The 144,179-nt window shown below is 38.8% G+C and overlaps 1 long non-coding RNA gene across 1 annotated transcript; it reads left to right on the forward strand.

The window, feature by feature from the left end:
• Window positions 1-20,595: 20,595 nt before the first annotated feature.
• On the forward strand, window positions 20,596-110,131 carry LOC146315667 (uncharacterized). Its single transcript, XR_014771862.1, has 4 exons — window positions 20,596-20,722; window positions 25,848-25,923; window positions 89,762-89,912; window positions 109,389-110,131. It is a non-coding gene; the product is annotated as an uncharacterized LOC146315667 (long non-coding RNA).
• Window positions 110,132-144,179: the final 34,048 nt, after the last annotated feature.

Genomic DNA, 144,179 nt, shown 5'->3' on the forward strand with positions numbered 1-144,179 from the left:
GGCGCTAAGCACAAGCAGACTTAATCATGCACTGCCAGAATTAAAACTCATTCCTCAGAGCCAGGCTGCCGGCACGAAAATAAGAAAATCAATCGGGCGCTTGGCAGGGCTGCCCATACTCACCGACTACGGGTCTTTTCCGTTCTCATTTGTAGGGGCCTTGAAGCTGAAGGGGCCCGAGCAGGGCCAGGCTTTATGATCATTCATTATAATTTACCAATAACGCCAAGTCCCAGGATCATTACCGGCCAACCATTAATGATTAATTCCTTGATTCTCTTGAATTTCTTCCTGGATTCAGGTCCAGTGAAATATAAGGGGAGGATGTATCTGTATTATCTTTGGTTAAATGAGCTGACTTTTTATTTGAGCAGAGGATGAGAAGCATTGCTGTGTTTTTTCAGTGTGGCTACATGAAGCTAATAGCTGGTTTCTAACTGATTTTTACATATTAAAGCTACAACAAGGTATTTTTAACTGGTTATGAACCTGTCTCAATGTATTACTGATGCTCTATATGACCTACATTAGTAAATGAGGCCATTTGCAAGAAGATTGGATATTTCAGTATAGTTGTTCTTAAAGCAGGTTGGATTCTCTGTGAAATCAGATAAAACAAGCCTGTGTTTACATTTTCCCAGGCAAAGTTACCATGAGTCACATGTTAGCCAATTCAAAGGAAGAAGGAGAAGTTGTTGTTTTTTTTAGATAATTTTATTTTTGACATTACATTTTGTTGTTATTTCAGTGGAAACACTACCAGTTTTGTCCACAGGGGGCTTCAAAATCAACACAATATGAACGTTCCTTGTAGTACCTTTAAATCAAATTTATTAGGTAAGGACAAAGTTAAAGAAACTATTTTAAGCTGAGAAATAATTGAGACATATTGTACAAAAATGTATTCATTTTTCATCATGGGTTCATCAGATTTCTAGGGCCAATGCTGATACAGTTGATGTTCTTTATACAGAATACAGAATCTGTACATAAACACATTTTCTTTGCAATGATCCCTCAAAATTGGTTAGCACTTGTGACAAAGATATCAAATGGAGGCAGAATATTTCACAGTTTGACAATAAACTTTATTGTCCAAAGTCATCAGGGCACTGAAACAGTAAACTTTTAGTAGTATTTTAAATAAGGCTGGGCAGTATACCAATATTATATCAGTATGAGACTAGATTTCTTTTGAGATTTTGGATATCATAATATTGTGATATAGCATAAGTATCACCTTTTCTTGTTTTTTAGTAATGTAATGTAATTTCCTTAACTTTCCTGTTCCTGTTCTATTACCCACTTAGTCATTATATCCACGTTACTAATTGATTATTTACTAAAAGTCTCATTGTCTTAATATTTTGTGAAAGCACCAACAGTCATCTCTGCAATAAAAAATATTGTATGTGTATAATGTGTATAATATGTGTACAACAAGATATATATTATATATTGCAGAATAGCCTAAAAATATTGAGATATTATTTATAATCCATACCCCTAATTATGAATGATGTATACAGAAAATCACAAATAGAGCAATTATATTAAACCCTATTAAACCCTAATTAAGAAAAGAGGTCAAATATACTGCTTACAGCTTATCGGATAACAAATATGCAGAAACCAATATAGACCAGTATAGCTGTGATAGTCCAATATCCAGCTGGTAACAACAGTCAACCGATATATTGGTCAGGCCCTAGTGATGCGTTCGGTTTTCATTGTAAATGAACTGTCAGTGAGCAGCACAGGGAGGAGAAAAAGGTGGAGTTAACAACAAGGATGAATGTAAAGTATCTAAACATTAAAAACAGCAAGTACAGTAAGAATCCTAATGTAAAACATTATTAACACCTCAAACATATATGTGACAAATTTATGTTTTTGTAATAACCAGGGGAAAGACCAATTTCGGCTCAGTCTTGATATCAGTGTGAAGTTGTAATAATGAAGAGGCACATTTCATCGTTTCTGCTCCCAGCGATAAAACCAGGACCTCATACTGTATCTCTTCACCAGCCTCCGAATGTTCCAGTGAGCCTGCGTTGGTTTTTGCAGTCTGCTTTTATTAGCTAATGGAACTTAATATTTCATGAGCTATTAATGGAAACTCAGCTTGTAATTAGTACTGTGTCAGAGAAATACGGGCATGTATCTTCATTAGGCATCAGAGCAAGTCTTTTCATCTTCATTACAACCGCACCGCATCATTTTTCATTCTCTTATTACGCCTTTGTTTTTGTTATCCGCTTGTCGCCGCATGCTCGTTATGCAGTGGGATGGTGGTCGACGGCGACGGGGACAGGGAGGAAAACATGGCCGCCTTTTTTTTTTCTTTTTTTTTTACAGATGTTGAATAACGATCCTGGAGGGGACGCTCTCCAGATCTTCACAAGGAGTGTCGCTTTCTGTGATTAAAGAGCAGCAGATTCGTCTCTTTTTCCAAGTTAAATGTGAATAAATATTGACGTCACTGAAGCGACTCATTATTTTATTCAGAGAGGGCAGTGAATTGGTACTCAGCTCTTTTCTCTGCTTCACATGGGTTGACAGAACCTATTGTGTGTTTCTGGGCTAAAAGAAAAGGCCTGATAGAGATGAGAGAGGTATTAAGCAAATTGTGTTCAGATCATTCAGCACATAAGCTCTCCATCTCAACGACGCAGCCACATAGTTAATGACAGACAAGACCATTGACCTTTGGACACTCTACTCACTGTAATAGTATTTGAAATGTCAAGCCCCCGTGTAATAAACTATGGATATGCCTGTAGATGGTGTTTTGACAGGACAAATTACTCCAGAGAATGTGAAAGAGACATTTTCTTTGACGCTTTTTGATTATTTGACATGTAAGGGTTTAATTCTATAATACCTGTGAAGGCATTATGGCTAGTTTTAAAGGGGGCATTTCACCCCCAAATCAAATATACATATTTTTCATCTACCTGTAGTGCTATTTATCCATCTAGACTGTTTTGGTGTGAGATATCAGCCAGAGACATGCCTGCCTTCTCTCCAATATAAAAAAAGAGATACATTTGAAAAATTGATCATCTGTGTCTCTTTCCATAAATCTTGACTCAATATAATCCACAGACAGTTGTGTGAAGTTTTAATACTTTCTTACTATCAGAAAGAAAGTAGTTCTGTAGAACCTACTGCAGAAAGAAAGTAGTTCTGGAAGATTCTACTAGAAAGAAAGTAGTTTCAGTAGATTCTTCTGCAGAAAGAAAGTAGTTCTGGAAGATTCTACTAGAAAGAAAGTAGTTTCAGTAGATTCTTCTGCAGAAAGAAAGTAGTTCTGGAAGATTCTATTGTAATAAGAAAGTAGTTGTTACATGAAACTGCGCACAACAAGATCTGCGAACTATCTTGGACTATCTTTCTGGAAAGAGACGTTGCAGAGAAGGCAGACATCTCTACAGATGTGAAAACTCACAACTCACACCAAACCAAGATGGATAAATAGCACCACAGGTAAGAGGAAAAATGCATATTTTTGATTTTGGTGTGAACTGTGCCTTTAAATTAAAAACAATGAAATGCTGCCTTAAATCTATGTTCAATTAAACCAACTTCCTTATTTTCAGAATGTCTTTTTACTTTGCAGCAGTCAGGTGTGATTGCCGGTTATTGCCGCTCACTTCAGACGACAGTTTCCATCCAGAGGCCTCAAGGGCGCGCATCATTGTAAGGCAGCCATTGCTCTTTACCATGGCGATTCATGGGGCCTCTATTTCCAGTTGTATTATCTTAATTGTCTTGGCAAGTATGTTCAGTGGTTATATTATCAATTTATGGCCCCTCTTGCCACCCCATTAATCCAGCCGTTAAAACACTGTAACCAGTGGCTCAAACTCTCTGCGAGAGGAGCATAAACCTGTCCCAGGATCGCCTGTGGCTCTGGAGGCAAGATAGCGCTCTGATGGAGGAAGAAGGGGTACTATTTTTCTTAAACATTTTTCTGCAGGTATCTTGTCATTGCAGAGACATCAGTTGGACTTAAATTATTGTAAGCTGAAATAGAGGCAATATAGAAAAGGGTAATTTTCTACATTTCAAGTCTGCTATCGTCAGGGCACCGGAGAAGTTCATTTCTCATCATCATCGTTTCTCATTGCTAATCTGTGAGGATGGCAACGAGGTTATGCGAGCACATTGCATTCTCAGTGAGGGATACAGTGCAGCAGCTTGTTTTTTGTTTTTTTTTTAATCACAAAATACATCATAGCACAATAAACTGGGTCTCAACCCCAGCAATGTAAACTAATGCTGTATGGTATTTGAGTGTGAGTGGTTATTCTTGACTTTGGGAACAGGTTAACTCAAGGTATAGGGGAGGTTATTCACATCAGATGGCAGTGACCAGAGAGAGACAGACGTTACCATCTCCCTAGATGACCTGTTATTACATGACTTAAGTTAACAGCTGAGCAAACTTCACTTTACGTGTAGCTGAAAGCTTTTCGTCCTAGGACAACCTGACAGCTTTTAACAAAGCTGTTACTGTTACTCCGTGTAGAACTTAATATTATGTATAAAACCAACAAAAGTGTTTTTTAAAAAAGACTTAATACAGCTCTAAACTGTTTTTTCCCCCTTTTTACATTGCATGTGCATTTGAGATGATCATTTGCAGGGAAATAAGTAAAATTGTGTCAGAATTCTTTAAAAAAAAATCTATTTGATATAGATGCAAAAACTATAGAAAAACATTTTAGCATAGTGGCAAATAATCCAGATGTGTTAGGGAGGCTCACATCTTTCCAGCAAGCATTGGCTTTTCATCCTAGCACAACCTGGCAGCTTCCTATTAGCCACTTTATATAGTCAATATTTTGTGCCCCTGGTACACTGTCATGTGGTCCTTGTTTTTGATTTTAATATTTTTGTAAACCTGCTTTAAATCAGACATTTTGTACATCAAATTAAAGTTTAAATTCTCTTCTTTCCCACAACATGGATGATGAGTAAAGAGTATGTTGCAAACTATTTTTTAAATTAAATTTTTATTAACTTCAGATAGCTGTGAATTTGTTTGCAGTAACAGCGCTGCAATGTCTGTTCGAATTAATCAGATGGAAACTGACAACCAGAGTGACTGAAACAGTCGTCTTTTAATGAGAAAATCTTCCTTGTGTCATTTGGTATTTCTTTAAGTATATTGGCTGTAAAAGCAGGATGATTTCTGCCTGTGCTGTCCTGTATATTTTGAGACCTTGTTGTTTGAAGCTGCTTATGGTTAGGACTGTGAGAGACACACATACACAGCCTCTAGGTGATGTAATATGCCACAGGTCAAAGGTCCAGTGCCTGATCCAATTACAGGCTTGTCATATACTGCACATGATCCAGATGACTGCAAAGTCACCTGCTATTTTACAGGGAGTTGCTCTTCCTCTGAGGCTCATCCACAAATCAGTGCAAGTAACAGAAGCTATAGAAGCAAAACTAGAAACATGAAAACATAACTTTTAAAATGTAAATGAAGAGTCTTTGAGTTTTGGCTCTTGGTCAGACAAAAGAAGCAATTTGAAGACATCTCTTTAAGTTCTGGAAAGTTGTGATGAGTATCTCACAATTTTTTGGCGTTGTCTAGACTAAACTATGAATTGATTAATTGTGAAAAGATTAATAAATAAAAATAAATAATAGTTGCAGCCCTATTTTTCATCAAACACATAAAAAGTAGGACAAATGTACAAATATGTGGAAGTCTAAAAACTGCTGTTTTTTTTACATTAAATTCCCAAGTTGACATTGACGGAAATAAGTGATGATACATGAATTTCGAACCTGCAAGCAGCCTTTATGGGTGTTTGTTTGTGAGTGTGTGTTTGTGGGGCTGTGTGTACTATCTATTTCGCCTCCATCCCTCTCCAACCTCTTCGCGTCTCCAGCCTGAAAACTGCACCAGCAGTAATTGCCTGACCTTTTACGGCAGCGAGATAGTCTCATTAAGCCTGATGGATAATGATGGCGCCTCTCCATGCTACGTGAACCTCTGCGATAATGAAACAACAGAACAGCCCTGCTGCTCCAACGGGGGGTCACGGGAGAAGGCTGATAACCCAGAGAGAGCAGCTCGTTCCCGGCTAACGACAAGACCCAGAGCCCCCTGTAGTGTCACCCTTCTCCTGTACGTCCACATGGGAGACGGCGGTGTCACGGTAATGTGCTGTTCCCGTCTCCGTTTTCACATTCCTGGCTTTGATTTGAGACCTTGATATTCCTTTGGTTTGTAAATCTTCCCATTGAGGAAGATGAGTCAGTGGACAGTTAGGATAGAGGGAGTGTTAATATGCAAATTAAAGGAGAACACCAGTGTCATTTTGAGATGTAGCTCATTTATTTTTGTCTGATTCTAGATACCATTTCCTCCAGATGATATGCAATGCCTGCCATAAGAAATTAATTCATTTTTTTTTAACAATAACACGTTGGTCAAGTTTTTTTTATCATTTCAGTCCTTACAGCGTCAAATGTCGTAGCTATCTTTTTCATAAAAAGCTTGAAATTTTGGAAGATTTTTATTGGAGACCTCAGTTTGATGATACTGTTTTCTGACATTTTACAGAGCACAGTAACTTACTGATTAATCAAAAAAAAAGCAATTTATTGATAATGACAATAATCATGACTGGGGGTGCAGAGTAGGTGTTACGGGTTCCTTTTCTGTAACAGTCTGCTTTATGAGTCAGAACAGCACCAGTGATATATTGATTTGTTTGAAGCCTCTGAGAAGGGCCGTACCAGAGCGCAGAACTGAAAACAACACCAGGCTGATACAGTATAACCACACAGACCTCGACACAGATCTAACTGGTCAGTTATAACTCTGTATTCTGCTTTTTTATGAAGATGATGTCCAGTTACCACGGCTCATCTATTTACTTTCTTTCTTTTTAGCAAAAGACGCATCCCTTGTTTTACTCTTGAGACACATTGTTATTCAGTGCCATTCACTATGTGCGTACTCCACAGTTGCATGACCTACCACTGTGCACTTGGCATTTATTATTCAAATATCAACTGATAGAGCAAAATATTAAACTGGAGGGTGCAATGCTTGCTTTTGCACTCTCGTAGAACCGGGCCTGCATCCAGCCCTGCATGTCTGTTTTGACCTTAATCAAAATCAAAATGAGGCCAAAACAGAAATCAAATCAAGCACACCCTTTGTTGTGTTGAATTTGGACCAAGCTATGCTTCAGATTAGCGCAAGTTCTCCAACTTTAAGTACTTCAAAGGATCATAAAGATGTTACTTGATCTGGTCGAATATATGAACAGAAATAACACAGGCAAATGTCAATCACAGCGTCTACAATATATTCAGAGACAGTTCATCTAAGTAAAAACACCTGTGATTGTGTACAGAGTTTTTAATGATTCAACTTTACTGTAACAGCTCGCCCGCCTCTCTCTATTTAAAGTGTGTGGAAGGTATTTTTCATTCTGCACATGACTGCACTGGTCTGACTGCACAGGGCTAGTTTCACAAAGATTGACTTTGATTTCAGAATAGCCCTTAGGTGAATATCTACGTTCACTGGTTGCACACAAGTGTCTGTTCTTGACTATTTTAAGCAGGACCAGTTTTCTATTTGTATTCTGGACAATTCAAGACAAAACAGCTACAGGCTGCTGAGCTCCATTCATAGCGGCAGAAAAGCTGCAGTGCCTCGTGGAGGATTTTAACAGTTTAGCTTGATTTTTCTTTTATGAGTTAAAGCTTCACGTCACATAATTTTCCAGGTGGTTATCGCTGTCTTTAAATAACAGTGCCATCTCGTTGCTTTCTTTGCCGCATTGCTGTGGACCACAAAGTATGTTTACCTTTGTTTGTCTGACTTGAAACTGACATTTTTCTCAGAATTTTGAATTTTACTTAGAATCTGAAATTAACATTCTGAGAATATTTCTCTTTTTTCCCCTCAGAATTTTGATGTTTTTCTCAGAATTCTGATTTTAATTCTGCCAGGGCCAAAATAGGTAAAAAATAGATAAACTTTTTCACATTTACTGTCACAACTGACTCACTTTTCTTTTGTAACATTTTTTTTTTTGGATAAAACCAGCTTGAAACTAAATGGTTGGTCTGAGTCCAAAGTCATACTGTAATAATAAAAACATAATATTGCAATAATACACTTATTTATTATTCCAATTCTACCTACGACACTTCCTATGGATAATAAATGCAGAGATTATATTGTTGGTCATCACTGCAGTTATAAATTCATATCTTAATAATGAGGAACAGTAAAATGAGAGCTAGAATGAGACAATTTTTGTGGAAGAATATTGTTTTTTTATTGTCTATTATTGCTGTTTATTAATGCTTCAAGGCATCTGTGCAAATGTGACCTAAAGCTGCATTAATAAACAGCTTATCTCAGCCATGACCTTAGCCAAGACATGAACTGGTGTCCAGGTCACTTATCATATATACACTCATTGAGAAATGTAGTGTGACATATGGAAGCAAACATGTCATATTCTACTGCAGGGTCTGACATTAACACAGGAATGAACACACACATGCACATACAGATATTCAGACACTTGTAAAATAGAGAGAAGGGCACATGTACGCTCATTAATTATCCACATCAGTCAGCATCTGGTCATCAGACAGACGACACAGACAGAATGTCGACTCAGTGCACATGAGTTTTTTGTTTGATTGAAAAATTGATTGAAAAATGGTGAAAATATGTATGTTCATGTATTTATGTGTTGTTGTTTTTTTGTTCCAATCAGATTTTGAAGAAGTTCAGCTGACATTAAGCGTGGTGGAATCTTCTTGACCAGCAGTGTAATCCATCAACAGGGAAATGGTCCCAACAGGTATTTACATTAATGTTTTCTGTTTGATTTTGGAATGAATCAATTGTGAATGCAGGACTCAAAACCGACTAAATAGGTTTTATGAAATGAGAACCAAATCAGTAGTTTCTGAACTTCTACTGCAGATTATTATCAATGAACGTGTCCAGAGGAGATCTGAGCAGCGTTAGTAGTAGTATGTAGTGTCTGGCAGTAGAGTGGGCAGGAGAGAGTTGGGTGGATGGGTGGGGGGGGTTGACATGAGGGCAGATATCCCAGTCATGCAGCCAAAGCCAGCAGGGGGTGCTGACACCCTGATAACCATGTGCTAACTCCCCTCCTCCTCCTCCTCCTCCTCCTCCTCCTCCTCCTCCTCCTCCTCCTCCTCCTCTCAGAATGTGGCTTGTGGTCCACAGCAGCTTCTCTTCTGGCTCTGTGGAGATTCAGGCTCGTTGGTAGTATTGACACAGAGCATGCTGCTAAATGGTGCAAAAACCAGGAAGATGTGGGGAAAAGCAAAACAACGCTGCACTGTAGGATTTTCTTTAACTGTTTAACTTCTAATCCACATGTACGAAATTAAATTGGAATAAATTAGGAAGGTGAGGATCAGATCCTTCTATAATTCCCATTTCATTAAGTTGCTCTGTGATTTCTGTGGTATTTTCTTTTTTTAATGGCAGAAATAATGCAAGTTTATTATCCCTATAATTCATTAATTGTCCTGTATCCTCATGATAATATTTGTTATTTTTTTAATCACATTATAATGTAAAAAAAAAAAAGGTTTCTTGTACTGTATTGTACATAGTGCAAGTGGTAATAGGTTGAAATATCTTTAACTGAAACATTTCATTAATTATGCAACAATAATTATTCATGTGAAATGGCCTAATTATTAAAATAGCATTGCTGTTCCACCAATAATTCCCTAATTAATATTATAATGATTATACAGTTGAGGCTTCAGATGCTAAAACACGTCTGCAGTCTGAATTATTTTAACCAGGGAGTCTTCATGAGATTTAATAAGATATAACACAAGATTAATGATGCTGATTATTGAAACTGGTATCAGAACTACAGACACTTATGATTAATAATATTTTACATACAAATATAATTATGGACATATGATTTCTGATTTATGGTCAAAATAGGGGTTAAATTGCAGCTAAATGCAATGCTTTAAATGTCTCCTATATGTAATTCCTACAAATTATTGTATCCTAAACATTCAGTTTTTTAATCTTGTGGTGACATTAGTATGAATTGTCCTCATTTCTGCAGTGAATCAAAACTTTGAAGATTACACATTTAAATGTATAAGATACACTGTGTTTATTATTTCAATGTTGACAGGTTTTGGTAAATTGCCAGATTTTAACAACCACGCTTATATGCATGCTTCCATACGTATGCATCTCATAATATATCATTATTATAATCTTTCATCTGTGAGTTGTTTCATTATTTTTAAGTACCAAGCACCCAAATGAGTGTGAATAAAAAATGTGATAATTTTATATTTGTGAGCTCATGTAAAATTGAGCTGACTTATGAGCTAATTTGGGCTAATTTAAGGACGTAAACTCCACAGTGACTGCTGTGTGAGGTGACAGATGACCTGCAGTTATTGTGATGAGTGAAATTTCCTCAGTCACACGTTCAGCTGTATTATGGTGATAATGTAAATGTGAGCTCATCGGAGGCCTATTGAAGCACATTAGCTTCTGCAAAGAGAGCTATGGCACATATATTCAGGAAAAAAAATATAGAAGAATTAATGTTACTTTAATTATAGCAAATCAGCAGCAGGTTAAAAAAAACTGAAGAAGTTTACTCAGAATTATTGCACTTTGTTTCACTCTGTACTTTTTACCAGTCACAAAATTTTATTGAAATTGCAATATTGTTTACTGCAATTTTCAAAAAGGCACAATAAAGGGAAAAATTTGTGCCAAAACAATATTTTAAATTAATAACCTGGACTACACATCATATTCTACAGACTATGTTTGGTACAGATCACCTTTAAAAAATCACACCATAATCGGTTTAATATTTTATTCAATGAAAATCAGAATAGTGAAAAATAATTCTCTCTAATATCCCAAATCACATCACATTTTTTTTTCAAAATTGTTCAGCTCTACTTGTCAGTGTAAAAACCAAAGGAAGAATAAACTCAAATGTGTCCTATAAGATCATTTACAGCACCTACCTTTTTTATACAATTTTTTTTTGTTTTCTTGTCTGTGGCAATCAACAATAAATATAGACATTTTATGCTACACGTCTTCTGAGTGAAAACATTTTATCTAATCTTTCATAGTTTCCTTTTTTCCGGGGTTATCGTATCAAATCCTGGGAGTAAAATTTGCTCGGTGGTGTCTTAATGCTGCGTCACAGCCTGAGCTGTGCTGTGAGGCACTGGGCTGTACACTGAGTGCTGTGTGTTACGTGCCAGCTGTGGGAGTGGGTGGGCGGACGGAGCTCGAGCCAAGCCAAGCCAGGCAGGCTGGAGTGGATCAGCTCTGTGATACTGCAACCCCCGGGGCCTCACGCCCCAGGGAGGGGTCACAAGTTCAACTCCCTCGTCTGCTGGTCACAGAGGAACCCCCTCGGCCTCCCCTTTTGTGTGTGTGTGTGTGTGTGTGTTAAAGAGAGTGTGTGACTAGGTAGCAATAAAGCAAAGAATATTCTGAGATATTTAATACAAACAGCGGGCATGATTAAAGACACAAATCTTTGTACGATCTTTATTTATTTTTTATTTTATTTCACATCACTCGCCTCAAGTCTCAGAGTCAGGGTCCTGTTTGCGTTTCACATCATCTCCAATCTGTTTCAACATCACTGCGGTGTGTACATCATCGCTCTGCTGAAATAGCTGCGTTACAAATACCCCCCGGTTCCCCTCAGAGGACAGCATGTAAAACATATCAGGACCTCTGTATATGTATTCAATCTCTCCTGAGGTGAACGCAGCGCTGGAAATGCCACGAGGCAGGCCTTTCTCAAACTGTTCCTGCGGACTGCCCGATGAGCACTCACCCTTCAAGGTTGTCATCTGTCGCCGTCTCCATAACGCCGCTGTTTGACTTTCACATGGAGGTGCTAAAAGGAGATGTAGAGTGGGTAATCCCTCTCTGGAAAGCATCCATTTGGGTAATTGTGAGACTGTAACTTGAGAGAAACTCAAAGGAGGCTGCGTTACAGGAGACGTTCTGATGCTGAAACACTGAGTGAGGTTATGAGTCTCTCTCTGTTGCCTCTTGATTAACTGATAGTGATCGATTCCACCTTGCAGCCTTGTGCTATAATAGTGCCAAATGCACGACTGGACAAAGTAATTGCGACTTCTTCTCTAAACAATGAGCTACTTTTGTTTTCATCAGCGGTCTGGTCTGCTGGTTCTTCTGTTCAAGGATGAGTTTGCGGTCTCTGCCTGCTCGGTCCAGCTGCTCTGGATAAATTTTCCCTTTTTCAGCACATTTGTCTTCTTTTCATTGCTTTCAAAAACACTTTTTATTCATGAAGAAATATTTAAAATTCACTTTCCACAGTGTCACTTGACTGATCACTCACTTGAAACTGTCTGAATTACTAAACCGCAGGTTACAACAAACCGAGGTTTCCCATCAAACAGACAGTGTTTATAATATGACTTACAATTAGTGGTAATGATGATCTTTACATCACAAAAAAAATTATGATGCTGTGATATTTGTTGGGTTTGTTTTCTTACCGTTTCCCCCAGGAAGTTGCAATTTTGGGATTGCAACAACGCAACACAAATTCAACCAAAGCCATTCAGACTCTTTATTCCAACCGATGCACATACAGGGATACATTTGGGATGAAATACTGTTTTTCAGGAGCCTGTGATGCAACAGTTAGCCATAACCCGAAGGAAAATGTGCATACCATTAACGTGCATGAGCAGAAAAATGGATTATACAGTTTATAGACCGGACAATAAGACAAAGACAGTGTACATGTAAACAAGACAGTAACGCATAGACAGTTTAAAGTGCACAACTTTGCAATTGTGTACAATCACTGCAACTTTTCCACCAATTTGCCCAATCATTGTAGAATCCCCTTGGGTTCCACCAATCATAGCATTCTCCCGTGCAAACATCATACATGTGCGTCCCAATGAACTGACTCAGTGTTTTATTATTTCCTTTATTTTTCATTTTGTCACATGTATTGAAAAGAACACATCGTTTGTCATTGTTATTGATAGAGTGTCCGAAGCATAACAAAATGAAGAGAAAATAAGAAAGTACAAGCCAAGAGCAGGATCTCTTCAGATACAGACACCACCACACACTTCTACTCAGTCATAAGTAATTAGAACAGCTAAAAACAACGAAACATGCATCACAATTGTTTTAGAAAAGTTCTAAAAATCCTGGTGTGACTGTCTCACATCTGGAGAGCAAGATTTGTAGGCCAGGGCACATCTGCAGCATTACTGAACTTTATTATAATGTTGTTTTGTCACACATTTTCCTTTGTCAAAAAATTGCAGCTTCTGCTATAACTGTATTTTGGATTTTGTGCTTGACCATATTGCAGTTTTGATAATGTTCTGTTTAATTGTGCAGGCACTATTGCAGAGACCAGACAGCTCCAGCTATCCATTGCTCACAACTGTTCCTCCTCTTAAAGGAAGGAACGTGCTTAGCAGAGGCACCTCTGCAGTGATAGATATCCACAATACTTCACCGGCCAGACCTTTGCAAATAGAATACCCTGCTGTGCTAAAGAAAACAATGTGTTTCTGAGGAGCAAAATACAATCCATCACCAAGTCCTACAGGACCCAGAAATGGGAGCGAAGGAGGAAAGACAGGAGGCCGAAGAGTCGGCCGGGGGGGGGGTTACGGGGCTACCTGGTTTTCACATCAGAGAATCTTGGGGGTGGGGATGGAGGATGGGGGGGCGTCTCAAAGGCCCACAAGCCACGAGTCGGGCACTGAAACGACCGACTTAGTCATACAGCTTCTCCTGTCTGTGAAACTCTAGCCAGGTTGAGCCACCGCCACGTCAGAGCCAGCTTTAATCAATCATCGGCTGTGGCCGAGGTGAGAGGAGGCATTCTGGGAGATTAATTGTGGTCTTAAATTCAAGGCCTGATGTAAACAATGAAGGACTCTAGCTCAGTGTGATTAGTATGTGGCACAGGGGGTTGTGGGTGTTTTTGTAGTTTGAGGGTTAGAGAGCAGATAAGCTAATAGCTGGAAACTTCTAATTCAGTATACATGCACATTCAGGGACCACATCAGAGGGATTTTAATACACAGTGTGAGAAAATAATATCTAGGTGATCAGACATTATGAAACTACTACGGTTATAATTTGTTATTTATTACATGGAAATGAACAACCCAACTACAGTTGGAGATTTTGTGCATTTCCCATAACCAGTTTTTGAAAATACTTACAATCGATTAATCAGTTAATAATTAATAAGATAGAAAACACAGGTTTTTGGTCATTTTGATTTGTTCCTCTGTTTTTTGTCATTTTTTCCTTATTCTAAATTTGAGTTTTGTAAAGTTTTCTTCCCAACAAATGCCTCCACCAGACAAAAAGAAAGTCAGGCGCATTTACTACATTTTCTAGACTATTGATTAATTTTTAACATCTCTGTATCCAGCTCCAATTGAAATTGTTTTTTTTATCATGTTGAGAGGCATCACACAGATTGAGGTGTTTGTAATTAGTTAAATTAAACCCACTGCTGAGGTCGCTGGACAGTGTAAAAAATGATTTCATTAGAAAATAAAATCTATTCTGTAGGTGCTTGCTCAAAATATTTTGCAAAGTATATGACTGCATCTTCTGAAATCTACTTTGTTCCCATGGTGGCCATTTTCAAATTTAATCTCTGGTATGTTTGGGATATTTAAGATGTTGTTTCTTCAACATGAGCACATAAAGACTTACAGTTATTACAGCGATGATGAAAAAAAATTGATGCTTGAATTGTTTGAGTAAATATAAATCAAATATGTATTGTCAAGGTAACTTAGGTAAATAAAGTAATGAATACCATTTCCATTCAGTTAATGTTAATGTTAAAACTTTAAAATGTGTAGTAGTCTTTATCTGAATAAAGTAAGACTAACATAAAAGCATTGTCTTGATGCAAGTGTTACCATCTAAGTTGAATTTACTCATTTTCTTCCACTAAAGCCAATTTTATACAGTCTGGTTGTGCTTCTCAGTTCATTGGAGGAAACATTTAAGTTGTATTAACACGTTATAAACACCCATATCTGACACAGCTTAAACTATTTATTTAGTTGAATGCTGAACACTCATTACCAAATGCATTACATTCAAATGTTCAAACACTTTAATCTTCACAGGTCTGAAAAAAGTTTCCTCCACTCTACTTTTTTTTTTTAATTATAAAACAAACTGTGTTGATGTTGATTCAACAGGAAGCCAGAGTTGGCTAGGATTAGGATCTGTGGTCTCTGTCAGAAAAAAATTAAAGGGAACATTCTGTACTTTTCATGTGGATGTCTAAGTAAATCACTCCTTTAAGGTCACCGGTTTGTTAATGATGACTTAATAAATATTTGGTTTAGTTTTTTTTTAAATAATTTGTATTTACACTGAAAATGGAAGATGAACATTTTGAAGAAGTGCTCCTCCTGCACAAGTCGTCCCCGTGCCCTTAGATTAAAAAACAGCAGCAACAGAAACTTAAAACAACTGAGCTTATAACAAAATAAACAGTATTCCACATGTTTTAGGATACAATTGATTGCAAAACTAATTACAAGAATTTCCATGTAATTTGTATTCACTGACTACACATCAAAGTAATCTGCCCTGCCAGCACCAATTCTGTCAGATCAGGTGTCACATTAGATTATATACAAGGACAAAACTTTCACTCTCTGTCTGACTTTTTCTGGTCAGACCTTCTTTAGCCTGCGGTGCACAGGACTGGTCTCTCATTCATTATCTCCGTCACCTAAAGACCTGAGTATGGACGACAGTACCCGCTCTTGTCTCCTTACGCTTGCCCTGAACGACCTCCTCTCTCATTTCCTGAGGGAACCCCCCCCCAAGAGCACACCACCACCAAAAACATTATGCTGAGTTTTCTGTACACCGACCGACCTGCAGGGACAGCCAAAGACACCTCAGTCATTACCCATGATAACTAATCTATTAATGTTGAATGATGGCCTCATTAAAAGGTTCAAATATAAGTCTAAGCTTATGTGTTAATGACATGTTAATGCTTCTGTCAATTATAAGCTGGGGTAATGACACCTGCGATGAGATGATATCGCTGGTTGAAGTCAAACTTGTAATTCCATCCCCCGAGAGGTTAAGTGGTGCGTTGATCCTTGGGTGGCGAATTGAAGATGAATGTCTGAAGAGTATTACGCTCATGGAATAGTTGAAGAAAGTTAGAAGAAAATGGATGTAGAGATTCAGGTAATGGTGGAAACAGTCTTAACTCTTACGCTTCAAGTTTAGCAAAAACGCTCCTGTTCGGGTCAGCTAATAAAATAACAGCTTGGAAAATAAAAACATTTATTCATTGTGTTTTTACTGGTGATTGTAGCGTCGCATGGTTTAACATAAAATGTGAAAGGTCTGTTCTTCTCATCCTCCCAAATGTTGGCATTATTATATAGTTTATGCAGCAAGTGCTTCTGCTAGTTGACTTCCTGGGTAGATCAAGATCAAAATTGGATCTAGTCCCTTTCTATCTAAAGTGTTAACAGATTTCATGACAGATTTTATTATCAATTACTGTTTATTTAGTTATTGTCATATTTAACCAGAGAAAAACCATAATTGATGAAGATTATGAGTCAACATTGAGCGGAAAACGTTTCGACACAGGCATAGGTGTTTGCTTGAAAGGATACTCCAGCAGTTTAACACATGAAGGACAGTTGTATGATGTCTTCAGTGCCTGAAAAGCATTTGTCTCGTCTGAGGAAACCCTAGATGTCATTTTGGTTTGACAGAAACCCAGCATAACTGACTGAAGTGTTTGAACAAAACAGCTTTAAACGTATCGGCATTTGGGTCAGAGAATAGTGCTATTGAACAAACTTGCATTATTGGACATCAGAGGATATCTCGGCCTCTGCTGCTTTAATTTACTGAAAATTGTTTGGATCACCATATTTTAGAAACTTTCTGATTACTGAAATATTAAATTCTTCATTGGTTGAGGAAAAAGAACCACTGAAGCAGCTAAATGTCAGCTGACAAACAGAAATTAGACAGGCGTAACCTTTAGTGAGAGCATTGTACATGTTTGTGTGTTTGGATGAATACATATCTGTCTATATATGTATGTGTATATTCATATCTAGCGGTGACTAGAGGGATGTGCAGGTGCAAGGAGGAGGAAGAGAAGAGAGGACTAGATAACAAAGTAAATAAATAATAATGGTGTTAAGAAATAAGTTCAGAGAGTAAAAATAAATAGGCTCAAATAAATACATTAATAAATTAATTAAAGAATTACTTTAAAGCAATACATGCCTATGTGTATAATATATTAGTATTATAATGATGGCATGATGGAGTTCAGTGGAGCTCTGGAGGGAGGAGGCTGGGATGAGCTAAGTTTTTTTTTCTCCAATATTTTGTCAAATCTTAATACAAAGCATTAGAAAATTTCTGTGCGCTCAGATTTTCCTCTGTTTCCCTGGCTTTTCCCTCTGTTTTACTGCAAATCTGATCTGAGTTTAAAGCCACTGTTTTGACCCAAACAGCCGAGTCCTCTGCTGCTGACAGCCGTGACACAGCTACATCTCTGAGACAGTCTCAACCAGAGGTGAGCAAGTCAAGAAAAAGAAAAACTTTACTTTCAGGGCGATATGCAGATGTTAATGAAATGATTATTGGATTTGGATTCAGATTTATGTTAAATCCTATCTGTAAAGGTATGGCACCCTCCCGAGCCTCCCTGTTGCAGGCCTGTCTCAGTGTCATATGGCGTTCATATCATCAGCCTGTGCCAGCTGTGCGATCAGTGGGATTGATCTGTTGGCAGCAGGACCAAATTCATCAGTCCCCTCTCTCTTCCTCCTCTCCTTTTCTCTCTCCATCCTTTAAGCTGCTCTTCTCTCTGTCTCCATCCCTCCATCTTTCTCCCTCTCTCCCTCTGTCTGTCTCTCGTCGCTTTCTTTTTTTTTTCTGGCCAGGCAGACCGTCTCAATGTGAAATCATGGTTAATGCGCCATGACAATCTGACACAACGCACAGTCCAGGCCCTGCTCCATCTGGTTTCAATTTAATTTGGTCAGAGAAGTGGGGGTGGTGGTGGTGAAGGGATGGTGGTGGTGGGGGGGGGGGGGGGGGGGGGGGGGGGGGGGTGAGATGAAGGGATGGAGGACTGGGTGCTTGTTGAAGGGGTGGGGGCGGAGGGGTGGGGGGACAAGATGAAAGCTCGGCGTGTTATTCTCCGCCGAATCGTCTCACCATCCTTCATTCTTCCCAAATTGCCCTCTCCCCTCCTCACATACAGCATTAACTCCCCGAAAAAAAAGTCTAAAATGATAGCTGTTCGATCAAAGGTCTCCAAAAATATGTTAAAGATCTGTACGGGAACAGGGCACGGGTTGGCTCATTAAGACCATTAGAAAGAAGTGTGTGTGCGTGTGTGTGTGTGTGGTGGGGGTTTGGCGGTGACGGATCAGACCATGTTGAATGGACACAGGAGGGGTTTAGCCTCGGTGCAAAGAGTTAATGGGGACATCTTCTTGCAGTTTGCTCTCGTCGGGGCGAGATGGAAGAAATGAGACCATTACTAAACGGTGGACCTGTTAAGAGCAATTTTCCTAATTATGGGGATGGAGCGATGTGTCAGTTGCCACGGCAGACGTGTCAGCCCATCGGGTTGTGGAGACGGAAAGTGTTAACTCTTTAATGTGACTAACTAACAGGCTTCGCTTAGGCCGAAGCTTAATGACTTAATGGAAGTAATGATCTAAGGAAAGCCATATGTGTTAATGCTGAAGGGGCCTCGGCGGTGGCAGCAGCGCAGCAGAATACTGTATGATGAGTTCACTGTCCTCAGACAACATGGTGGCGGGTAACAATGCTGCATTTAAATATCTCACCTTTGTCTGTATTGAACAAAAACTGCACCATTGGTACTTTAAACAGCTTAAAAAGTCTGGCATGGATGACGCATGTTTGTAGGCCAACCCTGAAGTTAGCTTCACTTTGGTTGCCTCCACATACACCCAAAGGGATTTTTCCATTGAATTTTGGATCAGTGCAGATTATTACAGTATTATACTAACATGTTTTTTTCAGCAGGATAATCTTCACAAATGAACACCAATTATATGATTTTTGAAGTGTAAATGTCACCAGAAGTACAAAGCTAACATTAGGCTATAAACAAACTACACCACAGTCCCATGATGTCAGCGTTACCACCATTGAGTAACTAGTGATCAGCGTGATGATATTTAATATCCCCAACAACCTCTGTAGTCTCATTTAGCCAGTTGTTAGCAACTGCCTTTTTTGAGATACATAAAAGCTTCAAAATTCCCAAGCGGGATGATGCATTTTATGTTGTAGAACAAAATATGAATGTCGGCAATGTTCAGGCATCAAAGGACGCCTTGACTTTGAGACAAAATGCTAACTTATTTCTGGGTTTTAGACTCGCTCCTGCAGCACCCTATTGTCTAAAAACTGCAGCACTGGTATTTTAAGCAGCTTAAAGGTCTCAGTTGTATCATTCCTTCTTTGATGCTCTGTTATTCCTGTTGAAACAGGCTGTTATGGCATGATACTGAACAGTGAGGAATAAATGCTGTAGATGTAAACCAGTGCTCTGCTATTTGTGGAGAGAAAGCAGTTTGATTTGATAACATGGCCAGAAATGAGCATTGATCAACAATTTGGATGATTTCATTATTTTGAGTTATTAGCTACACCTTTGAATGTAGCATGAGGTCACTATTGAAGATGCACTGTTTTCCCAACCCCAGAAAATAACATCATTATGGGATGATTCTGCAAAACCCCAGATAATAAATTTACAGCTAAAATTAAGGTAATACAAAAATCTAAAACATGATTATGATTTGCCTTCAATTTTGCTCAGTTTTGTTGCAAAATTGCACAAAATAGAACATGTCAGCATGTATATAGTGCATATTTAGAGCTGCAACCATTAGTCAATTAATCGATTCGTTACTATTAAATTAATCACCTACTATTTTTACAACCAATTAATTGTTTTGACTCTTTATTTTTTAAAAAAGTCTGATTCTCAAATGTGAATGTTTTGCACTTTCTTTAGTCATCTATGACAGTAAACTGAATGTCTGTGGGCTGAGGACAAAGCAGGATGTATGAGGACGTCACCTTGGGTGTTGAGAAACGCTGACGAACATTTTGCATAATTTTCTGACATTTTATAGCCCAAACAACTAATTGATTAATCCAGAAGTGATCAACAGATTAATTGATAATTAAAATAATTATTAGTTGCAGCCTCAAGTTTCTCTCCATCCAAATGAACCTCAGACTAGCCTTTTTTATGACTATAATCGGGGCAAAGTTCAATTAAATTGCTTTTTTTAGGATTAAATATGACTGAAGTTACGTTTTATCAGTAAGCTAGAGTGTCTGTCTCTTTAGATGACTGTATCCAAAATGTATTCAGGGATTAATTCATCTCTGTTTCTCTCCGTTTAATAATTTGTTTTATCTTGCAGGCGCTGAAACCTTTCCTAACCTCCACCTCTTCACCTCTACACTTCACCAGATGAAGAGGCTGCTCAATGATCTGTTCCCTGAGACAGAAACTCCCCAAACCTGCTGCAGAGCCGTGTCTGCTCCCAGAGGGTGAGTTCCTGCTCAGCATGCAGCTGTAGCAACAGCGCCTTGTTTCCTTATGGAGGTCAGGAATGCAGGCATGTCTCTCCTCATCCCAGTGGATGGAGATGGAATAGGCCGCAGAGATCGGGAGTAAGAGACGGAGAAAGGGCAGGATTCCTACCTCATCCATCACTCTTCACGCAGGCTCTGCCTCCTCACCCCGGCCCAGATTTACACACCGGCTCTCCTATATGACTGTCTTTATGGACTGCTCTTCACCGTCAGGCAGCGACAGTGAAGGGATCAGAGAACGCACCGGAAGAAATTAGTTCACGTCAGCTCTCATTTATGATGCGTTTAACTAGTACGTGCTACCGAGAGGAGACGGGTCCGTGCGGCTCTATATTTCTGCCCTGCCCATTTCTCCCACTCCTAGTCAAATACGCGCGGCCATTTTCATCTGGGGTTATCGGGTCAATAAAACCTGGTGACCTCGGCCAATCATAAAACAGTCAATGCAGGAGAGCACGGATTGATTAAGTTCATAACTCGATTTGAGCTGTGTGGAACCCGGACAATAAAAATTGGAATGAGTATAAATCTAATGCGGGGACATAATCCAAAGAAAATCAAAATGTAAAGTAGATGTTTTTAATGGCATCTTTTTTCATTATGAGAATATGGCCTTTTGACTGGATGACTATTGATATCTTTGATCCACAACCTTTTTCATCAGGACGGTTGCAGTGAGGCATTGGTGCTGCAGCTTTACATCCTGTTAGTGTAGGTCATATGACCTCATCTTATCACATGCACTTGTCAGATCCTTTCAATATTCATCTACTTGGCAGAGAAATCCAGCAAAGTTATCAGCTAGGACAGGTTGTTTATGCTTTCAGGGGGGTAAAATCGACCAAATCAGCTCTATCTAAGCCATATGTTGGCAGTGCGGCCCCATTCTGAAAATTAGGCCCACCTAACCTCGCTCTCTGACTACCTTAACTTATTCAATTAAAGAGGTCAAGAGTTGATGGTGCTAATTCTGCCCAGTAATGAAGTCTTCTATGGGGATTTTAGATAAATATGCTTAACATGTCGCAAGGCCTTTGAACAGACCCGGAGTAATCAGATCAGCAGGAGGCACTTAAGAGTATTTAAAACAGAGTTCTGGTGAAGATGTTGGTTGACATCATAAGGGAATAAAGCCGAGTTTGTTCAAAGACAGGAAACCATGAGAATAATGGTAATTATTAAAGGTCCAGTGTGTAAAGATTTACAGGGATGTATTGGCAGAAGATGGCAGAGATGTTTCTATCAGGGCATAATCAACTTAAAATAAAAATTCTTATGTTTTTGTTATTTTAGCCCTGCAAAGCCTAACATATCTAACTCTTTTTTTTAAACAATTAATGTGTTTCTTTGACAAAATTAAAAAAAAATCTGTATCATTTACATACATGATATTTTGTTTGCATCATAATTGATACATCAGAGATTTATGATTTATGATTTCTTTAGCACAATAATTTTTATTTTAGAAACAAAAACAAATGTTTATTGCTTTTTGAAAATCTGTCACATTTCAATATGTTCAGTTCTTTTTTTTTTTACTTCTGGTCGGCAAAAAGAGCTTCGTCAGTATATTCTAAATTGTTCAGTAAGACATACAGATTGTGATAGCCTATCTTATATGCCAGCTTTGTCATATTTGCCACATTTTCAACATGATTTTACTACAAAATCAGGTACAAAATATCAAAGGTATAATCGGTAGGATTTGTCTGAGCTCATTACTGATTATTGAGTCTCAATCCCAGGACATCAGATACTGACAATTTGGACTGGTATAGCATCCCAAGCACGACAAAATAATGACATAATAACGAAATGCAGACAGAGAGAAGGGTGTCTACCACTACAGACTTGTTGCGTATTATGACATTTGAGGACGTCATCTTGGCCTTTGGGAAACACTGATCGGCATTTTTCATCAATTTATGATACTTAATAGACCAAACAACTAATTGATTTATCAAGACAATAATGAATAATGAAAATAACTGTTAGTTGCAGCCGGCATTTTATTACACTCACAGCAGTTATCACATGGACTAATCAGTAAGCATAATTAACCTGTATTTCAGGCAAAGGGCTAAACATCAACATGACAAATCTGTCTCTACTTTCATCTCTCTTTCTCTGTACTCTTAATTAAAACAGAAATGTGGCACTAAAATAGACATAAAAACTCTCTAAATTTTTCTTAGAGGATAACAAATGATCTCTGCAAAAAAAAAATTATAGTGCGTGGCTGTGAACAGAAAGAGTAGAAATCCAGCTGACCTTATGATAACACATTCAAGAGGGCATTTTCAGGCGTGGGTCTCAGCAGAGTGCACCGTGGTGGCCTCGTACCCATATACCCACACTGATGGTGCCCATCATCCAACCTGGCAGATGGCTGGTAGCTTGAACAGCTTTCTGGTGTTTAATTATGATCATAATCAAGGGAAATAAAGATCAATTAAAGCACAAGTGAAACTAATGAAATGAGAGCGCCATGAGCAGCCGGACAGTTGTCCAAAATGTTTCTCATAATAAATGCAAACTGAGTCCTAAGATAGCATTAGTATGAAGTGCTGGCTCGCACATAAAACACTGGTGTTGATGGCCTTTGTAAAGGAGCATTTGTTTGATGTGAAAGCCAATGTATTCCAGATTCATATTACAGTTATAATCTGCAACATTCGCACATAAATAGATGTCACATTTGCTCCCATCTAAAGCTGATATAACACAACAATAATTTCGTGAATAAAACCATGCAAAAGCAGTTTATTTTGGCAAAAAAGAAATAGAAAACTGGGTGTGTAGCATGAGCAGTAATAGCAGTGACACAGAAAAGAGTTGCTTGACCTGGAGAAATGCAAAATAAAAAGAGAATCTTGCAGATTTGGAACACAGAAATGAATATATTTAGCTGACATGAATATCCATTTGTGACACCGGGTTATATTTTGGCCTTGTTCCTTCTGTCAAACATTTTCGAGAAGTTTTAAGATTCCCAGCTGCCCCGATTTTGAAGGAAGTTAACGCATATTTTGCAATTTCTCCTCATTTACTCCTCAGAGATGGAAATAGCCAGAGCAGCATGTGGCTGCTGGCAACAGTTCAACTGCCTTTCACCAAACTGTGTGTCGTACTGCTAGACTGCACAGCCCATCTGAGCGAGATGAAGGAGGAGGAAGAGAGAGGAGTGGGGGGGGGTGAGAAGAGGTGAGCAGGATGAGACAGGCGGCAGTGGGGGGGGGAGCGGCGGAGGAGATGGGGAGAGGCCTGAGAAGACAGATGCCACCACTGTGGCCATGGCATTGTTGGATATTAATAGTCCAGAGCCACATTGTGCCAACCTTATTGGAAATGTGAGCGCTGTCATGCTGAGCCTCCATCACACGCTAGCATCAAAATGAAATGAGTAGGGGTGTGAAAAAAAAAATAGACCCGGTCAGAGGAGATTGCCACAGCCACTGAGGGGAAGTAAAATGTTGCTATACAGGTTTTACAGCGATGTAAGGTGATTTGAAGTATTTATGAATGAGTTCAGTGGGGGTGCACTGTTAGGTTGGTTGTAATGGTTTGTAGAGGTTTGAAGTGACTAAGTACACTTCATTACTGTATTTAAGTATAATGTCAGGTAATTACTTTATTTGTGTATTTTACTTCCTACGTTTGAAGACAAATATCTATACTTTCTACCCCTTACATTCTCAAAACAAGCTTGTTAGTTTAGTTTTCATACATTTGGGGGGAATTATTGATTAGTTTTTATTTTGCATCATTGTGCGCAACGTTCCTTGCAATTCCATGGTGGGTCCATCAGTGCATATCATGCACAACAGATGTAACAAGACAAAAACAAACTGAAAGACATAACAAGTCAAAAACCACAGAACAAGACAACAAAGACAGAACAAGTTGACAGTGACATAAAAGACATAACAAGACAGAGACAATAGAAAAGACAGAACAAGGTGAAACAATGTAACAAGACAAAAAAATAAGAAAAAAACATGAGAATGACATAAGAAGACTAAACAGACACAAACAACATAAAAAGACAGATGAAAACAACATAACAGATGTAGCAAGACAAAAATACATAAAAGATGTAACACGTCAAAAACACTGAAACAAGATGAAAATGGCATAAAAGACATAGCAGGACAAGACAACACAAAAATTGCATCAAAACAAAAATGATGTAACCAGAAGTGAGAAGATGAAAACTTTGTAACAAGACGCTAAACATAACAAGAACAAGACAAAAACTACATAACAAGACAAAAAATATTTAAGAAGTAACAAGGTAAAAATGATGTAAAAGACAGAGAGAGACAAAAACATTAACTATGTAAAAGGTGTAAAAAGCCGAAAATTATTTAACAAGACAACAACAATGTAACAAGATGAAAATTATGTAAACAACAACAAAACAGAAACAACGTAAAAAAGATGAAACAAGATGAAAATGACGTAGAAGGAGATTCAGTTGCACAAAAACATCTGGTAGAAAAGTCCTTCAAATGTCCTTTTTCCTTTTATCCTTTAAGTACATTTCTGAGTCTGTACTTTTTCACCTCTACTTGAGTAAAGAATGTGTACATTTTGCCACTTCTGATAGTTTGTAATAGTCATTACAAAATCCCACACACCATGTCAAACTCACATGTTATTTGGTATTGATACTGTACCAGCTGTAACAGCTGCCCATAAAATGTTACTACTATGTTGAAAGTAAATGTAGGTCAAAACACAGAATACATGAAATAATATTATATGGTGGATTAGATTTCCTGTGATTGCGTTTAGCCAGTGTAGCACGTCTCATTATACAATAAAATTCAGTTTAAGGAATTTAACAGAGGCCAACATGTCCTGGATATACTGGTGCCATTAGGGCAGGAAAAAAAAAGCCTCTCTGTAATTCCTCAGCCACAGTGGCACCCCTGCAGTGATGAATGACTTAACAATATTATCCTAAACAAAAGTGGCTAATTAGTGACATTTCCTTTAAAGTCCAATGTAGCTTTACTGTTTTCTAAGCGCACAGTGCTCCAGTTCAGAGCGGTAATGGCATAATTTATCTTTTCAGAGACGGCAGACACGCTGCAGCTGATTGAATCATGCTGGAGTGAAACCAAGTCTTCTGTGATACAAGATCAGAGGAGGTATGTATAATTGTTATAGCCATTAAGCTCTGAGGCTGTATACACTGAGCATACAAAATACACTCACATATGGCACACACTGTTGGTTTTGTTGTGCACTGAAGCCATATGCTGCCACCCCGACTCACACACCTCAAAGCACCGTGTGTCTGCAGGCTATTCATGTTCCATTACCGAGCTTGTGGGACAAGCCAAAAGCAACATTTTGACCTTTAAGCGTTTGTTTTTGCATACGAACATAACGCGTAGGTGTCAGAGCTGCCTTAAGAGCATGACCGTGGTGCATAGCAGACCTGACTATTATGTTCTGAGATATCTTCTTTTCAAAGGCGACAATCTGGCCTGAGGAGAGAACGGGAAAGCTCATGTAGTGTTTAAAATGAAGGCGGGTTGTCTTCTTGGGAGCATGAATTTACTCAGTGAATTTCACAGCAATATCTCAGTTACATTGTGATATTTTTCTTTGTGCACATGTGAGAATTCTGGTCAAATTGTGGTGGTACGTGAAAGGACTGTCACCAAAAACATTAAGGGACCAGTAAGACCAGTAAACCTGGGCAATAAAACAGCAGATATGTATCAGCAACACTTCATCAATATCAATAAGAAAATTCAGAGTTCAATGAAACGTTCTATAGTTCCACTAAAATGCATCAAATGCAAACCATCCGACCATGAGAGCACATAACAAATATTCCCTGGCTCATAAACAGCCTATCATATCCCTTGCTGATGGAACATGCTCTGAGTGGCAAACAGCCAATCATGTCACATCGACATGTTACTATGGACAGAAATATGTGTCACTAGAAACAACTGGAAAAATTGAATTTGAATCACATAAATAATATTATTCAACTTGAATAACTGCATTGAAAAAATTAATCTGAGCATAATTTGAAACTGTTTGGAACTGAATTTCAGTAAATCTGAAACTGAATGTAATATCATGAATCTGAATTATATTGCTCTGAAACTTAATTTGATCCTCACCAAAAATTCAATTCTTTACACACTTCCTCTTCCAATTCAGATTCAGTTCTTACAAGTCAATTTCAGTTCACTGAAGCACACATCTGGTCGAGGAAGAGCAGATTCATAGAACTCCTTTTTCAGCCAATCAGCACCATTTTCTTCACTCCTATTGATGGACTTGCACAGTCGATGCGTGTTGAAGAATGTGACGGATCAGGTGCAAAACTCAAAGTAATTTTTCTAAATGGCAAAACAGTTTACACAGTTTTTATGTGGAATAGAAAAACACTAGGCTTTAAAATGTTCCCACTGGTCGTTGCTGTCTTTGAGAGAAAATGGTCAATGCAATATGTAAAAAGAAGTGTGAATCTGAATTCAACTGCACTTCCTCAACAACCACGTGTGTGTCTCAGTAAACTGAAGTTTAGAGAGAACTGAATTTGAATTGTGAGAACACAATGTGGAGGCATATAAAGTTGAATTTTCGATGTATCAGAAATACAGTTTCAGAGCAAATTAATTTAATTTCAGAATATTACATCCAGTTTCAAATCTATTGGAATTCAGTTCCAAAGTAATAAATTCAATTTCAAATTGTGCTTCTCTGATTCAGTTTTTCAATGCAATTAGTTCCATTCAAGTTAAACAATACAAACTGAAATTATGTGATTCAAATTCACTCTGTAGTGACACATATTTCTGCTCATATGTTGAACAACAACAGAAACAGCATGAAGTGAGAAAATGAGTGCAGACGGTGAGAAAGTTGTTAATAAACAAGGACAAGTTGCCATATACTGGTGAGGACATACTATTCTATTAAGTCTATTACCTGTGTGCACTGATAAATAAAATAGTGAAATTCAAAGTAAGGCAGTTAAATTCACAATAAACCAGTTAAATTCAACTGTTTTTCCCATAGTCTTATTTAAAATGAGAAAAACAGTAAAAAGCACTATTATAGCTCCATTTAATTTACTTTAATCACCAATGTTTCAACAGGTTGTCTTCATCTATTTGTAATGATTTTGTAATTAAAAGTGGGTTGTTTAAAATGATCAATAACTATCGATATTGACAAAAATGAAACATTTTATTGTGATAAATTTTTCAGTTATATCACCCAGCCCGATGGAGCAGTAACTGTTGAGATATCCCGCTCTGACAGTGTTTGATGGATTGTGCAAAAGTAGCAATAATGATATTAGCCTTCAAACACTCATTGATTTCTCATATAAACCTTTAACAGTCTCAAAACTCATATAAAACTCGTATTTATGTGTCACTTACTTTCATGTGTGTTATGAAAAGCTCAATTAGACAAAATATTTCAGTCTACTGCTTTGTGAAATCAGTCACGAGGCACAGATCGGGTCTCTACCGAGAACTGGACCGAACAGATTAAGAGACCTGAGTTGCTTTCTGTAGCTTCTGTTTCACTAAATAAAGCTTTCATCCGGAGCTTTTTATTGTTTCTTTTCCATCTCACAGTGTGTTATAAAAGCCGGTTTACATTCTGACATGGCAGTCCTCTGATGTCCCTCGCAGGACCCCTTACAGCAGCGCAGTATAACATATCAGCCCTGCGCCGTTATCCCCAGCACCCCTGAATAATTCAACCATGCACCACTGCCCCTCGCACACTGTTTGGAAAATGCAGTAATGAGAAAAGCTATAAAACGCCTCAATGGTCTTAGCTGCTGAAAAAAAAAAAAAAGAAAGAAAGAAAAAACCCTGGACGCAGTCTTAAATAAGAGACACCAAAGAAGAGCTCACAGGGTGTTTTTCCCACAGATTTACTGTAAATGGGAGGGAGCGCAAAAACCACAAAGAGGGAAGAAAAAAAAACTTCAAAAGCATGACCTGCATATTTTTACCCAATTAGATATTTCTAATGTTACTTTTGAGGTGTGATGCTCAGCCGAGCGTCCTCTGGCAGAACAAAGGAAGGGAACGCGTTGGAGTCTCTTCCCTCTTGATCATGCAGCGATTTTCAAGGTGTAAACATGAAACTGCTCAGGGAGGAATTATCTAGACGGGGGAAACGTTGGCAGGAGTTCAGAGGAGGCTTTGTAAAGTAAACCAGATTTGTTCAGGGGTCTGTGATCGGTTTATTTTCCCAGTCCCCCAGTCTTTATGCAAGGCCTTCTTGTAATTGTCCTCATGTTTCAGCTAATTTCACATTTCCAGAGAGAGTAAGGGAAGGATAAAGGGAGGGAGGAGAGGAATTTGGCAGTTTGAGGGAGTAACACCCTCAGACTTTCATATTTTTGTTGATGTCATTCTGAATGGATTTGGGAGCGTTTAGGGGCGATTCCACCGCAAAACCTCTGGGGTTTCAAGCACTTTTCTAGCACTTTTTAAGAAATCTTTCGAGTATTATTGTAAGAGTTTACTGGATAACTCAACTGAACTAATCCAAACCAAAACTGCTCTCCAGTGTCATATTGATATTGTCATCATGCCTTGTTTTTTACTTCACCATATCATTTGTCAGTCTGCTCCATATTCAGACAGGATGTCTTTCCAGTTTATTTAACATGTCATTAAGAAAGATAAATTATCCCAAACTTTCATATGATTTTACAGAAATCACATAAATGTCATAAAAAACTTTCCCCAGCGTGAGAAATTTCCCAGATAATCCAGTTCCAGGACAAAAGTGACCCGGCAGCCAGAAAATCAGCACCTCCTCTCAGAAACAGGCCGGCGCTTTGAAGGCGGTCCAAGAGGAGCAGCGCACTACAATGTCGCAAAACTTTTCAAGGTCTTCCATCTAATGTTTCCTTTGATAGTCTCTGGCCGGATTAGGGTACATAATGTGAAACCCAATGAGGTGTGGTGGTTGCAGGTCCCATTCGCAGACAGGCCAACCTGAAACAGCGTCTCACTGCACAGACATGATGTAACTGCTGTTTGAGCCGAACTCTTCCAGGGCGTAAATGATGTGCAGCCTGTCATGTGTGAAGAACTTGGCTTGCAATGAAAGGGTGACTGCAATTAACAAGTTTTTGGACACCACTGCTTCAGTGATGTCATGTACAGTAACTTCATCCCCAACACATAACACAGATATTTAGTTTTACCAATCTCACCATGGGTATTGTAATTTAGTATCATTGATGTGTACTAGATAAATAAAGTTTGCTCCGTTAATGCAGCTAACAGTCAGGTACATAATTTTATATTATCTTATTTTACTTGTATAGAGTGTAGTCTTTTAGAAGCATAATAGAGGTAACAGGTATGTTTTGTGATAGAACAAAATGTGACAATCTTTTAAACGACCAGTGTGTCTAATGGTGAGCTTGCAGATTGCAAACACCTCTTCTCTCCCTCCCATTTCAAACATATAGCAAAACATGAAAGGCCATATCTAGAACGAGTCTCTGTTTTGTCTGTTCTCGGAGAAACATGGTGGTGCAACATGCCAGACTCCACTGCCTAAACAGGTTATTATACGCTAATGAAAACAGACTCATGAATATTATATTCTATTTCTGCCATGTTCTGCCAATAAATCCCCGTAAATCAGGCACACAGAACTTTTAAATGATTCTATAAAATCCCAGATTATGTCTATTGCCAAGGTTTTTCACTGTCTTGTTTTGCAATATCTGTTCCTGGTTAAGGCATGGTTAGAGCAGAGCTGTTAAATCACTTGGTTAAGGCTTGATAAAGATTGTGGTTATGGTTAAGGAAAAGACAAACATTAATTGCTGGTTGATGACAGGATGCTGACTCATTTTGGGTGTAAATTGTGAGGTGCAAATTTTGTCCAATATGGATCCAATTCCGTGGACACATGGCTGTTTCTGGATAGCTGATGCCTGGGATTTTGGACAGTATCTGACACTGCGACCCACATGTTGACAGTGGCAATGAGCAAACTTCTACAGTTTTTTTGATGCAAGTCACACAGTGCTGCTGTGGGTTGCCCCCTAAGGGACACTTAACACCTACACTCAGTTGCCAGTTTATCAAGTACACCTAACTAATTTTGTCTAATAAAAAGTCCTGCAATAGACTGCATTATACTGAGAGATGTTTCTGTTATTTATTCTAGAGTATTGATGCATGGATGGGCTCTGGGATCATCCGCATCTGAGTGCACACATAAATCATCCATCCGCCACCCAAGCAGTGTCAGCTTTCCAAGTGATTTCTTTATTGTGTGTTGTATTGATGTATCTGTGTTTTTTTTTAATGCTTTACTTTAATGATTAGAAAGGCTGCTTCAGTTTCATTTCCATTCAGAGGAAACTCAAGAGGAAACAATTAAATAATCAAAGAAGTTGCTATGCTGTGCCTTGCATGTAAATGCGCTCACAACTTCTCTCACATTCAGTTGCTCACCTGCACCTCTACCTGTCTCTGTAGGCCTTACTATCTTTTAAATAATGATGAGCAGTGCACACTTTTCAGGTGATTTCTTTATCATTTGTTGTGTTGATGTATGAGTGTTTTCTTTAACGATTGATGAGAGAGGCTGCTTTCAGGTCTGTTTCCATGCATGTAGAAATGTCACTGCAGAAAATTAAGCATTTAAGCAGCAAAACTAAAATCTGTAGTGAAAAACTCTCCACAGGAACAGAACAAAATAATCACAATGATATAGAATAAAGAAAAAAATAATTAATGAAGTTGCGCTGCTGTGCCTCTTGTGTAAATGCACACACAGTATCACTCTGCATCACTAGTACAGAGCCTTTGCTGTGGATCCTAGTAAGCTCAATTGTTGGCAAACCCATCTCTTCTATATTTGTATCATCTCTGGTATCATGATCCAAAATACTCTACAAAAATCTTGGGTCATTGATTTTTTCTTGGATTAAGAAATACAAGTATTGCAGCAATGCTTCTAAAATAGACTAAATAGCAGTGAAGTAGTTTTGAATTCTGGTTGTAAACACTTGCACTTAAGTAAGTAAATGACACAAAGGTAATACAGATGTTTTACATACACTGAGCAGATTTACCAGCATTAGAGTCACATTTGCTACCTGCAAAGCTAACTGCTACATTAACTGCTTTCTTTAACCAGGAGCATTTGTTTGGCTGTTTTTGTTGTTAGAGTACAAATCAAAACGGCTCCTGTAGGGCTTTGGATAGAAATGAATGAATGTTTTATAAATACCATCATTCTTCACAATCAGTTAAATCCTCCAGGCAAACACACTTACCCTCGGTGATCTCAACTCAAACTCCAGGGGTGGAGGGGAGGGAGGCGGCAGGGAGGGAGGGAGGATGCCTTTTGAAACTGAGAGGAGCTTCTCTGAACCATTACCCATCAGCCCCTCCACTTTCAGAGGGCTAATCCCAGGGGGAGAGTGGGCGTCCACGGAGGATACGTTGTCTCGTATGCGTTAATGGGGGATTACACATGTTAACATCTATCTCACAGTGTGCTTGGCCAAAGGGGCTCCGCTATAGGGGTTTAGCATATGAATAAGGAATAAGGGGATGATTGAATAGAGGCTATGGTGAGAGTGAGAGCTGCCACTCGAGGTGGAGCGATGGGGGTAGAGTGATTAGGACGAGACACAAAGAGTGAAATCTCTTGTCGAGATTGGAAGAGCTCGAGGAAAGATCGCTCCCAGCTGAATGAATTTCTCTGACTGGGTTCCAGGATTTCAGTTTGGAAAATGTTAAGCTTGTTCATGTGACCTTCAGGATGTTCAAATTATCACAAGGCACAAGGTAACCATGTTGCTTATAAGTTGAAGTTTTTTGATTGAGTGATAAAATGTACAATAAGAAAATAAAATATACCCAAAACTGAGGAATTCAATCAGATTATTTGATTTAGGATTCAGCAAGGGATGCTAAAGTTCCCCTTTGAAACTTAATAAAATTCATTAAGAAAGTGAACTTTTAACTGATTTTATTTATATTTTTTCTCATGAAAAAAAAATAAAGCAAACATGAAATAACTAAATATGTAAAAACATCTAATTAGTTTAAAAAGTTTTACAACATTGTGAAAAAACGCAACATTGAGGCAGTTTTCACAGAATATTGGTGGAGAGAGTGCGCTGCTACTTCATTAGTTAGTTCAAGTGACAAGAAAAACAAAAACTGAGAAAAACTACTTAGCAACTGATTTATTGGAAAAGCCAACACTTTATTTGACACAATTTGGCAGAGGGACCTCATCAGAGCTTTTTTTAAACAAGAGGTTAAAGCTACAGTTGTTAACTTCCATGAAAATAACTTTTTGTCATATGTGCTAAAACTTTATCCTGACAGTAGTTCCTTCAACAGATGATATGTGAAAAGACCTTAAGGCTCCTTGTTCCTAATGCAAAAATCCACCACCACATAATGAAAACAACCGATCAGAGCCAGCTTCCAATCCAAAACAACAGTACTTTATAGCTTGGAAATTTGTATTTTTTCCACAGTAACACAGAACAGACAAACCAAATGCTACCTCTAGATTGACCTTGCATTTTGCACGAGTCATGCAAACCATCATAGATACTCCTACATGTTAAGAAGGGGAGAGCGAGATGAGATGGACATGGCATCTGGCAAAATAATGGGACGTCACTGTCTGATTTGACAACAATCAAGGACAGCTGGCAGCTAAAATGGATGACAAAAAGGCAAAGATAGTCAGTGGAGAAAACCAATTTGTGGATCATGCAAATCGGACATTTGGGAAAAATTTTGTGGAAACAGAGACTGTCAGAATAAGGTTGCCAGTGTATCGGCTGCTTGTGAAAAGTGGCAAAGTATAAGCTTATGATAGCCAAAAGCTAGACACATTGTGACAAGTGAGTGACTTTGTACGTCTGTTTGGGTTGCTGAACTCTAGACATGGAGATAATTGCGCAACTATTTTAATAATCGAGTAAATAGTTTTAGTAATTTAGAAAACGAGAAAAAGTCAATGTTCACAGATTCCAGCTTCTTAAATAGGTATATTTTCTGGTTTCTTTGCTGTGCTGTGACATTAAACTGAATATCGTTGTATTATAGGTAAAAAAAACAAGATATTTGAGGGCATTGTCTTATGGTTTCAGAAGCACTTTTTGCTTTTTTCACAATTTTATGACATTTTATGGGCCAAAGAACTAATAAATTAATCGAAAAAATAATCGACAAATTAAACCCATGTAGGAATCTGACTGGTAATAAGGACTTTTAATTGTTTATAAAGGCACTAAGAATTTTTCTTTGACCAATAGACATGTCAGACATGCCTGGTCAGAACAGCCAAAAAGTTTTAAAAGTTTTAAAATGAGGTCACTAAGACCTTGGCATTGTTGTATTTTTGGATAAAAGAGTTTATTTTCTTCTAAACTCTGTGTGTTTTAGCTCTGTCCTGAGACCTGGTGATGGAATTGACATGCAGCACAGACACCAGCAGAGCTCTCTGGGAGAGCGAGGTGTTTATTTCCTGAAGGTCAGGCCTTTTGTGTGGAGAAACTTCTTGCCAGATGAGATAGGAGAGTAAACTGCAGATTTATCATCCCCTCCCTCCTTTTTTCCTTTTCCTCATATCCCCTTCTTCCCTCTCATTCTCTTCTTCTCTTCCTGTCTAAAGTGTTCTCTTTCTTTCATCCTCATCTCTGGCCGTCCACCGTTCACGTTCTAAACCACCTTCTCCGTACTCTTTGTGCTTGAATCCTCCCCTCTCTGTGCCTCGCACACACTGTGTCTCTCCTACAGTGTGTGAAATCAGTGGAGTAACCGTTGGCACTGTCTGTGATTTATGGCTCACTCTGAGCGGACCCTTATCAGGTGCAGGCAAGGCTCTCTGTGCTGCTGCCTGCGCCTGAATGACAATGGAGAACCAGTCGCATTATGCTCCGCAGCCTCGCCCCTTGCATTCTGGACACTGCAGATTACATCTAGCTCCTTGATTTATGGACGCCATTTTGGCTCCTGAGAGGGACATGAAGGGGAGTTTGGAGGTGAGGGGGTGGAGGCTGTGGTTTCTAAGGCCGGCGTCTGCACTCGGCCGACATAATTTTGAGGGGGAACCTGGTGGAGGTGTGTTTTATATGCATATGTGTGTGGGTGTAAAAGCCGATGCGTGTTTCTGTGTATGGTATTTATGTGTGTTTATGAATAGGTGTCATTTATCATTTTGTCAGGAGTTTTTCTGCACAGACATCGACAGTGTCTGTTGTTGGAAGCCGCATGCGGGCGTATCGACATTAAACGTTCAGGATTAGATAGAATAAAACTGAACCTTCAGCCTCCAGTGACCAGAGACAATGATGTTCAGTGAGAACAAAAATCAAATGTAAAAGGTGAAGCTTTATCTAGAACAGATTTTTTTATTCCTCATCTCTATTCTGTAATTGAATCATTGCCATGCTCATCTCTCGAGATAAGATATGTTATTTGGGAGAATTATTTAAATGTAGAAAAAAACGTGTTAGCTAATGTAATTAACAGGGAACTATCACAGCTGCAGTTCTTTGTATGAAAGAAGTAATTATGTAATCTAACACATTAAATGAGGGAAATGAGCATCTCAGACTTAAACACAGCAGGCGTTTTGCATTCATTTGGCTCAACAGTCAGTTTTTATCGCTCGCATATTGAGAAAAGGCTATGAAATGTCACTTTAGTCTTTTGAGGTTGCGACTGGATGTTTACATCTGTCACAAAGATGTCATTTAATATGAGGAGAGAAGGAGAAAAACTGACACCCATAGAAGATAACAGACAGCACAAAGTCAAACAGATCTCTCCATCTGTTCCATATATTCCCACATATACTTTCAATACTTAATAGCACTGCAGATTAACAACTGTTGTGGTCTTGAAATGGAAGGTTTGCCAGTTTAGTTTTGCAACAAGTTAGTGTGTCCAGTCAATGAAGCCCTGACTGCTCTGGAGGTTCTGCTTCTTGGTTTGACAAATATTTTCCCAAATAATTTCTGCACCCCCAGTCACCCAAAATAGTCTAGTCTACCAAGTCTCAAGTCTACCAAAATTCAGAAAATTCCTGAGCACGTTACTAATTGTGACATTCAAAAAACTTCCAAATGTCTGCACTTTGACTGATATAAAAATCTGAAATTAAAAATATAAAATATGCAAATTAATATATTTAATTTCTGTGTCACTGCTCTACTATAGTTCAAAGGAACAGTATGTAAGATTTACTGGGATTTATTGGGAGAATATAGCAGAAATGGAATATAATATCCATAAGCATGCTTTCATTAGTGTATAATCCTCCAAAAATAAGAATTGTTGTGTTTTGGTTACCTGACAATCCCTGTCTTACACACATGGAGGGAGACGGAGAAACGCGGTGTTTGCGGTGCTGATATATCGGTCAGCTGATATTATCGGCCTGGTTTGACTTTGCACAAAAAACACAAAACATAATGTAGATTGTTTTTATTTTTTATTTTTTGTTGCTGTTGATTTATAGGCAGCATTTTATGTGTATTTGATCATTTTTCTCAATTAAAGTAATTCTATTTTTTGTTGTTTTTTTTAAAACCTTATAGTTACCTATAATTATTGAAAATATTTGTGAAAGTTTACTGTTTCAGTGCCCTGATGCCATTTTGGATTTTATGTATACAAAAAAACATCAGCAGCCAATAACTCAACACCTGGAGAAAGCTCATGTTTAAAGGAGCAATGTGTCAGAATCAGAGAAACTTTTCAGCCAAAACTAGAAGCCAGAACCTCCCTGACTGTAGATGCTGCTAACACTGAAGCTAAGGTAATAAAGCCTTAATGCATGCATCAGACTGTGACCTTTCTAGTCTTCCAACTCAGTCACTCGGGGTTGCTTCCATCCGACAACAGCTGTGAATAAATGTAAATATACATGTAAATGTCATTCTCTTACAGTGAAGTTCCCTTTTCCTGTTTTCCCTGACCAGGCCTGTAAAATGGCCGCCAGTGCGGTCTCCAGTGGCAGGCAGCTCACTGATAAATGTCTCCCTGAATACATTTCTACAGCGATGAAAACCAAAGTCTTTTAGAGGAGGAGGTCTTGGAAAGGGCGCAGCTCGGCACAACCAGAAAGGGAGGAAGGTCTGGAAAGCCCTGAGTGTGTTGCCTCCTGTTCCAAAGGCAATAAGAGCTGCGGCTTTAAGTGGGTTTTTATAAAGACTGGTTGTTATGGTTCTTGCAGTTGCCAAGTGGCGAAGGGCTAAGTGGAGATAATGTGTCCTTGTAGCTCATCAGAATGTGGACAGGCAATGTGGGCGGCATGCTTTATAGTGGACAGATGGCCAAAAATCACATGTAACACAGTACAGACCCACCCTCCCCGTGTTTACATGCAGGAGCATTCCAAACAGTAGCACAAATTATTTGTAAGGTCATATTCTGGTGACAACCTTTAGTCTGTCTGCCACAGCTTCAGAAAGAAAATGAAACTGAACTTAAAGGGGCAGCTTAGCCCAAAATCAAAAATATATATTTGTTTTCTTACCTATAGTGCTATACGGTCATCTAGACAGTTTTGGTGTGAGCTGCAGAGTTCTGGAGATGTCGGCCGTACAGATGTCTGCCCTTACTCAAAAATAATAGGATTAAACAGGACTCAGATTGTGGTTCTCAAAAGTGCCAAAAATACATTTGAAAACCTCAATACCAGTGTCTCTGTCCAAAAGTCATGACCCGGTTACACAAGATAATCCACAACAAGGTAGAATCATTAGAATTACTTTCTGTCTAAAAGAAAGAAAGAAAATAGTTCCAGCCAGGTCAATGGGTGACACACAAATAATAAATTTAGCTTTTTAAAATAATCAGTTGTGTTAATCTAACTTGTTAACTTGATTTGAAAAGAGAGCACTATTTGTGTGTAACTGCTTGAAGTCATTTTTAAAGTTGTTTCAGTGTTGTTGTAAACTGCAAAAAAGAAAACCTCACAAATTATTTTAGTATCAACAAGTTCACTTGGTATGACTGCTCTGCAATTAATTTGAAAAAATAAAACTAGTTTATTTGTCTGTCACCAGTTATATTGATTTCTTTAAGCTGCAGAGAAACTTTCATATTTTGTTGAGTTATATGATAGAAATTCAAATATACATTTAGAGAGACCCCTGTGGACAAAAACAGCACTGTTTCTGCCGCCATAACCACAAAAAATTACATGAAATATAAAATGGTCTAAATAAAAATCCTATCGTGCTTCTTTTAACTGGATAACACACTACTTAATGTTAGTCTGCCTGGAAAAATGTGAACACGGGCTCACATCTGATTTCACTGAGAATCCGACCCAGTGGCAGACATTAAGAATAATCACAGTAATAGACAATTTTCTTCGCTGATGTCTTGTTTGCTTAAATAGGTCATATAGAGGCATTGGTTATAAATTAAGATGGTTTCATTATATATAAATTTATATTTAATACTTTATATTGTTTTTTATTCTATGTGACTGTAATTTTGTAAGTCTTATTTTTTGCTTCTAAGCCAAAAAAGAAAACTGTTTGCAAATGAGTGAAGTTCTTTCAGTTTACAAGTTAAATTAAGAAAGTTGGTCTAAAATGTATTTGAAAATGCATTTATGAAAAATATCAGTGTAACTGCAAAACATTGATACCTATTATACCTAATATACATATATTGAACAAAAATGGGAAAGCACAGCAATCAAATGAAAATATTACTTTTTATATAATGTACTCTGTGTGTGTGAGTGTGTGTATTTTTGTGTGTGTGCATGAGAGAAAGAGGGAGGGAGGCAATGTGGGTGGCTTCCCATCCAAACTGGGCTGTGTGAAAACTTTTTGTAAGAGTTGATTTTCTCACATAGACACACAGCTGTGAGAATTATTGCATTCTCCAACCAGCCTAACCCTAAACCCAATTTAACCCTAAAGTCTTAACCCTCAACCGGCCCTTTGAAGAGGTGAGGACCGAAATATGTTCGCTTTCCACAAATGTCCTCACTCTGAAGGTCTTAAGACAGGGTCCTCAGAAAGATAGTTCAAAAAGACACACACAAAAATTAATGTTTTTTGATGTTTTACATCTATACAAACACACACATTCAGACACTTATGCACAGACCCTAAAAGATACACAAATATAAGCATGCATAGATACCAAATCATATAACTGTACAGGCTGGCTCATACACACACACACACACACACACACACACACACACACACACAAACACAAACACACACACACACACAAATATATGCTCACACATACTCAGACACACACACTCACACACACAAAGGGGCACCAGGCAGGACTTGGAAGGGGTCCTGGACACTGTCATGGGTCCACACGTCAAATGAGCCGGGGAGCCAAACAACAACAATAACAACAGGAGTTGGAGCATATGGGGCTCTGTACCAGCTGAGAAGGGCCACCAAGGTCCCCAGTGTGTGTGTATGTGTGTGTGTGAGGGGGATAATAACTGAAGACTGCTGCCTGGAGAGATGAGAGAGAGGAAAAAGTGTGGTCTGGAGAAAAAGAGGAGAATAAAAGTCGACCGTGCAGGCTGTTGGTTTCGAAGGTGCTCTCCACATCTGATAGTTTTGGATCACTGTTTAAATGTGTTTTAGCGTGGAAGCCACATCCAATAGTAATATAAACCGACACTAATGTTGAAAAGACGTGTGCGCGCAGATTAACTAAAGACATCACATCTGTTTTTGTTCCGAGAGCTCTTTGCTTATTTTGAGCACACTTCAGTAAAGGTTTGTTCCTTCCAATTTTTGACGAATTCAGCCGTCACACTGGCTATTTGTCTTTATTTTCATTCTCGTGACTCGCTGTTATACGTGCCAATGCTGAAATGATTTATCAACTAACTGATTAGTGGATCAAGAGAAGATTATTTGACAAAGATTTTGAGATTTTAGATTTGCTCCAGTTTCTGAAGTTTAAGGATTTGCCACAGTTTCCTGGTTTATCAAATGCAAATTTAGAGCTTAAAAAGAAACTATTCATCCCAAAATCAAAAATACAGATGTTTCCTCTGACCTGTAGTGATATTTAGCCAACTATATTGTTTTGCTGTGAGTTGCTGAGTTTTGGAGATATCCGCCGTATAGAGTTGTGTGCCTTCTCTCGATTAGAATGGAAGTAAATGGAACTTGTGGTGCTCAAAATGCCATAAAATACATTTGATAAGCTCAAAAGCTAATTACATAATACACACACCTTGCTGTGAGCATTTTGTAGGAACTACTTTCTTTATACCACATATACATACATTCACAGCAGTATTTTTCTGTAGGATAATACAGTTCATAATAATAATGATCAGTGATCCAATTCAAATTAAAGATTTCTACCCTGAACCATTACAAAAAAATCATAGCCTATGGGAAAAGGCTCGAAACAAGTACAAAAATTAAACCAAAAACAGTTTGAAACATTGTTATCTGTAATAAGTAAGGGTGCTTTGTTTCAAAATTTGAGAGCTTAACACAAAATTTAAATGAGTTATAGCTGCTGGGACAGAAAGTGTTACAACTGTCCCTGGTCTCCCCCACTTTTTAATTGAGTCTAATTGATGAATTATTTGTATTTTAATGTCTGTAAATAGCAAATCGAGATGACTTGTGAAGTTTTATTGACAGAGACAGTGATAGCTGCTAAGCAACCGAGATGCATCTCCAACTGTGCAAAAAGTAACAACATCACAGTGACAGTTTCTGTGTGGTCAGTGTGACTGCTTAAGTCTGATAAAGGTAAAAGTGATCACATTTTCTTTGCCTTTTTTGTAATTTATATCAAAAATCATTTTAAATGAAACAACATTTTTTAATTCAACAGTAACAGTAATAACTGTCTAGGCTGTTCTAGTGTTAAATGATGACCAAGGGACAGCAAAGAAAATATTCTGATTTGTGTTAAAACCTTTTACAAACTGAGAATATGAAGTTATATTTATTTGAAAGCATCGGATGTGTGGGAACACGGGAGCGATGTGGGAGAAATCAGAATTGGACTGCAGCCTGAGAACTGAAAGTCAGAGGAACTGAGAGGAGGTGGAGTGGGGCTGAACTCTGGGCAAACACTCCATGGCAGCAGATTAAGGAGGTGCAGAGCAGGGATTACCCACCATGAATAAAATAGTACCCGCTGGGCTGGTGTTTGTCTGCCTGCCTGCTCTGTACACACACTCCACAGCAGAGCACTCTCAGTAAAACACACACACAAACACACGCAAACAGGGTTCAGACACACTTAGGCTACACACATCTAAGAGAAGAGAAGGAATGTATTTATACCACTGGCACTAAGACTCTTCTATTCTGATTGGCTGGCATGTGTGTATATTGTTTTGTAATGGAAAGTATAACTGAATATCTACAATGAGGTGTCACTCTAAAGTAATTAGTTAATTAATGAATAATTAATAAGTGAAAACGATGTGTGTTGGTGTCTCTGATGGAAAGATAATCAATAACAATTAGTAATATTTTGTATTAGAGTGCAGTGCTACAAGTGTTTTTCCAGCATTCTGTTGGTGATATTGGGAATGTCTGATTGATATGATATCTCTAAATAAAGTCCAACAGTAATACAATCAGTGTAGCTAATTACAGAGGAGCTGCAGTCTTGGTTGTTATGTGATTTTACTCGTTATTTTTAGTATTAGCTACATACATTTGTGAGTACAAGGCTAACAGTGGAAGTGACTGTGTGTGAATGATCTCAACTGGAAAACAGTTCCTTGGTCTTCCCACTCTTTCAACATGCAGCATTATGACAACAAAAAGAATTGTGAAATAATTAAATCAACACATAAAATCATGACAGTTTGTTGACAGGTGGTTTAAGTGTGATAATACTTTCATAGTTGTGTGTACCGGAGGCAAAGAAGGGTTAGCAGGTATTTTAGCCATTTAAAAAACTACACCCTAAAACATCAGTTTAGGTCTACACAAAATTCTGAATATTTTCACAGATTTAGTTACCATCTGACAGCCTTTTATGATGGGAAACTGCTATTAATATAACCCTAGTAACGCTCTCTCCAAACTAACCAAACTCCATAGGCAAAATGAGTAATTTTACCTTGCAGAACACAGGAGTTGCTGGCTCGCTGCTGCCTCAGTTTGTTAGTTTTTCTGTATTATCGAATGAATTCTGTGAATCCGAACTATCCTCTTAAAACACAGAAGTCACACACAGCAGATTGAAACAGCGGTAGACTGGCAATTCCTGTGTTCTGCAAGGTTAAATAACTGATTTCGCCTATGGAGTTTGGTTGGTTTAGAGACAGTGACATTGGCAGGCTGTCTGGCGGCATAGTGAAGAGGTGAAAATGTTCCGAATATGGTGTACACTTAAATTGACATTGTTTTTCTTTTTTTTCTTTAAAGGGAGCCATATGATAGAAATCCAAATATACACTACACATATTTTGTATACAGTGTTAGCAGACACAACATCCAGAGGGCCTGTATATGCTCGCACAAAGCAAAAACATACAGACATAAATTCATATATTTTCAGACACATACACATTAATACATGTATATACAAAGACATGGTGCCCCAAGTGTACATATATGCTCACAGAGCTGCACAGTGTTAACCAAACATGCCCCAAAACACTGGCATACAGTACACACACACACTCTTATTTCATCTGAAAGGCCCACTTGTAATGCTATCACTCTCAAAGTCAATTTTTGCACTTTTGCTCCTATAATCCCAATTACAGAGCTCATTCAAAATGATGGATAATGCCTCTCGTAGTGCCTAGCGAAAACAATTTGGCCGCTGTACTTGGGGAAACCTAAGAGGAGAGCAGCGCCACACACATCATTTTTCAGCTCACATTTACAGGGCTCATAAGAGCACGGGTTGTAAAGTGACTTCTGGGTGAGTTGATTTTGGCCAAAATGGGCTCTCGTTTTCCTCGAGAATATGGTCTCACACACACACATGCGCACACGCTCGCAGAGAGGGAGGAGAGAAAAGAAAGATGGAGCGGAGAGAGCAGCGGAGGAGGGATATAAAATGATAAGACGCGAAGAGAAGAGAGAGCTAGGGAGAATAAGGTCGGGATCAGGAGCAAACCTTGAGAAAACACAGCAAAAGAACGAAAAGAAAGCAAACCAGTGAGAGAAAGTAAGGATGCTGAACCACAATTGCAGACTCCAAGCGTCATAACTTACATCGAAGCTTTCAGCACGAGGCCGGTGTGGTGTGGGCTACAAACAGGGCCGGTTACACCAGGTTCCTGATGACATGACTACTGGGAGTGTGTGGAGTAATTCCTGCAGCCACGGTTAGCTACCAGGGCTTTGGGGTTTGGCTCATGTGGATGTTTCCACAGCACAAGGATGTTTTCATGTGATACTTACGTTCACTCTGTGGGGTTTTATACATGCATTTTGTCTAACGGCTGTAATTTTCCATCTGATTGTCAAGTGAATTTTAGCATTTGAGTTTTAAATGTTGCAATTCATACAATTTTCCCGGCTGGGATGGAACAAATAAATGTGTTAATGAATGGAATATTTAGCTACATGAGTTAAAAAAAATGCACCCAGTGGTAACAAATAGTTTAAGTAGCAAATAAATTCAAGAAAGAAACAGAAAAAAAACCCTCAAACTGTTAGTTAGCACCAGGAAAGTGCAGTGTGTTTTTTAGATAGTGTTCGACAAATGTAAAATGCACTATATGATTATACTGTATATAGGCTGCTATATGATTCTATATGATAAGACCAACCCAGTAGAAATTAAATCTGAATTAAACAAATTTGTACCTCCATTTCCAACATTCAGTGCTAACACTGGTAGTAGTGTGCATTTTTCAATCTTCATTCCAAAAAAAAGTTAGGACAGTGTGTTAAAATGTTGCTAAGCTATGCATTGCTAAGAGACAAACAGATGAGTATACATATTATAACGTGAAAGGTTTATTGATGTAACAGGATGTTTATCATGTTTTAACAGCATATGTTCATGTTATTACAACATACATACTTATCACTTTATAACAGGAAACCTTTCTTGTTATAACAATATACAGTTTATCTTCTTATAATGTGAAAAGTTTCATCTTATACGTGATAACTTCAATTGTTTTAACATCACATTATATCATGAAATGTTTATTTTATAACAATAAGTTATTATTTTAGTTTTCACATTATATCTTTATCGCAACAAAAGTTTCTTGTCATAACATGATTAGTTCGTATGTCATGATAACATGAAAATATTGTGTTGTATGACGTGAAAAGCACCTTGTTATAACAATACACTTTTCACATTGTAATGTGATACTGACCTGTTTTCTCTTCTTTGCCATGTCAGTGATGAGTTTCGTTAAAAGTAAATTAAAAACAGAATGCAATTGTTCAATGAACTGTGTTTTCAAACAACAGTTTCCTGAGCCAATTTAGTTATATACGTATATATATACACGTATGATCACGTGGTTCAGAGTGGTGAACCTCATCCTTGCTGGTGAACGGAGATTTCCCAGCAAGCTTTCAGCTTTCCCTTCTTTTTTTTCCACAACTTTCCCAGTCCTTTGTTGTTGCTGTCCAAACTTGTATTTTAAACTTCAGAATATGCATGTATTAAAAAAAAACAAAAAAACATTGCAGTTGATGAGACAAAACATTAAACAGCCTCTATTGTGCAACACTGAAAAGGAAGCACATCTCCTTCACTTGAACAATTGAGATGTGCTCCCTTTTCAGTTTTTTTGGATCACGCTCACTGGAACTTGATTCTACTCCACTGAGAATCCCATTGTTGAACCTCCTTTTCCAAATACATCAAATATATTGTCTTTGCACCGTTTCCAATAGACATTTTTCACAGCAGCCATGAAGTAGTCGTTTAAACACAGGTGTTACCAATGATACTAATTAAGGTTCAGTTACATTCAGGTCAAACAGAGTCGGGCTGCTGCTATTGTGCATGTTGGCTCACTGGAAAGACTCTGCTACACTAAACTGAACAGGACTTTAATTACTATCATTGGTAACACCTGTGTTTACCCTGCTAAGTCATATCAATATGGCTGCCGTGAAAAAAAAAAAAAGGTCCGTCTTAAAAAGGTTTGGCAAACGATCACACTCTGTTTTATTTATGTTTTCCAGCTTGTTTGGGATCGGGGTTGTATGAAGCGAGGCAGAAAGTAGGGGTGTGAAAGCTGGGGTGTTGAATGGTTGTGTGGCACATATGACTTTCACGCTGTCTCAAACCTCAACAAACTGTCTTAGCTACCTAACCCTAACCATATGATAATGCGCCATGATTTGCCACAACCGAGATCTTTATTTAACCTCAATTTTGCATTTGCCACATGCAAGTATGGTAGAAACCAGTCATTTTAAAAACATTGTTTTTGGACATGAAAAATATTGTGATGGAACGTATTCCCAGGTTTTGCAGATTTGTCCAAATTTGACATTCATGCCTGGTGATGGAATTAGAAAGATATAGTATAAACCCACTGAGGTGATCTATTATTATTGACACTGCACTGAGGGAATAATGTGGTTATCATGAGAAGGTGCACAGTAGCAGTTGAAGCTCTACACCTCGCCTGGCACTGTGGGACTATGAAGCATCTGGACATCTAATCTAATACGTCACATTGCGTGTAACACATTTAGATGGAAACACGGCAAACATCTTTCTCTTTCTCTCCTCGCCACCTTTGTTACCAAAGCTTTCTCTCTGCTTTCTGGGTTTATACTTTTTAAATGTCTCCTGCTGTCTCAAACTCAAGATGTTTTGCTTCGTCACTCTCATCACCTTGAATCTTCTGTTTTTCTGTTTTTCTCTTCTGTTTTTCTCTTCCGTCCTGTTTCCTGACCTCTCCTTCTCTCTCTCTCTCTGTGTCCCCTGGCCCATAGCCACCACTGAGGACACTGAGGTCACGTCCTCAGTGTTTGGTATTTTTATATTTTTCTCATTAGGCCTATATTGTTTTAAAAAACAATAAATTAAAGTGATGAATTGCTAAATCAACATTATTGTATCATGATGTGTTGTGAACAAAGGTTGGCATCATCTAAGAGCGAAACACAAATAGATAATTGTGTGTAATTGTGTGATAATTGTCTATAATTCACTGATTATTTTTGAGAAATACCTCCTCTTTTAATTCTATTGTGGGTATAAATTACATTTACAGTGTGTTATTTCTTATTTTAAAGGACATTAATGTTGGCATCTCCCAAACCCCGTGGTGGAGTAAGGACTTATGACCTCAGTATTTCTAAAACCCTGCCTACGGCCCTGTGCGTCCATCCCTCTGTTCTTCTGATATTTGCCTTTCTACAGACCCCTGACCACTACTTTCTGTACTTTTCTTTCTCTCCTTTCTCCTCCACCTTTCCCTGTTATCATCCGTTGATATCGGATGCTTCTGACGCTCCCCTTTCCTATCCCAATTTCATTCTCCAAATTCCCCCCTTGCTCGTCATTTCTGTTCCGTTCTGTCTGCTCTCGCTCTTCTTTAACCTCTTCCTTCTTCTCTGCACGTCATCCTCCATCATCTGCTCCCTTTGTCTCCCCCCTTTGCCTCCCTTTTCTTCAACTGCCCTCTTTAGCCTGTCATTGCCCCATCTATCTTCCCCCTTCTGCCCCAGCTCCTTATCTCTCTCTGTTCTCCCTCATATCTGCTTGGTTCCTCACCTTCCTTTTCTCCCCATGTCCCTACTTCTCCTCTCCTTCTTTTCCTCCCTGTACCCCTCAGATTTTACCCGGGCTGTTTCTCCTCTCTCTCTCCCCCATTATTACCCCCCCACACACACACCTTCTCCCCTCCCCTGTACGTCCCTGTGGCCGTTCCCCAGGCGGTTGGGTGCGGAGGGCGCTGGCTGGCGGGGTGATGGATGACCATTAAGGCAGCTTATTGGAAACAGTCTGATTTATGGGCAAGCGCTGCCTCGGCCTAATGGCTTCATTTCTTTCTGCCGCCACATGATGTCACAGCCAAGGTCACCGCGGCAACGGCCCCCCTTTGTTGTGGTTTCGCTCGCTGATGACCTGAGAGGGATGGAGGGATGGCGGGAGAGAGATGAAGGAGGGGACAGAAAGGGGGTTTGTTTGTGAAAGCGTAGAGGTGATGTATGAGGGTGTGTAGGTGAAACGGGGTGCGTTTGCAGAAATGCTTTAGTACAAATTTTGTTAGCTATGGAAAATGTGTTTTTACTGCTTATCCTTCACCTCCTCTCCTAAAGTCTCCCTTTTTCCACATTTCCTCTCCTCTTTCCCCTCACTCTCCTCTGTTCAGTAAATTAAAAACTCCATCTCTTCCCCTCTCCTCCTTCCTCTCCTTCATCCCTTCCCTTCCTTCCATACCCCCAATGACAGACTACGATAAAAAAAAAAAACACACACACACACACACAGCTTTACAGCCTTTCCTCAGACAGCTATTACTCACTTCTACTTTAAATGAGTGCCGTCAAATATATGGGGCCCGCCATTAAGAAGCCGATCAATAAAAATGCCATTAGGGGTGGAGTAAAAAATGCTGATATTAGTGAAGCTCAAAACAAAATATTTGATTTTCCCTCTGATAGTTAGCGAGACGACGCTCTTGGATGAGGCTTCGAGCGGAGATTGAGTCCGGGGGATCCGGGGTTGGGCGGTTTGGAGGCGTGTTGAGCGTGTTGCAGTCAGTTATTTACTCAGGGATATTTATTCGAAGTTCTGTGCGATATTCCCGTCTGACAGTCGGCGCGTTTTTCATCAAATTCTGTCTCGGGAGGTGGCAGGCCGGTTGGAAGTTCTGGAGACTTTTAACAGCACTTCTTCGATATAAACGATGTTTAGTTCTTGAGCAATATGTTTGATTAACCCAGAAAAACTCTTGGATAAAACTTGCTGCAGTGTTTTGATATTTTCCTCTTTACTAATGATGTGTAGAAGTTCTCTGCAACTAATAATCTCAAGTGTCATTGGATCATAGATTTCTTTCTTCTGAAAACTTCCAAAGATCTTAATGAGTCAGGCTTGGCATAGTGCAAACTGAGATGTACTCCCACACACAAGTGCTGGAATTCAGCATAAATCAGACCTAAAGAGAAAAGTACAAACTGCCTCCTCAACAGCAGTGAGACAGCTGGCCTCCACTAACCCACTCAGATCTCCTCCCTCTCTGGTATCCTGTCATGTTACATGATTTCTGGGTTTTGTAGTTTTAAGGCTGCCACTGCTGCAGCTATGTAAGATGTGGCTTTGTTCAGATAAATCAGGGAAACAGCTACACGTTGCTAATTATAGTAATAATATGTTTTTTGGCTGCTATGACTACTTCAGAACATATCATCGGTCTTGTTCAGAAAAACATTCCTAAGTCTGAATCTGTGTTTAAGCTGATAAGGCCAGAAAGTGTCAGACTCTGTGGTTGATATTGGGAACATCAGGGGAACAAACATCCTGTACTCAGGCAGAAACTGCAAAAAATATACACTGTAAAAAATTATACAGGAATTTAGGAATCTTTTCTCTTTAGTGTAAACTGAATGTACAAGTATTAGTTCTACAAAATGTCTAGTATTTATTTTCAGAACACTTCAGAGCATATAAACATTAAGTTCTTTTAACTTGAAAATGGTGAGTTGGAGAGAAAGTACTGCACAGAGTTTAGTCAACTCAGACTTCCCAGCATGCATTGTGTGAGAGAAACTTTTTTATGGTTTGGAGGAAGCGTGTAAGAAAACTTGAAAACTTTAAGACTGCTTGTTGTCACAGTAATGAAAACATTGTGAACCATGATGAAGGTAATGAATTCAATCCAACCTCCTTACACACTGTAAATGCAAACAATTAAATACTGCCCTTAAGTTAATTTATACTAATCTTTCAATGTTACTTGCTTATACTGAGTTTTCAGTATTTAATCCCCTCATACTTGTTGCATTTTATAGTAGTTACTTGGTTTTTCTGAGTAAAATGGTAGCAGCACTGCACAACTTGACACAGTTAAGTTCTTTTACTTACTTTTCCCAAGTTAAATGGTTAGATGGTTAAACTTAAAATTTTAAAGCATAATTTTTTTTTTAACAATAAGTGTCATAAAAGTCATCATTCTTGTTCACAAGTTCATTATTGCTTCTGCAAAATGTTAGATAAAAACAATGTGTGAAAAATGAAAGTTTTGATTTGTTACACTGTTAATCTAGAGTGTGTGGTTTTAGAACATTGGTTCCTAACCTGGGGTCCGGGCCCCCGTTTAGGTGGTGCCAGAAATCTTTTCTGAGCTTGTCAACATTAGATTGACACATGTTGACTAAAATCACAAATATTCAAGAGTCTGTGTAAAAAAAATACTCAAAAAGAAACATTTCTCTGTCCTCGATGTGAAATAGTAGGTTACTTTGTAGGCTACTTAGTTTGCCACACCTCTGTGATCCCTCACAAGATGAGTCTGTACAAGCTGCTCTGTTGGGTTGTTAAAAGGAAAACATGTTAAGTTTATACTAAAAATGAGACATTTACCACAGGTAAAGTTTCTACAAATGGAAACAATTTAATTGAGTTTTTTTGGACAGTAAAGGAAACTTTACTTTGCTACAAGTAGGGGGGACTCAGAGGAAAAAAGGTTAAGAACCACTGTTTCAAAATATTTGAACATATACACTAGCCTATTTTGTTGAATCCCTTTTGTGATTTGAGCCCCAATGTTGTTTTTTTGTAGTAATTTTCTACAGTGTGGTCCAGTGTCCATAGTGACAAGAAAAGAAAGAAAAGTTGAGATTTTAGGGAACAAAGTATCTGACTTTTCTATGTTTGAGCTCCTCAGCTCTCTGTAAGTGCCTCTGCATGTGTGTTTTCTAAGATTAGCTCAGCGTTTGTCCACGTCCACGTGTGTACTTCCAAGGTACACACGTGTGTGGGAAACCTTTGCTCTCATTTGTTTTGCTTAGGTTCGTTTAAGCGCCTCGGCTCGTGAGTTTTAATCACTGTGTAAATACGGGGGTCTGACTTCATCTGTGATTTATTTATTGACAACAGACGTTCAGTGTGGACCGCTGCATGGGAGCTGGGAACCAGAGATCCACGGCCTCCGCAACACTCAAACTCCGGAGCGTGTGTCATCATGGATGCCTTGTTTTTCACTGACCTTGGATGTGGCAGGGGCCGTAAACCTACCTCAGCTTTGTTTATGTACCTTTTTATCTGCAGAATAGAGTTGAGGGAGTTGTGGAGGTAAAATACAGTATGGAAATCTTGTGAAATCCAATTGATCAGGAGCTTAGAATGTCACTCAGTTGTTTGTGTTTTTTTGTTGTGTGCACTCTTGCCTTTTGGATTGGTGGCAGATTTCTGTAATACAAAGATAAAAAGATTTATTTATCATTATACAACAAGGTTATATTGTGAGATTCTGATGTAGTTCACTCTTTGATTGATTGATTTAATTGATCAATTGAATTGACTGACTAATGTTAAAGAGGAAAACTTTGGGTGACAATTAAAACTTCTTGCTTTGTCAGAAGCTTGTTGCCATAAATTGGGGACTAACTTCACAGTCTGCTGTTCTATTTCAGTGTCAAACAGTTGCCTGTTCTTGGTCACGTTGCCTCTGCTCTTTCATATCACATCTTTGTCTCAGTTTCCACACATGGAGTATGTTATTTGCATTTTCTGACAGTGAGTTTATTTCACACCGTTTTGTGAAACCTGATTGAGTAACACATGTAGTCATACTTACCTTTAAACTTTTTACCTTTAAACCATTTAACACCACGAGTCAGGCACAGAACAGCATGTTCTACACCTCACACAATCATTTCAAACCCACAGAAGAGCACTGGGGCCACATGTGAACATTATTTGATGTCAGAATTCTGAGAATAAAGTCAGAATTCTGACTTAAAACACAGAACTTCTGACTTTTTTCTTCAAAATGATCACCTTTTCTCTCAGACGTCTGGCATTTTCCTCAGAATTCAGGCCTTAAACTCAGAATTATGACTTTAAACTCAGAAATATGACTTTGGTCTCAGAACTCGAATGAACTTTTCACATGTGGCCTTAATCCTCTGCTGCCAAATCATCCGATTACATTGCCACCATGCCTACACCCTTACATTATCACTGACATTCACAGCAGATGCGAGGACCACACACAAACACATAAGCATTGAAACATACATTATGACTCGGTGGTCATCCTACCATAGTATTCACATTCCCAGCAGATGTGTGCGTCAGACATACACACCATACAACACAGTGGACATCTCTGCTCCGTGTGCCCTGCCCTGTTCCTTCGCCTTGCTCTTGTTTGTTTGGCCGCCATGATGGATGGAGTTTGTCTTCCTCTGCTTATGTTTTTGGCCACCTCTTTGTGAGTTTTACCCGCTTTTTGTGTAAAGGTGTGCCTTGCCCATAGAACATGCTCCAGACATGATACACTGGCCAGAGTCTCTCCAGCGTTCCCAAAACACGAGCGGTGGGAATACTGCTGGGAAAAGGACACCATTGTATATAAGCCTAAACAGCTGCTGTGGTGTGTGTGATTTCTAGGATTTGTGGCTGATGTTATTTTGTCCCGTGGGCAAAAATACAAAATCATCCTGTTATCATTTTTTAAAGACTTTTATCTTAAAATGCAACCATGTGTATGAAATGCATCTTTGTTACACCATTGTTCACAGATGACATTTTATTAGGCTACTATATCATGATTATTTAAAAAAAGATCAACCGGAATTTGTTGACCACACAAGCACAAAACCACACAGAAACAGGCTCAGAAACTGAGATGCTTCAAAGGCTTTTCCAAACCATCTTTGGTGCCTTTTTGATGATAATAAAGAAACAAATTCTCAGTTTCATGATCTCCTCCTCTGAAAAAAAAAAACTTTTGCACCAGTGCACTAAAAGGCATAAATTTGAGTTTTCTGGAAAAGGTGGCATTAGACCACAACTAATTTACTTCAGTTTACAGCTGGCTGTAAATAAATAGCACTAATTGTGATGACAGCTGTAATCCTAAATAGAGCAACAACATGACACAGTAATTAAAATGTGCTTTTTGGAGAGTAACACAAAAATAACTTTCTCAAAATACAGCAGCAACAGCAGTCTGTCGGAAAAACAAAAAATGTTCCCACACTTTTCAGAGATAGGTCTATACATTCTCGTCACAAGAGTTGCAAATGTTTTAAGTGAATACGGGAAACCGTGCATGTTTCTGATGAAAAAGGAAAATCTGCACGTGGTGAAAAAAAGGGTGCGACAGGAAAAAATAAGCAAGCAAAAAGACTTTTCTCTCTGTCAGCTGATATGTGTTCAAAATAACATATAGCTCATAGGAGAGTAGCTGGTCGAGGTGTGGCTGCAGGCTGGGGCTCCACACTCGCCAGCAACACACTCCTAAATCTCAGGCTGCTGCCCACCAAGCAATTCTCTTGGTAGGCAGCGCAGCATGCTTATGATTTATGACAAATCCCTCTCTCAATTTGTCACTGATGGCAGGAATGTATAATTCAAAACATTTTCTATTTTGCTGTGTGTTGCTTCCCTCCCTCCCCTGACACACACCAACACCACACACACACACACACCAACACCAACATCTCTCTTGCTTTATTAATTTGCTACATGTGCACAAAAGTGTCTTAAGGCAAATGTAGGAAATGACTCATGTATGTTCTTGTGCTGTGCTGGAAAATGACACTGATGCTGTGTGTGATAGAGTGTTCTCAAAACATGATAACGTTTCCCCTCCTGTATGTTGCGAAGTTCATCTGTCTATTCCTGAAATGTTTCCTCTGTGTGTGAATGAGCTGCAGGCTTGTACACATCTGTCTTCTTCTTGTTTTGCATGTCCATTTATAGGGACACGTCTGTTCACAGTTAGATTGTTTTTACACCAAAATTAGCACGTAACATGCAGGTTTTTGTCAACACAACGAAACCCACTAAAAATAGGCGAGTGACGCTTTTCCCGTTGCCAGTAGATGAGTTTGCCTTTCTTTTTTTTCTGATGTGTGCTGGAAAACCAAGCCTTAACTCATGTCTTTGCAGGAGAGCAGAGATAAAGAGTTTTTTAAAAGCATCTGTGTGTTCAGCGTTCAGGAATTTTGTTGCTTCTCTCTGAATCTCTGTTGTTTGAAGTCTATAGTTTCTCTCCTGCATTGCAGTTTTCACTTTCAGGTATCTGCTTTGCGGTTAAATTGCAAAAGGCACAGCTGCGTCGTGTTCCAGCAGTTCCACAGCAGCTGGAGGTGATCATGGCCGTTCTACGCAATATTTAAGATTCCAACAACAGCGCCTCAGAGCGTCCCAGAAACGGCTGGTAGAAGCACAAAGAGCAAGGAAAGAGGACCAAATCAGCAAAATCTGAGCAAACAAACATAATAGGCGGGTAATACGCTCTGCTGCTGAAACGCTTCTGAAATGTTTCTGATGGGGGCTGCAGACGTGTGGAAGACAGATCAAAACTGTGGCGCACATGTGGTATCTAGTGGAATCAACCAGTTATTTTACTGTTTCAAGTTGACTTTCAACTGAATAGGAATAATGTTAAGTTACTGCTGATGGAAACCCAGCCTTTCCTGATTTTGCTGCTTCATAATAAAAGCATCTGGAAAACTAAATAAAGAGGGACTTGTAGGAAATAAAATGTTTATCCAACATTTTAGAAGCTCAATTCTGCTCTGCTGGGTTGACTAAACTGAATCAAACCCAATAGCACATGCATATGAAAAAGATGCAAAAGAGTTGCAGAAGTTACCGACAGAAGCCTTCATTGCCTCCACCAGAAAGGGGTGACAATTGGTGCCTCGACATGGGTGTCAGGGTGAAAATTTTATCTGCAAAATGCTCAGTCAATGACATATTTTGTTCATTTTACCTCATGTAGTATCTCCTCCTGTAATACAATATCCACAACTCAAGCATGGTTAACATTTGTCACGGTTGTATTTAGGTACTCCCAGTGCTTGGTTAAGGTTTACAAATGACTGTTTATTTTATTAACATTCAACCAAAACCACAATCTTTTCTTAACCTTAACCAGAGCGCTTTTACTGCCTAAACCAAACCACACATAGGACGCATGATGGAAACAAAGAACAAGATCGGGGAAAAAAATGTAACGGAAAAATATTAACACTGAATGCCACCCTGGCAGGAATCATGTTTCCCTAAAACATATTTTCAAAAAACAAAATAGTGGTACCTGTGTGTGTCAGAGAGAGAAACTCTGGACTGTGAGCTTGTGTGTGCATGATACTTGTGTGTTTTCCTGTCTGTCTGTAGGCATACATGTACAGAATGTGTGTGTGTGTGTGTGTGTCAGTGTATGTTTTATATCCACTCCCCCCAGCCTGCTGATAGCAGCAGCCAGGCCTTATCCCAGTGGCGAGGTAAAGATTGATGCTGCTCATCTGCTGGAATGGGGCTATAAAAGACCACGCTGGACTGTACACTCGCCCTCCACCTCTTCTCCTTCTTCTTCCTCACTGCTCCTGCCTTCTCCCACCATGATGTACACATCTAATGTACACAGTCTCATAAGTATCTATCTATCTATCTATCTATCTATCTATCTATCTATCTATCTATCTATCTATCCATCCATCCATCCATCCATCCATCCATCCATCCATCCATCCATCCTCCCACCACCTCAGAGGCACTAAGAGCTGCAGTAAAACCAGACCCCGTCATGTTCCAAGGTGAGGGCTGATCTCATACTGACTTGCCCCCTTCGTTAACACCACACACCCCCACAACCTGGAACATTCTCCTGCAGTGTTAAGTGCTCCTCCGACCTCAGCCTGCAATACCCCCCACCCCAATCACCAACACCTCCACCCTCTCCCTCCTCCCCACGCTTCTAGTACTTGGGTTGATACCACCGAAGTCTAGTCTTGTCTAGCACTTTGTTTTATTTGTTGTAATATTTGATTGATTCGGGAGAAATAAGTCAAGTCTTCATTTTCCTTTGAGTCGTTGACAGAACTGGGACTTGACTGAAGTTGATTGAAGTCACAAAAAGGAGGATTTGCTGTTTATTTATTTATATATTTATTTGACAGAGATGATACATGTAGGCAGTGTTACATTTGAATTAAAACGCAAAGCAGAAGCTAATTTGTAGTTCCTGTACTGGATCTAACTTGATTGTTGGAACAATATAACCTTGCAAAGCAACACACCTCGTATATTTACATAATTATATGTCCTATGCACTGAAAAAACATCAACTAAAAACACTCTATTGCATGTCTGTAAAAGGTAGGAACTCATTCAAAACATTTAATTTGAGTTATTGTGTCAGTAAATTGATTAAGGTCACCAAAATGAAAAGTTGTTTTGTCATCATGTGAGCTACACTGGTCCAGTGTTTTTCACAGTCAAGCCTGGAAATATTTTTTATGCTGATCTCTTTTTTGTTCTAGTTTTTTCTTGACACTGACTGACTAATGATAGATCAAGCTTCTCCTTCATTTTCTTGGTTACCAGGGTGACGAGTGCCCATCTGATCTATGATTAGATGCCTATTGGTGATGACACCAGTGCCTTTCTGAAAAGTTTTCAACTAGATCTTCAACTATGTAACTAGTAGTAATTAAATGACAAGATAAATATAATTGTAATTGATTACAGTCATTGGGAAAAAAGGGGGAAAAAGAGTCCCATGGTTGCCATTTTGAATGTGCATCACATTTGGGATTGGAAACAATCATGGAAGAGCAAATGCTGAATCAAGATGCTTTGAGATATCCATCCTGTTTTGCTGATGTCCTGCTTCAGAATTATGTCGTACTTTGCTCATCAGTGTTTATTGAATCACTAATTAGTGTCCTAAATCCAAATCCCTGTGTAGACCATTGGCTCACTACACTTAAGCAGTGACCGTCTTCTGTAAAACACACCCAGAGTTTGATGAGGTTGCCATGGTAATGTGGTCAATATGTCCACCGTCCCCTCTGGTTGTAGGTATCCCCAGCGGGTGGCTCATGGTCTGGAGGAGAATTAACATGTTGTGGGGTAAGTGATGGATAGGTTAGGTAAGGGAAACAATATCCACTCCATGCCCAGTCCACTTATTTCCCATGGTGCCCTTGGTAGGTCAGTCACCAACGGCGCTCCACGCACGGCCTTGCTCGCAGACTAATTTTGCATCCTTTAATATTGCATGGAGCTCATTTAGAGGATGTGGGGTTGGGGTTCACAGTACACACACACACACATGGACACATACAAGCATTCAAACACACTTTCTGTGTTGTAATTTTCCCTCTCACCGGCTCTCAAGGGTGTATTTTAGGACGGTGCAGAGGGTTTTGGATTGATGTGGTTACACATGGCAAATGGTGTCTGAACTTGTGTGTGCGTGTGTGTGTGTGTGTGTGTGTGTGTGTGTGTGTACATGAATGTTTTTGTATCATCTGTGTGTGTATACATGTGCATGGGAATATATATGTGTGCGTTTGTGTGCTTGCATATTTCCCAGCTCTACAAAACAGCGATGCAAACACCCTTTCTGCTGTTCTCTGAGCCATCAATCACACTGCCGCTTTAATTTATGTGCCACTTCTGGTCGCACTGTCGTTTATTTTGGGGGGAAGAATATCACCATTGCACGGCTCTGCAGAGACATGGCTTCTGTTTGTAGCATACATATTGCTTTTTAACCCTTTATGGGCTAAGAGAGGTTCACCACTGGCTGTAAAGTAAAATGATATATTCTTTAGATTATTCTAATGCACATGCTCATAAATGTCCAGCCCATCCTCACCAGAAAAACATGCATGTTGGTCAAAAGTGCAAGCAGCTTGGCCTGATTGATATGTCCGTTTAGGAGATTTGAGCCCTGCATGAAACTCAAAGTAAATATCTTTATTTAAACTTTTGAGTACCTTAAAATTTCGTTATGGACGTGACATTCATCGTGTCACTTCCATGGCACAACAGATGTCACTTCCATCTCATGACATACCACATGTAGTCATTTAATCCAAACTATGATCTCTTCCTCAACCTAACCAAGTAGTTTTTCTCACCTAACCAAACTGTGACTGCTTTACAATTAAAACGACGTGAGTTTTGCTGCTGCGCAAGTGACGTCCCTTATGTCATGTGACGTAAGGAGCACAATCTTTTCTAAACCTAACCAAATAGTGTTTTTGCCTAAAGCTGGCCAAACTGTGACAACGTAAACGTGTATAATGCCATGTGAGTTATGTTGTCACATGGGTGACAACACTTCCATCCCATGATGCACGTAACATGGTTATTTTCACCCAGTACACTGTATTTTCTGACCCCTAACCAAACAGCTTAATTGCCTAACTCAACCAAATAGTTTTTGTGCCTAAACCTAATCAAACTGCGACCATTTTACATATGTAATGTCACATGATCTTTATTTTAGATCATACAATACATACAATCATACAAGAGTTGCAAACATGATTCCTAGTTACTTCAAATGTTGTTTTAGTTCTATTTCCAAAGACAGAATTATCTAGGACATAAGAGCTAAAAATCTCCACTTTATAGATTATCAGCTCTGATACTGCAGATACTGTAAATGTAGCTTGCTTATTATAGAAATAAACACCTAAAATGAGATGTTTCCAAAGAATTTTGACCCTCTTCTGTTCTTGTGCTGCAGAGTCAGGCATCAGAGGTCAAGGGTTATAAGTTGAGGGGTCATGTGAGTCATGACTGGATGAGGTCAATGTGAGGTTACTTCCGTTTGGGGATTCCAGACTATTCCTGTCCATCACATAAGGCAACCTAAAAGACCTCTTCCACCCGGAGCCTCTGCCTGGGTCCCTGCTGTCAGAGTGATGTACAGCAGAAGGCAATAGATGCTGAGACTGCAAGAGATTGAAGGGAGTCTGTTGGGGGAAAATATGTGCGCACACACACACACACACACACACACACACACACACACACACACACACACACACACACACACACACACACACACAGACACACTCGCTCCCCTTTAAAGATCTTACACATTCCATGCAAGCTAGGTTTGCAAGGTTATTTCCAAAATGTATCTCATTGGCTGCTTAAAACATACTATTTATGCACTCAGGTTTAGCACTGAACTTGATTTTAATTACTTTTTCATCACTTGTAAAATCGAAGAAACAGGATTTCATGATGCCAAAATAAGACAGCAGTTCAGCAGAGAAGTCATGATGTCTTTTGCAACTTGTTTACCAAGACTGTTACCAAGATTGAACACTGAAGCTGCGCTAGCTTTTGTATAACATCCAATCATATGTAGGAGTACAGATCAGCCATTATAGCACATCTCATTCCAGTGCCGTTTACTGCCACAGCTCACACCACCAACCCAACAACGTCCCTATGTTCTAAACCTTTGTTTAGGCAGGAATCTTGCGCCATTATTCCTCCTCTCTGTAAAAGCGAAAAGTTACAGAGGTAGAATGGTGGCCAAGCTGAATTGAAGTTTTTAAATTACGTACCTATTTCACATATTTGTCAGCTTTGTAAAAAACAAAGGAGGTGTAGAGGCGAGCCTTCGTTGGTACAATATGGCACACTCTTAGTATGTAGCAAATGCTTTGAGCTGAGAATGTCAGATCAAAGGGTACCCATTATTGATCATCACATCAGACCATACTTCCATCAAGGTGTAACAGGCAGGCAGAAACCATATTGTGTCTTTCTGTTAATAACATCTGGATCAGTCCTCGTCATTTAAGGAGAAGATTATCCCACTGTTCAGGAGTGAATCCTTCTCAAGTGTCGTGAAAATGATCTTGAAGGTTTAAATCAGGTGGGTACAAATGAACCATTTTCAAGTTCTACATAATTACAACGTGATCTTGAAAAAACACAATCAGTTTTCTCGTGATAAATTATCCCAAGATAATAACATTAATAAAATAATCGCAATCGCTGCAGTGGATGTGTCAGACTTTATCACACAGCCAGCCAGCCCAGCCTGGAAGGCACTCTTTATGAAGGCACTTGTGTTATGTTGTGACAGTTTAACCTATGTGAACAGTGTGATGCAATAAGCCAACCTGCTTTATTGACTATGTGAATCACAGTCAGCCTTGATTCAGTGTAGCTACGAGCTAAACGCTACATGCTACGCGCTAATCTCCGGAGTGTAACTTGATACAAGCGGAGCAGATCTCTCCGCCCTGCTCCAGGGATCTTTATCTTTGCAGCGCGATTGAATTATTTCTTCTTGCTCAGCTGGAAGAATTGAGTTACAGTGGCAATAATGCACAACAACAGACTGTTTGTGACATAGACTTGTGTCAAGAAAATAAGAGCAGAACACATAGCTTGATGCTAATTTAGCAAGTGAAGTCCCCCTTCTGACTAGGAAATCAGAGTGACACAAAAAAACAAGCAAAGAGGGAGTAAAATATTCCCCATATTCTTTCAACAAAGACATTTTCACAATGGCTTCCAAAGTTAAGAGGATTGTGTGCAGCCTTATTGATTTTTTTGTAGCAGTGTCCGGGAGATGGCGCCGAGAAAATGAGGTCTGGCTCGAAGGTTTATGTCCTGCCACAGTTAGGAGGAAACGTGAGCCGAGGATTCAGCTGGCCTTTTATTGTAAATGTGCTCCCTCTAGATGGACTTAAAGTGTCTGTTTTCCTGGCTATAGGAGGGGAATTAAATATGAAGGGTATCAGTAAATGGGCAGGAAGACTCCAAACGAGTGCTTAGGGACAGTTTCCCATTATTGTCATCTATTATCTTGGACAGATAGTGATGTCGGCCACTGAGTCGTCGATTGCAATCCACTGCACGTTGGTGGCAGGGAGACAGGTTATGGGTTATGTGAAAACAAAGTAGCACAGTTAACTGTGAAAGGGATAATTTGAGCGTACTTTGCGCCGCAATCAAATACAAAACATTCATAATTAATGCGAGACAATACAGCAGAACAGCACAACAGAGCTTTCAGTTCATGATTAAATAACCAGCTGATGTTAACCTGCTGTAAGCATGCTGTTATACAGTACATTAAACCATATTCTTGCTTATGGAAAACATGCACATCACTGTAGTGGGGATAATTTCAAGGGAGTAGAAAACAGAATAGTGTGAAATCTAACATATAAACCTCTGTCTAAACCGAAAAAAAAAAATTGTTTGGACTAATTAAAAAAATGCATCAATTGGTAACACACAAATGAATTATTTTTGTTTAAATGAAGTTAACAAGTTGGATTAACTCAATTACTTTAAGTAAGTTGTACTTAATAAGGTTTTTACCAGGGTGGTTTCTAAAGGGGGGTGATTGGCCCCCCTGAAATCTTATTGGCTACCCTTAAGTGCCACCCATTATCCTCGAGTATGACTGGTTACCTGTGCACCAAGAGGCGGGACCTTAGTTTGAACCAGCTGTTTGGTGCATATTTTTACTGGGTATTGTCACTGTGTTGTGGTGGGATTATTTATCTTTTAAATAGGAATTTTAAATACAGGGATGCTAAAAACTGTGAGATACTGTAATGTTAGTAATTAAAGTAGATAATTAATATGCATAAATCAGTGCCCTAATAGGGTCACCCAGTCATAAAAGTTTAGAAACACCCCTGTATATAACATAATACATTATTTGATCACAAAATATAATATTCGTTTTTTTCATTTTATTTTTTGTCTTCATTTTTATTCTGTCTTCTGAGCCACCAAGTGAAAATGGCAGCTAAAATGCGGGAGGGAAAAATGTGTAAAAGACATGGATGTCATAATACTAAAAGAAACCTTTCTGATGCACTTTTATTGAAATAAGAATTGCAGGGTAATGGAACGGAGAGTAATTTCAAATTGTTGTAATCCACAAAAGTAGCTGAATGACACTCATTTAAAACATTAAATTACTATAGCTACTACTGAAATCCATTTTTTTTACAGTGTAATGGTATGAGATTAGGTCGATGAAAGATTCATTGAAACTATGACCACATATTCTTGTCAGACATCCACCACTTTAGCCCCACGTGATATGTTACTCTAGTGTTCTTACTGGATGTTCAGTCTGTGTCAGATACTAGCTTAGTTTTGGGCTCACCTCTGCGTAGCCGCTGTAAAACGCCGGTCTGTACACAGACAGTCACTCTGAATAATAGGCCTGCAAGCCATAAATGTCAGCCCTTTAAATCACACACAGGCCAGCGCTGTGTCCCAGAGAGAGAATGCTTCATCACCGCTTAAACTACAGCCGCCCATTTATTATGTGTATGTTTATAAATCACTAAGGAGACCTCACATTCCTGTAGCCAGTAAAAAAGAGAAAACAGAAAGAGAGGAGAGGAGAGGAAGCTTGGAAAGAGAGGAAGATCAGGAAAAGGGGGGACTGAAGTGAAGATGTGTGAAGAGTGAAGAGTGGTCAGAATGAGGAGCTGCAGTCAACGTCATGTCTTATTCTCAACTATGATGAATATGATGATGAATGTTTATGGAAAGTTCAAGAACTTGTTCATTGTTGGTTGCAGAGCCAGAGGATCATTTAGTTTTGCTGCCAGTGTGTTAGAGCCAGATGGATCTATCGGTCAGCCAATATTATCTGCCAGATATTGGCCAAGCACAGCTATATCGGTTTGTGTTGGCACATACATTGTCTGATATTTTTTCACAGAACATAATGCAAATTTTTCTGTTTTTTTATTTTCATAGGGAGCATTTTAAGTATATTTTATCCTTTTTCTAAGTTGTTCTATTTGTATTTTTTATAGTTGCTATTATTTAAAAAATAGCAGTAAATGATTACTGTTTCAGTGCCCTGATGTGATTTTGGATTATATAAAGAATATTCAAGACCATCTGACATCACCATGGCCGTGAACAGTATAACGCAACACCACATGATACACCCTGCCCTGGCATGACACTACAAGATCAAAACAAGATGAATACAGGGCAACTTAACACTATCATAGAGCAACCTTACACTGTTACAGAGCAACTCTACCCTGTCAGAGAGCAACAGAGACCTAACACAGGTATCAGCACTGTAACTGCATGCAAACACTACAGGCAACTTTAATTAGTTAAAAGACAGGTTTACACTGCTGTAGAGAAACTTAACGTTGTCATTAAGCAACTTTACACCTTCAGAGGGCAACTTTTTTTTATTGTCAAAGAGCAACTTTACACCTATATAGCAATTTTACACTGTTATAAAGCAACTTAACACTGTCACAGTGAAACTTTACATTGTCTTAGACTTTTTATTGTTACAAAACAACCTTTACACTCCCAGGGAGCAACTTTTACACTACCAGATGGCAACTTAAAACAGTTATGAAGCAACTGTACACTGTCATAGTGCAACTGCACGTTGTGACAAAGAAACTTAACACTGGCATAGAGCAACTTTACAGTGTCAGAGAGCAGCAAAGTCCTGATACAAGCATCAACACTGTAAGGCTGGAAATATACCCCTACGCATCATGATGCCTCATGGCTGCCTCGCGTATCCTGCGTCTATTTGGAGCGATGTTTGTGCGCGTCCTCAGAAATTAACGCTATGCATACGTGAACGCAAACGCATGGTTAAACAGCAGGTATATCTCCGGCCTAACTGTTTAAGTTTACTGTTTCACTGAACTGATTTCATTTTGGACTTTAAATAAATAAAGAATAACGGCCTGTCAGAACTGGATTTTTTGTTCCCTAATATCTGTATCAGCATTCGCCACAAGAATCCAGTATTGCCTGGGCTCTACTGTATACTCTCAGTTCTTATGTTACTTTCATAAACACCTGACTAAATGAGAAATTAAAGGCTTCAGACATTAAACAAAACATATGCTGACTTAGTTTCACCACAGTAATACTTTACAGAAATATTAAGGTGCACAGGGGTATAAAGATGATTTTGTACAACCACGTTTGAGCCAAAACGCCAGTCAGACCATATATGAGTGTAAATGAAGTAAAAAGTCCTGCACAGGGTCTATATAGTCTAAGTGAAAGACATAACACATGTTTTACTGGGTGACCTATAACCGTAGACATACACAATGTGCACTCCCTCAGCCATGATATCATACAGGTGTCTGCGCAGTGTCAAGCTACACCACCTTTCTCCTCAGACTAACACTCTTTTGTTATGGACAGTTAATATTAACACTCGGCTGACAGTGAATTCCCCGGCGTCTGCCAGAAACGTCTGTCCACAGGCAAAAATAACTCCTCTACCGAAGATCAGTCAAAATAAGCCAATCAGGTCTTTCATCCTCGTCCTTTTTACAGTCCCAGCATGGAGATTTACGAGTTACAGTGAGATGTATAGTTATCCAGTATATGTATATACAGGCTTTTTATGAAGCAGAGTGCCTTTACTCTCTCCATTCTCCCTCATAAAAGATGGCACATACCTAGACTTTACTCAACCAGCAATCCCTTTATGTTTGGCTCGAGGCTTTGGAGGAAAACTTCTTTTCTTTGTTCCTCTCCAACCTGCTCTGACTTCTTTGTCCAAGTTAGAAACATAAAAACTGATACTACCAGGTACATGCACAAAAGACTTAAAGGTGAAAGGGGTGTAAGATGTAGGGGGATTTATTGGCAGAATATGGGAGGAATGGAACAAAGTATTCATAAGTATGTTTTCATTAGTGTATAATCACCTGAAAATAAGAAATAATGTGATTTTGTTAACTTAGAAAAAGCCCTTTACATCTATATAGGCTGTGGGTTCTCTTCCATGGAGGCCACCATGTTGACTACCAAACACTGGGTCTTTCGTGTTTTTCTTTGCAAATTCGCTGTCACCACAGGTTCTCCTACATTCTTGGGGTGAAGCGAGCAATATTCAGCTGGTTACAATCTACAACTTCATCGCTAGATTCCACTAAATCCTACACACTAGTGATTCTGAACTTTGGGGTCGGGACCCCAAGGTGGTCAAGAGATAATGTCCAGGGGTCAGCAGCGAGCTTCAGAAATATCACCCTGACTTCATGCAATATGGATTTCTTGTGGGGGTCGTAAACACCAACCTGATTATTCAGAGGGATCGCAGCTTGAAAGGATTGAGAATCACCGTTTTAATTCATATGACGCATTGTTATTTGTTCTGTTTTGTTTGTGTTACTCTTTAATTCAACTCAGAATACTCACGACATTCTTGTAAATATTCTTTTTTTTGAGTTTGCTCAGCCTTTTATGATATTTTATTTTGATTTACATTTTCATGACTTTTCATGACACATAATACTAATTTGACTGTAATTTTTCTCATTTAATTAAGTTGTTGACATTTGTAGATTATAGTGAATAAATAAAGTTAGTTGATTAAAAATATAAAAAATAAGGTGATAAAGCTGTTTTGGAATGGCAAGACATTTGGTTTAAAATTGTGGTTTACGTTAATCAAGTCATCATTATGTCTTTCTGAGTTGATTTCAATTATTTTTTTTAAACCCACGAAAACAACAAAGATAGGAGGGTTTGACTACAGCAAATACTTCAGTTTGTTTTGAATGTTCATATTCATTGAATAGAAATATGAGTAATAAAACTATACTGGTGTAATCCTACTGAGACACAGTAAAAAAAAAAACTAGCATTGCATTTTAAGACAGTGATTGTGAAATAATATTGTAAAAAAAAAAAACTTGTACACCCACACTAAACAATATTCCATTCACACTCGCTGTACAGTGTACCCCTCCTTCAAACACACGATCCCTGGCCCACTTTCTCTTTTCCCAGGCTGCTCTGTTTTCCCTCAGGTGCTGTGGGGAGTTTGACAGCAGAGACTGAGGAAACCACATCTCATCAGCTGCTTGGATCCAGTGGGCTGCACTGGGACACACTTCTAACTGTGCCCCCTTCAGATTCAGCTTTAGCAACTCTATTTTTGTCTGGAAGTTGTGGCTTTGACCCTTGAACTCCTCACCACTGGTTGCTTGTGGGGTTGCCAATCTGGGACGTTTCCCTGAAGAGTCTCTAAAGGAGCCTCAGGAGAAATGGCATTAAATTATAATGTTTGAATACAACCGCAAATCCCCAAGTCCAATTTGATACAGACCCATGTTGAGTTTTGTCAGGATGGTGTGTGACCGTTCCCCCATATATGCTGATGTTGATAAAGGAAATGCATTCTATTACTGCACTTGGAGGGTGAGAAAGGGCATTAAACAGTCACTAGACTAAAAGCACCACTACATTTCACATGAACATGCAATTAGAAAGTAAGTAAAGATTTTAAAAAATATATACAAATTTAACCAGGAGATATTGCATTCTATAAAAAGGATTGTCTATAGAGATACATCTTTAAAAGCTGCTAAAAAACATTGAAAGATTCTGCAAATCTGATTGAATTGGGGATGGATGAAAGAAAAGCAGAAAGAAAGGCTAATGGGTGAAATATGTAGCAAGAAGATCAGGTCATGCAGTGCCTTCTTGTATACGTAATCAACAGGATCATTAGTTTATTCTCTATTTCATGGAAAGCCAGTATCGGAATGCAAGAACAGGGGTAATGTGAGAACAACGGCTCATTCTGGCTGCATTTTGAATCATCTCTGATTATTAAACCAATAATTAGAGATCTGTGGAGGACAGGATACACATAATTTTTGTGTTATTTTTAAATTGTAGAAAAAAGACTGAGCACCCAGTGTTTGGTGGCAACTAGGCAACCATGGAGTGAAGACGGATGATTCAAGTAATTGGGTTTGGCAGAGAAATAGATCTGAGTGTCATCGACGAAACAGTGATAAGATATATCACAAGAGCAGGTGTACAAATGACCAAGAGGAAGCATGTACAGTGAGAACAGGCGTGGTCCCACGACCGAACCCTGTGGGACTTAACACAGCAGCGTATGACTGTATGTTCACATTACTGGTGACACAGCTATGAAACGACCAAATGCAGCAGGCTACATTGCCGCCTAAGTGCTGAGAAAAGTTGAGGCCAGCTCTGCTGATTTGTGGCGCGTCATTCCTGACACAGTGACGGACGTAGGTTCTAACTTCAGGTCTTCAATTGCTTCAATTGAAAATGACTTGTAGCCTGAAGGACAAAAGAAGAAATGGGATGCCACACAAATTCACTTTTTAAGAGTTATCCAGTGTTAGCAACATACCATTTTAAAGTCTTCTAAAGTCTTTGAGGTGTTAAATAATACATTGCATGCCGTGTTTGATCTAGAAACAGAAAATTAACTGATATTTTAAATATCTACTATTTTTAATCATCACACACATTTCTTCTGAATGTCAGATTGTACTTTTTGACCGTTTCCTTCAGTGCTGCTCAGCTACTCGGCCAGTCCATGTACATATCAATACAGACCCTTGCCTGCGCTTAATTGAGACGTATCTGTATCGAGCAGCCAAATCTACAAGTCACTCATTGAATATGAAAAATGGAGTATGGGAGGGAGAGGGGAGGGTGGGGGAGAGATCAATGATATGGATCTGCATGTGCAGACTGAGCCTCCATCCTGTGTGTGTGTGTGTGTGTTTGCATGTGTGTGTTGGGGGGTGCTGCAGCGTTATTGGACATCTGAATGAGTAATGATGTCGTCCCAGACTGGGCAATTACCACCAGCGCTCGTTTATTAAAGAGGGGATGGAGAGATGGAGGATGGTGGCTCTGGTGGTGCCGAGGAAATGACAGAAGGAACAAATGCAGGAAATTCTACATTTATTCCACATCATTTATTGAATATTATATCCACACCCAAATTTATGTGTAAGCTCTTTCAAGACAGAGACACAGGGCCTTATTCAAGGCGACAGTGTTTGTGTTTTTCTAAAAGAACTCAGAAGATTTGGTTGATTTATGCTGTTGTTGTTGCCAGTAGCAAATATTCCCTCTGATATATCAGATTGGTTCTAAATTTAGATTATTTTAGCTAACAGCTATCAGTCAATGTCTAAACATATCCGATTAGCACAGAAGCGACAGATCAAGTCGAACCATTAATTAGGGTTTGAAGTTGAAAGTGGTCCCATGTTACAGTAACATCTACAATGGAGGCTTTGTTAAATTAGCCTGTTGGCTATTTAGACAGACAGACAGATCGGAGGTTTACTGAGATAAATTTAGGGAACGAAAAGGACCAGAGGACACGAGGCAGGACATGGTAGCTGCTAGGCAAGCTTACTTCTTCTTTACTTACGTATTGACCGACAAACATTCGTTCTCCACTAAAGTTTGTAATGAGACAGTCCTCACCAGAAATACTTCACAGCACTGGTCACTCATTCAGACACACCCTATAGTGACAAGCAGCCTCTTGCTCTCATGAGGTGTTTTCTCTGTGCAAATGTAGAAGTAATGTGATGGATCATCGGTTTTACAAGTCAGTTAACTTCAATGCCAGAGACTCAACTTTGCTTCTCCTACCAACAGAAAACTTTTAACCATGAAAGTGATCATTTCCTAACTTTAAAGGACCTATAGGTGAGGATTTTAGTTTAAAACACTCAAAAATTAACTGGAATTATCCACAGAATGTGAGAAATTTTAATATTATGTCAAAGATGTCTGTGTATTGTGCCGTGGAGTTATCTATTTAAAGAACCAGTATATAGGATTTAGTGACATCTAGTGGTCAGCTTACAGATTGCAAACACTTCGCCTCAGTCCTGCTGTTTCTTACGATGGGGTGGGCACACCCATACTTTCTGGTGATATGCTGTCCCCAATTTGTTTGGAATATGAATTCAACAAGTAATTTTATTTGCCAAAACCTAACCAGACCTTTACCATACATGTAGAATATCAGGAAACAGAATTAAGTTTTTTTATGTTTTTTTTTTTTTTTTATTTGTGTTTTTTCCTTTGAAGACTATTTTCCATAACGGTTCAGTGATTCCTGATCTTTACATCACACATCTACCCCCCAAAATCAAATTCCAGCTTCCCTCCCATGTTTCTGGATAGTGAACTACAGAGAGAAATCTCCTGCTCCCACACACTCTTCCCCCTATGCCCTTTCCTTTCCATTTTGCCTTTTCTTTCCCACTTCTCACCTCCTCTCTTTTCTCACCCCGTCTGTCTGCATGTCTGAAATGCTAAGAAAACATTGTGGCTATGTTGGCTATGTTGAGAATCAGTCAGCAGCTGCTTGGTGATCAATGGGAAAGAAAACAAATCGCGGCCAAAGGAATTTGGGTTTTGAACTTTCCCCACTCTGTTCATAAGTCAGAAACGGTGCCAGAGAGGGAAACCAGCATTTGACAAATGATAGCTGATATAGATGGTTGTATATATGAGTGTGTGTGTGTGTGTGTGTGTGTGTGTGTCTGAGAGCATGCAATATATTTGTGCTCATCTGCATTTTCAGCATCAATTTATCTGCTTGCAGTTATTCTTTTGCAGCTCTACCAGATACAGAAATTTGTGTCTACATTTCTAGTTTTTTATGCACATTTTTTGTCTCACAGAGAGAGAAAGAAATTGTTAGAAAGGCCTCATTTGCCCTTGTGCATTTGAACCACATCCTGCCAAAATTACCCCCTGTGAGCACATCCTCACATGAGTAATTGTACAGTAGCACACCGCCCTCTGTTATGTATACACACATTCATAGATTGGCAAGAGATGCTTGACTCATGACTCAACCCCAGACACTCGCCAGTGCCACTGTGTAGGTCTAGTGGTGCCACAGCACTTGGAGCGTCCTCGCTCTGTCCCTGCCGTGTCACGAACCCACACAGAGGGTATATTGTTCATCAGGCTTGGGAAAGACCAGAGTTCAAGGACATTAATAGCTACAATGTGTAATTTCCCTCCTCCTCCCTCCTGCTCCACATCCTACCCATTCGGCTTTTAGGAAATTTGGGTTTTGGAAATGGGGATATTTCGTCTGGGAAAGTACCATTGACAAAACTTGACTGTCCTGCAGAAAAGCAACTCTTAACAACTACATTTTTAAAATGTCAAGATTTATGTTTATGCAATAAATAACTTTAATAAGAAAACTCTCTATGATGTGTATAAGGCGGCTGCCTTAAAAACTGCTGTTTTGTGTAGTATGTTGAAATAATTTATATGTACGCAGTTTAGAATGTAATAGCCAGACTGACACAAAGTTGATGGAGAAATCTTTAACATATTTACTGTAATGAATCATGAAATGACAAATCGCTTCAACCATAGATTGTATATTAAATAGAATTTCAACCTATTTTACATACTGTCTATGGATTCAACTTACTATTTGGACTGCAGTACTCATTTTTGGGCATGCAGTTGTTACATTTTACTCCTTTAAGGTCATTTTAAATTCTACATTTTCCTTAATTTGAAATGTTCCTCAGCTGAATTTGCTGTATATTTTTGCCACTTTAACAAACCTCTAACCTCCACATTTTAAGTTAAATGGAGATATTTCAGGCAAATGGCACATCTGTCTTTTTCTGATCTGTGTGCTTATGTGACAGTGTGTGTGTGTTTCATGTGAGATAAAGTAAGAAAGAAAGAAAAACTACAGTACAGAGGAGCAAGACCTACACTAACACACAATCCCTTCTAAATATACACCCGCCACCCCCACTATTATCGCCACCGAGGAGATGATTAGCCTGAGCGTGGCTCCTGTGTGCTAATTGCCAAACCCAGCATCACCTTAGCCATTGCTTAATTAGCCTTAATAAGATAACCAAAGACCAATTAAGGTCACAGAATAAAGGATTTATTATATAAAAAGATTGTTCTTTGCCATGTCGTTGGTTTAGTGTTGTCAGCGGTACACAGACCTGTTTTTTTTTTTTTTGCTCTGTAACAAAGTGGCCTAGAGTCAGAAGAAAATCATTTATTGCTTTGTTGTGAAAATATGTTTATTTGAATTTGGTGGATAAAAGTATGAAGGAAAAGAAATGACAAGATCATTCAATCAATCAGTAAAACTCTTTATTTATATAATACTCCTCATAGTGTCATTCAAATGTGAAAGACAATCTAATAATAAGACTGTAGCAATATAGACAGTGAAACAGTCCAGTGCACACAAGATAAGTCATGTGGAAATATGAATAGAATGTGACTAAAAAAAAAAAATACAACAGATGACTACAATGAAATATATTTCAGGGTAAAACAGTGAAAGAAGAAAATTCATTGATAGCAATGGAAGACTCTTTAAAGGACAGTTCAGACTGTTTAAAATGAGGTACTTAGTTCTTTCACGCTACACACATTTATAACATATATACAAATAATGAAAATGACAATAGAATAGGATAAAATATAACAAATTAAAATAGAAACCATATATAGTTATTTTAATACCTATATACACAGAAACTCAGGAAATACTTCTGTGTAGTGCATTTTTGAATTTGTGTCAGGGTGAATGTAAAAAGCAACAAGATGGTGATGATAATCTGGTCGACATCATATCACTGTTTTCCTTTGGAAAAAACAGTAATTTTACCTTGCAGGACTAATGTTTTAAAACTGCACAATAACAGAAACAAAATATTCTAAATATGGCATACATTAAAACTGATTTTTTTTTTCTAGGTGGGCCAAAATATGTTTTGCTGCTGACCCTGTCAACAGCAGTACAATACAATACAGCTTCTTACACCAGTACTCCTGCTGTTTCTCTAAACTGGGGGTGTACTGAAGGTAATACATTGAATATGGATAAGAACCACATACCACCCCAAAAAATCTGAACTGAAGATATCAAAATTTTCAAAATTTTCAACTCTTCTCATATCCCTTGCCAAAAAAGAGAGTAAAAAAGATAAACATGTATGGTGCATTGTCTTCATTGTGTTTTGCATTTAAATAGTTTTCATTTTAACATTACAGGCCACTATTGTGAAACATAACAGCATTAATATCATTCATAAGAAACATAATGGCATCAGAAGACACATGCAGATAACCTCTGTTTCACAGACTGATATATGCACAGATACCAGCAAACATGTGCGCTAATACATGTACGTACATGCCTATAAGCCCCAAACTCCCACATATGAAGACATAGACCAGAGGCCACTCTTTCATTAGAGGTGTCACAAACATGAATTATAAATCAGAATCCTCCTTCACCTCAGTCTTCAGGCTTTTACTACCCCCTTCTTCTTTTATTTTTATGTAAAACACATTGTGAAAGGTCAGTGGAGAGAGGCAGCAGAGAAAAAGCGAGAGCATGAGAGAGTCTGGTGTGTGTTTCCGTGTGTGTGTGTGTGTGCATGCATGTATGTATATATATATGCATGCATGTGTGCTTATGATTATGAGTGTCATTCCTTGGTGTGTGAGCGTGCGTGTGTTGTCAGTGGGGGTGAAGCTGTGTCTCCTATGCACGCTGTGCTCATTGAGAAGTGGTGTCTTGTGCCTTGGAGGGGTGTGGGGGGTGCCGGCGAGAGGGCAGGCGGGCGGCCAGGCGCCAAAGAAAGAGGTCACATCCATATTCATCGCATTGGACATGCACATGTAAACCACTTTTAATATGCCGTGACAGGGGAAAGTTTTGTTGAGGCGGAAGGAGATAGAGAGAGGGGCTGAGGGAAAGGCGGAGACGGTGACAAATATGGAAGGAATAGTTGTGAGAAATGTCCACATGTGCATCTTCACTGGGTACCTGAGTGACTTTGTGGTGAACCTGCAAAGTGCCATGATCAGATATAAGCAGTCATAAATTCTTATTGTCAAATCACTGACAGCTGTAGGCACAAAAGTATTATTTCAGTTACATAAAAGGCAGTGAACATGCTGAGTATCTGAGCAAGCTTAAATCATCACAAATCTCAGTAAGAGTTTGATTAGATACAATATGATTGATTGCAATACTGATGAAGAAGAAACCAGAAAACTTATAAAGGAAGAAAGATAGTTGTAAAAGGTGGCGAGTATCAGAGAAGAGCTGTCCTTATCTAGACAGTTTGGATTGGTGGTTTCTGCTCAACACTGCAGCCCCCCAGGCCTGTGTGCTTAGCCCCCTCTTGTCCACGCTGTACACCCATTACCGTAACCTCCAACATAGAGAGAACTCTGTTGTGAAGTCCGCAGATGACACCATTATCATCGGCAGGATTTCAAACAACAATGAGACTTCAGGAAATCAACAGTCTTGCAGAATGATGCAGAGGGTACAACTTACTGCTCATCTGAGGTGAAGCAGGTGAACATGTTTATGTTCCTGGGAATCAACATCACAGAGAACCTGCCATGAACATCACATATATCCAACCTCATACAGATAGCCAGAAACACCTATATTTCTTAAGGAAACTAAAGAAGTTTTCCCCTGCCACGTTCCTCTCTGCAGAAATGGAAAGCACCCTGACTGGAAACATCACAAACTGGCATGGGCCATGGCAGGAAGACTCTATAGACCAGGATAGAGACGTGATTTAAACTTCCCAGAACATCACTGATACCCATCCACACCTACATCTTCTGTGAATATGAGTGATATTGGGGAGATGAGAGTGCTGTGCAGAATCCAGAGGAGATTTAAAAAACAATTCCAATCCCAGCCACAGCCTCTTCACCTTGCCGCCATCTGGCAGGAGATACAGAAGTATCCGCTGCCGTACCACCAGACTACTGTGGATTGTCTGCACTGTGGACTACCAGTCAATTGTCATTTTTCTTTATTTCTGTGAAACCTTTAAGCAAGTCACATGTTTGCATATAACCATGAGACATATCATTGCTGTCCAATTAAAAACACTTATCTCCAAAGTGTTAACTTTTCAGGGGTGAAGAAAAACAGCCATGTTTACAGCTTGGTACTATCATTAGTCATTAAATTGAAGTCTTATTCAAAGCAATCATTGCAGTGATGGAAGCTGACAAAAAACATAATACAAACCCACTGTTTGTGCTGACTTTCTGAATGTATGGTTCAAAAACTCAAAATAAGTTTTCCTTTTTGTGAAGTCAAACCACTGGTAAAGTTAAAGAATGTAAAATATGAATGCAAATCCTTTATTATCATTAAAGAAAAGATCCTGTATGTGATCAAGCAAGCATTCAATCTGCATGGAAAGACTGGAAAACAAAAAAGAACGCTTGTTATAATAGGGCACTTTGAGGTTAGTGAGGGCATATCGTCTTCACATCATAACGGGGGGCCCAGGTAGCTAGTTATGACAATGTGGCATTATATGGCAGCGTTTGAAGTCGACCAGTGACAGCCTCTCACTGTAACCGCCTGTCACAAGCCCCTGCTTTGAAGTCAGCAGTGATGAAAAAGAAAAAAAAGGAAGAAAAAACGTAAGGGGTCATGTCAACGCAGCGTCTGACGGACTTTGAGAGGGTTTCTGCACGTGTGGTGTATCTGTAAAGAGAAGAAGTCTGAAGGAGGGCTGGTGGGACAACAGTTCAGATAGAATTGAAAGAATAGGATCTTTTTGCAGGACACTTAACCTCCTGATACCCTGCTGGATGGCCCTTTTGACAATGGCTCCACTTACCGTCTCGCTGTCATGAAGCGCTGCGTTCATTCCTTACCTGTACGGGCCTATATCGGACCATCCCTGGGGGTGGGAAGGGGTCACGGTGGGGGTCGGACTCAAGGGATGGGATTTTCTAGTAACTCTACTCCAGACTTTTCAGACAACACCGGGGTCCCCTGGGCATCTCCACCCCTCTATGGGCTTTAATTCCGACAAAGGTTTAGTGGCGACAGGAGCTTCCCTAAGCGGACAAATTATGCTATCGGTTTCCGTGCTCTTCTTGGGGAATGGGAACGTCTGGCTTTCCTTAAACTGGAGGAGAACTTCTCCATCTGGAAATGTGTTTGGAGTCAGTCAAATCAAAGTTGACCTGAATTCGCGAGCACATTTGTCCTCTCATGAGTATTTAAATGAACCTCCATCCGTTTTGTTTAATGGAACATAGTCGGTTTTAATCTGAGTGGATAATACTGTACCACTGGCATTGTTTTGGGGGGGGGTCTGGAAGACAGGTTTATCCTGTCCAGCAGAGCGGTGTGCAGTGAATCTTTCTGGGCTCTAACCTCCAACTTGCCTCAAACAGTAGGGAATCCTCCTCAATCACTATAAGGAGGTCCTCACAGCCCCACTCATATTTTAACCACCAGCCCCACGCCATGGGGCGCTGTGTAACGGCCCGTCAGTGGCTGTAACCTAAGCGCCAAAATTGCTTTTTGACGATGTACCTAGTGTTGTTTTAAGAGCCCCCGTCTGTCCTGCCCAGCCCCCGCCCACACAAAATATGATTTAATCATTTTTCTCACTTACTCTTCTCAGCATGGGAGCAAAAGGAAAGAAGGAGAGGGGAAAGTGAGAGGGGCTGTGGGGGGGGGGGCAGAGAAAAGCATTCCAAAGTGGTGAAGAAGGGGAGACATTACGGCACTTATTTCCGCACCAAAGACGAGAAAACCTCTTCGCAGGTCTTAATAGGATCTGGTCTGCGAAGCTGAAGTCAGGCTACTCCTCTTGAGAAGTCCTCTGGGTGAAAATCTGAGCAGGCTTTTAATCAAGAGGCAGCGGACATTATACAAACAAGAGCCTGTGCTGATGTCATCATGAAAAATCTGTCCCTTTAAAACTCAGACCTCTACTCCATTATTTACATTAAGCTGGATTTTTTTTCTTCAGTGTAAATTTCAGATCATAGCTCACAAAAAATAGCTCATTCCTCCTAACCCTAACCCTGTTCCCAGGCTGGACATGAAAAATAATAACTTTCACTGTACTGTATTATAAGAGGGCATATCTTGTTGAGGCTTTACAATTGCATCACAAATCTAACCATTTCTAACAGGCCGTTCTCACTAGAAAATAACCACATAGGCTGTAAGTGTCAGCCTATTGTGACCTGTACATTCATTGTCATAATGACAGTGGTGATATTCGGTCATGTGGTTTACCTATGTCCTTATTTAAACCCAAACCATGATCTTTTCCTTAACCTAACCAAGTCATTTTGCTGTCTAAACCTAACCAAGCTGTGGCAGTTTCATAACCTTTCCACTGTTTTCATCATCAACTTGTCAAATACATTGAAGGCTTTCAAGTAACATTAACGTAAATCCACCAGCAGCTGTGGCTTTTGATATGGTATAAAGAGGGAGAGGTCAGCACATGGAGGAAATGAAGTGGATGGATGGTTCAAACAAACACAGGACTTTCACAGAGAAGACCAGAAGATGTGAAAACCAAAATGTTCTTAAAAGTTGTAAGGTGCCTAACATTATGTGTCACGTGATTTGCTTCATGTGACTTTCATTTTGTGAATCGCTTCAGTGACGTCACAGGAGGTACTAATTTAACCCCAAAACATGGTCTTATCGTAAACCTACCCAAGTACTTTTTGTGCCTAAACTAACCCAAACTGTTCACAACATTAACTACATGAACGTATTAAAAAGGCTCTCTGGCAGTGTCTCATACAGCCATGAAAGGGTACCTTGTGCATCAGTATGAGACACTGAGGAGGAGGGGCGTGACAAAGCAGTATTGGTAGTTGACAGGGTGGATGCTCACAGCATCCTATAGGGCCACAAATGGGTTAATATATGAGCAAATGGACGGCCATGTGCGGTACATTTGTCGCTGGTACTTTCCACAGGTTATATGTAATTTTGGGAGTTATTTTTTGTTTAGTCATCACTGTGGCCCAGCAATCACGTATATGTACTACATTATCAGTTGGATTATGTTAACTGTCAATGTTTCTTTTCCAGTGTGGGAAGTGAAGTGAGACAAGGATTTGCATCCTGAGTCATGTGCGGTTAGGTTTAGGAAACAAAAGCAAGCTGGTTAAGGTTGGGGAAAGATTGTGGTTTCAAGTAACTGTTAATGAAGTAAACATGTCCTGTCTCATGCTTCAAGTCCTTTTAACTTTTTCAGTATGTAACCAACACCACAATCTTTCCCTAACCTTAACCAAATACCTTAATAGTAAGGTTTAATCATGTTACAAGCCGATCTTGTAGTGAAAAGAAATGAATCACGTTGTCAGTGAATGTTCTGCAGAATCAATGTTTTGTGGCTTGGCAGACACAGTCACTAACATTTTCTACATAGTTTCTTTATATAAATGCATATGCATATAAATCTTGGAGACAATGTTACATTTGGTCTCTCCTCTCCTGGGAAAAATCTCTGGCTTTTTATTGGTTTGCCTGATGCTGGTTTTCTTCAGTTCTTTGCTAGACTGATCCACTATAACCATGATCGCATTCCTGTAGTTCTGCTCATGATGGGAAGATGTTTTGTTTATAACGTTTGGATTTTAAAACATAATGCTTACTTAAGAAAACTTATGGAGACGGAGTTTCAAGAGTTTCTCCAGAGACGACAAGACGTGAGTGAGAATAGAGTAGATCACAGTCTATTAAAATGTAAGCCAGAGTCCTACGTCAGACCTGCTGTGGACAACCAAACACTCAAAAATCTCAAGTAACCTCAATCCGTTTAAAGATTGGAGGAGCTCCCAGCCTTGCCAACACCAGTGTCTCATCTCTCTGCTCATCTCATCCCATTCCACTCTCCTCCTCAGGAACATATTGTTCCCACACCCTGCCGGCGTCAGTGGTTGACACCCACTTTAGACCACTGAAGCACTGTGTACATATGACTACAAGTGGTGTTACTGTTACCAGGGATCACCTTACCCACTGCCATCAGTTATATGTCTGACAGAGACCCAGTGTGGGTTAATGGGGGGGATGCTGTGGGATATACATCACCTTCACAATTGTCTCTTCCATCTTGATATATGATTTCTGTTGCACTGGTGAAACTGACTGATGAGTTTCCTGAAAAGCAAACATGCTTACATTTTTGTAGGCTAAAATCTTACTTTACTCTCAGAGCTTTGTTTAAACATATTCATTTTTGGCTGTTATAAGAAAAAAAACAAAAAAAACACAGCAGCAGATACACCACTGTATCAGCAGCTTAAAACGTTGTTTGACATTTTCGCTCAATTATGGGGTCTACTTCTCTGAGGTGATTCATGTTTTCCTCCAGTTTTTCCTTTGTTTTGCCTCCAGCTAACACCATGACATAATCATGACACCAGCATTAAAAGGGTCTATAGGAAGCAAAATAATTCCAGCAAAATAATTCTGATATGTTGGGTGCCAGAACTGAAATAGTAATGGCTCAAAATTTAAGTTTGATCATGTACCAGCTACTGCTGTTAGTCAAAAAAAAAAAAAAACAAGCTGTGGGGTGGACAGCTGTGGTTAAATGTGATAAGATGAAATCTGGGAAATGCCAGGACACAGTAAACAAAATGAACTCACAAAATGTCAGGAAAGGAAATATTCTCGCACCTAATCCAGAACAGTACATCCAATCAAGTTTCTACCTTTTACTGAACTAAGACATGCTTTAATTGCCTTGTTTGCCTTGTTTCCACTGTTATAACAATCAGCAACTATGTAAGTCCTTACTTCACCGTGTTGGATGTGAAAACAGTGTGGTGCTACACGCTGATTTTTTTCTTTTTCTTTCTTTTTCATCCAATTGCCCAACCCAGTGGCAATTGCAGAAAGCTTGTCTATATTTTGAGTAATCGTGTATGGGTCGGCTAGTCTGTTCCCATTGGTTAATGTGAATTTTGACCACTTGCGGTCCTGGGAAGTGAATGGCTGAGCTCATACTTTCTTCAGCCATTGTCAAGAAGCAAGCCAACAAAACTTGCCAGGTAGTGTTAGCTAACACGTTCAGGGAATTGTTTTGACACCACCTAAGCTCCGCCCATCATAAGGTTTATCAACAGAAAAGGGGTCTGTATTGATGAGACTCAATACTAATACTAAAACAGTGAATCTGCAGACTGTACAACTCAAACAATTAGGTCAAAGAGGCTAAAAGCCTGCACTGCTGCAGACTTGGGTGTTAAGTGTCATAATGTGGCACTTTAAGCAAGCCTGCATCAAAAATATAGATTAATGCAGGGGTTAGTCTTGCAACTTTGTGCCTTACCCTTGAAGTAATAATGTGTAGCATCCTTTAGCTCTCTCGCCTGTAATGATGATAAATGAACAACAGGTAAAGGTCAACACATAATAAACTGTACTGTCTATACATTAGGTTTGCCTGACATTATCAAGATGAGACAAATTTATATTTCATTGATCTCAGACAATAGGTCACAGACTGATTGTTTGCCTCAACAGACTCTCTTCTGTCTGAGGTGAACTGTTGCCGTTTAGTCATTCACGTCAGCACTTGTTCTGGGACTGAGACTTGATATTGCCAAAACCTCATTTGGATGGAAACCTACCACTCTCACTCTCTCCACGCTGGAGACACACCTTTGTGGGTCATCACGAGAGAAAAAAAAAGAAACATCGTTGATGCCAGAGAGTGTCCTTTCAGCACGCCCTTGCCCCTTCACACTGCACAGCTCCTTATTTCACCCCTCTAGTGCCTACCCAACCCGCGATAATAATGACGAACATCATTTATGCAAATGTAATTAGGCCGAGAAACATGATAGTGGAGCGCAGGGCGCCAATGGAAATTTATCACTGAACACTCAGGCTCTAAACATTCAATTAAAATATTGAATTTCACCGGATTTAATCTAAACGTAATAAATTACGCAGTGGAAGAAGGGTTTGCAGTAGAGCAGGCTGACATTTGGCTGTGGGTATCACACTTGGAGATGGTCATTGATTCCACTACCAGCCTCAAAGATGTTAGACCGTGTACTGATGGAGTTCGAGGACAGAAGGTGATGTCTGGTCCTTATATCTGGATCTGGGTCGATGTTTCTTCTGCAGTATGCATGGAGAGGAGAGGTTGGGCTATCCTGACAAGAAAAACTACTGCACCACTAAACAAAAGTGCATAAGTGTCATATAGTATTTCTAAGTCACCAGGCTTAACTTGTAAACACAACATGAGGTGGGTAAAAAACTGAGGAGGACACGTGAACTAGGAATTGTGGAGTTCTATCATGAGAGATGAGTGTCAGGGATGTTAAAAACAAGTCACAAATGGTGCTTTTGTCTATACAAACATTTTTCCAGAGTTGGAAAAAAAATTCAACATAAACAAAGTGTTAAAAAAATACAGTTTTGTCTGCATGACAAAGAAAAAAAAAAGCAATTTCAACATGCTTCGCATAGAAAGCCGTCCATTTCTAATCAGGTAAACTCACCTAATAGTGTTTCCGTGGTGTGATAAATTGTTTGTTTACAAAACTTTTATTTGATCCATCATTGATGTAAAAATGATCATTGCAGCTTTAAGTTTTATATTCAGCTGTATAAAATGTTATGCATACTGTGGCTTAAGTGTCTTTGCACTGCACTGATCTTCTCATGAAATACATCGTACCATGGTAACAGATGTTTGATAAATTGCATTAAATCCACACTAAAAGGTGACACTTAGTTAGATTTGTAGGCTGTATTTGTATTCATCTAACCGTCTTATTTTAGTTGGGTTAGGAGATAGTAAGAGTATGAGACACGTGGCTTGTGGGTGTGTTTCTAAGGTGACGAGAAGTTGGGAAATTGTGAAAAATAGAAACACTTCGCCACAGTTGAAGAGTTTCATACCTGCATAAAAACAAAAATATGTTGTGTATAATTTACATTTATAGGCATACAGTGTCAGGTGAGGTGAGCTGTGTAACCAGCTGGATGCCCTCACCTCTCTGTTTCTGCTTAATGTAGCGTGAGTGCTTCTTGAGAGCTGATCCTCACTCAAGACTTAAGCTGCAATTTCAGCCTGCGCACGTACAAATAGACGTACAAGCTGTGCGAACGCAGATCCAAAGAACTGCTGCACTCTTGAGAGCTGTACTCTCAGCGCTCGCTGCGAGACAGTGTCAGAGTTTGCATCTTGTAATGTGTTCTGCTCTGCTCGTGTTTACATGAGGAGGACATGGCCGCCTGCCTGCCTTGGCTTCTGTCGTAATAAGCTGCCATTGTCCCAGTTCTCTTAATATCACATTAGAATTTCATCACAAGGGGGGGATTCACTGCGAGTGTGGGAACTTTATATGTTTAATGAATAAGACTGGGGAAAGAGTCTCTTAATAGTTGCATTAATGCTCTTTTTTGTCCCCCGTCTCTCTGTACATATTGTGCATAATATCAAACATGACCTGATTCTTCCTCCATTTCCATAACACCCCTGTGGATCTTGGCGGTATTTTGTCTCATTTTGTACTGCAATTGAAAGTAGAGGGCATTATTAAATAAGGCCTGTCAGTGCTACAGAAAACTTGGGATACAATGCAGAGATGTCCTTCAAAGATGCTTTTAATGGACTTCATTACTTCATAGCACGCCACTTTAAAATGCATAAATAATGTAAATGCATTTCAGATCTTGTCTTAAAACGTGTTGATTTCCATCCAAAAAACATTTTTTGTACTTGACAAACCCAGTCTAAATATTTTTTTCTTGTCTACTATAATGTTTAAAATTATGACAATAACAATGTTATTCATACAAGCTTTTATACTGTGTGTCTGAATCATAGACAGTAGAAGAAGAAGTGGACTGAACTCTCGGTTCTGAAAAGTTAAGCCAACACAAAGTCCATCCAGTGCTACATTGCCTATTTCTGGTTTAAAATGTTTTTCGAAACATCATTTTCTGAGTGTTTATCTGTAATACAAGAAAGCTTGCAACCAGGTGGTCTGGGTCATGTCTGGAATAGAACCCAAGATCTGCAAAACTCTTGTGAGATTTGTATGCGTTGTTTCTTCATCCACATTGTCCACATTAATCGTTCTATATAATGTGGCAATGCTGTGGTTAAGATATGGGTAGGTTTTGGGGAGAGTTAATGATTTGGGTTAAAATGATCACTCTTGTGAGATCTTTCGTGATCTGGATTTTCCTTCCATCGTGTTTCATGTTTCCAGTGGAGCTTCCTGAAACTAAGATCAGACTGAAAAACTAGGAAGTGCTGATCAGATACTGATAAAGATCACAGTACGTTACCTCTCAGCTCTCGTCTGTACTGCACATGCTCTGGTTGCAACCTCCATAATCCCCAAGTCAAGGCTTCAGAACTGTTGTCAGTAAACCGACGGCTGACATCACAATGGCTCTCACCACTAATTTATTGCCCGTGCCCTGAATAAACCACATGGTCAAATGTATATGGATACACGATTCTGGAACCTGGCTGCAAGGATTTGCTCCCATTTAGCCACAAGAGCTTTAGTGAGGTCAGCCACTGATGTTGGGTGATAGGGCCTGGCTCAAGGTTGGCGTTCCGGTTCATCCCAAAGGTGTCGTATGGCGTTGAGGTCAGGACTCTGCAGGGCAGTCAACACCAAAATTAGAAATCTTTTTCTTTATGGGCTAGGCTTTGTGTACAGCGGCAGAAACATGAAACCAGTAAGGGCTTTCCCCAAACTCTAAGGGACACAGTGTTGTCTAAAATACTGTTGCATGTGGTGACATTAAGATTTCCCTTAGCTGGAACTAAGGGGCCTAGCCATCGTCAAAAAAATGTATGAACAGGGTGTCCACAAATAGTGTGAATGGATTCATGTAGCATTGTCATGGTAGCAAACATTAACAAAGACTAGACATGCTGTTAGTAATGTAGCTGGCTGTGTGTACTACTTGAACCAGCACTTTTCCATTATTAACTTTAATCTGGACCTCGCTGTGTCTCAGATCTACCATCCGACACCAAACACCAGCCCTTAAGCCACCGATAGCCCGGCATGATTTATTTATCTCTAATTAGCTGCTTTTCATTCAAAATCATGAAACTATAGACTGGAATAGACATAACTCATCCCTGCATCTAGGCCAATGTTTAGTCTGGGATCCCGAGGCTGATCCACCTCTCTGTATTCGATAGTGCCACAATCCATTATTCACTAAAGATCAAGTTTTAAAGCAGGGCTGTTGTGCAGTTTTAGTGAGCCAGGGAAGAGAAAGATTTACTGATAAGAGATGTTTTTTTTTGTTCTCTTTTCAGCCAGTCTGACAAATGGTTTAAAGGAGTTTGACCGCTACATTTCAGAGTCAACTTTTTTTTTCTTTAATTCATCCAATTAGGTGGACGCCTCAACAAAGAATTATTTGGTGTTTCCACCAAAAAGCCAGTAATGCCAGGTCAAATGCTTCCTGGGATGTATGGCACGCTTTCCACTGCACTTCTTTCCAGCCCGGGATTAGTTATTATAATATAATATTTCAGTTGTGTCCATTTATCTGTACAGGGATTTAAATGTTAGGTGATAAAGGAGTTATATTCTCTTCCAGGTTCTGCATTAGTTCCAACCTTCCAATTGATTATATCTGACAAACCCTCCTCATGCGGAATCAAACTACTCCAAGAAATAAAAAATGACTTTCAGTGTTATTACATTCACTGGAACTGGGCCACAATATGAAATAACATTTTTCTCCCTCTTATTAAGGCCCACTAACATATTTATTTCCAGTATGGGCTGCTCTCTTTCTAATTTCTGGCTCAAATGTCTACTTGTACACTCACATTTTTCATCACATATTATAAAATAATTGTTCATCATATTTTTTGTTCTTTTTTGATGTTTATATTTGCCTTCGACTTTGTTCACATGTGACACTGAATACTTCTCTATCCTTCACTTTTTTTCTCTTCTTGTTTGGAATCTTTGATAAATAATTCATCCCCAAAAAACACAAGTAAAACAAGTTGTGGGCAATTGTTGAGTACACACACATACAAAAAAATATCAAATTCAAGCATAATATGACCAAAAATTGGACACTATGAAAATCAGATGGAGAGATGATAGATTAGATGTTGCATGAAGCTGTTTTTTTTCATACTGTATACCTAAATAGTAAAGCATGTGTAATAGCATATCCTGCTAGAGAAATGAAGGCTTTTAATTGCCAAAATCTTGCAGTGTCTAATACCCCTGCAGCTGTTTTCCAGGACCAGACTTTATGACTCACTATATAAATATTTTATCTGCACCATAAATATAACTCCAGTCTATGATGTTAGCTTTGGTCAAGTGCTTATTTTGGATCATCACGAGAGCTACGGAGCCTGAATTGGTTTTGGCTCATCTATCTTTTTCACTTTTCACCTCTCAGTCTCTGTTACTTTTCCTCAGCTGTATGAGGCTGATGATACCACCAATTTTTATTGGCAACATAGAGAGGAAACACTAATAGCAACGAGCAACAATGTGAAACAGATTATTTTAAAATATGTATTAAGACGTATCGTCAGTACAAAACGTTGCTATGTCATTAAAGATGTCATTCTGGGCAACTTCTCACTGTCTATCCTCTATGGTCATTTTTTGCCATTAAAGTCACATTTTATCGTGCAAACCTGAGATTCATACTTCATACTACATCTTTTGTCTTGATGAATGATCTGTAAAATTCCATATTTTCCAAAGTATGTACTTTTAATGAATGTGGTTAAATAGATCAGTCTTAACCCTCTGTGGAACAGTTTTGCCTCTAGGTAACCCATTTTTGGCCTTTTACACTCACACAATCCATACTCAATTATGGTGCAGTACTTTAAAAAAGCCCATAAACTAATAACATAAATGTTATTCCAAACTTTAACCAATAACAGTTTTCATTGCTTACTATTATGAGGGGTGATTTGGCACGGTCACAACACTTTTTGCATTTTTCTCAAATACTCAAGAGACAATTTGGAATAGACCAACCAAATCTTCATATATTAAACTTTCATCTGTCTGCTAATTACTCATGCCATTTAAAGATGATTCATGTGACATATCATTTGCAATATTTATTTAAAAGGAAGAAGTCAGTTGTTGAAACTGCCCCCAACCCTGGAGACAGCTCCGTGTTCAGGGGACTGTAACAACATATAAAAAAATGCATAAATTTCACTAATTTACTTTTTTGTCTGAATATACAGTATGTACCTTTTTTTTTTCCAAAATATAACAGCATATTTTCTATTTATTTTGGTGTATTTATCAGGCAACTGTTATTGTTTCTTTGTGCATAAAACATAGGCCAAGCTTTTTTAGTCAACCTGTACATTTGTATTTGGGTGAATGATCCTTTTATGTAGCCTACAATGACTAGTTTATGTACAAAAATACAGTTGTGTGGTCTGTTGTGACCATCAACAATGTTTAAAACTAAGTAAGATCTGATTGATTCATACAAAGCTCATGAACAGACTTTCATACTTTTAAAACTATTGTTTTTTCAATAAATGCAGCAGGAGATGTGGAATGCATCCTCTGTCTCTCAGATTGAGTATCACCACTCTAGCAAGTTTCTGAGAAATAAGACTTGTTGCAACCGCCCCTTGCTGCAACTTTCCCCAGTCTACCCTACTGTGTTGCTTTAAAGTAATGCAAGTCTACCCTATGTATTATGTTTATGACCATAAAAAATACATTTTCTTTTACTGACAGTAAATGTGTCATGTAGCAATTTTGCATGTCTTTCCATTACTTACACTTTTCTCCAGTGTGTGTTAAGACTTTAAAGGTTTCCTTTGCAGCTCCTGTTACTGTACATTCCTCTACTTAAACCTAAGACACACACTAATTACCTGGGTCTCTCATAATGCATGTCCTGATGTTTTATTTACTTGACGAGACTTTAATCAGCTCCCTGATTTCCTCTGCTGTTACACACCTTACCTTGAAACATGGCCTGTGTATACCCTCTTATCTGACACTGCCCACTGTGCTCGCCAGCCGGCTGCCGACAGGAGAGCTGGAGGTGGCAGACGGCGTTAGGAAGGATGTGGTTGTGTGTATTTGTGCGAGTGTGTAGATGAAAGCGTTCTGGATGGTGCCTTTGTACAATGCTCATTTAGACAAGCATGTCTTTGTGTGTTTGCATGTGCGAGTGTTAATGTGTGTGACAGGTGCCGACTCCTGTGTCAGGGGTGAGGTCACACCCTCCCTCCTCAGCGTAGGTGTCTGCAGAGGTTCGCATCAACTCAGCAAGTGATAGGGTGAACACCTTTTACCCCTCCACAGACACCACACACACACCCGTACCAACAGCCGTACACACACCCAGCCCCCTGAAGATCATTAGCCTTTACGCTAACAGCAGGCCCCAAGACAACTTGGGAAAATGGGGAGGTCATGAGCAATTCTTGAGTGCGTGTTTTTAGCAATGCATACAAATGCAAGCGTTGTGCATTTGCTGCCGGGATATCAGTAATGTCAAATGTCAACAGACATGACTCCTATTGCCAAAGATGTTCACAGAGTGAAACATTTAGGTGAAGTGTATCAGCTGCTTGGAACTGAACGTGTCGCCACTTTAATTAATCAGCATCCATGAGATCTAATGGTGCAATCACACCTTGGGATCTGAGCTACTGTGTAGTAGAAAAGTTTTATTTTGTTTCACTCTGTGTACTTCTAGGAGAACACATCAAATAACAGTGATATAAACTCAGAAGAAGTACACTTTTGTACAAAGTTTTTTTTTTCTCTGAGTTTAGAAATTCAAAAAAACTCAAAAAGAGAAAATTGGAGTGCAGGCTCAATTTTACAAGGATGCAAAAGAAGGCACTGCCCCCTCAATTTAATATTTTACACCCTCAGTTTCATTTAAATAATAAATATCAAGCTCAAGGTGGTAGGTAATGGCCCACGGCTGTCTGTGTAAGCTACCTAGGGAGTTTATTCAAGACGCATAGACTGTGTATGTCCATGCACATCTCCCATTTTGGTTCATACATGTGCAACAGGATAATGTGCAAAAAGTGCTGGGTCAAGATGACTATAATTAAGTGGGTGTGATTATTATTCAGTACCTTTCTCAGCCAGTCACATCACAACATGAACACACATCACTACAAATCTGCACCCAAACACAGACGGCCTGATTTTCTGTCATATTGAAAAAATAAAGACATTGTTCTGATAGTTACATCAGACCAACACTATTTTAGCAATAATTCTACCAGGTGGTCACATAGTAATTAATGTCACACAATGGTGTTTTCACTGCAGTGTGTTTCAAGGATAGAAGGAAAGTTGGAAAAGAGTGTGTGTAGGGGTCAGTATGGTTATAATGTAGCAGCCTGGTGTTGTGTTCCAGTGGTTCAGTGAAGGTCAACACTGTGTGTAGCAGCATTACACTCTGGCACAGCACTTCTCAGAGATTTATCAACATATCTTTGGTGCTATTCTGACTCAAAACAAAAACTGTTGCTGTAAAGGAACATTTTTACTGACAAATCTTCACAACCAGTTGTCTTCTTGCAATTTGCTTGTCAGGGACACACACGGACCCATAACACCTACACCATTTGCCATTGCTGTCGTCTGCCTGCACTGTAGCTCCTCACGCACATCCACCTCCTTCAGATGCACCTCAACTCATTTTGTTCTGGACCTGGGTCTGCTGGAGTCTTTTCTTTATAGACAGCAAATTAAAAAAGTAATTTAAAAATCCACACTCACTGAGCAAAGTTCTCAAAGGTGCAGTAAGTGATTCATAGTTGATTGTTCAGTCTCATTCCCCGGTTGGCGAAATTATCAATACAGCCATCTTACACAATTGTGATTGGCCAAAGTCACTGACTATGTTTTGAAGTTTTTGATTTACATTATGCTTAAATCTTATTATGGAACTTTTGTCCAGTGACGCCAAAAATGAACTGCCTACTCCAGCTTTAAGAAGGGCTAAGACAAATGCAAACAAGAAAGATAAATCCGAGATGCTCTCATTCAGTGGACTTAATCTGTCAGGGCTTTACATCAGCTAAGAAAACATGAGGAAATGTGAGCATGAGTTCAGACTGTAGCTTGCCTTTACAAGCATGAGGAGCCGATGGCTGTCAGATGGTCATCACGTATCTCTGTGAGTTCATGCTCATAGCCAACGTCTCAGTGTCTGGTTCTCTCATATCTGACCCTGTTTCGTTTCCATTGTCCTAAAAAGTTGCTATAATAACACCTGGGTATTTTTTTTTACTCATCTGTTGTGATCCACTTTTATCACATCCCAGTTGTAACACCTTCTCCCTTTTCTTAATATAAACTCAGCAGCAGCTCCACTGAGCAGGTGATACGTGTAAAACCCAAACAAAACAGCCGATTCAGCACACTCCAGGCAGAGTGTGACATAAGATTTACACTAAAACTTGTCATTCACATTATAAACAGTCAGAATGAGAGGGGTCCTCTTAGAATGAGCTCCCATCAAACTCCACGCACATGGCCGCTGCATCATTCATGACCTAATATGGGCATAAGGGGCTGCCATTCAAACTGTCATGTCCAGTTCAAATCCTTATGCAGGTCTCATTTTAGCTTTTATACACACATCAGTGATACCCTGTGAATGAGGAGCCCTGCTGACTTGAATACGTATGAATAAGTGTGCTATAAAGTGTGCAGGAGTTGATCACCAGCGCAGAGATATTTCACTGTCACTGTAACCTGTTCAGAATGGGAGCGAGCACGTTTTTTATATAAGCAGAATGCGCAGATGCTCTAAGTAAGATATGAGTGTCCTAGATCATAAAATGCTACTGTATGATTTGTCCAGCTTATGCTCCAATGCATCCTATTTTCAAGTGGTTTTTATCCATGTGAAGATGCATTCTATATATTCTTTTCTCATTTCATCTTATTTTTTCCTGGTGCGTATGATTTTTAATCTTATTGAATGTGAATTATGGCATTGTTTTCCTGTTTTTATGAACATGATGCCTTTTTTATCTGAAGCACTTGGTGCATGTAATTTCTTTTTTGTAAAGCGCTGCAGTTCTTGAATAAAAGGGTGCTATGCAAGTTTAATCTATATAATGTCGAGGAATTGAAAAGAAGAGCAGGAAACCCCCACATTTAAGAAGCTGACACCAGCAATTGTTATATATGGTTAATCATTTATCAAAATAGTTGGTAACTCATTTTCTTTCAACTGATTAATCGACTAAAAGTTGCAGCTCTGAAACAGTCCCTGTCCTTTTTGGTTGTGCCCAAAGACAGCAGAGAATGGAAAGTTAAGAAAAGGAAACTTAAGACAGTCCTAACATGTTTTATTCACAAGTTAGAACTTCTAAAAATATCACTTGCACACTATAAGTTGTTGACATTAAGACTTCGCAGGCTGTGCCGAAACGCAAACCAGAAATCTTCTCAAAAGTTTCAAAGGAAGAACAAAGAGCAGAGCAGTAAAACTAATGTTTTTCTGTTACGACCTCTTAATCTACATTTTGATGGATTTCATCAGGTCTATTTGCTCCAAATGCTTTGTGGAAAAGCTTGAAGTTTTGCTACAATTTCCCCATAAATGAGCACTTTAAATAGATTACTCTGTTTCTCTTATGATGTTTACTTGTGTCAGACTCAAACTGGGTAACTAAGTGTGGTGGTGATTACACTGGACACCTTTTTGGCAGTGAGAGTTTGCTTCCTTTTATTGTTTTTAGTGGATTTGAACCATTTTGCAAACAGTTTATGTTTCCTCTGTGCCTCACTTTTGCGTGCAGCACTAAATGTCACTAAGTGGTCAAACAAAAGACAGCCAGACTGCAGGAAGGCACAAGTTGTGGTCAATTATTGATATTAAGTCTAAAGTTGAGAATTTCATGTATTGATGTTATGTCTACAATGATGTAGTAAATGTTCTAATGACGTAAAATAACTGAGATAAAGACAGTCAAGTAAAGTTGAGTCATATTTTATTAATATAGCCCAATATCACAAATCACAATTTGCCTCAGGGGGCTTTATAATCTGCACACTATATGACACCGTCTGACCTTCAGACCTTTGATCGGGTAAGAACTTTCTCAACTTTCCAACATTCAAACATCACATTCACAGAACAGCTTGTTGTCTTACTGCATGCGGAAATTATGTTTCAAATGAAGCCATCTGTTTGTAACCTGTTATTGGTCTAATTTGTCTAAACTTTACAGTTCAGAGGGGCATTGAAAAGAAAACAAACGTGCAAAGAACTTCCTTAGTTCTTAGCTCAAAATGTCAGAAAAGGCTCCTACAGTAACTGTCCATCTACATTTACAAAAGAGGATTGTTGGACCAACTTAAATGGTGGGTAAAACACAAATTCATAACATTTTCTTTTCCAAAATCAGTTTAACAAGTTATATCAATGCAATTAAATCAGATGTTCTTAAAAGGTCAACTTCCAATTTTCCAACTCAGTTATTTGCTTTACCCAAACATAAAATACTGCTTATTAACAACCTAATAATGTGGTTTCAGGAAAAGTAGATTTTATAGTAACTTAAGTGTGTTATTTCACTTTGTTAAATATAATTAATATAAATGTGAGTGTTAGAATGACTTAACATTAGCCTGACCTAACAATAGATGTTCACACTGTAAATTATTTCAAGCATGTTCAACTTAAAAATACAGGTTCCCCTGCTGCCATGAAAATATGAGTTGATTGAACTTTGTTTAAATGATTAAGTGTAAAGTTGTCTAATATATCTTTAAATAAAATTGAATGAGTTGAGTTGATCCACAGCAGTGCATTCCTTTCTATTCAAAAGACTTCAAGTCAGAACAACTCATGTTTATCTTCTGAAGCCGTCTGACAGTATAAATTTGAAATTTTAAGGTTGAATTAACCTGAGATTAATAAAATCTATATACTAGAAAGATAAGTCGATTCACTAAATTCCTGCATGATGTTTCACTGTGTGTAAGAGGGAAAGTTTTCTCATCAGAAAACTGAGTACTCTGTTTGACAGAAGTCTCTGATCAGCAGCATGTGTTTGATATTATTTTCTGTAAATGTCATACACAGATGTGCAGGTGTATATTTAACATTTTCAAATTGATCTGTTATGACCAGACAGTGTGTATTCATGTGTGTGACGGAAAGAAATGTACTTCAAATATGTATATTAGGTAGAAATGATGCGTAATAATTGTTTAACAAAAAAATCAGGTGGCTGAAATGGTTTTCAGACTGCTTTACAGCTGCCAAGATAATTTCTTCAAATTCCCTTTTCTAACACTGGGGTCTCCTCTGGCAGTGGTGTCACTGTTCGACCCTACAGTATTTATTTACACTGTCTTTCTCTCACACATTCCTTCCCAGTGAGCCAGGCCTTGGGCTGCCAGCGGAGGACGTGAAGTCAAGCCAGGGAGCCAAGGCCACTGTCAGCTCTCAGTGGTTAGAATAACCCAGTAAAACCTCCTGGGAACCGGGCTGGGAGCGGACCAACGCTGGCAGGGAGAGCAAGGGAGAGGTAAGACGCTAGATGGAGCAGATTTGTTTTTTTTTTTTCTTTTCAAAGAAGAAGTTGAAGGAGAAGCTGAACCAAAAAGGAACCGTGATGATCAGAGATCTGTAGGGTTTGATATCGACTCAAGCTTGGGTATTACACACTCTTTGTGACTGTCAGTGTGTGAAACTGTACAGAACAGAATTTATCCTTTTACTTTGGAAATTCAATCTAAGCCACAGTAGATCACAATTTAAGACTCAAAGCCCACTCGCTCTGTCAGCCATTTTAATCTCTCTTTTATTCTCTGCAGTTTCATTTTCTTGGTTTCAGCGCTGAGCAGAATTGTTTTACTGTTTTTGGTAACTTCTAATTCATTTCTCCATCACTGCAAACCTTATTCGTATATTTTACTTCCAAAAATTTGATAATATGAAGTAAAATTTTGCAGGTTTGTCATTTGTGAATGTAAATCAAGTAAGAACCCTGTCGCATTTCACATTGTGTTGCATTCATCCAGGATTCGTTGGGCTGTGATTGTTGGTGAGGAAGTTGGGTCAAATTCAGTGGTTGAATTTGCATGACTTCATTTGCAAGTCCTTGTGTGTGCACACAAACGCACACACACTATGGCCCCATTTTTTGGGCTTAACAGATTCCTTTACAGCTTTCGCTCTTTGAAAATAAAACAAAAAGCAAAACATAAAAGGAATTTCAGTATCTCCAAAAACATAATTAAATATTGAGATGTTTTGTTGTGCAGCTGCATGATGGTATATTAATCCTACATATGGCTATTTACAACCCTCTGGAAAACAATATTAGTTTCCTACGAAAAGCCTGTCTGGACTTTTCTCTCCATTTATAAGACTGGATGAGAGGATAGAATTTTATCCCACTTCACCCAAATGTTTTACTCATGGCTCACCGAAGAGAGCATTTCTTCAGCTAATATTCTTTATCAGTTTCTGCTCAGAATTTGCAAAATTTGACACTATTCCACATACGTTCACTGTAAAATTATTTATTCAGGTTAAATCATCTTACATTGTGTTTACTTTCAGAACCCATAAACATGAATTCTTCTAACCTGAAGTCTGTTTACCTGAATTGATGAGTTGAATGAATGAACTGTACAGAGTTCAATCAATTCTTACAAAGACACATGATCAACATACTTCAGACTGCAAACATTTAGTGGAATCAGCTATTATTTTCTCATTAACGTAACATAAATGTACAAGTTTTATCTGTTCAAGTTATAAAACTTAAAAATTCTAATTTATTTTCAGAACACGTCAACACTTATAAACATGAGTTCTTTTAACCTGAAGTCTTTAACTTGAAATGATGAGATGAATGGAAGCACTCTACAGAGTTCAAGCAACTCATTAAATTAAGTTAAGGTCTGCTGAAAACAAACATTGATGAACACCCATTTTATTTATAGTTTGAACAAAACATATATGATGAAAACATGCAGTGCAGACATGTTTCCTCACATACAGCTGCATTAATATCAAGGTTAACTTTTTTAAGTTAACATTAATAATTTTTTTTGCAGTGTTGCATGCTGCTCATACTATCTTATTTTTAGATAATCTTTTCCAAATTAAGGCCTTTCAAATATGTAAAAAATCACATTACTCAAACCGAAATTGAGCAAATTAGCCAACACAGTCTTATCTGCTGCCTGTATAGCTGCACTGTAACGCTGCTCCTCCACTGACGTGACTCTCACAATAAAATGTCACACGTTATCTCAAATCTCTCTCTTCTCAGTCATTACTCTCAGGCTCGCTGGCCCCTCCTCGGTGGCCCCTGTGACGGTGTGTGCCTTTGACACGTGCGGAGGAAGGACACACTATCAGTTTTTCTAATTACTTATTGGTCATGATCAATTAGCAACATTTTAAGGCACTATGGTAACCTTGTATAAATACACTGGAGTTCAACAGTCATCATGGTTGACAATTAAATTGGTCTGTCACTGCTGGGCCCTTCATTAATCTCAACTTGTCATTCTTGTTTATGCTGGTTATAATGGCTGTGTGGGTGTGTGAGAGGAGTCGGCCGAGCGTGTGTGTGAGGTCAGATCGGATCTGTGAGGCGAGAGAAGTTAGAAGTGTTTATATGTGTCATGTGCACATGTGCGCATATGTCACATTTATAAACTCATATATTTATTTGCATGAATCTATGTGCAGGAAGTGTATATTTTCCATGTGTGTGCGTGAACGGTATGTGGAAATCTTTTTAATCGCAACTGTCATGTTGAAGCCAGTTGGCACCCTGAAGCCATTACCTCATGTGTCCTTGAGTATTTTCTAAATTGCTCAGAAATGTTTAGAGCCTCTCCTAATGACTTTCATAATCGTGCGGTAACGTGGCCATTTACACCGTGTGAGAAAATTCCCACTCACTTAAACCCGACTTTACATCGATTGAATCGGACAGAAAAGCTATTGTATGTTGCGTTGAGTTTCAGATCTGTAATCCTCTCGCCGTTTCCCTTCAGACTTTTCCTGAGTGCATAATTCCCCTAGTATACACATTTAAGAGTTAAGTTGGGGCATAACTATTTAATTTAGTTTTCATTGTTGGTAATTTTATTGGCATTTTGGTTAATGGAGCACTAATGGGATCTCTTACTGAGTGATGTAAGCACTGGGAAATAAGATGCACACACACACTGGTGGGAAACAATAGTTAGAGCCACATACACACAAACACACTCTGACCTTTCACCCTCTTCACCGTCTTCTGACCCTCCTGGTGTGACCCCCCCCCCACAGTTGGCATTGGTCACATTGCCCTGACCCCCTCCCATCCTCTCCCCCCTGTCTCCCCCTCATTGTTTCTGGGTGAGTGTATCTGACTGGAGAGGAACAAAGGAGCGTGTTGGCGCCTGCGGACGCAGGCTCGCCGTGCTGTGTATTTACATATGAATGTCAACACCTATTTTGTAACTTGTCTCCTATATACAGCTTTCAGCAGTGATATGATGAGTGTGGAGATGTATGAATGTGTGTGTGAGGCGGGTGATGAAAGTTGATGAGTGAACTTTTTAGCTTTATTAAATCACAAGGAAGTGGTTCTATTGTATTTTTTGACCCAATACTTCCTCTGATGTCAAATATGTTTTTTGTAAAAATTGCAATCAGTAAATATAGATTATAAAATAGATTATTGATGATTAAAAGACCTATTTTTCCTCACTAAACGTATTTTTCTTTCTTGTGAACTTGCTGATGTTTAATTATGCTGATGATTACAGTAATCAGTGCTATTTACTCACAAATTAAGCACTGCTTTAATTTTGAGTCCAGAAGAAAAGCTTAGATCCAAGAAATGAACTGATATTTCCCACATGTTTTTAATTTCTCATTAAAATATTGTAATATAAAATAATTGAATTAAAAATGTAAAGTGATATTAAGATTAATAATCTATATTTTACTTGATTTAAATAAAATTATTGAAAATGTCCCAGCAAGTAACTTTGTATCAGGGTCCTGCATCAGTCTGCCAGGGTTTATTTTGCAATGACCTTGTATATTATCCCACTTATTTCATGGTACTTACCAAAAAAAACCAAAAACCTTGACACAAAATATAAATTTTGAATTTATGTTATGTATTTCAAAAATAATTGTGTTGCTCCTCCAGAGTCTAGGATCCAAACTGCATTTATAGCAATAATATTTTCATGAATCTCTCCTTTCTTCCATTAATTTGAAGATGCAGAAATTGCAAAAATATTGTTAATGACATTTTAACAAAGTTAATAGCCTACCTGGTAACACTGCAGCAACGTCATCATATTAAGTACAGGACACGTCATGCAGAGGACATTAAACAGACATTGTAAAATGCCAAAAAATACCCGGTGAGTTGTAACGTTTCAGTGATTTGGCAGCAATGCAACTTATGGTAACGCTGGAACTACAATGTTGCAGTAACATCATTACAGCATCACAAATAAAATGTCACAATCACAATGCTGGATGGACATAATATGTTTGTAGGAAAACAGGGTAGTTAGTTTATTTAGTTAAATATTACAACACAAACATATAATTTAACATGAAATAACTTAACATGATCAAATAAAAGCATTAGCTCCAAACAATCCATGTACAATACAATTCAGCCAACACATAATAAATAAGTTGTCAATATCATAGTCAGAGATGTCAAAATGATTTTTAAAATGAATTGTTTAACTTACAAATTCCTACATTTTCATTTCAACTATTTATAAATAAAGATAAATCAATACAGAATTAAATAAACAGCGCAGTCATTTCTTGATAATAATCCTTTGTCCTTAATTGCTGCCAAGGACTGACAAATGGTAATGAATTGAGAACATTTGCACATGTCAGGTTTTTTTTTCTCTTTTCTTAGCACACTGTTAGTGTCAACCATCAAGTCTTGTACCTTTGATTGGTGTGCACACATGCACACATGCACACACACACACACACATTAAGTCATAATTAGCAGGGTGTCCATGCTTGAGTGGTTGTGTGCTGAGCAGTGGAGTGGACAGTGAGGAGGAGGGAGGAGGGTCATGCTAATGTGGACAGACTCGTCACAACCGGGGATGACTGGCATGAGGACCCAGAGGATGGAGACACTTCTTGCTAATTAAGAATCCCTAATATTAAGTGCTGTGTGTGTGTGTGTGTGTGTGTGTGTGTGTGTGTGTGTGTGTGTGTGTGTGTGTGTTTGCATTAATGTGCAGTTGCAGAGGGGTAAGCAGTGAGATGACTTATTCTGTGAAATATTTTGTCTGTCTGTGATGTCCTCTTAAGGAGTGATGTGTTTTTCCCAGATCTTAACTTCTTTGTAGCCTATAACTTTAAACTGTGCTGTGCCTCTAGGGGGCGGGCCTTCTCTTACGGTATCAATCCCACTTCCTTTTGGCATTTTGACATATCAAATTACCCAGTCATTTTTTTTCTGCTCTAAAAACTGTTTGCAGAAATATCAAGCATGTCTGACAACAAACAGGACATCAAAGTTGAGATTGTGCCCTGATGTATGGACTGCTCCTGGTCTAACTCTTACTCGTCATCTAAGATCACAGGAAGTAACTGTGTGAAGAGGAGCACCTGGGATCATTGTTTTATTTAAGAGATGTTAGCCCACCCTTAGGCTTTCTGGGTGGGGGAGCATATTTTTAATACCTTGTTTAACAATTTTTATAACTATATTTTATATTTGGGGGAGTTCTATATTATTATTTTACTGGTGCACCACAAGCTACACCCTCTTGATGTCTGTCTTTCTTTTAACCTAACCTTAACCATCTATAAACCAAAGCATCTCACTGAGAAAAAACTTGCTGAGAACTGTGAGGAAAACCTACCTTGGAGGCCAAATTCAGGGCAAAAAAGTTCCTTCATAGTTTAACAACTTCCAGAGAGCAGACATGAACTTGTTTCATTCAGATTTTATTTCAGTTGAAAGAACAATAAACGGGAATTCTTTCAGTCAATAAAAAATGAGGCACCAACACTAAAAGCCAGACTTGTGTTGAGGCTGCAATGTGTTTTGGCATAACTTTGAAGCTGTAAGTAGAGAACACTTCTCTCATCCTTTGTAAATGAAATTTGATGTGAAATGATGAATCCTTTTTCAGTCTAAGAGACTGACAGCATAGGCCAGTGCTTACTGTTGATGTTTTACATCACCGAAATTAAAGTCTGTGTAAAGGAAATTCAGAGAGTTTCTTCTAAACACATTTTACATGGTAGAAAGTGTTTACTGAAAACGTGACAAGACTGAGTACTTTAGTACTAACTTGTGAAATTAGACTGTTGAACAGTTTTTCACCATTTCTGTATTCAGGATTTCCTGGCCGGACCTGAAGCGTGGCTCGATGATGCGCTGAAGCAGTGTGCTAGAGCTAGAGTGCACTAGCATTCAGCATTAGCCGTGAAAGTTATGAGAAGACAGGTTCTTTTAAGTAATCTGGTTCGTTTCGTTCACCCGCCACAAGCCAACAGACTCACTAGCGACCCAGCCTCCCTCACAAGGAGTTACTGCTCAACAACCTGACAAAGAGGGAAAAAACATGCCATCCTGCTGCAGACTGAGAAGAACAATCAAGTTGATCAGTCACCGTCCTCTGGCTCTGGTGGCTCAAACATATCTGGACGTGTCCAAAAAAGCTGCTAGTTGGAGCCTCCATGTTTCTGGTCGTTTTCAGGCCATAGTGGTGTTCGACAGTGAGACAGGCACCCAGTATTTCAGAGCAGAGAATACTTCTTATTTTTCATAATTTTGAGACCTAATTCTATATACTCAGCGATTTTTTTTATTATTCAAATTTGGCTGGGTGATAAATAACATGTTTTTGTGGTGTGATAAACTCAGAACACACATTTATTATTGTTTTGCACAAACTTTAAATTCAATTGTACTTTAGCTGCTGGAAATATTTCAAGTTCTCCACAGGAAAATGGAAACCCCTCCTCCATCAAGCATTAAAATGTGGACCACTACTTTGCCATTAACTTAATTGTGACAGGCTTAAAATTTCTAAGACTGTACTCATTACGCTAAAATATTTAAATCATATCTACACAAAAACACCCACCAAGCCTAAATAAATTTTGGTATTCTTTTACATTCTGTGCATTTATGCCATCCATAAAAGAGAGCCGACATGCTTTTTGTATGTGTGTGTTGTCATTCTCACATCCCGATTGCAGACAGATCCTCGTCAGGGTCACTGGCTGGTAATTGGAGGGAGGTGGCTGTGATTAAAATTCATATTTTACACCCTCCATCACATTTGCATAGCCACAGGACAGGCCCGCAGCTCTGTGTGTCTGGGACAAAGCTGGTTGTGTGTGTGTTTTATGAAGGGTGCGTGAACACCACTCACACACCAGCGCATGTATGAACACACGTAAACACATATGCATATTTCACACACGCAGTCACCCTTTGCCTCCCTCCTCTCCCTGGTTCCAGCTGAGTAAAACCAGGCCTGCGTCGTTTCACCTCAGGGTGCCCGCCGGAGTCAGAGGTCATGTGTAATGGCCCAGTGCATCTCCCAGCACAGTAAGCCTACTCCAGGAGCTGACACACTCCGCTACTCCCTTCCCCACCTCCCAAACCTTTTATCAAAGCCAATACAAAGACAAGGAGCGTGTGTGTGTGTGTGTGTGTGTGTGTGTGTGTGTGTGTGTGTGTGTGAGCCCATCAAAGATCACATTCAGAGTTTCAAGTTGCTGGACCATGAGGTGAGAAAGAGCCCAGTGCCCATTCCTGAATCTTCACTGTGAACAGAGATCAGAGTCTGATTAGCTTGTTTAAAGTTACTCTCAACTCAACTTAACACTTAATTAAACTGTCTGTCACTCTAAAATAGTACCTTACTAAGTATTTATTTTCAAATGAAAATCTTCACTATAATAAGTCAGGTCTTCACGAAGTGTCCCTCTCTCCTTACATTCAATGGGTCTCTCAGCTGCTGTATCTTAAAATAAAGTTTGCTTCCATGTAAAAAGAAACAAAAAAACAAGAGCAATGCTGTTACACATGCAGGGGAAAAACAATAGTTCAAACCTTTTTCCTTTGAAAAAGTGATGTGATAATGTGTTTAAAAAGCCATGACTGGACTACAAAACTTTTAAGCAGGGCATTCACTGTACAGTTTGAGCCTGTTTCTCATCTGATTTTTTGAGCAGCACAGTCTCGCTCTTAATATAAGAGTTGGACTGAGTTTCAACTTCGTCGGGTGTCATTTGTCGGGATCAGTGCCTTTTTGCTCACTGCAAATTGCCATGGCAACACGACACATCTTTTGGACAGAAAATGTAGGCAAAAAAGACATAGGCAGCTCTCTCTGGAAAATGGACAAGGCATACTGTCCACGTTCTGCAAGTCCACATGTGCACATTTTTTTTTATCATGAGTTCATCATGATCAAAGCACCGCATTTTCACCTTGCAAACAAACATCTACCTGTCTCTGAGCTTTCAAACTAATCCTTACTGATGATAGCTGTTTATACATGTACAGTGTGAGCACATAAATCGTAAGATTTGGTTGTACATCGTAGATAGTTTACTCATGCAGTAAAAGTTGGATTTAAACAGGAACTTTTCAAAAATCATACAGCGTTTATCCACCTTTAAAAAACTGTCAAACAAGAACAATTGAAAATGACTGATTGGTTTCATGCCACATACAATTATGTGCACGCACATAATTTAACTAAATTATTTTCACAGCTGGATTACTTGTCAATCTTTATGTGAAACTGTATCATAAAACAACTAATAAATAGTTGCTATATCTCTACACAATAGAAGTTGTGTTTGTAAAAAGCAAACTTTTCCAGTTTCGTCTCGAAGCAAACATCTAGATCAGTCTCGTTGACTCTTCTTCTCAGGCTGATCATAAAATCAGACATGTGAAGGTCTTATCAAGCAGGACACACATGATGGTTGAAGTTGACCAGGCTCTACATCAGGGTTGAGTCCCATCATCGTCATATTTGCATATTAAGTCATTTAGGCATTTCATATTGATGTAACTTTCCATGAGACTGACGATTCCCTGCAGTATCTGTTTCTACAGCAGTGACAAGACACATTTCCAGTGATAGTGGTTAAGTTCATGCCATATAGTTTGATGTTATATTTGCATTTGCTTGATAATTTATTACTGTGTGTGTGTGTGTGTGCTCTTTTTATGGAAGTGTGTGTTATTACACTGCGGTTGATGGTGGCAGTTAAAGAGTAGGGAAACTGTCAGTGTTAAGATGGAGAGGGAATGAATAATGACCTCTGTAAGATTATGAATTATGGTTTGATACAACATTGGTTTAGCTTCCTCTTTAGTTTTACACAAGGTCATGTCAGTATCATTTTAAATATATGACACTCACAGAAATGGACCACTGCAGCTGAGATGTGGGAAAAATTAGAACCTAAATTTATTGGGATCATCTTGTGTGCAAGATCCATATTTTTTCCCTATAAAACAAAGACGCAGTAGATTCACTGATGTCACTGTATTTGCTGTTGAGTCTCAAACATTGTTGATACATCAGAATGTAGTAAACATCCATCAAGATAGTATTATTATTTCACTTTATTTAAGTCATATCATAATGTAGCAAAAACAACCATGTCCACTAGCATCTCTTTTACACTCAGTCAGGTTTCTTCCTGATGCGATGCCTTTGTTTACCTCTCTTTCTACCTCTCTGTCTGTCTCATTCTCACCTCCGCTAACTCTTTCCTGTTTCACCCTGTTTTCATAGGTGGCAACCTTGCTAATTGCATCAGTAGTATGGAAACTCATGAATGTAGCTGACACTTGTAACAGTAGACAGATAGGTGAGACCTACACTGAAACAGGAGAGCTGTTCTGTGATAAAAAAAACAAAAAAAAAACATCCCAATTATATTTTAGTGGCTAATGAGTTTGTTTTTTTTCATTCAAGATGCCATAAAAGTTGAATTATTTCTTTATTTCCTTTGTCTACTAGGCTGATATGATAAGATATTGGGTAATTATTGAATGAAAATTCAAATCTTTCATTTGAAGGAGTGTATAAAATACTAATAATGTGTCCACAGTTTTATTGAAATATTGCAGAAACAAAATAATCATTTTTTTTTAAAAATGATAAATATAATACAAAAATCCAGGTGATCCTCAGATTTTAAGACAATGATATAATTTAAATTAGTTGATTAACATGTCGATTTATTCACCATAAAATCAGCAGCTTCTTGCTATTTTCTCCATGTTTTTTGTGTATTTTTTCATATTCTACACATTTACTGTAAACTGGTTTTAACAGCCAGACTCCAGCTACCAAAATCCCTACAAAGGGTAAGCAGGTGTAACACATAATAGATGGACAAATGGATGGTTATAACACTGTCATCAAGAAATGCAGCAACTTGGGTGTTTGAGGACATAAAATTCCAGTGAAAATCAGTTCAAACTGTTCTTTCACATCACAGCTTGATTGAAAACAAATAGCTGTACTCGCCATGGAGATTTTTATAGCAGTATAATTGGTGGTTATGGTTTCAATTTGTATGATTTTTTTAGGATTCTACAGGGACTTTCTGTCACAATCTAGTCCACAGTTATTTGCACCCTGAAAGGATTCAATTCACAGAGAAGATGTAATATTCCAGCCCATTCTTCAGTCTGTGTTCAAATAACAGAAACTTCAGACTCGGAAATTGTGCGCAGTGCAGAAAGTCCATGCAGGTGATACGCCAAACCTTCCCTTTTAAAAAATGTCAGGTGACAAAGTTTTCACGTGACTTACCTCACCTATGTCATGTGACTTACACAACGTAAGATGCCTACTTAAACACAAACCGTGACTTTTTCCTCTCTGCTTTCATACAAACTTGTTACATACTGAAGTTTTGTCAGCATCCCTTGGTGTCTCTACTGATCTGGATGTACAGAGTACCCTTTAGTGGCTGTATGAGATGCTGCCAGAAAGCCTTTTTAACATGTGATCAATTGTTGTGAAACGATCATAGTCTGGGTTGGTTTAGGCAACAAAATTTTTGTGTAGGTTAAGGGTAAGACCATGTTTGGCATTACTAGAAGTATGTTACGCTCAGTGTCTCACGTGACATCACGTGTCACCTGTAACATGTACTGTAAATCTTTTAATAACTTTTTTTCTATTTCTTGGGGACAGGAGCCCTTTTCTCCTGGATAAAAGTCCTGTTTGTTTGAGCCATCCATCCAGCCCACCTCATCCAGATGTGGACTTTTCTGTCTGTATTCTGAAAGCCTGGTGGTCTCATACAGCCATGGACGGGTTTACATTGAAGTCACATGAAAGTCTGATGAAGCCGCTAATGGGTTCAATGCATGTCTGTATGAGTCACCGAGGGGCAGTGACAAACTGTTGGTATTTGACAAATTGGGAATGTGAATGGATTAGTCTTAAACAAGAAGGGTTTTTTTTTTTTTGACTAAATCTAACCAACCAGCAACTGTTTTGCAATATTAGCCATGAGTTTATTTTTGTTAGCATGATGACAAAGGTCATCTCACTATGGATGATATGAAGGTCACCTGACTCTGGATCACAGAAGTTAATGGCTATAAAGGATTGGTGCATCATCTGCAGACAAAATTGAACTTTGCTGCCCGCACCATATGCAGTTTCAAAAGTGTAAGTTCCTGTTAATTGTACTCAGATTGAAAACCAGCTTCAGTGTTCTGGGCTTGAAAATAATCAAAATTAAAGTAAAATTGACACGAAACTCAAAATCTATCTCTCATGAAAAACTCACGTATTTTCCCATGATACATTTTGATTGTTCTGGTGCCATTATGGTGACACATTTCAAGGGTACTGCATTTCCCAAACAATAATGGAAGTCAGCAGAGAGACAGAGAGACAAATGGTCTGCGTAGGCCTCACTGCTTAAGACCAAGGATTAGTGTGTGTGTGTGTGTGTGAGTGTGTGAGTGTGTGTTTGTGTGTGTGAGGTAGCTAGCTAGCTAAGTGACGCAGTGATGTCATGGTCCTTGTGTTTTCACATGGGAACCCGATAGCTCTGAACAATCCAAGGCGAGCAATTTTTGGCTCAAGCGCACTTGACATAACAGAGAGATAATTGCAGACTGTGTGTCCACGGACCCTCCAGAGATCCGGAGGATCAAACCCTCTAGGATTTCGGACACTTTGATGACGCGTTAATGCCTGCAAAAACATTTACCGCCTCAGAGATCACAGATGGAATGATGTAAATGTAACGCAGTTCAAGTTAACTGCCCCCTGTTATCAGGAGATGATGTAAAGTTTAGATCGAGATATTTTGTCTAACTGTTGCCAGAGTGTTGAATATGAAATACATTCATATTGTATTCCACTTTCACACCTTTGATCCAGAGAGTCGCCATTATAAATGACATAATGAACGATTATTTTGTGTAATTTCGTAATGGGAACTCCAGCGTGGAGTGACTATTTCTGGTGAGGTCAAGTAGAACTCAGTCATTATCATTAAAAGCCGGATGATTGCAGTCTTTGGCTGATTTTCTGGACAGGAGTTGACATTAATGTAAGAGGAATAATAGATTATATTGGCCATGCTTTAGTCATGGAGATTTATTTGACTTTTATTTATTGGAGAAATATTTTGGAGCACACATGCTATTTTTCAGCAGTTGCACATGTTCACACCAGGCAGCTGGCAGTACAGTGGTGCCTCAGTTCTGCACTCTTTAAACAAGCCAAAAGTACATATGAGACTGTATAGATTCCAAGACACTAAACTGTCTTGTTTACTTTCTGTAAAACAAAAAAATCCTCAAAAGTTAGGAAATATGAATGATTTTATAAGGCTCATAATAATTTTGGACCACTACATTCCTAATGCACGAGACGATCTTTACAATTATTCACCCTGCTGCATGTATGATGTACAATAGGTATCTCAAAGGAATAAGATGAAATTAATCAGAAGAAAAGCACTCGTAGAAATTAGGGCTCCAAAAGGGTCCCTCCTTCCTTGCACCAGGGGCAAAGGGGTATTCTGCCCTGTCCCTCACCTTGCGCCAGCAGTGCACAGCGGGATACACCTATCAGCTGTGCACAAGTGCCTTGATTGATTCATGGGTGAATTTTAGGCCAATCATTGCAATAAAACAACCAGAAAGTCAGCTCTCACCACCTTTAAGAAGCAGGTGTGGCCGGAGCACAAGCAATGGCAGCATGATGGCGGATTTACCAGGAAGAAACAAAGAGAAAAGATTTTTTCCGCCTGTTCCCCATCTCCTTTTTCTCTTCATCTCCTCCTCCCATCATAGCTCCTCCATCCCACTAACAATACTGTGGGTGGAGAACAAAGAATCAGAAAAGTTTCTGAAGTTTGACAACCCACAAAATTACCAATGCACAGAAGTCGTCACAGCATAACATACATACACACATACGCCTAAAACTATCCTAAGTTCTGTTTTATGTAAATATCTCCAAATAATGAGACTTGTGTCCAGATTGGAATTCAAACATTCTGATTTTTACATGGGATGATTAAAATTCTGATACTGTTTCTTTCCTTTTCTTTAGATGAACAAAAAGCATATTTTCCCCATTTTGCTTTCTTGTCTGAGCAGATATTAACAAAGAACTTTAAGAACAATGGCTTTGCATAATATATGTGACTTGCCCTTGATGCATCTGAAAACATATTTTCTAACTCTATTCAATAAACTGCCTCTGCTGATGATTATGACAAAGCATTTTTCACCTCCTTGTGTTTCTACATGTTCTCTTGAGAGTCAAGCAGAAAAAAGTGACGACTCTGACTTTTCAAAGAAGGATAAAACAGTATTTTTAAAGAGACAGGCTGCCTTGAAGCGAAGCAGGAATACCTTCTGGATCGTAAAAACATCTTTGAAAAGTGTAAGAATGAGATGTGTCATTTTAAAGCTGTGTTTAAAACAGTTTTCTTGACACCTGGCCTTAATGACAAGCTTTGGCAGGTAACTTTTACTTCAGGACTTTCCAACAACATGATCATCAATATTCAGCCACGGGGTGTACTTGTTATCTTTTGTGGAAATGTCTTGTCAATTTTTGTGATCTATGTTTTTAATTACACTCTCTCTGAACAAATATAACGACTAACATTAACATAATGAAGATACATTCACAAATGCCACAGAAAGTTGATATATCGGAACTTTTCTTAGTGGAAGTAAAGGTGACTTGACTTCGCATCATTGACAGCACAAAGTCAACAAGACTTTACACATATTTCCATGGTATAGATCTACTACTCTGTATGATATATCAATTTACTCATTTTTTTTTGAAGAACACCTTGAGGGACTTGACAAAAATGTTTGCTCGGACTCAAAGTCAGATTTTATTTCTTTACTGCTGTGTTTTATATGACCACTGACAGTTGATTTCTCACTCTTCTTAACCAGCGGTAGGGGCTACAAGTGAACAACAACAACTGCTTCAGTTTGAAATCCTGTTTCAGCTTGTGACAGCTTCTGTGGGGATCATGTTAGGGGGCATGTTGGTAGAACTTTGCAAGTCTCAGCTGGCTACTGAGTGACCTGAGTGATTTATTCCTCACGTGTTTCTTAGTAACTATCACATTTTTGTGTATTGTATTTTAAAGTGTTAACTTCTGTTTCATTAAAAGTCCCACTGGTAATGCTATAGTAAGATGTCTTATGTAGCTTCAGTAATATTCATGTCCATTGTAGTCTATTCTTGAGCTTTCAGCTGCATTTTACAGTTTTAACCATTCAGTTGTTAATGTAGTTGCAGCTGACAGTTCTGAGAAAGCAAGTAAATACAATTTGATTTGTCACACATTTGGCCTATATTCTTAAGCTTTCATTTGAATGCTTTAAATGCATACCACAACAACATGTGTCATCTGGTCTGAACATGACTGCAGCTTTAACAAGATCATACAGTGACTTGGAAACATTTGTGCACATCTTCTTTCGTCTTTGAGAAGGAAAGGCAGAAGGGAAAAGTCAAATTATTTAGAAATCCAAAAGAAGATTGATGCAAATTGGCAGAAGATACATGAAAAAAAGTAGAAAAACACATGCGGTTGCATGTTTTTAAGCTCATGACGATTTCTTCTTCGTGTCAGCGTCTGTGTTGTCAGAGTAGATGTGTATTCCCTCGTGACCATATCAGACAAAACATTTAATGCGTGTTTGTATATGTGTGTGTTTGCTACAGCCCGTAACCCTCCCTACCCCTCGCTCCCCTGCTTGTTCAGCCCAGTGAGTGTCATTCTCAGGTCATGAGACTGTAAATATACACAGTTCGACCCCAGAGCCATAAATCAGAGTGAACAGCCTGAACTCCTACATGTACAGATAACATGAGACAGACATGATACGCCTGCTGGAATAACTAATAACAGCACAAATTCACAGATTACAGTCAGATAGTAGTAAAGATCATATTAGTACAGCTAACATTACCACCACTGTTACACATTGTAGGTGTAGAACTGTAAGAGATGGTGTTACAACCTCTTTTAATAGCCACTTTTCCAAGAATTGGACTGGTAAAAGTGGCAAACTCTGTAACTACAATTGTTATTGCTATTACAATTGATAGTTGCTATTATTTATTTAATCTCACGTAAATTAGATCTTCTTTTTGTGATTTGACAAAAGGTACTCTGGGAAATGTGGGCCATTGCTAACTGTAGTAGAATTAGCTAAAGTAATCCTGGGAAAAGTGTCTACTAAAAATGCAAATTACCACACTTCAACACATCAACATAATGACTCTTGGAATTCAGTGAACATCACAGATTGAGTGAAGTGGTGGGTAAGAAAATGGCTGAGCGTTAAACAAGGTGACAGCTGCTTGTTTACAGATCCCAGCACCCCGGGGTGATGGCAGCGTGGATTGACACTCCAGCTTCAGATTGTCACAGGACCGCTTCCAGAGAGGCAAATGGTGCTTGGCAAAACACGTACAGTTCACATGGGTTTGATTAAACCGCTGGTGATAGTTTGTACCTTTGCAGTGTTGTGCTAAAAAGGTTAAGGGCCAGCGTGTGTGTGTGATGTGGACATCTGTGTGAAACTGTGAAACTCTACCAGGATAAATAGCAAGGCCTCATCTGTGGGCTCTGCTTTACTGTCCTTTTCCAAGCTGCTTTCCCTTTTCTGTCCATTTTTCTATCTCCACTGCCACAGCTAAAACTCTCCTCTTTTATCAGCAGCTTCTGTCCCATTTTCTGTTCTCGTCTTTAAGTTAGTTTTGCTTACTTTTGTCTACCTTTTACAAAAAATACTCAATCAAAGTTTTTGGAAATAAGCTTATTAATATTTTTTTCAGTGAGTGACATCTACAAATTGTTGTCAGTACGGTACGTTTACCCTGTTGGTGCTGGTCATTTGGGTTGGTGTGAGCACCAGACTTGAACTCTGGTGCAGACCAAACAATCCCCTACTTTTTTAACCACAGCACAAACAAATTCAAATGATGTAGTCTATAATTTAAGTGTTAAAAAAATATTGGCAGAGTCCTGAAGTCTTGTCTTTGCAGGTTGCTGCCATTAAACCTCTACAAACACCTAAATCAAAAGTTGCGAGGATTTTTGACAACCGATGCTGAACCCAGAGATGCTGCACAGAATTACAAATCTCAAATTGTGGTTTTTAATTTACGTATAAGCTAAACAAAGAAATTACATGTGGTAATTAGCCCTGACTCCAGTAGCCGAAAAACAGACAAACCAAACTAGCTCTAGATATAGCCTTTTGTGTGAGTTTTGTGGCCACCATAGTTTCTCCTGCATGCTTGGGAGAAATTGAGGTGAGGTGTTTGCAATCTGCCAGCTCACTGTTGCCACGAAAACCTACACACTGGTCCTTTAACGCACATGACAAGACTGTTATTAATCTCCTGATCTCACTCTTAGAAACAAAGCAAATAAGCTATTTTTTCCAAAATGTTGAACTATTCCTTTAACTCTCCTCTGTTTCTCCTCTCTCTCTCTTTCTGTCTACCTCTCTGTATTTGGAGATTGAAGCATTCTGATTGGCTGGCTCAGCAGGAATAAACGCTGTGAAGCTGGGCTCGGAGAAGGGGTCGCTGTGTTTTATGAGCCATTAAAGTTTTATTCATCCCTGCACCGAGGCAGCCTTCGGCCACGGGGTCACCATGCTTTAAATAAACTCTCATCATTCCTCTACCCCCTCCTCCCCAATATCTGCCTTCCCACCCCCCCACACACCCCCCAAAACCCCTCCACCCACAGACTTAATGGACTGTTTATTGTTTGATGTTCAAGTCCGACTTCATCATTTTTTCCCTCTCTCGCTCTCTCTCTGTTTTTCGCCCTCCACTTGTGTTCAGTGGTGTGGAGGTTTGACTGATGTGGTTTGTCTGCATGTTTGTACTATGTGTTGATTCATTTTGTGCATGAGTGTGTGTGTGTGTGTGTGTGTGTGTGTGTGTGTGTGTGTGTGTGTGTGTGTGTGTGTCCATGCCTGTACTAGCAGTACATACATGTAGTATGTCTATAAATTCCTTTAGTGTGTTATGGTTTTGACTTCATTAGCTCTTCCCTCTGCTCTTCTGTTTCATGGCTGCATACCAAACTTTTAAAGGATAAGACTGATGATATTCTGTCTGTTCTTTATTTTTTCCCATGAAAAGACCAAAACCAACAATGAGCTGATCTACTAAACTACTAAATATTTCTCTTTGTATCCGAAGCACGATGTATCTTATTCCTCTCTGCCATAAAGCTCCATTATTGTCCAAAAACTAATAAAAACACATAAGGGAGCCAGACTGTTGCACAGGCTAGAATATTCCTTCATTATCATGAACATGTTGCACTGTGTGGTTTATTTCAGTTCCATGAACGCTGTCCTACTGCCATGAATACATGCCAAATGTGTATTAATGTGTATGAAAATAGTCCTCAATAAATGTATTACTTAGTACTGTTTGAGTAATGTTTGCTAAAAACTACAGTGCCTGGATGTTTTAAAGGGACAGTTCTCCCAAACATCAAAAACAGATATTTTCCTCTGTCTTTTCTTGAATATAATGAAACTAGAAAACATTGAAAGAGCAAAAAAAAAGAAAGAAGAAAAAAGAAAAAAATCAGAAAAAGTCAACAGCAATCATGATCTGGTTACTCAAGACAATCCACAGACCTCGGTGTCACCTGTTTCATGCAGGAACTATTTTCTTTCCAAACTACAATGTATGACTGTGCAAAGGAAAGAGTGCATCTACTCATGGATGAGAGGCAAACAGTAAACAGTAATGGCGCCCACCTCGGCTGAGCTTTAGCCTCTCATTCATGAGTAGATGCATACCTGCTTCTGCACGGTTGGTGGGTGTAGTTTTGTAGGAAGAAAATAGTTCCTACATGAAGCATGTATCACCTTTAACAGAAGTACACCCGTAACCATGAGAAAAGGAGGTGTGGAATTTGGATTCAAGAGCAAGGGCAGATCTTTCAACCACCCAGATAGATTGGCCAGATGCACTGCTGCTGACCACCTCAGGAGGAGAGGAGGAGAGTGGGGATAAGAACTCAGGGCTGTTCCTGGTTAATGTCCAGTCAGGAAAATGAAATGGACAAAATGGGACCTGGGCTGACCATGCAACGGGAAATCAGGGACTGCTCCTGTTCCTGGGTCCCCATTCTGTTCCCTGGATGTGGGACAGGACGCAACACACAAGACTCAGGGGGAGGACTCTGTGTTTACATCAATGATACTCAAACACAGTCAAAGTTTCCCAGATGCCAAACTTTTCATGTGAAGGTGTTGACCATATTGTTGTCATCACCATCTTGTTACTGCGGTTTACATTAAACCTAAAAACCTGAATTATTTCCTGAGTGTACATGTTTATCGGTAAATAACTGTTTATGTGAATTTCTTTTCTTTTACTTTCATTTTTATTCTATTCCACTCTGAATTTAATTCATTATCTATGTATATGTTGTATTTGAGTCTTGCATGAAGGGATTATAACTCTCATTTTGTTGTACAACTCTGTGTTGTATAGTCATTATAAATGACCTAGTTCCTTGATACCTTTAATATATTCAGAAACGCACTACCTACAAGGACCTACATCAGCATTATCTCTCATTTCAGAGAGGTCAGTGTGTTGATGCAGTGAGGGTGATCTGACAAAAGCATGCAGTGTCGTCAGGCAAAAATAATGGCTGCAACATCATACAGACTGCTGCATTGGCCAATCAAATACATGCAAGCACACACTGGATTCCTTTTGCAACGCACGTGTTTCCCTTGGGATCATTTGAAAGGTTGTCACTGTGAAAACTTTCCACACTTGAGTCTGATAAGCCCTCTAACTTGCGGATCTATTAGTCAAAGTGCTGGATCGTATGTGACGCCCAACCGTTTTTCCATTTCGCAGCCTTAATGTCCAGTAATGCATCGTCAGTTCTGCTCTGTTCATGGGCTTTGTTGACAAAAAGCTTATCTTTATGCTTTAAAGATGCAACAGTTCATCAGCCTGAAGCTTGTGAAGCACTTTTTGGCGGCCAGCAACAGACTGATAGAGGAGAAACTTGTGAGGGGAAGAGCTGGAGTTTGCAGAGCTCCCTTGCATGTTGTGTTACAGCTGACCCTATCCTCAACTTTGACCCGTGACCCCAGCAGAGATCTGTCATGAGAGGGAGCTGCTTAACACAAAATGGAGCCTGGTTCAGGAGTCAGAAAGAGAGTGAGAGAGCTGTACACAGAGTGAGGCAGAGAGAGAGGGAGAGAGAGCTCCACCGCACACAGAGGACTCATTTATCCTCTCGCAGTTTTTTTTTCCTTCTTCTCCTTTGCTTTCTCTTTTGTTTTCACTGCACAGAAACTGTTGCCCTTTCTTCCTTTACATCTCCTCTCTTTTCTCTCTGTCCTTCCTCACCCCCACCACCCACCCACCCCCCATCTTCTCACCCTCGCCTGGTTGCTTTTGGACCGCAGCGTGCCATCATCAGCGGCCACCACCACCGCCACAGGTACGGATTCATGGCGGAGGGGACCAGCAGGATTCTGGGAGGGAATTTGTGAGACGAGGCTTTAATGAGAGCGAGGCCTCGTCAGCCGGCGACAAATGTATGCAAATGATATGCACACACCAAAAGGACCCTGGGTAGGCGAGGCGAGCGCCGGCCGAGCTCCCGCTGAGCTCTGAGGAAGATGAGCGGCTCAGGTCAGAAGAATGACAACAAAACACCTCCTCCTCCTTTTCTTCTTCTCTTTCTTTTCCTTTAGCCTATAGGAGAGCAGAGAGAGATGAAAACTGGTGAACACAGATGAGTTTGTAGTGTTGCTACATAATTTTGTTGATGTGTTTTAGTTTCTGGACTGCTGTTGCTAGGTAGATTTTTTTTTTCCTGTTATTCATCTTTGTAAGCACGCTAGCATTTGTAGAGTAAATTATATGGAGATCAGACACATCTGTGTTTCACATCCAGACTTTCCAGACATTTAATTGTCATAAATTATTACTGTAAAAGAAATAAAAATAAAAATTGAGCTCAGCAGAGAACTCTAGTTGTGCTTATGGAAGTCATTTTTGTTAATTGAGTAAATGAACATTAACTTCTTCTGACACATTTGGAAATTTATATTCACAACATGGCTCTTTAATAATCAGGCCAAGATGTTTGTGAAATAACCTGTTTTAATTCTGCAATAAAATGCATTTGTCAACAGTTATAAAAGACACTTGTGATTGGAAGTTATTTATAGATTTGATACTAAATGCAGCCTTTTTTCTATTTGAGTATTTTCAAGTGTGCTTGTAATACTGCCTTGTACATACTTATTTTTTAAGTATATGAAATGCTTCTTATTTTATGTACCATATGCAATTTGTTAATTCATAAATGACATACAAATACAAAAACTATTTAGCTTCTTTTTAATAACCTGTTTTAAAATGATTCTAAATGAACATGAAAGATTTTAGCATAAGTTAGTCTTTAAAAAACATAGATTTTTTTATTTACTCAGCCTATTTAATTTGAATTTACTTCAAAATTATTTGCTTTTATTTGTTTACTTAATTTAAAGGTACAATCAATAAGATTTATCCGAGCTGTTCCTAAACGCACCAGAAAGACAGTTGATTGTTGAGTCTCTTTCCCAGGACGTCAGATACAGACGTTTTGGGTTGGAACACAGCAAAATAAAGAGAAAATAAGGAAATACAGGCAGAGGGCAGGGTGTCTGCAGCTATAACCACCACACACACTTCTACTGGGTCATAATTGATGACTGAAATGGATTATGTTTATATGAGTCAATACATTGTTTTTTAGGAAAATGTTGCTGATTAATAACGATTTTTTATTGCTAAATAGTTGAATTATTCCTTCAAAATATATTTGTATTTCCTTTATACTAAATTTCTTTTATTTGTTTTATCTTATATAACACGATCACTTTTTGTTTTGTGCTCTTAAACATAATTTAAAAAATATTACTCTGTTGCGCACATTATAGAGTAAATATTTTTATCTTAATTTGTAGCCTATGAAATTATTAAGTTTATTTGTTGCTAGTCTGAAATAATAATTTAGTTAGTTGGGATTTTATTCTTATAACAACAACCATGTATGATCCACATCAGCATCACGGTTGTCGCGGCGGATCCTGCTCTCCTCTCCCCTCCTCGGCTGTCTCTCCGCTCCGAGCATCGCTCCTGCAGGAATTATGCACCGTTAACTGGCCTGTCTGATCTGACTGCCGCCGCAAAAGAAAAAAAAAACAGAGAGAGAGAGAAAGAAAGAAAACGAATAAAGGATGAGGCGAGACGTCGGCGTGACAATTTCGACGGCGTTAACTAGTGATCGTTAAACGCGCCGCGGTCCAGCCGCATCAAAGATGGAAACCTCTTTTTTTTTTCCACCGTCGCCTTCGGGTGGAGATAAACAAGAGGAAACGGGAGGAGAAGGAGAAAGAAAAAAAACACACATCCATTGAGTCTTGGGAAGAAAATGAGAGTGGCACCTGATGATGTCGACTTTGACACGTGTTAATTGCTGCTCAGCTCTCCTCATTAGGGAGTCTCAAATTATTTTAGCGCTCCAGGCCACAATGCCTTGTTTGCTTTGCTGAGGAGAGGAAGCAATCTGGCCCAAACTTCAACTGGTAAGACACAGCGCGTTTGAGCAGAATTATTTTCTGGTGTAAATTATCCTGATAAAGAATTGCGTAAAATTATTATTAAATCCAGCAGAATTTCAAATATATTGGAATTAATTAAAACAAATAAAAAAAAATGCTGGAAATAAGAAAACGTGTTTATTTTACAGGTCTGTGATTAAATGATTAAATTGAATAGTTAAAGCTACTACAAGAAGTTGTTTTTAACGGTTCATGAACCCGTCTGAAGTTACGACTGATGTTTCTATCTGACCTACATAAGAAAAGCAGACCATCAGTGACATGACTGGGTAATTCACTATAATTATTCTTAATGACTGCCACCGGGTCTGATTCTCCATGAAATCACATGAAATGAGCCTGTTTCAGTTACAGTGAGTGATGCACTAAGAAGTAAGAGGAGATTTTTATTTAAATAATTCTATTTTTGACATTATATTTTTGTGGAATTGTCTACAAAGTACACAGTTCCTTGAAGTATCTTTAAATATTGAAACTCATAAAGTTTTAATTTAATTTCACATCAATCCTCTCTTAAATCAAATTTGTTTTATTAATAATAAATTATAATGCTTCTGTTTCATTTCCAATTCCTCTGTCAATACTCAAGACAGGATGATATTTATTTGACACATTTGAGTGTCATCTCTTTTTCTCGCTGATAATCAAAGATTTACAGTGAAGTATTGCCTCCATTGCTAAATCGATAACCTGCTCTAAATCAATAACCTTCTCAGACAAAATGGTCTCATCAATAGCCTGACAAAACTGCTTCACTGCACGTGTCCGCGTTTAAACATCAAGCAGAGGTGACTTGCGCCCAATCAAATCAAATCTTTTTTTTCCTTACGTGATTATATTTAAATGTGTGTCTGCAGCCTGAACTTCAATCTGCTCCTGAATCCTCCATCCTCAGCCTTTACCCACAAGTCCTTGCAGCAAACACACATACACACACACACACACACTGATTCAGTCCAGTGACTGGGAGCACAGGCCCTCATCCTCTCTGCTAGATTACTTGTTACCTGTTGGCATGTATTTATATGGCCTTGCATGGTGAATTATAAAGCCTTTGTTATTGCCCTGGCTTGGGGTCGGCCACTTGTTTATGACACCAGTAATGGTGGTAATTGTTACTGTTGAGATTACCTGTCAAGAAGACCCGTGTGGCGAGCTTGGAGAAGGCGTCCCTCTCTTGACAAGGGGTGACAGGGGTATGGTGGAAGAGGACAGAGGGGGTAGAGAGATTGGGGATTGGAGGGTTGGGGGAGGGGGGCGGCTGGGACGCCCTGATGACTTCTCCGCTGATAATCAGCCGTCGTGGCCTGTGGGATAATTCAGCTGTCAATGCCACCTAGCAGGGCCCAGCATCAGCCGGGCGACCCCAGCTGGCGTCATTCATTTGGACCCAAGATGGGGACGGAGGCGAGAGGAGGGATGGAAGTGATGCAGAAGCAGGAGGAGAAAGAGGAGGAGAGATGGTGTCTCCATCTCATGTCTGAGTTGGCCTTCGAACGCAGTAGATTAAAGCCATCATGAAACATTTTGCAGTTTAGGAGAAAAATATCTCAGCTTTTGAAATGTCTCTTCAGACCCAGTTTCTCTATAAGCTATTGCTACACAAGGATGTCATCAGGATTTTACCCTTTAAGGTCTTCCTTTCGAAACCCAAAACACACTGCTTTTCTGCTGTAATTTAACATTCAGAGGTTCTCAATGTTTTTTGCAGCCAAAGACCCCTTATATTATAGAAAATATACCAGGGACCCGTCATGCATGTCCATTTTAGTCTCCTGTCCATTTCAATGAAGCCATATTGGAGATATGCCTCATTATATTTCATTACTTTCATTACTAATACTTTTGTTCTTAATCAGCTTTTTAAGTTGATGTGTAAAAAATTCTGTCCACCTTATGGATCTCTAACTGACCACCTTGACAGAGCCATGTACAGAGAGCCGGGTTCTACCATTCCACTGACAGGAGGAAGATTTATATATATTTAAATATGTGTGTATATATATACATATATATATACACACATATGTGTGTGTGTATATATATATATATATATATATATATATATATATATATATATATATGTATGTATAGAGAGAGAGAGAGAGAGAGAGAGAGAGAGAGAGATTTTAAGAATTATTGATCACTAGAATAGAACATGATCTATTAAGCTATTTTAAATTGTAAAATTACATTATCTATTGAAGAAAAGATATTTTTTTAAATATTCAAATAATCTCCCTGTGGTTTGAAGATGTTCATATCAAACAATCGAAGTATTTCAGAGCAGTAGAAGTTATCTGTGTCCTCTATGTAAGATTTTAAAAGTCCCATTATTCAATTATGTTCAGAGATTGATAGTTATGGCTTTAATTATGTTTTACAAATAAATTCAATATCAATAAAAAAGGACTTTATTTGATGAAAATGTGCAGAGTATTCTCAATACTGGGCCCTGATTGGTAAACAATATGTAGACACTTCTTTATATGAAACATCCAAACGTTAAGTAAACACGACAAAGTAGAAGACTTGCAGTAAGTCTTAATATATTTACTTGCATCTAAAATTGACATGGCATTGTATAAAAAAAAAGGGGGCGGGAGATTTTTCCACTGAAATACACTCACAAATTCACAGTTGATTGATATGAGGATTAATTACATTTAATATTTCATGTATATAAACTGAGGAAATTTGAACACCTATTTGTGGCCATTTAAGGTGTCAGCTAATTCCTCCTGTATAAGCAGTCTCGTTGTCTTCCCGGACACGTGTGCATCATAAAGAGGGCAGCAGCAGCTAAAATGGCAGGCAAATCACTTTTCGAATGGTTTTGGAGCAGCTATCAGTGTCATCCCTGAATGGCTGTCTTTATCAATGATTCTGCCTGATATGGATGGGTGGGGGGAGGAGGGTGGTGTGTGTGTGTGTGTGTGTGTGTGTGTGTGTGTTGGGGGGCGGGGGGTGTCCCTATCTGTTGCTGGAATCTTTCACAGTTTAAGGGCCAGGAGCTGCTAAGAAACTGTCAAAGATTTGGACAGCTTAAAGTCCCCGGGTGGCGCACGGCGAAGCTGCACTCTATCTGTATTCCACTATGGCAACACGCAGGGTTGTAACATCGCGCCACTGCTATTCCAGTGGGATAATGTCGCTGAGGAAATAGTGCCAGGAAATTGTCTGCACTCGATTTTTTTTTTTCCTTCATGATATTTGATCTGTTGTGCAGGGTTTTACCATGCAAATAACTGTGGAAATGCAACAGTTTTTTGTCATTTTTTAAAATCTAATGAAATAACTGAATGTTTGTGGGTTCTGTACAGTGCTGCAGCATGAAAAGCATATGTTTCTCTTGCCCACATTGTTCTATATAACTAAATGTGAAAGTAAAATTGAATTAAATTAGATTCAATTTTATTTTTACAGTGCCAATCAGGGCAAAGTTATCTCAGGCCACTTTTCAAATAGAGCAGGTCCAGACTGAACTCTTAATCAACAATTTTTCCCACCAAGAGCAAGCACTGAGGCAACTGTGATGAGGAAAAACTTCCTATTGACAGACAAAAACCTCAAGCAGATTCAGGCTCTTTATTGAGGCCAGGGGCAGGAAAATAAATTATACATTATAATATGCACCTCAAATAGTGTGAATACTAACGCATTGTGGGTGTTTTCTGTGCCATTTTGTTAAGAAGTATAGAAATAATATTTAAAGTTATTATTTAGTCAGGTGGGTAATTCTAAGGAAGAAACTGTCAAAGATTTGAACAGCTTAAAGTCCCCTGGTGTGTCCCTCTCTATCTGTGTTCCTCTGTGGCAACACGCAGGGTTGTAACATCGTGCCACTGCTGTTCCAGTGGGATACTGTCACTGAGGAAACAGTGTCAGGAAATTGTCTACACTGGATTTATTTTCTTCTTTTTTTCTCCATGTTGTGCAGGGTTAGGGGGTGTTTTTGGGTCCTATTTTTGAATTTACTGTGAAAAAAGTTGTGGAAATGCAATAGGTGTTACCTTTAAAAATGTGGAAAGAAAACAGAGTTGGTCATACTCTTTATAATCCCATTTTTCCCACTGAGAGCAAGCACCAAAGCAACTGTGGTAAGGAAAGCTTCCATTTAACAGACAGAAACCTCAATCCAGGCTCTTTATTAAGGGAAGGGGCAATATATAAATTAAACATTCTAATATACACCTCATATAGTGTGAATATTAACACATTTTGCCATTTTATCAGGAATTATAGAAATAATATTTCAAGTTAGTCAGGTCAGTGATTCTTGTGGAGGTTACTGCAAAAAAAAACAGATTTGTGGTCATTTAAACGAGTTCAAAGTGAGTGATGCTGAACTTTTGAAGTCCATTTAGCAATCAGCACATACAATATTTCATCTAACCCCAACGTGATATTATTTTCATAACACCTCCTGCGTAACTTTGATTATGTTTGAGCCAGACTTGCTTTCTCTCCACCACTTTAAAGCGCACAGAGGAGCCTGTGTTACATGGCCAGGCAGTTTTACTAAATGTGTCAGAATGGGAAAATAAACACGACAAGAGCTTTTGCATATACATCAGCGCTCATGTGATAGAGGAATTCTCTTCAGAGAAACCTGCTTCACAGTTTGAGTAATGCTCGCCAAGCATTTTGTTTGTTTTTTTGCGAATTTGTGACTCAATAAATCTACTTTCCACTCGAATGCAATTCCCTTTGCTTTTCAACCGCTGCTGTTTATATCTTTTTGTCACAGGCCGTGAATCAAACACAATTGCTTCATAACTTCATTTTGGATCTTCACAGTTTTATTGTCGTGGCTTTAATCCTTTGGCTGGCTGACAAAATGGAACATCATCATCATCATCACCACCATCATCATCACCATCACAACTTTACCAAGACATTTATATTAAGACAATCTCTCCTCGATATTAAAATAAAGCACAATCTCATTTCTTATTCAAATGATAGCATTAGGCGCGTATGCATTTATCACCCCATGCAGGAGTGAGGTTATAAACAATGCCATTCATTATCTGGCCCAGATGCAGCGATTGTTGATTAAAGGGCTTTGAATGTAACAGCCACACACACTTGCACACTCACACACACACTCACACTCACACACACAGATGGGTGGACATTAGGAAAAGAGAGAGGCCATCTGAATAGGCTGGAGGGACATTAACGGCAACAATGATTGATATTTGCCGCACAGGCTTTTTAATGGTATTGTTATTCCTCAGAGTTATACCCCGTCCTCCCTACGTCTCGTCTCGCAGATAAATGGAGGTGTAATAATGAATAGAAATTATCCTGATTATTTTGGTGGAGGTGGTGGGAGAGCATGTGAGGAGGGGGGTGATTCATAATCTAACATGAAGCTTAAAGCTTAGTCAACAGTGTCTTGCAGATTTCTTTTAATGTTTTCTTTGTAGGGGGAAAATTTGTAGGGTATAGAGTTGTTTTTTTTAATCAACATTTATATTGATTGCTTAGTATTAAAAAGCAAAATGCACAATGTGCATTCTTATGTTTTCTAAGTGAAGGTGCGTGAAGGCAGATTCTAACCTCAGTATTGAGATTTACCACCTTTCTGGCTTAAAGACTGTTTGTGTGACTTTAAAAAGGTTTAATCAGCCAATCAGAGATCCTCGCCAACATATAATGAAGAATCTGGATTTACTGTATATTCCTTCCAGGAAGTTGCAATCGCAACAGTTAACGTAAATTCAACCAATTCCTGTGAATTCTGCATAAACTGTACATGCATGTCTCAGTGAACCAACTCAATCATTTGTTATTTTTTAAAACTTTTTACTTTGTCACGGGTACTGAAAATAATGCAGGGTTTGTCAGTGTCAGTGTTATACAGATTTATCAATGCTGTGTGCACTTTTATATTTAAATTTTGTGCTTGCTGCTGAGGTTAGGTGTCAAGATACCATAAATATGTTTTATTTAAAAATAAAAGTATATTTTGTGAGATTTTTTGTAATCCTGAGCCTTTTTGGTGAGGTTACTTAAGAACAGAGAGCAGTTTTATTCTCCCTGGAACAATTTGCCTTTGATTTTTAATCAATTGTACAAAAAAAACCTTTTTTCTTATTTTAATTTGCTCCCACATTTTTCATTGGAAAAAATGCTTAAAAACATTGCAACATGTGTCAGTTTTTTGTTTTTTTTTTGTTTTTTCAGAAAAGCTGTTGTGAAAGCATTTTGAGCCACAACAATCCCAAAAATCAGTAATCCCAAAATCCTGCAAAATCCTGGTGGGACTGTTTTCACCGAAGTAAAGGTATAAGTTCATAATTTAATTAATCTCACAAGATACTAGTGGCTTTATACTCAATAAACTTTGTTAACTTCAAAGTGTTAGAATATATGTATGGAAATATTATGTAATCATGAAAGATTATCAGAAGTTGGAAACCTTTTATTTTGAAATAAAAGTCAGAGTGTATACTCTTGTTTTCAGGCACTATACAGAAGTAAAAGAACCATAACTAAACCAAAATCAAATCTAGACATTTATTTTCTCATGCATGCGGTCCAGCCTCACTGTGAAAAAATGTAATATTAATTAGGTGTGTTTTCTTGAGTGCGTTCACTTGCCGCTGACTGTTGATCATGTGAACAGCTGAGGTGGACATCGCCCAAAACACATCATTTGATGTGAGAGGCCAGCTTGTCCAAAGCAGTTGTGTTTATTACACACTCCTCTGGCACCTGCTGCAGTGAGTCAGCCTGCCAGGACACACACACACACACACACACACACACACACACACACACACACACACACACACACACACACACAAAGTCTTCCAAAATCTCTTCTTCGTTTAGCCACTTTCCACTCAAATGATGGCCATTATCACTTTTCAATTACATTTGCAGGACTCAGCTGCTGTTTCAGCGCTGCGCTGTAAAAACTTGAAAATATGCAACCAGGCACTACAACCTGACAACATTTAATTAATCAAAATGCGTTTTTATATAACAATAACATTAATGCCCATTTTCCATGAGTTGAAGTAAAAAATCTTTATCTATGCACACAAAAGGTTTATTTCTCTAAAATGTTGTGTTAGTGAGCATTTCGTCTTTGCTAAGTTAATCCATCTACCTGACAGGTGTAGAGATGCTGATTAAAAAGTATGATTATTGCACAGGTGTGTCTTCAACTGGTCACAATAAAAGGTCACTCTAAAATGTGCAGTTTGATCAAGAAAAAAATACATTTTTTAGCCACTGAACAATGACTATTTCACACAGGGCTACAGATACCAGGGCAAAGTCATGATCAACTCTACTCTGCCTCTGATTTGTTGCCTTTGTTGGTTGGGTTGGTTATGTTTAGGCATGAGGAGTGATTGGTTAGGGTAAGGGCAAGAATATCAGGGTAAGCCCAGGGTAAACCTACAGAGTAGGTAGGGTCATGACTTTGTCCTCCTGCAAAAAACAAAATTGTATTAAACTGTACATTTTAGAGCAGCCCTTTATTGTGACCAGTCCAAGGTACACTTTAATTCTCTTATGCTCACTGACATGGATTTTAACAAATTTGTGAGCAGAATTAGAGAGAAATAAACTTTTTGTTTGCACAAAAAGATTTTGGTTCTTTTACTTAAGCTAATGAGCAAAAGTAAGTGATGCATTTATATCTTTGTTGCGTATATTTATGTTCTAACAAACCAGTTTGCCAATCTTTAATGTGATGTTTTACAGTTGTGAAAACACAATCCATGCGAGAAAAACACCACAAAGTCACATCCAAACTTGCTTCTCTTATGAACTATATGTAGAACACTGGAGATTATACATTTTTTCTTTGCTGTCAATATTTTTTACCCTATTGATATTTTTATTCGGAGACCTGTGATAAAAAAGAATCTTGTTAAGGTGTTTTAACTGGTTGCTGCCAAATATTTTCCACTAAATATCTAGTCGTTTGAGCTGATAGCTCAGCTCATCAATTAGTTGCCAACTAAATTAATCGCCAACTTTTCTGATGATTGATTAATCGGTTTAAGAAAGTCAGAATTCTCTGTTTCCAGCTTCTGAAATGTGAGTATTTTCTTATTCCTTTCTTTGGCGTAACATCTTTGAGTTGTGGGCAAAACATTTGAGGATCTTGGGCTTTGGGAAACACTGATTGACATTTTTCACCATTTTCTGATAATTTATAGACAAAACAACAAGTTGATTAATCGACAAATTGACAGATTAATCAACAATGAAAATAATTGTTAGTTGCAGCCATAAGCTCTACTGTATGTCTAAAAAACAAAGTATTTTTTTATTCCCCGGCTGCTCTTTTTTCTGCTGTTCTTCTTCTTCATCCAGACCAACAAGACCTCACATTTCTTCCTCTCTCTTTTTTCCCCTGTGGTGTTCTTCCTCACTTTCCTCCTCCTCATCATCTTCCTTCTCCTCCAAACCAACATGTTGTGCATCAACCATCCCCACCATCCCTCCTTCCTTTCTCCCTTTTCCTCTCTGAGGGTGTAATGGTGTGATGCCTCCCTCCATCGTCCTCCCCTCCATCCCGCCGCCGCCACCACCCCTCCACTCTCTCAGTAATCAGGGCCAGATGGAGGCAGAGATGGAGTGATGGAGGGAGGGAGGATTGGGTTTGGTCCTAGCAGTGTCTTAGAACGTGGGGAGCTGTCAGCCCTGCAGGGAGAGAGGAATTCTCCAGCAATAAAATAGGGATTTATCACCACTCTACCACAGAGAGGAGAGAGATGGAGGGAGAGGGTGTGAGGCAGAGAAAAGGACGAAGAGATCAAGAAAGTCAGATAGAGAGGGGTGACGTGGGAGAGGAGAGAATAGAGAGGGGCAGAAAGAGAAACCCGCAGAGGGATAAAGAGAGGAGGGGAGAAAAAAACTGATAGAAGACTTTTCATCATCGTAAAGCTTCAGACAGATGAGGCTGAAGGAAGGAACATGCAGGATGATGGACGGAGTTTGCTGCTGAAAAAGGCCTGGAAGGAGGACAAAAGCCCGAAGACAAGAGGAGAACAGAAATTGAGGGAGACAGTTGTGCGATGACACCCGCGGCTCATCTGCTCGCCTGACAATTGCTCTCCTGCCATCTGTAGCATGCAGGAAGGCGAGCGTCTGTCCTGAAAGTAATGCCCAGTTGCGTTCAGGGGATGGGGTGTTAAGCAAAAAGACTCGACCTCCCCTACTGGGCCAAATGAACCTGCTAAAATAACCGCTCTCCACAATCGGCTGTGTAATTGAAACCAGAATGTGCAGGATTTGATAAATTGCTTGACCCTGCAGGAATGTTAAGGTCGTAAATTTTTAGTGCATTTTGGCCGTGCTGAGGTGTGCAGAGGTGTATGTTAAGAGCATGTCTACAGGCCTGTGTGTGTGAGTGTGAGTGTGTGTGTCTGAGATTCACAGAGAAAGACCTGTGTGTGTGTATTAATTATTTTAAAGCATATAGTTGTGTTGAAGTGGCAGGACACAAACGCTTGTGTATGGTAGGGATGCACCCGAATCTGAATACATTGTCTGGGGAAGCACAAATAATGGGATAATGGAGTTGCTTATTTTTAATAAGAAAAAAAGTCTTCTCAACACTGTTAAAAAAGGTCTCATCTACATGCCGAGAATATTCTCCTCAACTGAAAGATATTTCTCCAGAATATATACTGTATATCTTTCCTGCAGAGTTTCTATTTCCAGTGCAAAAAAGAATCTTTCTGCTGATAAAATATTTTTCAGTTTCTGATTTTTCACTACCCCACACTTGCACTTACATTCCCATCAATGACCAGATAGACTATAAATTGTACTTTTGCTTCACACCCTCAGTGATTTGGAACAAAGGAGTAAATTTGGAAAAAAGCAGAGATGCGTAGTGAAAGGGAGTGGACGCATACCTGACATTGCTAAAATATTACAAAAAGATATATTCTGCTTAAAATTTACTATCACCTTGAAATGTGAATTCACAAGAGATGTTTTCATCTCTCAGACGACAGGAGAACCGATAAACTTAATGTCCTATATTGTATGCACCCAAATATGAATATATTAATCAGGAAAGCACAAATAATGCAGAAAACAGATATTTCTTCAATCTGAAGTTCCTCATTATTATAGACCTGAAAGATTATTAATTGTGTTTCTGCTCCTCAGCTCCAGTGGTTTACAACAACGGAGTAAGTTTGAAGATTCTTTCAGGAAAAAGCCAAGATGCCTATTGAAGTTCTGAAAAAGGAGTATGAACATGTCTGACGTTACTGTTTAAAATTTACTTTCAAATGTGAAGCCACAACATGTACTTTAGACACTTAATGTCTAAAATTGTACACACTCAGGATGCACCCAAATTCCAATATCTTATCTGGAAAAGCACAAATAATGCAATGGAAACAAATATTTTTTTAATTCAAATATTTCTCATTATTATTTGGAGAAAAGTCGATGATTACCTCGGCATAGTTTAAAAAGGCTGCATCTGCCTTAATCAATGGATCAAAATATATACATTTTTCAGTATCCCTCAGTTAAAGGTGGAGGTGGCCTTCAGACAGTTCATAAAAAAAAGTTTAGTTAGAAATAAAAAACAGGGAAAGAAATAGATGGAAAGTATAGTATGAGGATGTGGAAATATAATTCATTATTTTATGCCAATATTTAATCTATTTGATGCTTTGAAGGCACAAAATATTAGCTTAGAAAATACAACATTTGTCTGATTTAACAGGATCTGTAAAAACCAAAACTATTTCCAGCCTTTCATCTGAATACAGATACAGATACGGAGACAGATACAAGTACTTACTTCGCTGTGCATCTCTAGGACATGTACAGCGTTTCCGACCATAGACACGCACATGTAGCCGCGTGTACATGCAAGTCAACATTTTCACACTCCAATCAACGAACAGACAGACCATAAACTGTGCTTCTTCTCCACATCATCAGTAGTCTACAACAAACGAGAAGATCTTCTTCAGATTGTTAAAACATTCCAATTAAGGTAAAAGATGTATTCTGCTTAAAATTTCAAAGTGAAAAGAGATTCCTTCATCTCTCAGAGGACAGGAGAACAAATGCACTCTGTGTCCAATATTGTACAGACATATAGGGATGAAATGTTTCGCAATAAACCGTGCTGACAATTCTTCCTGACAATCAGTATTACTGTTTCAAATTTTAATTATCATTAAAGTTGTGTATGGTTGTTGCGCTTTGAAAAATTCATGGTAAATACTGTCCTGCATTAACCAGAGAAAACAAGTCCCCATCAATGTGGTTTTATTTTGTGTCAAGGAAACACTGGCGTGGCAAATGACACATGTAAAATTGTCAGGAGGTTTTCAATATAATACTTGGTAAAAAAAAAAAAAATAGTGTGTGTATCAGTACTTTTTACACTGTGATAATTTTAGTCACTATAATCATATCATGATATAATTTTTTCAAACTGTTTCATTTCTAATATGTATATCACTCCACACATGGAGAGTTTATTTCCATAAACTATACTTTGTTAACTATAATTTGTTGATTCAATGTAGTATAGTATAGTATAGTATAGTATAGTACAATATAGTATAGTATAGTATAGTATAGTATCCGATGCACTGTATTCAAGAATGGACCATAATATGTTAGAAATATTGCGTTCTTGTATAACAAAACTATGAGCTCCCATCTGTTCTGATGATACATTTAAAATGTTTATATCCCTCTCCAGGAGCACATAGTAAAATACTGCTGTTACTGCCACAATCCTCCACATGGATATTAATCTGGACATTTTCTTTAAAGAGATGCTTTGTTTTTACGCTTCAAAATGTCTTCCTTTTTGTGTCTGGAGCAAATGTTGGTGACGAGTGTCTTTCACGTTCATCTGTCTTTATGACTTCTGCTCACATGAGGCTCCAACTCCTTCAAACGTTCTGTGGCTGGCAAAAGTTTTTATACACTCAATAATCTTGTGTTCATGAAGCTGTTTGAAGTGATTTCTCCAAATGTGTTTCAGGCTGTATCTAAATACAACTAACCACAAAACAATGAAAATGATGAGCTTGCAGATCAGTTCTTGAACCTGACTGAGGTTAGTTCAAAGTGTGAATGTGAGGTAAAGTTTTGATAAACTCAGCTAGATTTAAAGCAAACCAGAGTTCTGTTTAATTGGACTGATTTTTCTCTGATTACAACCATGCTCATCTTATGGTTCAATTGTTCAGCTGCCCTCGTGATCCAAGAGTTTCGTATTTGGCAAGTTTTGGCCCAGATGCAGGTTATGAAATGTTAAAAAAAAAGAAAAACTACAGACTTTTCTTACCTTTCTAGACTTGTTTTTCTTTGAATATGTTTGAAAGTATCCCCCCTTCCAGTACAGAAATAGCTTGTTAAGTAAGTTGCTCACACCAGACAAGTTTGCGCTTGTTTCCATAAATACACTGTCTTGCATTGAGACAAGAAAGCAGGTTTGTCCTGTAAGTCTTAGCCTTGAACTTGACCCCTTTTCTTCATGTGCTGCACTGAAGACTTCATTGTGGGGGCCAGGAGATGCTTGACACTAACTAGGTCTTACAAAGTAAGGCAAAACTGTTTTTACCTCTTGCGAATGGCCACACTCAAAAGGGAAAACAAAAAGTCTGCTGTCATAGGGACGAAAAGTGGTAATCGTTCAAGTTGGAAAAAGGGTCCACTCTTTTGGACAGTCTCTCTTCAAGGGCCTTCATGATGTTGTACTCATTTGGCAAGGAAAATGACATAAGATTGCTGGAAAACTGACCCAAAACCACTCAGTTTGAATCATACCAATGCTGTAAGTGTTCTGTCTCAGCTTGCTTGCAGGTGCCAGGTGGTGAATACCAAAAACAATGCAATGTGGATCCTTGTTGATCACACACCAAAGTCTGCACCTACAGCGTTTTTTTTGTTTGTTTTTTTTTTGCTTCCTCAGATCTGCTCAGCAACCTGGTTCAACCAAGACCAAAACAAGACCATGCAGGTGAATGAGGCAATCACAAACCCATCCTTATCCCTGTCATAGTCATCAGTTATGTTATCATCACTGAAAACTTGCAGATGAGGTGTATGAAAAACCAGCCTGTTCTCATTCCCAAATTGTCAGATATTGACATGTGGTTACAACCCCTTGGTGACTCACACAGACTTGCACAGCACCCAACTGTAGAGATACACCAGACTTTTGATGCAGTATAAAGAGGGAGAAGTCTGCTTAAGGAGGACGTGGGGTGGATAAATGCTCAAACAAACAGAACTTTCACCCAACTGACCAAGGTTTATGTGAAACCAAAACATTATTACAGATTTTACAGCACATAATGTTGAGCGTCAACTGACTAACTTGATGTGACTTTCATCTTGTGAGTTGCTTCAGGGACATTACATGAAATATGATTTACTTATTGGAACCTGAAACATGGTCTTATCCTAAACCTGCCCAAGGAGTTTTTGTACCTAAAAACTGTGACCAATTCGCAAGGTTAAGCATGGCTTAAAAAGGCTTTCTGGCAGAAAGATGTCATGGATTCTTGGTGCATCAGTATGCAGTGCCAAGGGGTATGACAAAGCAGTGTTGGTGGTTGACGAACTGGGGAGAAAAGTGTCTTATAGCACTGGGAGTGGGTTAATATTAGAGTGAATGGACAGCCTGGTGTGCCTCTAAGAAGGCTTTCACACTGTTGCACAATATCAGCACATTCCAAAGTGGGATAACCCTAACGTTAGCACAGGGCATGCTGGCCCTGCTCCAGAGCAGAGTTAGCCCCGAGTTTGCAGGGTTATCCCCTGAAAATAGACTAAACACAGGACTGAAAGGTTCCTGTGTGCAACGGGGCTAAAAGATCAAAAGAGTAGTCCTGGAACATTCTACTAATCCAGAGCTGATAGAAGTGCAATGTGAATTGTATAGCCCTGAGCTTAGGTTGGGCTAACAATGTGTGTGTGAATGGAGGCCACATAACCCTAGGGTTACCTTTTAGCCCTGTGCTTAGCCCTGGGCTAAGTATATCCAGTGTAAAAAGCCTACCACATGCTAAAGAGTAGATTGTGTGGTTGTCTGAGACATCCGAGGGTTGTGACAGAACATTAATCAATCAACAGATCAATCAAGTTACTCAAGAAGACAATCATGGGCTAACTCTGATTAGTTCTCTAACTCTGACTAGTTAGCCCAATGGCAACAAAACCTGAGTGGTATAAAAGCCCTGGAAGTAAAAAAAAAAAAAAAGAGTATACAGTTCATGTATATATGAACTAGCCTCCATGTGTATGTATGTCAGCAGTGCTGAGGGCATGGAGAGCCCAGCCAGGACCAGAGGGCATCGAGAGGTCAACACAATGTAAACAGAAACTGCCACACGATTTACGATGTTTCCTGGCTGCTAAGACGAGGGGTCTGCACATTCTCACAATCATAATTGCTTTTTGCAGCTTTTCAATCAACCTGACTCAGAGGACATTGTTTTTGTATTTTTTCACCTCTCATTTTTCCCCCTTGTCATCAGGGAGGCTGCTCTATGTGTCGGTAGCTACCCCTGCGTAGCTGTGATTCGGCTCTAAACGTAAGCAAAAGTCTAAAACCCCAGGATTCTTTCCCTTTTTTCCTCTTTTCGTAATTAAGAGCAGACGTGTCTTTCTCTCCCTCTATTTCCCTCGCTCTTTCGAAACTCCGACATTGGCCACTTTGGCCGACTGAGGAGGGGAAACCCAGTCACACATGTGGACATCTGGTTGGACATGGAGAGCATGCAGACCCACAGCATTTCAACCCCCCCACCCTACCCCCTCCTGTTGACAGTCGTTACCTGTGCCCCGGCAGGCCCTCGCTGCCCCAAGATAAAACGACCTCTATCCAGAGCCAGACGCATAAATATTTCTCTTTCTATTTTCCAAAATAGCTTTTAATTTTACAAGTTTTATGGCCCTAATATTAAGTGCATATGTTTTACAAGACACCGTGTCCTCTGCCTCACCCCTCGGGTTCACTATGGGAGTTTTTTTTTTCTTTCGTCTTCTGAGAGAAGAAGGGAAGAAAAGTAAAAAGCATAAATGGTGGGGAAAGGTAAGCCAGAAAAGGATTTTTCTGTACATCTTTCCACATGTTCCACCTGAATCCTTGTGGGATGTAGATAATTCCTAGCAAAGTTTCTTTTCTCACCTGTTAGCACTACAAACGTAGTAGGACTGATGATTTTACACCATTCAAATGGCAGAGAAACAGGCAAATAAATAAGAAGGGGTGACAAGTGGATGAAAAAATAAAAAAAGGATGTTTACATTTATTTTACTGTGTAAAACTTGCAATCAGCATGCATTTCTAAACAAGTATGTGTTATGTTGGTTGCTGCTTTACCTCAACTAAGGCATTTTCTCTATAACTATTTTGCTTTTCCATGTGTATCTGTGTTTTTGGCCTCTCCATGACCTCTTCCTCTCCCTCCATCTCTTCAACATCATGCACATGTGTTTCAATGACCATTTACAGCATAAAACCCTGATTCATCTTTCCTGCAACAGATTTTTAAATTTCATCAGCATATGTGCATGAGCTCAAGCTCTATTAACTTGAAAAGAGCGGCATCTGAGACAATAATAGGATCAAAATACACTTGGTATTTATTGAAAAGTTTATTTATTGATCTTATATAATATAATTCAAACCTCTAAGTACAAAGATCATAAAGGAAAAAGTTTCCTCCTTCCAATAATGCTTTACAGATTTGTCACTCTAAACACAGAGATAACATCTCATGACATGAATAATGGATAACATCCCAAAGATAACTGTCTTTCAAGTGAAATATATAAAAAATGTAAATCATAAACAAAGGAAAATGCCACAACTGCAACTCCTGAGATTAAAGGCGTTTCCAATGCAGTAACTTTTCCTTTGGAGGAACCCAGTTTGCTTCCACTGCAGGAAACAGGTTCTAAATTAAGCTTAGCGAAAATTATTTTACCCTCAAAAAAGTCCCTGCTCTGCTCCCTGCTGAAATCTGCAACAAACCAATTTGTTTTTTGTTCATTGTGCTTTTACACGTGAACGTGGAGTAACAGAGGAACGCATTCAACAGTTGAACTGACGACAAAGTCCAGGCCTTGTTGAGAACTTATGTTGAAGAAGAAATCCAGTGAGAATAGGAGAGATCGACCAATAATGGTAAGCTGTAAGTGAAAATCTCTTGCAAGTTATGTGGGCTGAACATTGTTTATAGTGGAGAAGAAGTTTGAAAAATGTAAACAAAATTATAGATTGCACTACAGAGTTATATAGCATCACTGTCGTTGTAATTATGTGTAATTTGTCTAATCTTCGCAAGTCTTTAGACCACAGTGGATACACAGACAACAACTGCCTGAGTGAACAACACATAATCACTCTCACTCAGTGGCCCTACACTTCAAACTATGATATGGAAGGTACCCCTCTAGTGTTAGTGTTGTACTCAAATTAGCGGTAATATACAGTATCTGCAATGCCTGGATAGACTTTGAAAAATGGAGGCACAAAAACTTGGTTTAGGCAACAAAATTACTTGTTTAGGTTCAGGAAAAGATCACACATTCTGTAACTTAAGGTTCAACGTAAAGCAATAATAAATGTGTATTCTGAGTTTGTCACACCACAGAATGAATGATAAAAAATTCACTAAGAATATAAAATTAGGTCTCAAAATCCATTGTCTCAGTGTCAAACACCATTACAACCTGAAAACAACCTGAAATAAGGACGCTTGAGCATCATTGTTGGACATGTACAGACATTTTTGAGCCTCGAGAGCCAGAGGATGGTGACAGGATGGTATATCTTTTTTCTTTTCTTTCTCTGTGTCGGGTCGTTGGAACTGAAGTCAGATGAAGTGAACTGCTGGGCTGATTTGGACTGAGGGAGTCACTGAGGGTTCGTTTGTAACTGACCGTTAGGGAGGAAGAGGTGAGGGGGAGCGGTGTGGTTCGTGTGTCGGTTCATAAGGTATACATAGTGTTGGGGGACTGCTCTGGCACAAGTCAGATACCAGGTCCGCTGAGAAAAACTACACAGAACTACACAGTTCTCAGTCTTTTCACATGTTGATTGCAACTATTTTCTTTATCCTGCCAGTCGGGGATTTCTAACATGCATAATGTGTTTAGAAGAAAACAGCATTGACTTCTGGTTTCACACAACACAAAACGCCAGTCTCCTGGTGATAGTCCTACATTTGTCTATCCCATTCATCCACCACACTGCCTCCATATGTGGAATTTCTCACTCTTTATATTATGTCACCTGACTCTGACAGCACATCAGTACATAATGCTAAAGGGGTACCACACATGAAGCATAATGACACTGACCAAGCTGCCACATTTAATGCTTTGAGGATGAAAATAGGCTGGAACAAAATGTTAAGTTCCTCCAAAATTAGTTCCTGGGACTAAACATTCCGGGTACTCTGGGTGGAAACGCAGTTTTAGTTGAACAGTCAAGCCAATGCGACAATGAGTTTAAAGAATTCTCAAAGTTTCACTTAGGATGTGTTTTAAGTTTGCAACGGCGGAACAAAACATCACAGGTTTCACTTAGTGCTGAAGTAATATTAATGTGAAATAGGATATAAAGACAATATTGCGGCAAATGAAATAAGAGAAAGCTAAAAACTTAGGGGATTTTCTGACCCTACGTCTTGTTAGAACTGTTTATCATTGCACTGACAGTAAACAGCATTGTCCATGTGCCTCTCTGCAAGACATCCCAGTTCACAAGTGCAAAACAGACATCAGAACAGGCCCAGCATTGCCTCAGATGAAATACACCACAATAAATCCCCCAGCGTATATCTCCAGCATGCTTGCATCACGCTGTCCGGTGTGCTCAGATTTAGCTCCAGTGGTGACATGAGTTACAGCCCCATGTCTGAAACCACCTTGTGAGGATTTATCGCTGTGGCATACAACTCTGAATGAAGGAATATTTGGATGGGGGGAAGACAATTGAGGAGAAAGGGGAAAAAATAGGAAAATTGATCCATTTGCTTTGGGTTGAGACAGAAGCATTTGGATGAAGGACAGCGGCGGGATTGTGGTGAAGAACAAAATGGAAGAGATATGGTCTTGTTCCAAAAGGATAATAAATAACTGGATGTCTGTAATTGACAGAATAATAAAATTTTAATGGCATCAATCTTCTATCTTAAAGATATAATCACGAAGAAACTTTTTTTTAATGAAACAGATGTTTTCAAATGTTTTTGATAAATGAGAAATGTTTGGGAGGGAGCAATGGAAAAGCCATCAGTTTTGTTTTATCGCTTTCACTTAACAGATGTTGGAGACAGAGAATGATGAGAGAATCCGGCAGAAAAAGTCCCCTCATCCTTTGTCCCTTTCGCTACTTTCCACGACCAGCTGATGCAAAACAACGGAGATTCAGCCAAATGATTAATGTGAGTTTCTGCATCTGCTGTTCCAACCACCAGATGCTTGGTAGTTCTTTTCTCAGAAAAAATCTCTGGCAAACAGGAAGTGAGGCATTTTAAATTTCTGCAATAACAAATTATTTGGGATAAACAATGAAAAGCACTGTGTATTTAATTTGAGTCATAATTTAAAGATAGAAAACAAAGAACAACAACAGAAACTTCTTCAACACCTAAAGATCCTCCAAAAAGACCTTTGGTGTTGCACAAAGTTTCCAGGGATCCTGGAACCTTTTTAGGTACTGAGGGATGATCTTCATTTTGACAAGAGTGACCATCGTCTAAATTTAGGTTCACGAGCTGTTGGTCGTGGGCTGAAAAGTCCCTGCTTGAGGCCTAATGCATTCTAATTTCTGAGGAACCACTGGGTTTGAGTACAGAGTGCTGAAAGTCCCAAATACAGGCCCCCAGGCTTCAGACAGAAAGCAAGAAGTGGTTGACAGCAGTATAAATAGAGCTCGGGAGTGGAATTCATTGTAATATTTATTGAAGTTTAAATATAGTTATATTGTTGATTTCCCAGTGACTGTAAAACCATTTGAGATAAAGAGAGCAACAGAGTGTATGTTTATTTGCTTTTTTTTCTTCCAAAGTGGCCACATACAAAGAATTATAGTAATATAATTTGTGAGTTTAGTTGCTGAAGCTTCTTAAGTCTTGAGACGAGAACCAGTACAGTAAAATGATTTTCAAAGAATTGTATTGTTTTAAGCAACTTGCCAATTTACAGGAGGATAAAATCCACTGCATTTAAACTGGAAGTGTCTTCGATCTACTCATTCTTCTATGTAATAACATCAAGCCACTGTCATCCAGTTTTTCATTTTCTCTCATTTCTCTACAGACTTTAGCTGTGGCAAAAAAAATACATATGACTTTAGCTTCCAGATGTTTTCCAAAACTTGTCGGTAAGTGGTCTCTCATTATCTCAAGTGGTGTGAATCTAACAAAACAGCTGGAGGAAACAACGAGAGCTGATCTGGAACAAAACAAAGTTTGAGGGCAAAACCCCTTTTGTGCTGAACGTAAGCACAGGCGCTCCCATCTTGACACGCAGATTACTCACAGCTTGAATTTGTTTTATTCTTGCTCAAATGTTTTGTCATTAATGAACTTCCATATATCTGGGAGGAGTGCAAAAACTAGCCGTGACCCCTTATCACCATGGATCTTGCCAAAATAAAAAGACAACAATCTCTCAGATTATCACAAGGCGAATCACAAGCCAATTAACGGGGGAGCACAGTCTCATTTACATCAACAGTGTGACAGAGATGTTTTCTGAGTAGGTGGAAGCTGATTCATAGACAACTCCAGTCTTGTTCTTACAACTCAGCTGCAGTTTTGGGTGTTTTTCGTAAAGGTAATTCTCAAGGAAAAGGAGAGACTGTCATGTCATGTCTTCTATCCATATTGGGTGAAAAAGACAGAGGAAGATGGACATTTTGCTCAGGAAACAGAGAAAGGAGTGAGCTTTTAGGGGACTTGCCCTAGGGCCCCTCCCCTACAGGGACAAATTGGTGTCAAGTCTCTGTATCCAGGAGGATTAAGTGTGTGTTTGCTTTGCGTTCAAAAGTGGTGCTGAGGACAAAACAGCTTGAGTCCCCACACATCCACACAACCCACAAAGACACTAATGTTTAAGCCCAGACAGGGAGGAGATGGCTAATCTTTTCACCTAATCTGTGCACACACACAAATGCACACAGTCTTCTTGGACATTTAAATGATGCTAGAGCTGCTGTCCTCAGACTGCAATTACATGCAATTAAATTTTTCGATACTTATAACAGGAAAAATGAAGCATATAGTTCAACCTGTTTTCTGTACTTAGATATGCTATGGGCTAGCCTCATCTATGCTGAAAGGAAAACTATATTTTGAACATGGTTAAAAGATGTTGCTGAGGGACCTGTAGTCTCTTCTCAAGTAGATTAGCTAGCTAGTTACCTAGCATTTTGCCACTGAGCAAACCACTTGTTAACCAGCTAGCTGACGACTGAAAGGAGAAAGTTGACCGAGGTTCTAAAAAGGGTGGCAGTTAGGAAGGGTCAATTATGCTGTTGTGACAACATAACTCTTACCGCACTGGATTCACAAGGAGTTGAATGGGTTGGATGGCAGCCATGCAAAGTACAGGACTTGAACTCCACAGTCCCAGATTTGTTTCAGAACTCCTCCAACAAAAGCGCATTGGTTAAGGTAAGGAAACATTGTAATTTGGGCTAGATTTGGGCGACAAAAGCGCTTTGTTTAGGGTTAAGAGAGATTGTCATTTAAGTTAAATATTAATTTAAAAAATCTCATGTCCCCAGTCACTGCAGACTTTTGAATAATGTCACTTCAACATGAATGTCTTTTGCAAGATTGTCTATTTTGATGGAGAAGAAGTAACATATCCTGTCAATTAACATGTTACAGTTTAAAAAAAAATAAATAATGGAAAATACATTTTACTGATATGTTCAGCATCAACATTTCTGCAACTTGGCGGGTACATAAATTAACGACATTCCTCATTATTTTATTAGAAAACATTACTGGGTTGGCATTACGTTTCCCTCAAAATGTATTTGCTGTTGCAAATTAGTTGTATATGAGCATAATTCCTAAGAGACAAGGAAAAATATTGAATTTGTCAAATGTCAGTACATTAACTACAACAGCAGTATAAGTCAACATAACAACATCGCTACAAATTATGCAAAGAATGTGACTTCTGCTCCTCTCTTCTGTCACCCTTTAACAACAATATAGTTTCATATTCTGTAAGACAGACCGTGTCTCCACCCATCCACAACCAAACTCACGTCCATGTATGAATTTTCTCTTTAAATATTGGACACTAATCATATGAAATGATGAGTCTGAGGTACTGCCCCAGCAGTAAAAGTACAAACTAATTAGAGGAGTACACTCGGGAATCCCAAAACGGTATTTTAAAGTGTACACTTGAGGGACCCTCCCTCATCTCTTCCTTATGACAGCTCATTTATAAGGTAGGCTTTTTGGAAACTCCAGCTCTGAGTTTGCATGATGACATCATAAAGTACCTGTGCTTCACAGGACAAACATTTGCAGGACTGATTTGGAAATATTTCACAAACTCCCTCAAATCTCCTTTATTCTCTCTCTTCACTTCTTATTTCCAGCTTTAAGTCGTGTCCAGTTTGTCAAACCCAAACACAAAATCAAACCAGCTTTTCTGTTCAACCTCTCCTCTCCAACTGACGCTTCATTTTTCTCTGATGCTCAACGGACCATAAACCCCTCGTCTTGGACCGCACTCCTCGAGCTTGTGTGTTTTAGAGAGCCTCCTTGTCCATAATGCCATATAACATAAACACATTGCGTTTGATTGGTAGACATAAACATTGACTGTGGCTGGAGCACAGTTTAACGCCAGGCCACAACTCACGGCCGCTGTTAACGGGCTCGCTGCCATAACAGAGGAAAGCCAAGGCCAGCCGCTGCCCTGTGCACTCAGGGGTCACAGAGGAGGACAAGACAGGGTAAGAATGCACAGATAGATAGATAGATAGATAGACAGACAGACAGACAGACAGACAGACAGACAGACAGATAGATAGATAGATAGATAGATAGATAGATAGATAGATAGATCAGCAGATAGAAGTGCAACTTTTGACCATTTTTAATCTGCTGAGGTAATCATGGAACTGACTTTTTCCAAATATTGATGAGCAACTTTGGATAGAAGAAATATCTGTTTTTCTGTGCTTTCCCAAATAATGTATTCAGATTTGGGTGTATCATTGCCTTAAGTCATTGTGGAAAGTCACAGTCATTGCGAAGCATTGCATCATTTATTTGGGCACATTATTCCTGGTAAAATTGAGGCTTTTCTGACAAGTCAACATGCATCACAATCAATTTACCCATGCATAGAAAACAATGAATGCTGGTGTTTTGACATGTGTCATAAGCTGCACATTGGCCTCAGCTTTACACATATTGGCGGTCCTCAGTTAATGAGCAATTGCACCTGTTAATAATTAACTGATGTGTTTTTGAGCATAGAAATATTAAGCATTCATTTTGTCACTGGTACATCGGATCGATTTTTATTGGATCTTCGAAATACAAGATGACTGTTGCCAAATAATAGTATTTGGTGAAGTATTCATGTCCTGTAAATACAAACTAAGAAACACAAGATAATATGAGGCTCGAGTAAGTTTTGGCATGATAATACTAACGCTTAATTTCTTTGCTAAACGCTGGCTGAGGGGTCTTTGGAAGATTCCTGTGGTCATTTAGAGCAATCCTTCTCAGAGACACAAGTGGCTCACAGGAGATTTCACTTGGGTCACCAAATAAATAAAAGATTATCATCTTTTATTTATTTGATGAGGTAAGCTAAAATGTCCTACACTCTTAAAAGTAAGGGTTCCAAGGGTTCTTCCTGAAGGGCTGGGGCTCTACCAGAAGCATTTGCTTCTGAGGAACCTTTTTTTGAAGAAAAGGTCCATCAAGAGTTCTTAGTAAGATTAAGCATTGCATTAAGAACCCTTTTTTTCCATGAAAGAGTTCTTTGAGGACTGTTGATTCTACTTTCGTAGGGTGTTCTGTTTGGAACTTTTCACAGATGATTTAGGTAGAACCCTTTATGTTGGGTTCTAGGTAGAAATCTCTGAAAGGCTTCTAAGTGGAACCTTTATAAAAGGCTATGCCTGGAATCAAAAAGGGTTCTCCTATGAGGACAAGCCAAAGAACTCTTTATGGTTCTAGTTGGCACCTTTATTTCTAGTTATTTCTAACTCAGCATGCATGCATTAATTTCAAGATTATTTAACATGTATGTTTTCAATAACACATCGAGCTAATCTAAGGCGATGTGGGAATGGCAGTAAAAATGGTCAGGAATGTTCATTTATGCTCAAATTAACTATTCCCAAGATTTCTACTGATAAATTGTATCGTGAACTGGGTCATGATGGATTGTGATTTAAAAAAAAAAAAAAAAAAAAAAGTTTGGAAAACACTGAATTAGGCGATACCTAAAGCAGATACTGTACATAATACAATACCAGTCTCCATACATACTGTTGAAAGAATCCAACGCTCTATCCTGGTGGTTGTAGACTATATTTAGCCACCTGCACCTCCACAATGGATTGCTAATTGATCTGCGACACACCCACAAGGTAATTAGTGAATCATGATAGCATGTAGCCTTTTGTAATTGAACTCCTCACTTGCACATGATTAACCGCACTGTGGTGTTAAGTACATAACCAGATGTGATGATCTGTCAGGATATGTTTAGAATATACAATCTAGGTCTTGTTTGCAGAGTCTTGTGTGTTTCTTCAGCTTGATAAAAGTGATTACACTGGCACTGCTACCATCAGTCCAAGTGATGATGCTGATAGATGTCATTATTAGCAACTACATGAACAAACTGTCACCTTTTCCTAACATGATGATCTGTTTTGCGTTTGTCTTGTTGCAAACATTAGATGTCATATTCTAATGACAGCACTGCAACATGACTTCTGTTTGTCTTGTTTTATATTGGTTGGTTTGATTATATGGAAATATGTTTCAGAGAAGTTGCATTTTATCACAAAAACAGGGAGAAATGTATGCCTACTTTATTTGTAATATAAATTAGTTTGTCTTATGCATAATCACATCACAGTGCATGTATTTAGTAAAGGAAACTGCAACTTCATATTTTTTACTCAATATATGTGTTATATTTAACAATTATCACATCATTGCTCTACATCATTGTTCTTTGACTTCTGTGACCCTCCAGTTCTTCTATTACCATAAACCAGCTTTTCTAAAACTTAAGGTCATGACCTAAAATGGGCAAAAGTCCTGTTTTTATTGATTCACCAATTGCAGAGCAAAATGCATAATAATGCTATGATATGATAATTCATTTTCCTAATTAAATAGAAGACGAGAGGGCTGTGCACATAGTCATAGAACAAGAGTTACATCCAGTAACTGCTATTTCTTTTTTCTTCATGTTGGTCGGTTTAGCTAAATAAACATGATGCAATTCATTTTGTATTTTTGTAAGTTTAGGTCAGACACCAGACAAAAAAATCTCTTCTAGGCCCCTTGGTGAAGAAGTTTGGGAACCCTGGACTACAGCCATGCACCGGCTAGGAACCTGCAGGTACTCTGTACAGGTAAAAATATATATTTCTATAAATTCAGGGGTACAGGCACAGGTGAAAATGAATTAATTGTGGGTAAATAGCAGGTAATAACAATACTATAACACATACAATACAATAATATGATTTTATGCCCTGAGGAAATCACAAATGAAAATGATTGCACAGTATTTTTGACATTTAAATCCGCAAAACTTAATCAGCATTCATTGTGGAATTCTAAAACACGACCTTTGACCCCACACTGACCAACTAACATGATACCACTGTCTGATCTGAGGCTGGTTAGAATGGAAAACATAAAGGCAAACATGGCCAGTGCTCAGTACCAAATTACGGACAATACATTGGCCATGGTCAGGCCGAAAGTTTGGGAGGTATTTGGTGACATCAGAGACTGAGATAATAATGTTGTCAGCGGCTTTGCTGCTTGTAAAAAGTGCCAAAAATGTCTTAGCGTTTGATAGCTACAAGCTATCATCATGCAACATCATGGCTGAGTTAACACATTGACAGCTGTGGAGAATAAGAGCTGCAGCAATTGATAGATACTTTTCCAAGAACACAAGTGACTGATAAGTGATAAGTGAGTGAGTGTGGGTGTATAATTAATCACAGGTACAGTTCATTAGACTTGTATAAACAGCTCCGGACAGGCCTGAATTTGGGATAATTGTGTATAAACAGTCAGTTGTAGTGCTCAGCTTAGCGGGTGTGGGTCTGCAAAACTGGACAGGACTCTATGACTCTGGTCATAGACAGATTCTTCACAAAGCAATAACAGTGACACGCTATCTACTATGTGACCGATATCTATATTGCTATAAACAGGACATGTGTTTTCCACTGGTTTTTATAAAAATCCTAATATAAGTCTTAAATTGTTCTGTCCTCAAAGAATGTATTATTATACAGGCTTAAAAGATGACCCCTCACTTCCAGGTAATGCTAAACCATAATGTGCTTCATCTTCATGCCAGCAATCAATACATGAGAGTGGGTACTGTGTTTTTTTTTAAATAGCACATACCATATTTGGACACTTTAAGACTTCAGCTTCACTTGCATGCTCATACATGTAAATACACACGCTCAGGTTACATTCTCACACAAGAGCTTCTTATTTACCTAGAAATTGTGTTTGGTTCATTGGCGTTCCATTTGGAGGTGATGACCCTGCTTATCTGGAGTCTAATAAATTCAGCTGTGTTTTAGTCTGCTAACACTAACATACCTCGACGTCATCCATCACGGGGCTTAACAATAGCCATGTCTTCAGCTGTTTCTGCGCTGCTAAAAGCTTTTCATGCGAAACCTGCAGAGCCGCTGATGTGTGCGTTCATGTACATGTGTGTTGAGGCTTCAGAGTGTTTGTGCATGCATGAGTGTGTGTGTCCAGGGGCCTGCAGCTTTCTCTCTCAAGCCTCTTATCAGATGGATGTGTTTGATATCTCCACTGCGAAGGATTTCCCATATATACATAAACAACCCCTGAACCACAGGCAGGTTGCACTGACGGAGGTGCGTCGTCGAGACTCTTACATGTTTAGGAGTTCTGTTTCAGTGCTCTTATGTCGGCCACTTTCCAGTTCAATCTTTCCCCTAAACTACATTAAACAACATAAACCCAGCTGATGAAAAATGGCCTCATATTCGATTTTTCTCCCTCGCTGACACCAGTGCCGGTTTATTTAAAATGCCGTGTGACGGTTAAACGAAGGAGCATGTGACTAAGAGGAGTGACGTCTTCATTGGTGTCAAGCTAGCTAGCACTTTGGCCCGTCAGCGTCTCATGGGGCTGCATCATCCATTTGCATAACAAGCCGCCCTCGTGACACCGCCGCCTCGACAGATGTCAGCCTCGTGAGGGAGGCTGGTCATGTCCTTTCATCATTTCTCAGCTTCGTTCACTTTTTTTTTTTTTTTTTTTGTTCTGGCTCTTTCTCTGCTTCTGCAGTACACATTTTTATTTTGAGGTGAGTCACGTCTCATCATCAAGGCCTTGCCGGAGTCGTCACAGTGTTTGAGGAGTCGCTTGACAGTCATAAACATCATGTGAGGACATAATAAAAGTGGATCATTTTTCAGGGGGAACATATAAAGTTTCACACCAGATTTTATTGGAATGAAAGAACTCTTTTATTTTGGTTTTAGCTAACAAGTCATTGGGGGTATTATAAATTATATATGACGTATTATGAACTGTAATAACTGTTTTCCTTTTAGCATCTGTAAAGCTCACTGAAACTTGCTCTTAGCACAGTGCTGGCAATTTAGTCATTACTGGCAAAAATCTGCTTCTTCAGAACAAGTTTCTAACATGTTCTAACATGTTTCTAGTACAAGTCAACTTGCCCCAAGAATTTTAGAAATATTAGTGTCTTTAAGCACAAATTGCACTGGACCAGTAGTAGAATTAAGTTTAATTTTAGAAAATATAAGTTGATTTGCATTGGGAGAAAGTTGGAAAAAAGTCAGAAATTTGTTACGTGTTTTATGGAATTGCAGACAAAAGGGACTCATGTAGAGGTATATTGTAGTAAATGAAACTATTGTTACAATACAAGTAAAAATTCTTTTCTTTTTTTATGATTTCAAATTCAATTTTTTTGAATGCCTAATCGATTTCTTGATTGCTGGATTGATTTTTTTTAAATTCCCAAAACAATACTAAATCAGTCAAGTGATTTTTTTAAATTCATTTTTTGAATGCTGTTTTTGGATTGCTGAACTGATTTTTTTTTATTGCCCAAAATTACTTTTATAAATATAGAAATAATTAGTGCTTAGTCCATTAGCTCGATGCTGACACATCTCCGGTGTCGATGCTGACACAATTACCCTTAACACGTTCAGGGAAATTAGCATTGTGATTGCTGTAATATTATCTTAACAAACAGATCCATTTTGCTTAAACCAGCATGTGTGCTCAGACTTTCAGCCATGTATTTCTGGCTCTGTGGAAACAAACTAACAGTTGTGGACTTTATTAAGGACATTGCAACATCTAACATTTTATTTCAAAAAGTATTGCATTTACTAATTTCATATGCAGTTTAGTCAATGACGCTGCTTAAATAAAACTCCAACAGACATGCAGTGTGTATTGTGTTTGGAAATATCAGTCATATACAGTTTCTAGAAGTGCAGAAGTTCACTTTTTACCATGGTCTACTGTTAAAAAGGCAAACAAAAAATTGCAATAAATCATAATATCAAATCACAGTACTTGTAAAATCGTAATACATATCGAATTGGCACCAAAATATTGTGATAGTATCAAATCTGGAGACTTGTATCACCTCAGCCATGTATGTAATAGTGGCAGGCAGCAGTGCTAGTGGTTTTTGTTTTCCTTGTGTGGCTAAACTGGCATTAGACATGCATCCACACACAGCACATGATAACTATCCTGTCTACACCATGCTCTTTTCAATAATTATCCTTTATATCATACTCAAAAGCAACCAAAAATTGCTATTGGAAACTGAACTGAGGGATATAGCAGCCACAACATTTCATAGAGGGCTCAGAAGTGAAAAAAAAAAAAACATATGTCAGCTCAAAGACTCTCCTTCATATTTGGTTGGAGTAGTAAGTGGCCGTTGGTGCTCCCTGCTGTTTTACGTCACAGGGGAAACATCTTTATCATGGCGTATATTATTCCAAAACACAGCTTCCTGCGTGGAAACGATCCCCCCCTGTCTTCGGTCTGCCTGCCTCTCTGATAGACTACATTGCTTCTTATAAACTGTCCATGGTCCATAAATTGTGCAGCGCCGAGCATAACACTGCACAGTGTCGGCCTGCAGGGACACGCACGTTCAGAGCCCCCGCCTCTTCACTCTCTCTGCCCTGGCTGAGATTTGCTTAGTAAATTGTGCGATGAGATCCCGGGGTTTAGGGAAAAGACAGAGAAAAATTGGTTCGGCGAAAAGTTTGAAACATGCCGTTTCCCTGTGAATGAGCGTGCTCATCATACAACCCTGCAGGTTTGACATTTATTCACTTTCTATATGAAAAACATAGATGGTATGAAGGTAAGACAGTCCAGACCCTGCGAACAGTCCATAAGTCTGGGCTTTATATTATTATTATAGTATTTTATTTCAAGGCATAATATGCAACAGTTTCCTAAAAAAAACAATCTAAAGACCACATAAACATTATCGCATTCAATCGTCACTTATGACCCACTAGAAGTGTGTGGTGGTGTCTGTATTTTCAAGCCCTCTTCTTGTGTTTCCTTATTTTCTCATTATTTTGCTGTGCTCATGACATTTTACCAAGCCAAAATGTCGGTATTTGACAGGCTGGGAATGAGACACAGTAATAAACTATCTTTCTGTTGTGTTTATTAACAACTAGGACAAATCCTACTGATTCTACCTTTAACCTTAAGCCTGCTGACTGGGGTTCCTGCAGAACCCAGAGGTATACTTGCTGTCATATCTCACAGGTGCTTTATTCTATCATTACAATTTTTCATGACCCTGTCAGTTAATTTGTTCCTAATGACTTCATTTCATTGTTTTTTGTAGCTGTTTTAATTGCTGCTTTTAAAAAACACCAGTGGAACTATTTATTAATTGAGTTTGTGTTTGCCATGGGTCCTTAAAGTATCACACACTCTCAGGGGGGAGGGGGACACTGACAGTCACAGATGCAGCAAACACAAATGCCCTCATGCTATCTGTCTATTTACATTTTACACAATGTGTAAATTAACTTTCCTAAAATAATAATAATCTTTTTTTTCTTCAGACAGCATGAATTACGTATCTAATAACATTATAAGAAACAAATAAGTTAACATTTTGCTATGATAGTTGTTTTTTCAGTACTTTATTCTTCAGAAGTCATTGTTTAATATGTAGGATGAAGGTTAAAATACATAACTTTTAAGCTTTAAATCCTTATTTTTACTTCTAGATGTTTTGAATAAACAACACACATAATTATACTGGGGTTGCATGCCCTCTGCTTACTCTGTCTGTTATGTAAATGTTATATTATATATATGTGCCATTGCATTAATGTGACAAGTGGCTTGTGACTTAAGTTGAAATGCAACACAGCCATCGTCTCGCCAGTCTGGGATTGCACTCTGTCATACTATGGAATAAAATACATGAAATTAAAGCCCCTACATGTCGGATTTAAATATTTTATCTTTGGCGGCCAGCATAAAAAGACGCTTCCTCAGACACTGAGACTGACATGTTAAAAACAACACACTGCCTGCACCAATTGCCACCAGGATTGTTGCATTTTTCCACATAACAATTTTAAGGATGCATAAACGTTCTGCACAGGGGCTTTAAGAAACATGGATGCTGAAATGTGTGTGTAATGAAAATCTGTCAGAACTGGCTGTAAAAACTTTATGTTTTGAAAGCAAGACTTTGGGTACAATTAGCAACAAATAAAATTAATTTAGAAGAGGAGTTATTATAGTACTTTAATATTGTAGTGGACCACCTGGAAGTTTTATGACCAAATGTCCCTTTAAAAGGGAAAAACAGAATGCACACACAGCAATAAACAACGAATGTGATACCAGAAATAACATCTGTGTTATGCTGAACAGTTTAAATGGCAGAGCTTCAGCAAAGAGGCAAATTCCTGAAATCCACAAAGATCAACAAGCAAACAGAAGTGGCTAAACCTCTTTTCTAACACACATTTAGTGTGGTAGAAAAACAGCTGAGTGGACGGTCCTTAATCACAACCAAATCAAAAGCATAAAAATATAAACAGAAGAACAGAGGAAGTTGTTTGAGAGACATTAACTGAATAAAAAAAAGGAAGAGGAAGAAAAACTCTACTGAGAGTGCAACTAATATGTAAACTGGAGCACAAGAGTCTAAAGTAGCTGAGACTCTTACAGTAATCAAAGTTTTACTTAATTAGAGAAAAGTAAAGAAAGTTGAATCACAAGGGATGGACAGAAAATAGCCTGCTGGAGAATACTGCATGTGTTTTTACTGAAGACACTCTCCTGTTGCTCTGTCCATCTCCTCAAATTAAATACTAAGGTTACATTTAAGTGACTGTGCAGTAGGTCAAAGCTGCTCTCACTGTTACAGTCGCCCTCACTCACACACACTTGAGGCTGCATCTCTAGCAGGCGTGGAGAAACAGAGACAAAACAACAGCAGAGATGAAGACGCACATTGTCACCGTTGGAGGGTGGAAACCGGCTGACAGGGTGAGAGCGCGTGGAGGAGCTGACATTTTTCTTTCCCCATCACTGATGTGAGGCTGATGAATATGCGAGAGGGCTGCAGCACATTCACAGCCTTGCTTCCATCAATTACTACAGTGAGAATGTGGAAGACAAACTCTTTCTATTTCCAGCTTTGTTTAGACTAAATCCCACATGCAAGTGAAGCTCTGTTTACAAAAATAACTCCAGTATAAAGATTATTTCTTAATGAAAAGCACCTCTTGTACCTCTTCTGGAATTGTGACAAATATGCATGTTACTGAGAGTTCTCTGCCAGCTCTGACTGAGCTAAAAACATTTCAAAAATGTCAAATATTCCTGAACTCTTACTGAACCATTTAACTTGTTATTTGATTATATTATTGTAAGCAATCTTAGGCTATATTTTCACTGGGTCACAGCAACAAATATCAATTTAATCTAATATTAGTTCAATGCAGAGTCCAGCAAAAATAAATTTTAAATGAGTGAGTCCAGACTCAGGGTGTATATGTGCTGCACAATTAAAAACTGTATTCATTTAGTAAATCCAAATTTATTTATGTAAACCAAAATAAGAGTTAAGTCAGTATGGAGATGCTTCCCTACCCAAATTAAAATAAATGAGTGCTCTCAGGACCTAGCAAGTATAAAAAGAGGGGGAAACCAGTGATTTTTTTATTAACAAAACGTAACAGTGTTTGCTAGCAAGCTAAAAGAGTTAATGAAATGTTGCATTATTTGCTAATTAGCTAAAAAGTCAGTTAGCCTAGTTAGCCTATTTATAAATGATCTCAGAGAGCCTCTAATTTTTCCTCCTTTGAGAAAAAATGTGTCCAAATAATAAAAAATTAAAAACTGGCAGCAAGACAGCAAGGAAAGAGACGTTCAGGCAACAAAATATTTTATCAGATGAAGTAGTGAAAGAAAGAAGAGGCATCATAAAACCCTGCTAAACTTTATTGTTTGGATCAGTTCAACTGAAAACGCAGCTGTTTCAAAAGTTAAACCTTCCCAAGTGTAGTTTAAGTTAATACTGGATCACATTTTAAACAGACTTAAATGTAATCTAGGTTTAGAGTTTTTGCATTCATCTTTCTTAAAAATTAATAGTGAAACTATGTGCTCAGTATATTGTAATACATTTTCAGGCAGCTGCAATGAAGGCTTCAACCCGTTTTTGTAAATAACAAAACCTCCAAAGCCTCTAAAAAAAAACACTCCAAATCACCATCACCAAAAAACATTTTAAGATAAAAGCATGGACCGGATTGTAGCAGCCTCCACATATAAATAAACTAATGACCGACGTGGCTCGGGGCCAATACTTTATCAGTATTGTGTTGTGGCTGGAATTCAGACCCTCTGTCCTGTCTCGACTTGCTTCCTCGCTGTTTACTTTCAGAGGCAGAGCAGTCAGTCAGTCAGTCCCCGCAGCAACTCACAGGCGCGACTCTGCAGAGAGACAGCAGAATTAAAACTCAGCCATGCACGAGCTAATTAATGAGGGCGGCTCTGCGTCAAGACGCAAACTGGTTTGATGCACAGGCTGACATCTCCAAGTAGGACTGATTTATATCATATTTTTGCATGTTTAAAACATAATAATAATAATAATAATAATAATAATAATAATAATAATAATAATAATAATAATAATAATTCAATGTTTTTTTACTATTAAACGAGCGACAGAATTAAATGTGCTAATATTTGTGAAGGTTTGTCAGATTTTCAAATTAAAAGC

Source organism: Lutjanus erythropterus, chromosome 14 (genome assembly GCF_056507025.1).
Source record: "Lutjanus erythropterus isolate fLutEry1 chromosome 14, fLutEry1.hap2, whole genome shotgun sequence".
NCBI lineage: Eukaryota > Metazoa > Chordata > Actinopteri > Lutjaniformes > Lutjanidae > Lutjanus > Lutjanus erythropterus.